Below are 136388 nucleotides of genomic sequence, written 5' to 3'. Positions count from 1 at the left end.
CACACACCCACAGCACAAACCGTCCCATTAAACAGTCTAAGCTAAAAGTGGACTACCACCCCTCCCTGAACCCTCCACCCTGTTCACATCTGTTGGACGTCTGCGGAGGTTGATCTGCAGGGGTTTCCCAGAGGTTTGATCAGTTCACATTGGAAATAACATTTATCCAGCGACTTATATAGGTGCTGCTGTATTATCTAGTGTTGCTGGCGTACTGTGTTCATAGCAAGCCCCAACAGTACCAACTGGCCGTATACACATGGATACAGGAATGGAAGACGCCATCTTAAGTGTCTGTTTTCAGAGAGGGGGTGGGATCCTCTTGATCCACTTGCTGAACACCAGTGAAAACGTAACGCTCGACTGCCAGTAAGCAGTCTAGCCATCTGTGTGTAGTGCAGTGTGGTGGGAGCTGGGCCGTGTACAGGCCACGACTCCAGCGGGTTGTGAGCTGCTGCAGCCAGTGAGCCTGCTCGGCTGGGTTTGGCCGGACTCCCGGAGTCTGAGAGGGGGAGATGGAGAGAGCCAGCACTCTTCAATGAGGCCCTCCAGAGGGAAAGAGCAGCCCTCCCAAAAATAATACAGGAGTCTGCCAGGCCAGAGAGTCCCAGAGCACATACGCAGACATGAACATGCAAGTGCACGTACATACAAGGCTGGTACGGAGCGTGAAGAAGCTTCTCATGTCTTGTGCAGACGCAGTGCTTCTGTTTGCAGGCAGCATTTCAAGTCATAGGCCTGGAAAGACATTAGGTGGCAGGAACATGACATGCCCACTTGCATTTAAAGTGAATGCTCGGGTAAATGTTGTGGTATTCAGCATGTGCCACTGTTCCAATTTTCTACTATTAAATTGCATCGGTTCTGTAATGTGAGGGTTTTGTACACTTTTTACTCATCAGGCCTCACTAAACCAACAGCTACACCAAACAAGACATCCCCTCCTAACTCGCATCATGAATTATGTGACACGAAAAAGCCATAAAATAGGATGTTACTTATCTTCACTATCAGAGTGGCATTCCATAGAGGAGATGAAGAGGAGAGATCTCAGATGCGTCGGCGGGGTGAACATGGTGGCCACCTAGATCAGAGCACCGAGAGGTTTACGACTTCAACCTGGAACTGGATGTTTCAACTCATCTCCACTCCCTACCTCCTTCTTTTTCTTCCCTCCGCTCTTCCGTTTGTACTCGCCAACCTCCCTCACCACCGCTGCACATTCCCTCTCTGTGCTCCATGTAACTATCCATCTCTTCATTTTCCCCCTCTCCATCCCCCTACTACTCCCACTCTTTCCTTGTCTCCCACTCCCCCAGTGTATTTGTTTTTCCATCAAATTGAATTAGCGGAATCAAAAGGTATCCCGACCATCCCCTCGCAAAGTTGAGTTAGGGAGAGAGAAACGTAGAAGATGAAAGGAAGTGCAGTGCAGTTCAAACGCAGGTCTCTTAGTGTGTGTGTTGCACTGGGGGTTGACCTTTGCCTGGGCCTAGCTAGAAAAGCATCCCTCCTTCCTCAGACCCCTAGAAGGATATTAAGGATTCAAGACGGGACAGTATTTAGATAACACAAACATGGGGCATGTATTGCTGTCTTTAGTTGCCATAAAGTTCCCCAAGTAAGTAGTTTATTTGTCGGCCCTGAGCAAACAGTGAACTTCAGTTATGCTATGATGACGCATTAACTAAGCTCTTAAATGAATTGTCATGGAAACCAAGTCATGTAGGTGTTTGTGCTATGAAAAGACCGACATGTGACCTTCCTCTTTTCACAGCTGAAGAGAAATTCATAGAAATACCCGTTTGACAGAGCTTGACAGGAAAAAGGTGGGTATGTTCAGTAAAAGCATCTGGTAAAGACTATTCATGGAAACCTGTGCAGACACACATCATTTGTCGTGTGAACAACTGTGAACACTTCTGAAATTAATCAACCATAACACGTAGCGATGATGTGATCGGCAGAGCTCTGACAGCATTAACTGACATTCAGAGAGAAGCAGAGCTGAGAGCAGATAATCACTAATGACCTCTGTTGACAGGAAGCAACCGCATCCTGACCTGCCAGAACGCCAAATCTCACTGATGATCTTTATGCGTCGAAAATGAGTCAGAAAAAGTGTTGCGATCTTCCGTAATGTTTAGATCCTTATGGTTCTTTACACCTATTCTGATTCCTCCAACATAGGCCCAGCACTGAAAGACTACCAGCTAGTTACAGCTGCACGCCAAGCCTGAATGAGGACACGGCTTTTCAAAGCAATGCAGAAAAAAAAAAAGAAAAACAGGAACTAAGAAGTTCAAACAGGAAATACTTATGTTGTACTATTAAGGCCAATTAAGACCAGAGACGTCTGACAGAGACAGTAAAAAGAGATTGATTACAGGGGGTACAAGGCTGTGCAGCATTTAAGGGTAATGAAGTGTACCTAATATTAAGTCTACCACTGAATTTGCAAATACATATTTGGTAATTATTTTTGACTTTTTTGTGCCGTTGCACATTTCCCCCAGTGTTATGCATTGTTTATCTGTTTTCTCTCAGCTTTCCTGTTCTCTCTCCTCCCTTCAGCCCCAATCCAGCTGGTAGAGGCAGGTGACTGCCCTCTCTCACTATGGCTGCACTGAAGTTTTCTTTCTGTTGAAGGTATTTTTTTTCACCTCCCACTGTCATGAAAGAGCTGCTCAAAGGAAAACTTTGGATTTCTCTAAATATTTTAATATTGTATGGTCTTTACATTACTAATGCCCAGTTGTGAGTAGCTGCTATATATATCAGAACATTTTTTTTAGGGTTCTTTGAGGCACCTTTGGAGGTTCTTTAGAAAACCATTTGAAGAAACAGATGTTTAAAGAAACTCTTACAAAAAGATTCTTTTTCAAACTAAAAACGAATGCTACATGGTGTCACTGTGAAGAACCATTTTTGGTTCCAATCAGCACTTTAGTTTTCTGAGTGGTGTTTATATGAAACTAGAAAAGTGAAAAAGGGTAAGAAAACCGAGACATTCATTAGTAGTTTGAAAGAGACCTTACTGCTGTAATTGTGGTCAGGAGAACAGAGCATACTAATAATGAAAGAGCTTTATGAGAAGTGGATTACACAGATCCAGGTCTGTGGTTGCAGTGTTGTACTCCCCAATGATTATGAACACTCTAACCTGCTTCACTCTGCTGCTGAGGATGAAGCTGACATGATAATATGCCTGAGTTCTTCTGTTTCCACACAGATTCTGCTGAAATGAGACTCTCCATCCAGCTAACTTGAACTTGTTGCAATTCAAAATAAGCCAATTATGAAGTAGTATTTGACATCTGACTGACTAAATGCAATCTGCTTCGTTCACACACTCTTTGCCAGCTGTGACAGTGTGGCTGTTGTTGTTTACACCTTGTGAGTCTGACTGTGTGTGTGTGTGTGTGTGTGTGTGTGTGTGTGTGTGTGTGTGTGTGTGTGTGTGTGTGTGTGTGTGTGTGTGTGTGTGTGTGTGTGTGTGTGTGTCTCTGCCACTATCGAAAAATGTAGGAGTGGAAACACCCTCTGTCACTGGAACAACAAGAAAAGCGGTGGTGAGTATTTTGGCAAGTGACTACATGTCTATCTGCAGTCACAAAACATTTGTAGTCGGGACCAAAATGAAGGCTGATGATGGATGTGGTCCGGCCTATAGTTACTGAGCATTCATGTAATCATGTAATACTGTAATAATGATTATTAAGCACTCATTAGTCTTGATGTCAACATGCTAGTGTGATCCTATTGCAAGATGGTCCCATAGTTGCTAATGTGGTTGCGTATGTAATCTGCTAAAAAAAAGTAGCTGTGAGAGGCAGGGTGTGGACATGCAGAACACACCCCTCCCTCGACTCACCCTGAAAACGAGGTCAGTCTCCTCTCACCTGGGACAGTGAGCATTCAGGATGTTCACCAGGGACAGGTAGTGTTCAGGTATCATTCATGCCTTGCTCTGCTGTGCTGAGGCCCTCCTGCTCACCTGCTCCGACAGACAAATTCATCCCCACTCTCTGAGGACAAATGAGCCCATTCATGTGGAGGCTCCCATTGACAAACTGGGGGGTAAGTACAGTCCTAATGCCTAGGAGGGCTCAGGGGAGTGGGCGTCTGGACCTGCCATCCTCTTCCTCGCCCACATAATGTCTCCCACCATTCCCAGCCCCCACCCCGCTCCTCTCGCTTTCACTGGCAGGTAACTGGAGAACAACGAATGAGTGGGGGAGTCGAGGGCATCCTGGACCACAGCCAGGAGCGAGAGGATAGGACCCAGGTGCCTACCTCTGGATGGATCCTCTGGACACTCCCACAGGGAATGATGACCAGACAGAGAACGGGAGGACAGTGGAGGACAGTAGAAGCCCACAGAGACCTGACATGTCCCGCTCAAACTCCCAAGCTGTTCAGCTCGCTATTGTAGAGTAACGATGGTTGCTTGTGAGGTGGATTAAGTGACAGAGCTGCTCTGCGGCTGCCCTGAATTCACTTTCAAGCCTTCTTCGTTCTCATGGACCAACTTGTCCTCACAACAAAGCAATGCTAGTCTAAGTGTACAGAGGTATTCTTGCAGAGGTACACCAGAGAAATGCTGACACGGCTGCTAAACCACACAGAAGGAGCCAGGCCTCATTTCAGTCCTTCTCTTCATGTCACTCATGCAGAAACACAAGAGGTGAGTGCATTCCTAGATTGTGTTCCTCAGAATTTATCTCCAGTATGGTATTTGTTGTGTCTATGGCTTTGTTTACTTCTTGGTTTAATATAGATATGCACACACAAACATAAATGCAGATGCATGCTTAGGTCAATTTTATGAAAAAGGACACAATGTGCTTCCTTTTAAAAAAATCATAATAAGATTAAACCATTAAAAGACCAAGGGGACATGTTTGTGAGAGATGCAAGGCAAAAGGTGCTTTTTTCCTAAGAGGGCAATTGTGGATGTGATGAGTCCTATCACAGCCTATAAAAAAAAGGAAGAGACCTCGTGACATCTAAGCAGATGTTTAGCATTTTAACGTGGATTCCTCTTATTTATCATTTCATTAGTAAGGTCAGTAAGACCATAGTTTGTAGCATCTTCCTCAACAATCAGTTATGGACTGGACAAATAACCTGCTCTTCAACTGTCTCTCCTTATTTAACTTCTGCTTTACTTTACACAAGTTTCAGGACAGGGCATGTGTACAGACGTGCAACCATAACACAGAAGATGCCAGAATTCAGTGGAGACAGAAATTATCAGTGGCATCACACATGCACACACTCGCACACGCACTGCAGGCCTATCTGCTGAGGATCGGTATGAAAAAGGCGTTGTGCTCACTCATTGGCTCAGTGGGATGTTGCAACCCCAGCACCTAACTGGTCCTTATCTCCCCTGAGCAGACTGCACAGCTTGATACGCATCTGTCATATTTGTCGGAAAGAAAGACACCGCGGTGAGAGCACGATGAGTCAAAAAAATGGGCCACTGACATAAACTCACTTCCCTGCGGTTTCTGCATGACCGTGATCATTTGCTTGTCAGTGTTGACTCCGCGGTTGAGACGATGCTTGTGTCCAACGCATTTGAGGATGCATGGTATTCCGCATTTTCAGTTTTCTTGCATGTGGATATCGTAGTACCCCTGATCAATGGCTGTGCTTACATGCCTGCACAGGTGTACATTTTGGCAGTCGAACCCTCCTGTAAGAAAAAACACACATGAAGCCAAGAGCAGATTGTCATCATTCCATCATGGTCATCACCATAACGACAGATAAGGCCCTGTCCTCTTGTCGTCATAGCAGCCCCACATCAGCTCAATCAGCTGCTGTGGCTAGCTGAACCTCTGACTATGAGGGTATGAGTGTCTATATGAGGACTATCTGGACTGATAAGAGCTGGGAAAGAGACAGCAGAGCGACATGTATACCGCTGTGCTGCTCACAGCACTAAGGGTTGCAAAGAACATAGACAACTGTGAGAAGGTTCAACTGTCACAGAGAGCTTCTCCATATGTGTTCCTGACATGATCACACATGTAAACAGTCAACAAGACATGCTCACAGTGATCGTAACATCTAACACATCCAATCCCCTCCTCCTGCTGAGTCAGGCAGTTAAAGAGGCCGACGGTCATGCGTTCAGGTATAATCTCACTTCTCTTGCTCTGGTGGAGTCGAGTCTCTTTCTCTGTGCAATGTTTATGCCACTGATTGACTTTTAGCTTGCCAAACCATCATTAATTGTCATCATGCACACATATACACAAACATATTATGCGCACACACACAAATACGGAGCATCTAATCCAGCTAATCCACCCAGCCAGTTGAACAATTGGTAACATGGTTAATCACCCATGTAAAAATAAAGACAAGACCAAATTGACTGATAGAATTATTCCATTTACCCGTCTGATTAAAACATTTCACCAATGCCATGGTTCACTGGAGATCATCTTGAAAAAAGGAAACAACACATGAAAATTAATTAAAAGTCAGTGCTGTGAACGGCTTCATTCAATTATTGGGGCAAATAACAAGCTCTGCACCATGATAACTGGCATGTACAGACACATCAAATTAGCTGAGAAGAAAAATAGGGAATCAGGGAGCCACTTTGAAACTCTTTAAAAGGGCAGGACAGACTTCTTGAAACAGGAGACACTTTCTCCAAACAAGGGAAGCACTCTCCTGAAAGGGAAGAATGAGCATTTTACAGCACCCTTTTAGATGGCAGAAATGCTCACTGGACACGAGCTCATTCGACCTTGGGTCATTACCCAGCAGCCCTTGCTCCTGGTGTGACATCATGGGCTGCGGCCGGTCAAAGTGAAGTGTGCTGAGACAGTAGGGTGCAGCCTGAACTACGAGCAGACAGAAGCAGAGAAAGGCAGAATGAGACAAAGGAAAAGTGTGGTGGCTGAGAGAGGGCCCTCTGATTCGTTTCCTTGGCAGAATGACAAAACTGTGCGGAATGCAGTAGAGAGGGGAAAGAGAAGTGATCAAGAGCTCAAGAACGAAAAGAGGGGAAAAAATAGACGACAGACTAGTGGAGAGGGGCCTGCTGAATAAGCCAGAATGGCAGAGACTTCCATTGATTCATTTCCCTTTTCCCACCGTATTAACATTCTCTCTATCTCTTCTGTAACTATTCAGCTATTAGCGACATGTCAACGGTTCATTTCCGCAGGAAAAAAAACCCCTCTAACCTCATGAAAGGAATAAAATGAAGGTGAGGGGTTGCTCTCTACAGCAGAACAACAAAATCAGGCATGCTAACTACACACTGAAGTCAGTGAAAACTACAATTAATTTAGACCTCACATACAGCGCATATACAGACACACAATTACAGTGCAGAGGGCAGCCGGTTGCCTCTGTCAGCCACATTTCACAGTGGCCTATCACGGCTAGGGGCACCAGGCCTGCGGCCAACCGCTGCTCGTGCAGAGCGTAAATACAACCACCTCTGCCACATGGAGTCTCACATACTCTCCAAAAACACACAACCCCAGACAACCACAAAAGCTTTATGATTAATGGAATGTGAGGACTAGCTATGACAGCACTGCTAACCCTCTGTGATTAAGCGTCCTTTTCAGCCATATTTGTGCCCATCACTTTTTTCCATTCTTTGTCCGCTGCCTCTGGACTCTTGTGGAGCCGATGAAGCACTTTGCTCAGAAATACCACCCTGGCATAATGTTTCATTTTTAATTTGATAGTGATGAAATGTTCTGCCACAGTGAAGTATTTTTAATACCAACATTATGCTTTACAGGCCCTATACTGAATATTGGCAGGGGATCCAAGTTTGTAGAACACACACACAAACACATGCACACATACACACAGTATCAAAGGACAGCAAGAGCATTAGCAAGTCCAAAATCTGTGTCCAAGGTTCTCTGTGTGCATTATATTTTTAAAAGGTGTAAAGCCGTGAAGCTCACATGGATTTTTTCTGTGTACTCAGTGCTGACAACAGGATGGTTTATACACAAGACTGCACTGAAGCCACATGTTTACACAATGCTAAGTCAGGTCATGAGTCATTTGTGCAGTTATTCAACAGTTTGAATGTAGTTTAGCTTCATTATATGCCCCTCATGTGACAGCAGTCAGCCAGAGTGCCCCCATCCACGGCTCTACAGCTCCTCTGCAACTTCTCATGCCCGTCTCTCACCCCTGCTCCCCCCCCCCCCCACCTTGTACTGGCGCCTCTACGGTTAGTTAGAGATTGCCACAGGACATCATGTGACAAACAAGCAAACACACACAAACACGACGCCATGTGTGCGCATACATAGGCACACGCACACACATCAGCAGATGAACAGAAAGCATGTAAACTACAAGCACAAGCACCAACACATTCATTCGTCATTCTCCCTTTCATTGACTTCTTTCATGTGGGCTAACTCGAGTGAGCAGCAGAGCGCCCCAACAATAGGATCCATTCTACTGGCAGCGTCAAGACTGTGTGTCCATGTGTGTTAGTCCCAGCAGTGGCCAGACACACCTTGAGGCAAAATGTTATCGCTTACTCACTGCAGCTACGGCCTTGCCAAATCAAGGATTTGTTACTTTTTTTTGTTATGTGACAAGTTCATTTATCTGAGCTATGAATCACAGTATTTATGAAGTATCTGTAAGGTTTGTCCTTGGTGACTCTGTTGCCGTTAATATTTTCAAGAAAAAAGACAGTTCAGGCTTCAAGCATTTTGATTTATTTGGGGGATTTCTTCATTTTGAGACACATGGATGTTGGAAGAACAGGAAATATTAACATCTTGAAAGGAAGCTATAATGGCGATAACACCCTGTTGATCCTCATACTCATTACTCGACCCTCCTTACCTAGAGTGTCCAAGCCAGCCTTGACTCCCTTTGCATCCCCCTCCTCACTTTCCCTCCCTGTCTGGCACACCTCCAACATCTGAAACACTAGACAGTGCTTGTTCAGCCCTTTCTACAAAATTTAGGAAGGCATTAGCAATATCAAATCATTATATGAGGAAAAAGGGAGGGTGAGACAGAAAAAGAAACAGAAAGAACAAGAGACACACAGAGAAACACAGACAGGGATATCAGATTTCTCCTGTATTCAGGCACTAAATTGCAATAATGTACAGGGACTCATTTTACTAATACATAATGGAATGACACCCCGCAATACTAAGAGAACTAAATCACTCACTATGATGGTGCACTAGACACAAACACACCCTTTACTGCTGGTAGGCCTTGCATGCATGAATACCAAACTAAAAATAATTTTCGGTACCTCGAAATTCCATTTTCAGAAAAGACAAACTGAACAAGCATGGAATAACTGCAGAAACACCATCCACTTTTGTCTGCTCTGTGAACTCAAAATAGACGAAATAAAAAACTGAAAGATGCACAAGAAAGAATGACAACTTGCATTGTTTCCTCTTTTTACGTCCTCCAATACTTCTGCTTTCCTCGACTCTCACTCTCAGTTACTCTCCCTCTCGTTACTGCACTGTCACCCCAACGCTATCCAGTTCAAATGTAAACAGGCTTAGCTCTTCATTCCTCACTTAAACCGTATCAAATGTATCAAAGCGGAGGCTCAGTGGTGTCCCGGGCTACAGAGGGGTCAGACCGGGGCCACACGGGGCCACACACTCTACTCAATTAGCCCAAGAGCCAGTTAGTCTGTCTGACCAACACCATGTGCACTTTAGCTCGTGTTCGTGCCACAAGGAAACAGTCCGCGAGCGTACGTGCACGTCTATAACTCTGTCTGTGTACATAGTGCAATCTATGAGTGTGTAATCATACGTGAATGTGTGTGACTGGATGTAAATGGCGCTGTGTACTGGGTTAATAGGTCAGTTTGCGGTTATAAGGGGCATAAGTATGTGTATATAATCAAGTGTGTGTGCTCGCGTTTGTATGTGTGTTGAGCAGAGACATGGAGTCTCTAAGCTCCATCAACCAAAAGGGAAAATATGTGAAAGGTTGTCTGCAGGCGAAGGACAATAATGCAGTCTGTGTCTGCTGCAACATTATTTCTTTGGTTAAGTCAGAAGCCCTGGAGGAGTCCTCTATGGCCTTGAGAGCGCATCGACTCTTTTTCTGGCAAGCCTGAATATCCTTTTATTTCTTTTGAATATAATACAGACTACAGTCCCCTCTCAGATGAGACACATGAATTTTGTAAGCTGGTTAAAGCTACCAACTGACATTTACTTTACTATCTAAAACAAGCATTTTCAGTTTCCAACTAACACAGCGACAAATTCTAACACGAAATAAATTAATTGACCTAAAAGTGCTAAATTTGTCTATTTTGCTGCTGATGAATACTTACAATTACAGCTTCATTGAAAAAGATATTTCAGCCCTTTGTTGTTTTCACCCTGAGGGCAATTGTAGCTCCTTCAGATGAAATGTTTTTCTGTAGATAAAATCCTTTCATCTACCCTTTGACCTTTCTCCTAACCTGTTGCTGCATCCATGGTTGATACATATGTGAGAATCAGCTACAGCCAAAGCTCTCATTATTTATTATCTTGTTCTACCATGGAACAGAAGGAGGAGGAGAAGAAAAGTCCCAGGAGACTTTAATTACAATCAGTTTGCTTGTCAAGGTCCAGTCTCATCAGCTATAAACATCTTATTGCTAAATCACAAATTGGAAACAAACAAATTAGCAAAAGTGACACCTCCATCCTGCTCTACAAAATTGAAAAACTCAGTAATTTTACATATAACAATAATTTTGCTAATCACTTTACTGATGAGTGATTTCTCCATAATCAAGCAATCAGTACTATTATGGTCAACATATTTTGTGGGCCCCGGAGGTCCCTTTGGGGCCCTCTAGTATAAGGGACCCTCCTCCCAATCTGAGTCCCAAGCCCATCACTCTTCCTCAGGCCCTCAACTGTCAATCTGACCCTGATCTGGGAACCCAGTCTTATCTGATCCCTCAGGGCTCCCTGGAGGATGGAAGAGTAGAGGTGATGGGGCATCCCAGCCAAGCCAAGCCAAGTCTACATACCTCCCAATAAACAGCTATTTTCCAATTTTCATTCAGCAATGTGCAACACAACTGTGAGAATGTGTCTTAATAGATGTTATCTGGGGTCCTATGTGTGGTATGGGTCATAAAGATGCATGTAGACCGTTAAACTTCAGCAGCCCGTATTCGGGCCATCTTGAGATGTGCAAACGTATTTTGCTAAATTGACCGAAGCTGCAAACTGGATGACAGAAACATTATACACCCATGAAAAGCTTAGATTCTCATGAATCTGCTGGTATGAACCACTTTCAGATGTGATTACCACAGCGGGTAATATAAACACATTTGTCCAACAAACAACAAATAATGTAAACAGCAGAACTCACCTTTGAAGGCTCATAGCTCGTCACAGATGAAAATATTCCACAAAAAACGGCCATAATCCAACCTTGGACATCCAGACAAAACAAGCCAGTAAAATATTTTGTCCAAAACATGTCTTGAAATCAGTAAACAATCCACAAATGGCTAGTTTTCGTGAACGTGCACCTCACGCTGCGCATCCCATATTTGGGATAGGCTACAGCAGCCCCCGCAACCCGAGTGAGGATAAAGCGGTGTATAGAGAATGGATGGATGGATATTAGCGAACTTCAGTAGAAATTTCAGGCAGAACTGACTGCAGTGTATAGGGTTAAGTGACACTAAAAATGTGTAAATCCTTTGCACCATGCGTTAAATAGCAGTTAAAATCCATTTTCAGAATGTCTGTACCATCAAGGGAAAAGCAGTGGAAACATAATGGTAATTTCATGATTAGAGTAAGTATTTAGATTTTTTATTGGAGCAACATTGGCAACTTTTAACAACTCCCCAGTATGTATAAAATTAAGTACTGTCTGCAGAACGTGTCAGCATCTTGATTATGCAACAACATGTAAGCAGCATTTAAACACTGTAGCTACTTAAGCTAATTTTAACTGCTTGCTCCTTGGTTGCCTAATCTAAAACAACACATCACATTTTACAAGCTGATTGTTTGTCACGTATGTAAAATGCATACAAAGTTTCAAATAAATGATGTGGAGTGAACTATTTAAAAAAAAACTAAGTAGAAAATTACTGTATATGTCAATGCTCAGATAAAGTTAAACAGGTAACAGTTAAAAAATTGTGCTCAATTGCGTTAATTTCACTTCTTACAATAACAAATATGATTCCTTAGTGTTTAGCTGTTGTTCTTGTTTTGATAATTTGTTAACATTCTTATGGTAAAAACAAATATCAGACTTTACCAGGGACAGAATGATAATGCCATGAACTTATCTGTATCGTTGCAACACCTAGACTTCTTCTTTTTAATTTTTTTAATAGTGTCTACAATTTGAAGGATGCTAACGCCAGCACAACGACCATTCTTTATTCAGTTTAAACACTCGAACCTGGAAAATCTACTCTGACGTAGAGTCTGACAGTTCTATATGTCAGAAATAAACACAAATAGTCTATTAAAATGAGATTTTCCTAAATGGTGAAATATCTTGAAACAAGTGACTTGATGTGTCACAACTACTGCTCACTAGATGGAAGTAACTCACCAATAAGATAACATACTGAATAGTATAGAATAAATATTTAAATAAGGAATCAGTTTAAATATGTCAGACGTTTGGTGGATGTTTATCTTGTCACACAGTAGTGCACAAGTGGAAACTTTAGGCCACTATATATGAAACAATCTTTTAACAGAGGCATCACTCTTCTGAGGTGAATATGGTGTAATTGCAAAGTTGCGGCTCTTTTTTCCACAGGGCAACACTGCTGCATCACTCCTCCGTTTTCTCAGCGCGCACTTCCTGTCCTTCTCTACTGTCAGCTGTCAAATGAGCCCAAACGCAATATTTTAAAAGGTACTGACCTCTGATGCGACGAGTGAAATTCCTGATTGGAAATATTTTTTGCGATATTGATGACATCCCAAAAACTGCTGGAACAAAGGCGTCACTTTAAAGGCTTTTGTTTTGTTTTTTTGTTGTCCACCGCTGTGTGTGTATGACTTTGTATCAATGCGTTGACCTGTCTCCTTCCCTTTATCGACAGATCCCATCATGTAGAAATAAGCTCTGTCAGGTCTTGTAGCTAATCGTCCCGAGGCTCGTCCATCAGGCACAGATTCAATTGGAGTCTTTTAATTAATAATGCTGTTTATCGAGGGGGACATCAGTCGCTGGTACAGCGGGCGGGGGAAGTGGGAGGGAGTCGTTGGGAACTCGTCTTTGTAATTGGGACGCCTGATTAGGCTTCGGAGGAAGCTTTTAAGGCAGCAAGGTTATCAGTGCTCCTCCCTCTGCCTGTCATCATCTCCTCAATGTGGCCTCCCGTTTTCTTTCCCTCTTGTCTTGTCGATTTGATTTTATTATCTTCCCCTGCTGTTTCCTCTGTCTTTCCCTATTCTAATCTACTGATGGTTGCCTTCAACAGGTGTCTGGCATTACATTCCTTCAGTGAGCTGCCTGCATATAAACTACATCTCAGTACTTAATGTTTTCACATTTATATGGATCATTCTACCAGCTTCTTCATGTCTCAGCCTGAGTCACACTTAATATTGCAGAAAGTGAGGCCGTGCACTCAGAGAGCTGGGCAGCTCCTGTCCAGTTGTGAATAGAGACTTATTGATCGGACTGTGGTTAGCATTTACACCCTGCAACACTCCCTCTACAAATTCTATTTGTCCCTCTTAATTACAGCTCCACCATAATGGATCCATACAACTCCCCTGGTACTCAATAGCTTTCCCTCTGCTTCTTTTTTTTTTAACCTATTCTGTTTTCCTCATTTTCCCCTTTTCCCATTTTCTCCCCCACCCTCAGCTGCTCTGTGCTCCCTGGGGTATTATTTCTAACGGTAGTGTCTGTGAGGCAGTCACTGCTGGCATGGCTGATGTACTTTTGTGTGTAGTGATGTGTTCTTTCAAAATGATTCAAATTGACCAATCGTGCATGGCAACAATAAGGAAACACCTACAACTGTCAACTGAGACTTTATGCTTTCACTTAAAGAACCAAAAGCATCAGTTAATATCACTGTGGGGTCTGATTCTGAGCATATAAACTGCTATCACATATCAAACATACAATCTTCATGTTTAAGCAGTTAGAATGTGTGAGTTCATCAATTTGTAACATAAATTAAATGATGTGATTTTCATTCTTGACCGACCCTAATGTACTGCACTGTACATGTATAGGATTTGACCTTTAAAGAACATCAGAGTTCAGTGACTAAACTGGGAGATTGATTTAGTTGCCAAACCAAGAGGGAAGTGAGATGAAGGGAGATGAAACAGTGTTTAATTTTATTCTTGTGAGTTACTGCGTCTGATAGATCAAACAACATCTTTGTTAGTGTAAGACTAAAATGTGTCTTCCTCTCTCTTGGTATGCTGTGATCTCCGAGGAACGTCCCACCCTGTCTCTGTGTCAAACTTTCAACCCCACCTTTACCTCTTCACAACTTAACTCTCCTAAAAATGATGTTACATGTCTGTCCCAACAGAATATACAGAGACAGATATATGCACCTCAGGTACATATAGAAAAAAAAGTTGTATAGTTTAAAATGTCTGTTTTGAAACTAACAGTCATAGATGACTAAGAACAATAACAAATGAATCAGTGGATAAAAACAATCCAAATTTCTTTCCATGTAATAAAACATATTAATGTCCCATGTGACTAATATCTAGAAGGAAGATAATGGTGTTAGGGGGTTGTGCCGGGGAGATCTGTGATCTTTGTCTGCCTGTTTGGAAAAGGCACATAAATCCTCAGAGAATAGTCTTAAAATGTGTCACAAGAGAGAGCAAGATAAGAGATTCAGGGAGGGAAGGCTGGGACGATGAGAGGAGTCCTTACTCTGTTTATGACAGTGATCATTCAAACAGTTAGCCCGACACCTCCAAATGGCTTTACTCGTGTTAACACATATCTGGTACTGTGTAGAATTAATAAATCTGCTTTTACTAAATAACTCAAAGGCCTTACTGATGCTCATTACATGAGAGTTGCTTTATATGTTACAGAAAATTTTTACCAAATTGCAGATTTATGAAAAGAAATGTAATGACTGTAAAGTTCACGGTGATTAGACAGGATGTTTGAAATGAACATATTTTTCTTCTAAAAAAAAATACTATCAGCTGAAAAAGAAAAAAAAACATTACTCTCATCGTTATTTTGTCTAACGATAAAGGATATTTAAAATTATTATCTATATACATATATACAGTGTACTACTCTTCAAAATAAGTAATGTTTTCTAATTTTAACTTTGATGTTAGCCTGCTTTGTCATGAAAGTTTTTTACAGCAGAAAAATACAAAAAGACTGACATCACTGCCATTTAAAAAAAAATGAGAAAACATAAGTCACTCGCAAAAAATACGTGACCACAAACGATGCCACAAAAGTAACTTTCTTTGATGAAAATGATCAACACTCATCCCTCTACTGCCTGCTAGTTTCCCTACATCTTTGCCAACTCTGATGTGGTGCCGTGTGGACTTAAGTGGTTGGACCAGGGTGTTCTGCACAGCGGCCCATCTGTTGGCTGGTTCCTAATCCAGTTAGGTTGAGGAGGCCTGGCGTTTACCATCTTGGCTGAACAGGCTGTATAAAATGAGGTTTTCACTTGCCCTGGGGAGTCCAACTTTATAGACCCTTGTTAATGAATACATGAAGAAGTGACGCAGGGCAGTGCAGAGAGGGCTGCTCGGACTAGAGAAGGAAGGACAGTGACAGTAATTAACAGGTGAAGTGATCAGTCAATCTACTGATCAATCAAATGTGAATCCGTCTGTCTGGATCCTAAGGATGAAAGAGCCAGCGAGATTATTGATATCTACCGGCAGCTATAAAATTAAATAAGTTAAACAAGGCTGTGGTAATGCTGGAAAGTTCTTCCTGACCCGACATGGAGGCAGCAGAGGCCTATACACTGCTCAGTGCACTTCCTCTCTCCCGCTATTGGAAAAAACACTATTGTGCGCATGAAAGTATTTATAAGCTGTAGCCACTGGTTGCTGTGGCTGCGTGGAGCCCTTTGGTACAGTTAGAAAATAGCTCCATCCATAACCCTGCGCTCTTTCTGCCTCACACATGCACACAAACAAACAGCCCACCACTCCACCCTTTCCCACTGGGTCCATGGGATGGGCAGGGGGACTCAGGGGAAATGAGGTAACACACACACGCACACACGCTCACACACAAATAAAAAAAAAAAAACGACACAGTGGCAGTGTAGCACCATTCAGGCCCCTGTTCTTCTCTCTCCATCAAAGCTGTCAATCTCGGGGAATTTCTCATTGGCTCCCCCCAAGCCTGAGACCTCGACCCACCTTTTAAGGCCAAGAATATTTGGTCCTGCTGGTTGCCATGGGAACCATCCAGATGTTGGCCTCTGATTAGCTGGCGACGGTCAAATGAAATCAGAAGAGGTGTGATAAGATCGCGGAGCGACAGAAACTGGGAGAGTGGTGGCCGCGAGCGAGAAGGGGGGGGGGGGGGGGGGGGAGTCGTAGGAAGTCATAGAAGAGAAGGGAGACGGGCATTAGTAAGGGGGTTTGCACACACATTCGCACACTTTAATGCTATTCACCAGGGAGTGCTATTTTTCAACTCAAACCCTTCAATTTCCAATCTGTGTAATCTTTTTCTTTCTGCTGCACCAGAGCTCAGCTGCATGTGAAATTGGCACCGACTTTCAATCCACAAACTAAGTGTTAATGCTCTCTAAGTGTTAATGCTCTCGGTTTTCTGAATGAGAATGCTTTACAAGCATTTGTTCTGATTGACAGCAGCACACCTATGACTCTCTAATTTCTCCTTGAGAAAGCAAAAATAGAAACAAACAGATGCTACCTGAGAGTTGATGTAAAGTCACAACATGGCTTTAAAGTGAACACCGAGTTTTCACTCTGGTGAGGCTGACTCCACAAACGATACGGCAACTACGAGCTGCACATTCGCCATTGCACACAATGGCTTATAAACAAACTCCAAACAGCACTTCTCTTCTCCCCTACCTGTCCCACAACTATCTAATCGCATCCAAAGTCCCATTTCCTGTCAATGAAATTACATTTAACATTTCCCTCTAGGTCCTTGTCCAAAGTGACCCCAAACTCACTGTGACTGATAAGAGTGCTAACTAGGTAAAAGCTGAAGCACTTCCCAGTGTTCAGTCAGTGAAAAGAGCTACAGTGAAGGGAACGAGGTGGAGCTCGGCCCTGCCCCTGCTCGCTCCATTTTCCAATAAACTCCAGCAATCAGATCAGCGCTGCTTTAAATGGACGACTTGATGGCAGCAGGCTGCATTAGCCGCTGGTGTTCTACCAATCCGATTAGACGGAGACAGTGACAGTTTCCAGCCAAAAGAGGCAGGTAACACACACCCACACACACAGACACACAGCGACACACACACACACACCAAAGACTAGATTAAAATATAAAGAAGCTCTCAAACAAACACAGCTATGAACTTAAGTCTGCATTGCAAAGTGTAGGAACATGAATGGACATCACAGTGACACAAACAGGACAGACCTCTTGCCGTGCTAATTGGATGGACAGAGGCAGATGTCATTATTGTTGAGCAGTCAGTCACTTGATGTTTCCAAGTTGTTGGAAGTCATTTGGGCATATTAGCAGCCCCTTGAGGGCAGAGGTCATGCCCAGGGCTAAATTACATGTCTGCATGCACATGAGTGTATGATTGTTAGTATGTATCAGTGATTTATGCATTTGAAAACGACTGTCACGCACACTAATGACTCCACTGCTTTGAGCCGGGGCCTTTTATGGTCATATAATTACGCCTGATTGTTTTTATGCACACAATGGGGTACTTTTGTGTGCAAACCTGACATGAGAACCTTTCAGCAAGCTGCTAAGTGCAACAGGCCCTGCCATAAAAATGGTTGCCATACCTCAGATAGCTAAAACCTTTTTCAAAGCAACTGTTCCTCTTCAGGACTTACAACGGAGAGAATGGTTCCTCAGTGTGCTTATCAGGTAAAATAAACCTCAATGATGCAAAGTAATGGCTGGGTTATATGAGAATGCATGTGTGAGGTAGAGACTGGAAACTCTGCTCCTTATCACAGCGCTAGACAGAGAGGAGTGAGACTGTACTTAACAGATTTAGACGGTCAGTGAAGCCCAACACCTGGACAGAAAGAAAGGAGTGAGGAGAGTCATATCTCCAGTTACAGTGAAGCCAAATCAGCCTGTACAGAGGAAACAGAGAAAACTTCAACAGTAGGAAAACTTCAAGCACGAAAGCAGACTGTATTTCTGATTTAAATCATTACTATGTTCCTTTTGCATTTAACAACTTCAGCAGTGCCACGGTTTCGTAAAAAGAACCGCTCTCTCAGCTTGTTGAACCACGTGCAACATAGCTACAAGCTAGATGTAGATGGAAAGATTTAAAATGAGTTTATTCTGCATAACTCAGAGCTGACAAAAGCAGACCACCGGCTGTTTTTTAGTGTTTTATGTTGGAAATATATTTGCGCAGCGCTCCGCTACCTGACGCTTTCCGATCCCGTGGCTGATGATGGACTGCGGATCAGCCAGTTAATTTAGGCCAGATAAAAGCCTCTCATCTCCGCCAAGGTAGATTACTGTAATAGCAGCCTTTCTCATCTTTTGATCTTTTTTACTGCTGCGTTGGTTCATTTGCATGTGTCAGAGATACAGCTTTATTTAGGGCGCTTATTAATGGGAACAGGAGGGATTCTAGATACTAAAACCTGAGGCAGATTAGCACTGACCCCCCTGGATCTTGCATGCTGTTTCTTCACATACATTTATGAGCATATTATCTGAGCACAGGTACACACTCACATTCTATAATACTGTAAACACACACACACACACACACACACACACACACACACACAAATGGATGAGTAAGATGCACACATATAATCTAATAAGGCAGTATGCACACAAGCAGCCGACTAAAAAAAAACTTTCAAAGTGATGCACAAACACAAAAACATATGTATATATGCACGGGGATGCAGACACACAACACTTAAGACAAACACAAACATTCCTTCATGCCTGCCCCTCACTGACAGCGTGTTGGACTTCTAAGCGTTCTCTCAGGCCTCGGCCTGTCATCCTCCTGTCTCTCCCTAGCTGCTTCGCTCCAGCAGATATGGTCGATGTGGACGTGTACTTTGTCCAGATCATCCGTGAGATGAGATGAGAGGAAGTGGGAGGTATTGTTCTTCCTGTGGCGCTAAGCCCCTGGGCGATTACCCTGTCAGGAAGGAGAACTCAGCGCCAGCGCCGACTGCCATAAACCAGTGCTAAATCCCAACTGATCGCAAAAGAGGCCGATTTTACACTTTAGATTCCTCCCATCTCTTAATGCGGCCGATGAGGCAGAGAATCTTTGCCTCTCCCTCATCTTATCCGCCGCTGCTATCCTCCTCAGCCGGTGGCGTCAACCCCTAAGCTTACGCTGCGGGGATAAGACTCAACGCCTTGTCAGGCCAGATCAATGTGATTTTACAATGCAGTCCGAGAGAGGGGCCCGTATAGCCAAGCGTGGTTGAACAACAGCACATAGCCCCTTCCACATCCTCAAGCACCGCTCAAAAGTGATTCTTACCACCGCTGTGTATCTAGCTTGCTCAAATAAGATACCACAATCTAACAGCAATCTTGTACACAAAACCTGCCAACTGCATCTCCTAAATCTGACTACCTCACACATACCTGCACTATCCCCCCCCCCCTCCCCCCCCCCTATCTTTTAGTTTATCAAAGGGGTTGATCTCTCTGAATGCCTCATTGAACTCCTCCATCGGTTTATCTTATCTGTGTTCTCAGAAACACTCCTCAGGACAGTTCTTCAAATTCCTCCTCAAGTTGTCAAAGCATCTTTTTTTCTTAGAGAGATCACCTAAGGATATGTCCCCAAAGATGACAGTATCGTGTGCGTCTGTGTGACTGAGGATATTTACATTAGAAAGGAGTTAATGATGATACGACAATTATGGTATTGCATAATGGAGTGGTTGATGAAGTCAGTGACATTATTATTAGGCGTTTCTTTATTCTGTAAAAGATTGAAAAGAAGGCTTAGGGGCAACCTGACTGAAGGTGAAATGAGAAATAACAGACATATCATCGCCCATCAGAGCTCACAGCTTCACGGCGACATCCTCGCCCCTGCCAAATCCTCCGACTGATTTCCTGTTTGGCTTTGATTATCATACAGGGCCGTGCTACTATATCATCTCCTCCCTCTCTTCTTCTCCCCTCTCCTTTACTTTTACGAGTGACAGTTGGGAATAAAGTAGAGCGTAAATCTCTGGCAGTAATAAAGCTGCTCGGGCCAATGTTCTTTCCTAATGCTGGTTCGTCTCTGCCTCATCACAAATTTGTACTTTTTACAAGACAAGCCCCTCAGCTGCCTTTCATTGCTCCCACTAAGTCATCCTCAAGTGTCAGCTCTCAATCCAGGTTTAAGAGTACTGAGAGATCCACAGCCTAGAACAAATATGCTCACGAGTGCAGCCACAGACATCATAAGCACACACATAAACACAGAATTCACTCATATGCTCGGCCTTCTACACAAACACACCCCTTACAACATTTGTGCGCACACACACACACACACACACACACACACACACACACACACACACACACACACACTGTTGCCTTTTCCTGACCACATTCTTGTAAAGGGCAATCATGAATCTTGGCCAGGAATCTGTGTTGTGAACGGGTAAAGCAGCTTGTGGCAGCACTCCTCTGATCCCCTATAAAGTCTTCCCTGGGTGGGCAGGAGGACCCCACACCTCCCTGACCTAAACCAATCCATCAGCTGGGAGGGAAAGCTCACCTCCACTCATTGAGAGGATCCTAAATCCATCCGCCAGAATGCAGCACCGGGTTTAATGCAAACACATACAAACTGAACACGTATCCTCCAGCAGCATTTAAATTGCCGGAGGCCCAGAGGTGTCAAAACATGTACCAACAGCTTCAGGCACACAGCCCACAACTATCTAATCAGTCAGATAACAATGTCAAGTGGTCAGCTATTTCACTCCTCACTTATTACTTACACATCCACTTTTTCATTCCCTAATATGCCAACAAGAGGGGTGGACTGCCACGAATCCAGGAAAACTTGAATACTATCCCGAGAGCACCATGAAAATGACCTCATAAATTAAACACAGCACATACATTTATTACAGAAAGTGAAGATTCTTGGCCCGCAAAGCTCAAAAACACATACAGATGCACTACTTTTTGGTGAACAGTAAAAAATTCTGGGCGAGTTCTAGGGCTGGACCCGAATATCTCGAATATCCGAATATTCGTTACGGGGCGGAACGAATATTCGGATATTCATCTATAATAGGGCCCGAATATTCGGAGGTCAGAAACCACTATTCGGGCCAGCCCCAGTGAGTTCCCACCGCTGGGTCTCAGAGGACTGAAAAGAGCCCACAATTCATTGCAGCATGTCATTCACAGAAATCTGTTGCTAAATTGGTGCCACACTGATTTCACCATGCTTCAGAAATGTGATCTCTGTTATGACAAAGTTCAACATTATTAGACAAAGCAATCTCAAAATAACGCAGATGCAGGCCAACAGCCCAAAACAGATGTTTTTCAAGCTCCCTCAGAATCATCGATCGGGTTTTATAATTCTGCTTATCTGCAAAATATTTATCTTAAATTTGTCATAAATAGTTACTCAATCCAATATACTACAGAACAAGAATGATACACAATTTAAGGACACACAAACTTGTTCCTTGCAAGTGTTCATATATGTGGTATCACACAATAAGTGCACATTTTTCTCTGGCATTCTGTTCACACTTCAACTGGAAATTTTCTCACCCAATAGAAGGGCTTTTGAAAACCAGACTCCAGAAAATAAAAATTATGCAACTCTCAATGGGTGCTTTAGCGTCAACAGGGAGAATGGAGCTTTTGTAAATGCTCACGTAAGAGACTGGCCATGGACAGTTAAAAAGGACAGCTTCCTGCCACCTCGAGCAAACACTGCAATCGTTAGCACAGAAATCTCATGAGTTGTTGTCTGACAAAATAAAAAGATCTGTAAATGAGAAGCACTATATTCTGAGCCGCTTGATCAAATAGAAGTCGCAAATGATCACACAGACGAGGAGGAGAGAGGATGGAATCACAATCTCATTAGGTCGGATGCCAATGGAAGCGTGGACAGAAAGCCACACTGTTTACAAAGATTTGCAAGTTTTAAAGGGTTAGAAGCAGAGAGGTCCTAACCCACAAAAAATACGGGTTGCATATCATTTCTGCAATATTTTATGGTGTAGGTTTTAGTGGGAAATTGGTCTAACCCACAACCCGAATATAACATTACAGTGGCGCTTTGAATGCGAGACCATTCTTAAAAACACAAAACTTTAAACCCACTTTTCTCGAAAATTATAGAAAGTGAGTAAGACCACTCCGCTTTGCACATAAAGCAAAAACTGTTATACATATGTGAGCAAACGGGAATTACACAAGACTCCAAACTTACTTTGCCATTCAATGCTTGTGCTGGTCAGATTATAGAGATTATAAAACAGAAATCAATATTTGCTCAGTAATAATGTTTGATTAATAATGATTGTTTGAATAATGTTTAAAATGATGTGAAAATGTACCAGGGGATTTTCTCACACTCACTCCAGACATTATTTACGACTTCAAAGGCAAAATAAGAAATCTGTTTGTGATGCAGCTTAGAACAGAAAATGATTTGTATAACATTTTTAACTGTTTTGTCTCTTTAGCCATACGCCAAATATCACGTGACAACTGGAGCTGTGTTCTGCCATGTTTGATCAAAGCACTCAGGAACAGTAACAAAAAAACAACAACGCTGTAACATATAGATGAAGCCAACGAGGTTACATACACACGTGGACAAAATTGTTGGTACCCCTCAGTTAAAGAAGGAAAAACCCACAATTCTCACTGAAATCACTTGAAACTCACAAAAGTAACAATAAATAAAAATTTATTGAAAATTAAATAATCAAAATCAGCCATCACTTTTGAATTGTTGATTAACATAATTATTTAAAAAAACAAACTAATGAAATAGGACTGGACAAAAATGATGGTACCCATAACTTAATATTTTGTTGCACAACCTTTTGAGGCAATCACTGCAATTAAACGATTTCTGTATTTGTCAATGAGCGTTCTGCAGCTGTCAACAGGTATTTTGGCCCACTCCTCATGAGCAAACAGCTCCAGTTGTCTCAGGTTTGATGGGTGTCTTCTCCAAATGGCATGTTTCAGCTCCTTCCACATATGTTCAATGGGATTCAGATCTGGGCTCATAGAAGGCCACTTTAGAATAGTCCAACGCTTTTCTCTCAGCCATTCTTGGGTGTTTTTGGCTGTGTGTTTTGGATCGTTGTCCTGTTGGAAGACCCATGACCTGCGACTGAGACCAAGCTTTCTGACACTCGGCAGCACATTTCTCTCCAGAATGCCTTGATAGTCTTCAGATTTCATCGTACCTTGCACACTTTCAAGACACCCTGTGCCAGATGCAGCAAAGCGGCCCCAAAACATTACTGAGCCTCCTCCATGTTTCACCGTAGGGACAGTGTTCTTTTCTTCGTATGCTTGGTTTTTGAGTCTATGAACATAGAGTTGATGTGCCTTACCAAAAAGCTCCGGTTTGGTCTCATCTGTCCAAAGGACATTCTCCCAGAAGCTTTGTGGCTTGTCAACATGCATTTTTGCAAATTCCAGTCTGGCTTTTTTATGAGTTTTTTTCAGCAGTGGTGTCCTCCTTGGTCGTCTCCCATGAAGTCAACTTTGGCTCAAACAACGACGAATGGTGCGATCTGACACTGATGTACCTTGGCCTTGGAGTTCACCTTTAATTTCTTTGGAGGTTGCTCTGGGCTCTTTGGATACAATTCCAACGATCCGTCTCTTCAATTTGTCATCAATTTTCCTCTTGCGGCCACGTCCAGGGAGGTTGGCTACTGTCCCGTGGGTCTTGAACTTCTGAATAATATGAGCCACTCTTGTCACAGGAACTTCAAGCTGTTTAGAGATGGTCTTATAGCCTTTACCTTTAAGATGTTTGTCTATAATTTTTTTTCGGATGTCCTGGGACAATTCTCTCCTTCACTTTCTGTTGTCCATGTTCGGTGTGGTACACACCTTTTCACCAAACAGCAGGGTGACTACTTGTCTCCCTTTAAATAGGCAGACTGACTGATTATGAGTTTGGAAACACCTGTGATGTCAATTAAATGACACACCTGAGTTAGTCATGTCACTCTGGTCAAATAGTTTTCAATCTTTTATAGAGGTACCATCATTTTTGTCCAGGCCTGTTTCATTAGTTTGTTTTTTTAAATAATTATGTTAATCAACAATTCAAAAGTAATGGCTGTTTTTGATTATTTAATTTTCAATAAATTTTTATTTATTGTTACTTTTGTGAGTTTCAAGTGATTTCAGTGAGAATTGTGGGTTTTTCCTTCTTTAACTGAGGGGTACCAACAATTTTGTCCACGTGTGTATCTGAAAAGGGCATGTGTTGAGATCATCAACATAAGATGACTGCACAGTGTCCAAATTAATTTTCATCAGTCCTCGAAGTCACTAAATTGTTGAAAAATCAAAGTTTTTCTTGAACTGCAAAATCTATGTATACCTTCTAGTGAGTAAAGACTGGTTTATTTAAACTTCACCACAATTTTATATGCAATCTGCGATGTTGTAAAGATAAATCTCAAAATGTCATCGCTCTACTGCTAATTTTATATAGTAATGACCAATACACCACATTGGAGTCCTATGAGATTGCTTAATGTCTTTGTCCCTGGATGGTCTTCTATGAAAAAAAGAAAAAAAAAAGAATATATACGCAATTACACAACACAAAATGGAAAAAAAGAAAGAAAAGTACCACAAAACCAGATAAAATCTCAGCGAATGACATCTGATCATCCATGACAACATGCTCGGTCGCTCTTCAAAAACTGGGAACTTCCCTAATTCGCAGAAACTAAAGAAAGTCATCACATCACCAAACTGTTCTCTGATCTGGGCTAAAATGGAGTGAATTACATTAGCACTACTTTTTTGACTGTTAGATTACTATTTTTCCTCTCTACTACTTCTCACTCTCAGATGAGATTTAAAAGCAATTAACAAGCTTTCTAAAATCCCACACACTTGTGACTGACAGGTTTGTTTCAGTAATAAAATAGCTCCCTGGAGTATAAGCCAGAAAAACACACAGTTAAATGGTCATTTGGCCAGTTAGAGTATGTTAGGTCAAACAAACTCAGACCCTGAGGCTGCCACAATGTCAGAGGCCAAAGACTGAGACTGAGTAGTGTGCAGGATAAGCCTCCCACAGTTAGTAAAAATATAGATTATATCAAGTTAATTAATCACCAAACCCTCGATATGCTTTACAAGAAAACAGTAAGTAGTACAGCACAGTGCTACTAACAATACACATGTTGTATATATTGTACAAAATAATAAAAATGAATACATGTACAAAAAAAGCAAGAAGTGGTTTTCTTACATTTGTAGAAAATGAGTATGTGGTGACTCAGATACCTAACCCACATACACACATGTATGTTAGCACTGCCCCGGTTGAGTCTTTCTCACAGGGGTGGGACTGTGGGAACCATGCTGTCACTTCCTGTGCCCGCGGGCCTCAGCCAATCGTCATCAGATAAGAACTACAGCTCTGCCAATCACAGCAGGTCCTCAGCTTCACACGATGGGGCAGCGGACGCGATAAGGACATAACTTGCCAGGGAAAATGTCTTGATCTCAATTGTACCCCCTCCTTCGACCCGGCTCTCTCCCCCCTTCCCACCAAAATAGTTGTTTGGAGACAAGGTTTCTTTTTGTCTTTCGCCCGTAATTACGCTCTCTTTCATCTGCCCCCCTGTTCCCCTTGACCCTTACTCTAGGGTCAGTGGCCAGGATATCCCACTCTCCTCGAGCCAATAATGTGCCTTTTGGGGTGGATGAAGAGGGGCATTCATGCCAGGGCAGACAGGAGAGCAGCAAGGAGAGTAATCACTCCATCACACTCTGCCCCCGTCTGTCCCAGCTCCTGCCCAAACAGCTCGCCTCGCTCCTTACATCAAAGACCTGGACCCGGACTGCAGTCTTAGCGTCAGGCCCTCGCAGTACAGAGGGTGACTGTGTCACCAGCAGCAAAAAGCACAGTGGTTCACAAATGCGGTCGTGAAGAGCATGGAAAACCCCTGAGTGCTTTCACAATCACATTTGATGACACAGTGAACACGAATGCTCAGATTCAAAGAACTGAACTCAGGTTCGAGTACGTGGAAGCACACGTATTGAGGACACATACTGAAAGACAAGCCTGAATAACCAACTATCATTAAACAAACCTTTAATAAATGGGCTTTACACACCCCCAGAGCTTGGGGAATTTTCCATTTGTTATACACTGGGCTGTCACACAGACCTTACATAGATTTGCATTGTTCCTAAGCAGCTATCACAGGTGGTGGTCTGACTTATGAGCCGGTCCCCCGACGCCGTCTGAACTACACTAACTGTAGTCAGGTTATGTCAACATTATGAGTATATTTAAAAGCAGAGTGCGTCAAAGGAGTGTCACAGCATCTGTCTGGTTTTACTTTACTGTATAATATTGGAGGGCCCTTCTTGACCCTGCATGCAAAGAACAATAAGCAAAGTGTGGGGCAGTATCTTCAAGCATTCCTCAAAAAGAGTTGGAGAATGACTGGAATTCTGCCAAAAACTTCCCCTCTTAAAATCCCTGCAGCCTCACTGACACACTGACTGTACTGCAATATGACAAACGTGCATTGCATAGAACTGATAAATAATGTTTGATTTACCTTACATCTTATACTACTGAAGATATTCATTCTTAAAGACCTTTAGGTTTGCAATATTGTTAAATCAAAAGTTAAATAACTTGAAGGACCTTTATACTTAACTACAAGTAGCCTGGTATATTCTGGCTTCAGCAGCAGTGTGGCCTCGTGCAGCTACCGGCCTGAATAGACCTCAACCAGTTAGCCTGCAGCCTCCTGGCCTTTAGAGTTTCACTGTGATCAATAGCTGGATTAATTGCTGAAAGGGTGAGGGGAGGAGGAAGAGGAGAGCGAGGAGAAGGAGGAGACCTTCAGAGCCCCAGGCAAGGGAGGGTTTCAGAAGGTGGGGGTTAAGATGGTGCTGACAGGCAGAGAAAGCTGAAGGGATTTAAAAGGCGAGCGGAGGGAAGCTGGAGTCGGAGCTGAAGAGGAGCCTCTACCTCCCCTCCACCCAACCCCACCCCAGGTCACCTGGCAGCGCGCAGGGCGGCGGGACGTCAGATTAGGATCTGAGAGGGTGAGATAACGAGTTTATTGCCCCCTGGACTGGGCTGTTGGAGCCAAAGGAGGAGGAGATCAGGCCAAGCAGGCTGGGCTGGGAGGCTGAATTGTGCGGTGGGCGTTTCTGTTTGTTTTAACCTGGGGAGATAGACGCAGCCAGGCAGTCTTTATGAAGGAGCACCCTAGCAGGGCAGTAAAACACACAGGCAGCATGGTTAGAATACCAGCAACACCACTCAACCAGCAGTTACAGCAGCTCATCCATCACAGCCTCGACACATACGCATACTTGCATATGTGCTCGGAGGCACACACAACACACACAACCTAATAAACAGAGCGGAAGTGTCTGTGTATTTCTGTGGGTTAGAAAGGAGCTGCGCAAATTGATTGTCAAGTGGGCAGTGAATAACTGATATTGCAAATAATTATAACGGTTGCCATTTCCACCACTGTTCTAATTTGTGTGTGCTGAGTAACATCTGAGGGCCTGTTAGGAATTCCACTTCCTCATTGATCAACAATGTGTACTTTCATGTTATCTCCTGAGTTATTGGAAATGGGATAAGCCCGATCCTATTACAAGCAAACACAGAATAACATATGAAATCTATATGTATTTCACACCGCTGTAATCTTCGGTCACTGAATTCTGCACACGTATTGGGAGCCTGTATTAGCTTTGCGTGTCTGGCCCAGGCGCTGGAAGAGAGATAAGGGGAGCGGATATGAGAAATATGAAAAATAGCAGTGTGATAGGATGATCAGTGAGAATGAGCAATGCGGGCTGCAGTGACAAATGGGACAGGGACCCAAAGAGGAAAGCAATGCAAAACGGCATTAGAGCCAAGGACAGAATGATTTTCCAAGAGGAGTGGAGACGAAACATACTTTCTAATAACAAACAGGTCAATAATAACCCCCTGATATCAGTCATTTAGTCATTTTCTCTATTTCACATTTTTCAGTTTCAAATCATCTATGAGAGGCTTATTAACACTGAAACAGAAACACACACAGTAGCACAGGAGGTGCAAGTGTGAAGCAAGGACTAGAGTGAATTAGCACAGCTTTTAATTGGCTACAATGTAATAAAATTGTCACATTTACAATTTTAAATACAGGCAGCACTGCCGTAGATCGTCTTTAACGAAGGCATATTTAAATGCACAATTTATCTAATCTTTTAAAGATAAAATTAGATTACACGATATGTTTCGGTTGCTTTAGCAAACAATCTAACCCGACAACTGAAAACTGACAGACATCCGCAGCATCATAGGATGAATAGCACGGATCCCCCTCAAACACACAAACCCCCAATTTCTCCACGACACTCGCACACTTGTACGCACACTCAAAGGGATTTTGGGGCCCTGTGGAGCGGCACGTGAGCAGCCCTCTGTCAGCTGTGTTTGCAGTGAGGCAGGCGAGGGGCGCCCTGCACCTTGGAAAGAGAGTAGCGACCCAGGGAAATGGGAGAAAGGAGGGGTGTTCTGTGGAAAGGCCAAGGCCCAGAGAGGAGAGAAAAGAGCAGCCACAAAACAGCTTTCCTCCAGAGAGAGAGAGAGAGAGAGAGAGAGAGAGAGAGAGAGACACTGACAGAGGGAGAGAGAGAGAGGGGAGGGGGTTTCTGGAACAATGCCCCTTCAGCTGCAGGTGCAATGGCTAAGGCTGTGTGTGTGTGTGTGTGTGTGTGTGTGTGTGTGTGTGTGTGTGTGTGTGTGTGTGTGTGTGTGTGTGTGTGTGTGTGTGTGTGTGTGCTTGTGTGGAGAGGACTTTCTTTTTTGTGTTAATTGAGCTGATCTGTTGTCTTTTCTCTGCTGCAAGTTTAACTCACAGCTGATTAACATGTGGCCTTTTGGAGCTCCTGTGTGTGCAGAGTGTGTGTGCAGAATTACAGAATGAGCTCGGTTGCCAGTAGGAGCAGAGTAATGACACTGTGTAGACACAGGCGAACACAGAGCGTTAACTCGATTTGCACTTGTATGGAGAACGGCGCAATGGTTAACACATCTGAATAAAGGCTTTATGTGCTGCATGTCATACAATTGGAGGTGCACAGAGGCGTCTCCCAGCCACTAGATTAAATAGCATACTCACAGGATTAAAGGCTTTATACCTCAGAATTGTAATGCTGTATAACAAATGGGCATTCAGCTCACCTACTGTAATTACTACCACTGCGTTTAAGGGAGTTACATTACCGTTTTGACACTGTATCACCTCCAGCACTTCCATCATTTTGTGATCCAGTGACTGGAACACTTTTCTTCAACAAACATAAAAACTTCTCTGAGGTAACAGTGATTATGGTAGGTTAAACAAAGAACATTTTAATATTGTTGAGTTTGACATCAAAACACTTTGGCGACTAAACTTAATGAGGTCTGGGGTCCTGACGCCGAGGGTCTGTCCCTGACAGCTGCCCCACGGTGAGAGATCCTGATATTCAGACCCCACCAGACTGGACGACCCTGTTTAGACAACTGGTTTCTATCCTTCCCTTGCATGAGGTACTGCAGCCTGAGGGCACGCCGGGGCCGGGCCTCAGTGCTCACACTCTGGTAGAGAGGTGCCCACACACCACCCGCCAGTGTTAGAGATGGTCTTCACTAACACACAGCGGATACATGCATGTCGGCTCTCACACGTACACATTTAACGCACCTCAAAGCGAGAGCCCTCGGGCCATCGGCGGGGCACTTAGACAGCCCCGATGAGGCAGAAACACAGAAACATGTGTAAAGCCTTAAAGAAGACACACTTCACAGAGGAGTGTGTCCCCTGTTCCTCCCACATCCCACACCTTGGCCCATCCTTTTCATAGGAGATTATTGGGAGAGAGAGGAGCAGAGGGTAAAGATGGGGAACTGTGATATGAAAGTGAGTGAGTGAGGATGTTGAAGACAGAAACAGAGAGATTTTGCTCTCCACCCCTCTCTGCAGATATTACTGCTTAATTAAAAGGGCAGCATGTGCTAAGTATTATTCCAGCTGAGATCTCTATCTTCAGCCTATGTAATAAGATCTTCAGCAGGCTTACAGCTAAATTTTCGAGCAAATTTCCTTCCTATTCTTTGCCCTTATTTCCTCTTAGACTGCGTCTGTTTTGTGCTGTCGCTGCAATCTTTTTGCGCGCCTGCATTGTGACTGTGTGTGTGTGTGCATGTGCCGAGCAGGACTGTTTTGCATGTTAATTAATGTAATATTTTGTACACCACTCGGGAGCATGTAAGTGTTCTCCTGAATGTGTTCCAATTAAGAAATGTCCCTCAGGCGCCAATTGGTTTGGACACACTGAAAATGTTCCTGTATTTTTACATATTTGGGAGACCATGAAGAACGTGAAGAAAATGCAGAGTTTACACGCCATACAAGTGTTGATCTCTGTGGAGTTGTACAGAGCAGCCTACTTCTTTCTGACTGTCAGTCCCAAGCCATCTCTCCCTGTCTCCATCTGCTCTATATCCTGATGATGATTCACGTCTGCTGCTAATGCTGCAAATCCAGAGATGGTGGCTGGCTCGGGTGTCAAACTGCCTGTTTTTAAATAAGCATCTCCAAAACCTTACATTTTGAAGCACTATTAATAACATGTATCTAAAACTGCAGAAGTACAACATGCTGGAACACATCATGGATTTTGTCAGTACATAAATCATCTTAAAATCATGCAGATTTACATATAGCCGACTCACACGTACACACACAAACATGATTGCCAAGTCTTGCCAAGTCATTCATGTATCATGGCTACTGGAGGGGTGGCCATGAGCCCCTTTTTGCATTTTTTCCAAAAGAGTGGCTTTGGACTCACATTCAATCATCTGGTAAATTAGTTTAATCCTGCAGCAAATCTGTCCCTCTCCTGGGACATTTCCAGAGGTGTCAATCGGAGATAAGGCCTGTGTCACAATAAAGCCACTAAACCATAAGGTTTTTAAGTCTTCCATACATCAGATGCTATTTGATTTATCGGAACAGAAGGAAAAGACTGACGCTTTCTTTTCGCTTGAACTGTATAAACAAATGATGTGGAGAGTCACTGTGCTGGACAGAAGAGCTTCCTTTAACAAATCGCAGACAATTGTAAGACTTCTGAATGCAAAATGTCAGCGGAAAATTTCACTGTGCAAGACATGAAAAAGAATCCATAAACCCCTCATTTAAAATCAATCTGGAAAATGTTTTGAAAAAAAACAGAGTGCATCCCTGTAATTACTACATGACATACTTACAGGGGTCTTTTGATTTGGAGGGATTTTTTTTTAAATCGCTGATAGTGACACAACAATTACAATATAATATTAAAATCGCATGCAGTCTTGCTGTTATTTTTTTTTGTTATTTTATTTGTATGATGCATTTGTGAGCTATTTTTGTGCTTTCGAGCCTTGTTCAAACTTTACCATCCCGAGCAGATAGCTGGATCAGTGGCAACAGACGTTCATCAAAGGCATAAACAAGGGTACATAAGAAAACACACAGGCAGATGAGCACACATGCACACTGACAAGGCTGCACACACACATGAAACAGTCTCTGTATGTCTCTGTTTGTTTCGTTTACAGGCAAACCTCTGCAGATCACTTCTGCCCTCTATTGACGATGCACAGGACTGCAGCTGCACAGATGTCAGGTTACGGGGTGGAATTAAATAAGATGTAAAGATCAAATTTGGCTTTGGTATTCAGAAAGTCAAACTATAAAGTCATTACCTGCTTAATTAGGAAACGTACAGGGGGCATTGTAAAAGAGGCAGATAAAGAGAAAAATGAAAGTTCTGTGTTTGAGTGCTGGCTTACAGAAAGTAAAGCTATTATTAGAGATGAAGTTGATTTTAATGCGAATGTCAGCCTCCACAAAAACGAAGCTGGTGAAATATTCTGAAGGCAGACAGAAATTAAACAACAAAATAATATTATGACTGTAATCACATCCAAATAAACTGTAATTTAAAAGTCTCATTTATCACAAATTAATATTTTCCAACAACTACCAGGTATTACACTAAGCGCAAGAAAAATTAGTTTTATAGAGCCCATGATAACCTCAAATCTGCTTTTCATCATCGCAACAAATAATTTTATATCGCAACTAAAGATCCAAGTAAAAATATTTAAAAAATAATAATCAAACGGAGTTGTTTTTGCCACTACTGCTGCTGAGTCGTTAAAAGCTAAATGGAAACAATTTTGGTGTTCTGCTTCACGCTGCACTAATGCAGACCTACAAGATAAAAATACTCTGATTTGAATTTTCTATTTAAACCTGTAAAAGTTTCCACAAACAGTGAGCAGAGAACTAATGTGCTGCAGAACGGCAGAACGGGGAGAGCTGGGTGATTTAATGTGAGTCATTTTAACATTAAAACAAGTGGGAGACAGGGGAAAGAAAAAGAGCAAAAGAGGAAACTTCAAAATGCTCTTTGAGGAAAATGAGATCACAGACTGCAATTATATAATTCTTGTCAAGTGATGGTGGCGATAGCCTACGAGGAATGTATGCACACACACATAGATGGGCGCACGCACACACACAGGGATAAACTCCAGTGGGAGAATAGCCTCCTTGACTGCATTTCTAAATGTTGGAAAGTTATGGGGGTCACATGGGGGTCAGATACAGGAAGAGTCTGTGTGTATGGGTGTGCATGTCTGATTGTACGTGTGTGTGTGTGTGTGTGTGTGTCAGGCCCTGAACACTGGGCCCCTGATAAAAGCACTTCTTCTGATTTCCTCCTTTGGTTTTTGTTTTTGTCCATTTGGTCCCTCTCTTTCTAGTTATGATGAAAGTCAAAAAGCCAAGCGTTCCCAACTTCCCTGATGCCAAGAGCAGATTTGAAGGGAGAGCAGGGTTTGTTAAGAGTGTGTTGTACATTTGTACGTGCGTTCGTGTGCTTTTTACATGACTATGCAAGTATGTTTCTGTTCTGTCTCGGGGCTTTAAGAAACAGTCAATCTTGATATGGCTCCTTCACATGGACAACCATATGAGTACAAACATATATAATGAATAGTCAGCAATAGTACGGTGCCCTGCTTCCAGATGAACACAGAATAAACCAGGCATTCATGCTGTGGCCTACATATTGTGGACGCTACACATCACCACATCTCCCAGTTTGCAAAACCCATTTACAATACTGGGAGCAGAACACAAAGGTTCCAGTCTGAGTCCTTGTTATCCATCCACACACACACACACACACACACACACACACACACACACACACACACACACACACACACACACACACACACACACACACACACACACACTTGCGTACATATACTGTATACACACACACACTCATACAGAGTGGTGGTGGGGCCAGGGGGTCTGCTGCTAGGTTCCCAGGGAGCCTCACTGGTCTGATGGAGGCACTTTGTCTGAAGCCGGGGCAGACTACAGCAGACTCCAGAGGAGATGCCTATCAGCTACTAGCTATGCTACGGCCTGGAGGAGAGAGGGAGAGAAAAGAGAAAGAGAGAGAGAGGGAGGAATACAACAGACGGCGATGAATCTAAAAAAAACAGCATCAACTTTGAGATCTGGTTTGAAAAAAAATCTCATTAATAAACAAAAGATAAAAAGGAAAAACACACCAGTGTGAGATTTTGAAAGGAACATCAGGTTGTGCGTTGTGTATGCCAGAAATGACATGAATGTTTTACAAGCAAACGATTGGAATAAATCCCTCAATGGGCAAATCAAGTTCAAGAGCTCAACTGCTCTCCATTGACAAAACTAAGTCTCAGTCAGACATTAGCAGCAGAGTGATGTATAGTGAAGCTCTGGGAGACGAACCAAAGGTCAACAAGGAGCGAGACCTCTCCAGGTGTGGCTTTCTGTCTCAGCTCCAACACAGCAGGCACCCTTCCACACTTTCTTCTTCCTGATTTTTACTCTCAAAAGTGACAAGTTTAAAATTATATGCAACATACAGTTCATGATTCACGCTGACAGGTATTGTAAGGTGCTGAGCAATGATAGGAACAACAAAAAGCGGATACAAGGATAAATGTAATTCCTTTCTGCCGTCTTTTTTTCTCTAATCTCTCTCTCTGATTACCGAGGCGGTGCAGGGTAGTGGATCGGGCGGGTTTGCTGACGTAGTGGTAGACAGATCTAATGTGTGCTGTCTGCTGCATGGCGACTTCTTAGTTAGAGCGTGAGGGTGCAGGGTAGGGTGAGGAGGGGTGGGCTGCGGGGACTTGCACCGTGACCCAAAGATCTCCACGGCCTCTGTGAGCGGAAAATTTGATTACAACAGTCAGACCAGGGGGTGACTGAGGTGGGGGCGTCAAGAAGTCTAAATATGGAGGGTTCAGTATGTCCATAATCACTTTATACAAGTTAGATGAACAAAAAGACTTATCTCCTCCTCGCTGTCCAGATTGCCTATGGTGTGTCAAGCATATGCATGTGTGTTGGCCTCTGTGGTATCATTTGGAGGAGAAGCAGACACACAAAAAAGTGTACAGTGGAGCATAAATGTTAGCGATATGCCTGAATGGATGGTTTTGACACAGTAGCAGCCAAAACAGGGCAATTCAGATGGTGCCATTCAAAATGTAGCTATTCTGAGAAGCAGGCACAAATATGTGAAGCACCGTGTCTGCTTGGATTACCATTCAACATAATGAAATTATCAACCCAAGGTGGAAAATCGATTTTGTTTTTTTTTCTGACATCTTAAAAGTTTCAGAAACTTTTCTTCCCCACTACAGGTCAAAGCATAGGATATATGCAATTATGTGGTTGCTTATGCAGAGAGAGATTATCAACCTTCGCTTTGATATAAATCAGTTAGACGTACAGTTAGGACTTGAATGTAACCGTCTGGACTTTTGCGAAAGAGAGAGACAGAAAAAGAAAAAAAAACAGGAGGGAGAAGGCTGGTGGACAGACATGGTAGCTGCTGAGGATGAACAGTGGCAGCAGACAGAGTTAGTGGTGACAAGAAAAGAAGGAAAAAAGGTGGGAGGAGGGGGCGAAGGACAGAGACAGAGCAGAAAATTGAAGTACATGTAACATGACACAAATGGACAAAAGTATTTAGCTAATGATTTATTATTAAACAGGGCAGGCAGCCTTCCCCAGCCCAATCCCCCAGCCTAGCCGAGGCCCTATTGTAGGGAGATGGAGAGCCAGATAAGCAGGGTTGTAATGGTAGTCAGATGGCAGGTGGGCTGGCCGAATCCGGGGTTAATCACTGCTAAGTGCTGTGGAGAGGGGAGGACACGGGGCCTGCTTGAAAAACTGTATCCTGGGGGGCATTGGGAGGCCAGGTAAGTCAGCCCAGGTAACTCACCTCGACGGCTTGGGGAGACAGCTGGACTCTCGCACTGGTTGGCTAATGGTGTTAACTCAGGAGAGTAGCCACAATGATACGTTACATCAACACACTCCCCTCCGTCTCACTCTCTGTCTTGCTCTTTCAAACCATGTTAGGCTCTTTTGTACGTGCTCCGTCCTGCCTTATTGCTTGGAGCATTTCCGAGTAACACAAGTGATTTAATCTGTCTGAGAGGAAGGAGAGAACACTGTGCAACATTAACAAAACAGAGAGGCCTCTAAATGGCACTCTTCTGAAGTAAAATGAAACAACGTTAAGTTATTTTTATTTCACAGATGAACAGAAATAAAAGCCTCGTGTATTACATATTCAGTTTTGATTTAAAACACAATGTCTTGGATTGCAAATAGTGGAGACAGACCAAAATCAACACCAAAATCAGCACCACTAACAAAGCCGCTTAATGTAGATCCTCCATATTTAATTTTCATCCAAGTGCCCCCTGTTGGTGACTGTTTCCACAATGAGCTCCAATAGCCTCCGAATGAAAACAACGAGCAGACTCTCCTGACGCACCATGAAATGCACGCCGCCGTTCATCTAAACAGCAGATGACAAACTCATAACGAAGGCAGTAATTGGAACAACATTTCAGATCCACTGTGCACATTTTGTTCTGATATCCTTGCCGCCATCAGGCCCTTCTCCCAAATCATTCCCAAACGTCCGGCAAATCAAAACAAAACACGGGGAAAAGAACACAACTTTACAGAGCAGTGACTTCTGATGGGCCATTTCTGCTGGAGACTTCAGTCTGTGTGGAGGTGGGCCTTCCTCAGACCTTAACATCTTAACATGAAACAGGTCGCTACTCTGGGCTATACTGAGCTGCAACCGCTGAAGGTATCAGTTCACTGTTGCTCCAACATACAAGCTGTTTTGTTTGGAAATAAAAGCTGCACTACTAAACGCTGCATGTTTCACAAAAATGGCTCGGCAAGACACTCTTCCCACTTATTTCTCACTACTGACATATTCCATAAAACTGGACAGTAAGAAATGGTAAAATTAGCCTCTCTTCCAAGGCCTGCAGTAGCGTTTCCATTCATCCAAATGCATTTCTGGTGGAGTCTGTAAATCATGCGAAATTACAAATACTAAAAGTTGTGTGGAAATGAGGCGTTTAAAAGCCAGCTACCCCCACCAGGGTTTATGTAACATTGATTTCAGTATTTGCCAAAGTTGGTGACGGCCTGTGCGGACCTTAGTCCAGAAGTCTGCATGCATCCCAGAATTTGTGACCATGCACTGCAAAACCTGTCAACTGAGCATGAATACACATTGAATGTTTGCTTTAAGGAGAGGCTGTGTGGGAAGATTTACCATGATCCTCACCTTTATGAATCTAAAGTAATTAAAGAAGCCCCTGCTGGACTTCGGAGGGGTCTGGATTTTTACGTTTTTCAATAATCATTGACATGGTGCTACAGCCCAGTCTCTGATCTTGTGTGTATCCTGTAAAAAAGGAAAGTCACAGCTAGCCCTTTGGTAACATCCACAACAGTGTTTTTCTGTGCTTGATGTGACGTGTCTACTTAGCAGACTGATGTGTGTTTGTACTGTAACTGCGTTCAAAGTCTGCATCGGTCAGCGCACACAGCTGCTTAATCCATGAATTGGCTATAAAACACAGACACACTCACACAAATACCCTCATCTTAAAACAGAACCAACGACTGTATAGCTTATTTCTCTACCTCGTTCTATAAAATGGAGTCGTCGTAAACAACAGATGAAGTCATCTTGTTGTAGAAGAAAAAAAGAGGAGAGGTCAAGTTGAACAGAGGGCCTTAGTTAAATCATCTGCTTGTAGTAAACAGTTGAGAGGAACATCTATCAGCCAGGCACGTGCCGCTGACAGTATAATAATAAGGTAGCCAGAGCTGAAGCGTGCACTGAAAACAGATAAAGAGAGCCACTTCTCTCCAGAGACAGAAGAAAGAGAGAGAGTGAGCAGCGAATGAAGAAAGAGAGGACAAACAGAAAGGGAAAAGTAGCTCATCACCTTTTCCATCAGCATGGCGGGTGGTGCTGGCGTGAGTGAACACAGTTTCACTGCACACCCTGTTCATAATCACAAGGTTACTGTTCATTGTTCAACATGACCTGGTAGACATGAGTGACAAGGTGGGCAGCCGGGCTCTGTACTACTGTGCAGATAATTACCTCATGACGACAAAGTGAACTTTGATGTACAGTCTCCCGCTGCAATGCTTTAATGACTTTAGAGCTGGCATTTCTGAACGTCTGTGTATGTGTTTGTGTGCAAAATGCCTGCACACACTCAACACACGTACATGGATGCTCATAAATGAGCACACACTCCCTCCCTCTCTCTCACTTTATACACACTAGGCTTCAGCCGCCAGTAGGCTTGATGTCAATCAAGTGGGTGTCTAATTAAAAGTAACAGGAGGAAGCTGCTGGGGACAGCAATCGCTATCAGACTCCCATTTTCATATGAATGGCCTTTTTTAATTAAACTCAACAGCTAATAAGCCTCAGTATCCAGACCATGTAGCAGTTTAACAGACAAAGAACCACAAAGAAACACACACACACACACACACACACACACACACACACACACACACACACACACACACACACACACACACACACACACACACACACACACAGAGGAGAAAAGGGAATGAGAGGTAAAGACAGTAGGATGAATAATGAAGAGTCAGAAGCAGAGTGATGCATTGCCTTTGAACCTGTTGGCTCTCCTTTGTTTGTGGAGGCGCTTTGCCAGCAGCTATTGTTGTCAACAAAGTTTATTTAGCGCTGATGGTATTAAAGAACACAGTCCAACAGAATTTGCCATTAGACAAGGAGAAATGAAAGAAGGGTAAAAGAAGGAGCACAGAGCACTATCTCTTCCTCAGATGAAAAGGAGAGTCTACAAGCAATTTAGGCACGTGTGTGTGTTAGTTATTCTGTCCCACAGCTGAAGGCTAATTATAAATGTATTTGAGTTAGGGTGACTGGATCAAAACAAAACAAAACAAAAAAGCGCATTAAAAAATAAACCAGCTGTCTTTATTCAAGCCAAGATGGGCAAAACAATAAAGTATTTCAGCAAATGATTTGGGTTATCATAAAATGAAATTATATAAATTGGCACTGTATAATCCAATCTTTTTCTCCATCAATAGATTCAGCAGCCGTTGAAATAAAATGAAAACAGCATGACAACATTATTCAGTGTCATGAATTTAATGCTTAGCAGCATGCTTATATGATGTTCACACTTGCACTGCCAAGCTGTAACAAAGACATTTACCAGCTCCAAAAGCAGCTTTGTTCATGGGCCAAACATAATTAGTGTGTTGATCCTCTTCTATATGAAATTAGCAAAACACTCAAATCCGGTATTTCTGAAATAAGGACAGATTTTCTTCTTCAGCATCCCACCCTTCTAATATCAACAGTATGTCGGCAAACATACATAATCACACCGGGTTGCCAGTATGTGTGTGAAGAGAGAATGGGGACAAAAGGCTAAATAAACGGGACGTATGATTCCCATACTGCTAAGATTTCTCTGTGGAGGAGATTATGGTTCCGTTCTAACAAACACGACAAATCTCCATTTTCCCAACCTTTTACAGCAGATAAAGGGACTTGGATCCCTTTTCCACACTAAATCCCAGATCAACTTCTCCTTAGCTATTCAACCACCCAGCAGGTTGTTTCTAAAAGGCTTGAAAGTGAGCAGAGAGATAGCCAGCTCTGGCATCTCAAATGAGCTCTCTCGGCTGCCGTGACGTACGCTCGACTCGCTAATTCTCCCTCTTTCTTACTTCTTCAGAAACTTTTAACATCATGACCCCGAGAAACATTTGCAAACTATAACAATAAAATTAACATGTAATGAGCAAAATAATTGCACATCAAACGCTGCTCGATGGTGGAGCGCAGGCTTGGAAAAAAGGGCCCAATTTACAGATTACATGGCTCATGACTACCGAAGTTCAAAACACAGAGAAATTGGTTGTGAAGTGAGAAAAAAGGGCCCTTCCAAAACGACTCCGAAGCATTCTTTAAACTTGTGTAATGGATACGCTGCGGGCAACTGGGCGAATTTACCATGCAAAGAATCTCCATTCTGCACGCAGCACTTCAAAGGAGAAGGGAACTGAGTTTCAGGGAGCCAGTGGGCACATAGAGAGGGGGGAATGAACTCGGCGATGCACATTTGTCTCCCGGAGTGACAGAAATTGGCGGGGGGTGTTCAAAATGAGAGATTTAGCTGATCTAGGGCAGAGTAGTAGTTCAGTCAACACTGCAGTGCTTCCTCAATCTGCAAAAACAAGAGGGAAAATCATAACACAGGGAGACGAAATGCTGAGAAAGTTAAAATGGAAGGCACATCAAAACTCAGAGGGGACAGGAGACATTTTTCTCTCCGGTGCTGGGAAGTAAGAGAGAGAGTAAAAGAGAGAGAGATAGAAGATCGGGAGAAAGATGGCTCGGGCAACTAGGCTAAGTTGTTGTGTTGTATTTCTCTCTATCAGGCAGCGCTCTTTTATGTTGTGTTGGTAGAGAAGTGGAGGGGAGCAAGAGATTACATTAGCAATGATAAAGTGGCCAATGCCACGCCGTGTCTTACCATCAGATACACACAACACCACAGATTACACCGAAAAACACCGAAAACCAGAGATACACCTTACTGCAGTGGACAGCTGATATCACCTCCACAAGCCCACATGCAGGAAAAATATGTCTGATCAAGCCAAAATAAAAACCAGGCATGAAAGGCTGAACTGTGCTGACATGACTTCACCACTATAAATCTGTATTTTGAGTAGTTGTTGTGGAAGTCTGTTAAAATACTGAAATTTTATGCAAAAATGTTGAAGGGTCAAATAGAAAGTTCCTCAAACAAAACTATTTCGATGTGTTTCTCCTGATTTAGCCGTCTCAAAATGTTCAAAAGAGACATTTTCTTGGACACAGTGTTTTGCGCTTATTTCTCACATTGCCTTTGCTTTTACCCCTCACTCATTCTGTCTCCCCTCCATCCCCCTCTCCGCCTCACAAGGCAGCCTCCTTCTCCTGTTCTGGAGCCTTATCTGATGGGAGCTCTGCCACTGTTTGCATAAAACACTGTTTATAAGGGGTTGCATATGTTAAAACATTAAAACACACATTAGAGAGCACGCACACACACTCATGCTGTACACAGATGCGCACGAGTTGGGCTTGCTAAAAAGCTTTGCAACTGACATGCGGTGTTTCTTACATATAATCAAGCAAACAATAAAAGAGTCCACACACACATTTATGTTGGTTAAATTCAACAACATGACATACATATTTACAACATGACTTATTAAATTTGCACCCAAACATTTTAATGGTTTCAAGTGGACTGTGTTGCTCAGTTATTTTAGAGGGAGTTGCACTACACAAAATATTTTCCTTTCTTTTAAATAAGAACACTACAAAGATACAATTATTCAGATCAGACACATAGAAATATGGACAAAAGTATTATTGATTTATCAACAATCAAAATTGTTTTTATAAGACACTAATTGTCTGCTGGTTAACTAATCAATTTATTGGTTTATAAATGCGATCAGTCTCAGAAATCTTGCCTTCATTCATTCCACTAATTATCAATCAAATATATTTACTCTGCCAGATCCAGCTGAGATGTCTATCCTGATGCAACTGGTGTTCACTAAAGATGATCATGGAGATTTGCATCCTCAATAGGTCTTTTATGATATTTTACATATTTATTTCAATACACTCCTCACAAGATTGTTCTATTAAGCTCACTCTGGCCTCTTTAACATACTAAAGGCCAGTGATAATTGCTGTGGCAGCAGCCTACACAAACCATTAGTCTTTCCATCAGTCTCGCTTCATTTTCCCTATTCTGCCTGGCGAGTTGACCACTATTGCACTCAATTAAAATTCCACCATTTGTTTTCTCTGAAAATTAGGTTACTTCTGCAAATTTACACTAATTTACTTAACTTGCGCAAACCTCAGGCTCCAGCCGTTCAAAAAGCTTTGCTGTTTGTTTAACATGCAACTTGAACTCTGTGACTTTTACGTCAGTCCTTCCTCCACCCATTGCCTCTCTGACTCCATCTCTCACTATTAGACCCACAAACACTGATCAATGTTTCATGTAGTTTAAACTAGGAACACCTTTCCCTGTCTTGGTTTAAAGTTTTTAACCAGAGGAGGTTTGATCAGTGAGATACATCAAGATGTGGTTTCGATTGGTCCACCACAGCAGCTCCTGGGGGAAGTTTTCCTCTCAGCTCACACCCCCAGAGAACGGCTCCCCAAACTGCCAACAATGGCTCTCTATGCTTTGGTCGGTCACATCAACGTGCCTTTTCCTGTGCGGACAGGGCCCTCTAAACTGAACAGCCGGGGAGTAAGGTTCCCAGGAAGTTGAGGAGTGAGAGTTGTGTATAGATTGGAGAGTGTGCTGTCAACAGAGCTGAGCCTTTTGCCCCGACACATGACCTGACTACTTCCGGGTCGTGTCGTGATAGCCTTCCTGAAGGTTATTCAGAGTGCCAGCGGTGTTTCACATGACCTCCAACACATGACATTCCTCAGCACTAATATCATGAAACACTTTTCCTCTCCCTCTCTCTCTTTCTCCCCACTCACACACACCACACTTGTCCACTCACAGTCTGCTTAAGTCACAGCCGATCATGTCAGTCCAACCACACAGGCCGAGATGTCGGTCATGGCTGTGTGATGTGTGAACATTAACTAAGTGTCAGCAGCTGAGTCATGGGGGTTAATGGAGACGGTGGCGAGTGCAGGGGTCTTAAATGGAGCACGCTCTTTCTTCGGGCACGCGTGACTGAAGATCATCATCATTAGAGGCGAGGGTATGCAGCGATGAGCTCATCATGAACCGATGATGGCGCTCATTTGTCATGTCTATGAGGGGGAATAAGTCATTCCCTCAAGAAAAGTGTCAGGCTGTGAAATTAAACTCTCAGTTTGTTGGCTCTCTGTTGTGTTTATAGATAACAAATAAATCCTTTGTCAGATTAAAGTGGAGTAGTAGAAGGCGCAAGAACTGACAGTTTCCTCTTCGTGCAATGAAAGCAGGTGGTTGTGCAGCATAACGGGCAAAGTGGGAAAAACAGGTCAAATATTCTATTATGGTCTTGATTTACAAAAGTGATATCATAATAGAAAGCAAGGTGTTTTCCATTAATTTAACTGGGAAACCATCCATATATAAATAAACTCATATGTCTACTTTTGGCTTATTTGGTTAATTACATAAAATAAAATTTCATTACACTGATACAAGAATCTTACAAATTCAATACTTCCACAAAGTCCTCCTACTCACTGCTCTTAAATATTTCCTGCAATACAATACTAACTCCTTATATACACAGAATTAAAACAATTACAATTACTCTATTAGTCAACCAATAAAACATCAATTGGCAAAATTTTGTTAATCCGTTAACTGTTTCAGTAAATTCATAAGGAAAATTTCCAAACAGTTGCAACTTCTCCAACTGAGGACTTATTCTCTGTACTACATAACTGTGAGGATGTGAGAATGTTTGTTATATTTCAACAAAGCATGACCTTTCAATCAATCATGCAGGCGTTTTAGTAATTAAAAAGGAAAAATTGTCACTATTTTGCGACATTTTATGGGCAAAAAATGCATAGCAACAACTTAGTATGATATAAATAAAATAAATTTAAACATATTAAGTATTTTAAAAATTCTCATCTACTGAGAAATCATGTCAAGTTTTACTAAAATCTCAACACTGTACATCCCTTAGTAGGCGAGTAACAAGTCGCCGTGTAACACCACTGTCTAAATGCAAAGATATTTGACAATTTATAGTAACATATTACCTTCATCAAAGTGTCATATTTCTTATGATTTTTACTAAAGTCTCTTTCCAAGACTTGCAGAGAGTCTTTAAAACTCTGAGTGAACCCCAACTTGATGCTTGGCAAATACACAAGAAGTTATAAGGGTGGACGAGGTCACATGATCGATTCCCACAGCTCGGAAATTCTGTGTCCCTAAAGCTAGAACAGGAAGCAGAGTTTAGGGACAGACTAATGGACAATCATTATGCTTTCTGGGTCCGTTTGCTCTCATTTGTTCTTCTAGTGTGAGAACATAGAGCTTCTAGCCCCCTGGCACATAAAGACAGTGATATCTGCACTTTGTTCATTATGCTGCACAAGTGATAGCCCATTTTCCCATTTCTTGGCTTTTATTCATTTTAATTCATCCTCTTCTTGAGCCATTTCTCCGGCTGTGCTCTGCTCGGTCTTCAGGTCTCTACTCTATCTCGTAATTCCCCTCTGATTGGTGGAACTAAATGAAGCGCCAAAGAAACAGAAACTGCATCTATAAAGTTTCCTCTGCTCCAAACCATCATTAAACTGTCCGTGTCTTTAAAGCAAAAAATGTAATTCATCCCCAACTGCTTCACTGTGTTTCAAATTTCAGCGTGTGGAGAGGTGGCATTGATTAAGGCAGCTAATCAGAGCACGCCTTTCTTCAAACACAAGACAACTTTAAGTTTCTCTGTTCTCTTCTTTCCAAAGTTAGATAGCCCAGTACCGTTTGTTACAGTTGCTGACAGTGTTCTGTCTTCTTGTTTCAGCACCTGTCCAGTCTGACTAAAATGGTCATGGATGCATAGAAGAAAGGATGATGCACAGGCAATATGGCTGCAATTGTTAGAGTATGCTTGAGAGACAGCCAAAAGAGACAGACCCACCAAACTGGGCCAAAGGAAAGCTCAGTGAATGGTGTGTGTGTGTATTTAGGGGGCAGCATGGATGGGAGATGTCAACATTTTTCCTTCAGAGTGCCCATCCCCATTTGCATAATTTCTATTCCCCACGAGCAACAAAGAAAGGAAGGAGATGCTCAAACAAAACCCAAATTGACGTGGGAACAATGGTGGCCTGAAGGGTCATTTCACAGGGGGGTAAAATTCCCGAAATCACAGTTTAATATTTTGTCAGGCTAGTTTTGGAAAATGCTATTTTGCCAAAGCTCAGTCAGACCTCTGCATTGTCTGATTTGACGAGCAAAACGCATTAAATGTGAATAGTCTTCAAATATTCAAAAATGAAATAAAAACAAAACAATGGCTTTCAGTTTACTTGTCAGTACCCTCTGAATTTGCAGGGAAAGAAAACTGAAAAACAAGAGATAAAGGAAGGAAGGTAAAAAGAGGATGGTGGACATGTCAATGATTAATGCTCATCCTTCCAAAGTTCAGTTGGAGATGCATAATTCACTGAAGGCTAAAAACTCTCAAATCATATAAACAGAGTGGATGAACAGGCAACAAACATAAATGTTTGGAAAGGTTTGATTCAAGTGGAAAGGTATGATGGAGAACAAAAATGTAGATAGGAGCAGGTGCTGTATTGAAAGTTTTGTGAATGGTGCACACAGCTGGCAGAGGGGCAGGTGTAGGGAGTGAGAGTGGCTGATGTGAGGGCGAGGGAGAGGGCGGGCGGGCAGGCAAAGATGGATGATGGATGGTGTTGATACAGGAGGCAGCAGCCCTGCTTTATCTAGGCAGCACAAGGCAGACCTGCCGCGGTGATGGGTGGGCTGTCAGCCCTTTGTTTATGGACCACCACCCATCTCCTATATGCCCCAAAAACCAAGATCACTCAAAAATAGCAACTACCTCACTGCTCTTTGTCTCTCCATCTCTGACACTCCTTCTTTTTCATTTTATTCGCCAACAAATTTGTCTTCCCAAGTTTGTTTCAGACGTACAGTAGCAACAGAAAGACTCTATAACAGTGTCTATTTGATTTCTCTCCTTTTGCCAGCAAATGTGAAAAATAAATATTACATCCATTGTGATCATTTTAACTGCTGATAATAGTGTCTCTCTCACACATTTAAGTCGACGGAAGAGGAAAGAGAAGAAAGAGAGCAGGGGAAAGAGAGACAGAGAGCAAAGGGAAGTGGATCTAATCCAACCATATCCCCACGAGTTGCACGCTTCCAATTAACGACTGGTTGGTTTATCAGTCTCCAACGTGTGATTGCTGTTTTTAATCATTTTCTTTCTCTACACGTTTTTTTCCGCTCTATCAGTTCTTCCCACTCTTATCATCTAACCCCCTCCTCGTGCTTTCTCCGCTTCCCACCCCATGTCTGTTCTGCGCTGCCTCTGTTTCATCACGGTTCTCATGGAGCAGCTCTCTCCTGCTGCGTCCAGCATTAAAGCCCCGTCCATCTATTAAATGTAAACTTTGATGTTCAAGTTTAATATCTGCCTGTGGTTGTTCGTTGACCACTGACGCAGCACCTTCCACAGAGAATTAAGCAGCGCAGCACACCAAAGACTTAACTCCAGCACAATTGTGTGATCAAGAAACAACAGCAGAGTAACAGCCTGAGTAATAGAGGTGCTAAATGAAATGGGACAGAGATTCATACAATGACCCACAGTATTGGAAGTTTGATAAAGTTTGAGTCTTTGGCTCAGGACAGCAGACGGTTTGTTTGGGCCTTTTCTCCTGACTCATCCAGAAACACAGCTGTGGTCCTTTGCAAACACCTCTTCTTTCACCTGCCTTTGTTAGTGTGATTGATTTGGAGACCTGAAATGTGCCTGTCACACTGATCGATCTGTCCAACTTGATGGGGGTGGGGAGGGTTTATCCCTCCGCCCGCTGGCATTGTAATAAATGGGGGCTGACGGGTAGGTGACGGAGCAGCAGTTATGGCTTCTTTAATTTACCCAACGTATCACACTGACAGAGACTCATAACAAGGTGACACGGCGCTTTAATGGTTACGCTCAGTCACCTCTTGTCGGGCGGAGAGAGGGTGGAAGGGGGGCGGAGGTGTATGATGTGTGTGGATTCGGCTTGTGTGGCAAAGAGCTGCTTGTGTGCGAGTGTGCGTGTGTTTGCACAGAGTCACTGATTCGATGCCGCTGCCTCTCCTCCCTCTGGTCAAGGTGTTATTGAGAGCGCGGCTGTTATCTCTGTTGATGAGGTCGCCCACTGCCTCACTAACGGAGAGTACACCAGCCATACCAATCCCAGCGAGCCGAGCAGCGTGTCCGGGTGGGTCGTCGCTAGCCACATCCTCCTGGGTGGGCTATAACTCATCCGCAGATGGGGATAGGGCCTTATCTCAGTCTTCCCTCCACAGGCCTGCCCCTCGCCTGCTCTGTCTTGGGGGGGAAAGATTTTCTGGTGCCCTGGTGTGTGAGTTATAGTTGGGGTTAAGGTGACTGAATAGGCCTGTCTGTTTGGGTTGTCTTAGTGAATTTATGTCTGCGTGGGCAGCGGAATGTGGAGCTGCATGTGTGTGCGTTTACACAGAAACTGAGATTTATCCATCATGTAAACATCCCTAAGTTGTGCGGGCCCATCTTAATGCATCCCATTCCATAAGGTAACGCATTATTGTCATAAGTTATTTAATCATGTGAAGGACATCGTTACAGTTGCATCTGAGGGTTGCCCACCCCCCCAATCCTTCTGCGTGCACATACACACTCCCCTCCACCCACCTACCCCATCCACACCGCCTCTCTCTGTCATCTTGGCCTATCAATCAAAAATGTATTAAGTCCGGAGTCGGGGCCGATCAAAGGCAGAATTCCTGGGAGGAGAGCAGATAAGGCCTATCTCATTAATAAGTGCTTTACCATCGTAGGGGCCCGCGCGCCTCGCCACACCCAGCCTGCCTTCCTTTGATATCTAATTATCCATCCGTTTCATTCTGTCAGAGAGGGAGGAGAGGGACGACTCACAGTGTCATCACAACGAAATACTGTTGCGTGCGTGTGTCTGTGTGTATCAGGATATGGGCAAGGGCTGCACCGAAACACTGTGACATGCAGCAAATCCAAATGTGCAGAGAGTGGTACATGTAAACAAATGCAAATAAGATGTTCCCGCAAAAGGCAACTGGGCCTGAGTTTGTATGGCACCCCTCCTGAAAAGCTGTCATGCATACAGTCTGAGATGGAGAAGGGGGATCTATTCTACAGAGCCAATTGCTGCTGAGGCTCAAAAGTGGCTTACAAATCTACCTTTTAACGATGTGTAGGAGCAATGAGCTCCGAGAGTACTCCAAAGAGCTGAAGAAGGATAAGATAGTTGTGGGTGAGGAGAGAAACAAGATATTAAAACATCAAGGTAAGATATGGAGGAAAGGGGACAATGGAAAGAGTTCAAGGGTTAAGAGGATTTTTAAGAAACGCTGGGGTAAAGACTGATGGACAAAAGAAGAAGAAGAAATGAAGAAGGAAGGGAGAAGCAGACAGGAGAAATGAGAGAATGGGGAATGGGAGGGAGAGAAAGAGCAGGGCATTCTTTTCCCTTCTCTCCTTGGTTTTCTGTAAGAGTAGCTCAGGAAGATAAGGCTAAAAGGTCCGTCAGTCTGTTGTGGAACAATCCGTTCTGTGTCTGTCCCCCTTTTCTCTCTCTCAAGATACTGCCTTTCTCTCTGTCTAATGGCACAACTCAGATTTCTAGCGATGCCTCTTGTGATATGGCTCATCTCTGGTGGCATGGTTTACTGACATCACTTGTCCAATACAATATACTCCCATGCTGTAAAGAACAAACCAACCTCGAACCTAATGTGACAGAAATTTTCTGAAAACACTCTGGGCTGTATCTCTTTAAAGAAAAAACCTTCAATATAGCTAATATTCAAACCAGTGTCATTCATTGATATAAAGGAAGACTATTCAAAGCCACAATAAAGGGATGAAATTATGTCTTCATTTAAGCAAGCTGTTCAAACCCTCGTCCCTAATCGCTCAAAGCAGAGCTCAGAGACAAACACAAACCAAGGAGGATTTAGAAGAACAAAACCAACACAAAACACAGGCCCACGTGCCTAACAAAGACTCCAAAGTCTGCCTCCCCATCCCATGTCCTCTTTTAAAAAGGGACCTTCATCTCTTGGCGTTCATGTTATGAAGAGACTTTCTTCAAGAGGAGAAAGGAGGCGTGTCAAAGACATGGGTCACAATGTTTACAAAGACGACTTTTAATCCAATCACAGCATCCCCACAGCTTTTATTTCCTGTTTCATGGGATTAAAATTAAATGAAATATATTAAAACCAAAATTAATTTATGGCTGAAAAACATATTTTTTTGTTTTAAAGGGATGGGTTTAAAGACTGAGAGGGAATCTACAAAGGTAATAATTAGTCAAAGAAGCAAATTAGTTTCTTAGACTTTAAATTTATTTTGTATTTATATATTTCTAAAGAAATTTTGATGCAAATCCACCAAACAATGCCAGGCAATCACTGAATATTTTTCCAAAAGACTTCACAAAGTCTTAGTTCTTGCTGTTCAAAAGAAAAAATCCACCTCGCCTCATCTGACGTTGAGAAACCAGTTAATCAGCAAGCAATCAGCTGCTCTTTCTCTGTTTCATTCTCTGACCTGTGGTGAAGCTGCCTGAGGGTTTGAATAACTGTCTGGTGCCAGGCTGCCTCACCCCAAGGCCTTGTGGGAGATGAAGAAGAGGTCAGCAGAGGTGTAGGGGGGGTGTTTGTCTGTGTGTATAAGTGCACATGTGAAAGTGTATGCCCTTGGCTGAAGCTGTTCATTGAGCTTGGAAAGACGGAGAAATGGGAAGAGTGTGTCAATGGAAAAGACATGGGAATAGGTGGACAGAGAGATGAGTGAGTGAACTCCAGTCATGAGACTCAGAAGGTTTCAAAACAAAGCCTGTGCAGTTGAAAAAGATCATGTGAAAAAGATGCCAAATTGTCTACTTCTTCAGGAGAAGCTTGGATCTGTTTTCAAGCCAATAACAGATTCACAGTAACTGCATTAATTTAAATTTGGACTCCATCCACATTGGTACAGCCTCAGATTTTAAGCAAATTTCAATGCCTATTTTTTTACAACAACTAAAAAAAGTGGCAGTGATGATGATTACATAACAACATACACAAGACTGCAGTTGCCTTTAAGCAATCTTTTCACCTCACTAATATCTTGTCCTTGACGTGCTACTGGGTGCGACAGAACACCTCAGACCCACAAGCAGATGAAAGAGAGGTCAACCCGCTGGGATGAACCTCTTATAGGACTGGTCAGGGCTGGAGGGGCTGCCTGCCTGGGTGGCAATGCCTTCACTTCTGCACGAACAGGTCTGGTTGTGATTTGGTTCAGCAGACACTAAGACACAGCAGAGTATTTCTTCGTTTTCTTTTTTGTTCCCAAGATGCCTTGGCTAACGCTGGGGTAGGAAGGGGTGACAGAGAGGTCAGGGGGGCTCTAGTTGACCGAGCCCTGCGGGGGAATCCTGGGGAAGGATAGCAGAGTAGTAGTTGGGGGGGCAGGCATCCCTCAGGAGCCTGGCCCCTCCCAAATCAAAACAAACAAACAGAGTGGTCCTCTGATCTAATCTGGCTCTAAAGCCCTCCAAACAGACTGCCTGGAGCAGCTACTACACTGGACAGCAGCTTGTCACGGCTCTTACAGCTATTCAGAGTCGCTGTAATCGCAGATATTACATTTTACGGGACACTTCCATCCGTAGTCAACAGATTAAATTACATGAAACTCATTTTCATGAATACATAGATAAATTGGGGGCTAGTTGCAATATTCTCTGGAGGTATGACTAGATCAAGGCACATTTGACTAATTTACAGATGCTATTACTGTAGCACTGTATTACATTCACGGGCATCTATAGTAATATTCCTGCACAATGAAATGGTTCGGTATCAAGATTATTAAACAAGCTACTGCCTGAGAAAGCCAACATGTTTGGGTCTTTGAATTATCCCCCTAAACATTCCTTCTGTTTCTGCGTTTTGAAGCTTTGCTATGGTTTAGACAGTAGACTAAACTTCTCACTGTCTAACTGTTACCCCAACACAATGCTAAACAAATTCCTCCTCCTTGGCGGCACACCCGCCAATTGCAGCCCTGCGTTCGGTCAGCTGACCAGTGAGAAAAGATAAGAGTGAGATTAGACCAATCAGGGGTCAGGCTGAGGTTATCACAACCACTCCAAAACTAAAACAGATGGAAAACGGAGCGCAGCACAACTCAACATCTACTGTCAGACTCATATCTTTAGGCCATGTATTCTCCTGCTCCACTGGACTGGAAGAATGTCAGACTTAGTTTTGGTTTTGAATTCTAGGTCATGTTGCCTTAGCAAAATGGAGTGTGGATCAGCAAGTCAGAGGCATACGATACGACACGATAAGATTTGTAAATCAAACACAGTGGTTAAAGCTCACTCCCTTAAGGGAAAAAAATACAATTTAAGACAGCAAAAGATGCTAAATAATCTGTCAACATTCACACACACCCTGTTCAAATGTTCAGACTGATGTCTATGCTCAAAGATACACTTTTGGGTAGCTGTACTCACGGACAGGTGCATACCAAGACATGGTTGCATCAAGGAAAAAGTTACTTTTATAGTATTTTTGTCCACCTTTCTTTGATTCAATAGAACTCCAAACCTTCAAATCTCACTTTCTCTTGCTATAGTGTGACCTGTTTTAAACTGGCCACTCGAGAGCACAAATAAAAACTTGCCCAGTTCGCCCCAAACATCATTCCTGTCGTCTGTCAGTCTGCTTGTGATTTTTTCCCCCATTTTGTCTATTTTTGCATAATTGTTTGCTTATTTTCTTCATTATCTCAGCATCTGGAATTCAACTCCCTGCAGTGATAAACATTAGGCCCCTCTCAGTCTCTTTCTCCGTCCTTCTCTCTCTCCAACTCCTTACACCTAGATGAGATGCAATTGCGATCAACAACGCCGTGACAAGAGGACACAAGACTTTCGTCATGACGGAAAAAACAAACAAACAAAACCGATGAGATAAAATGGTGGAAATATGTACAACCTCTTATCATAGATGCTAATTGTTTCCGTGTGCGAGGGGAGGGTGGCCACGGAGAGGAGCGGTGCACGTGAGGGAGGGAAAGAGGAACTTGAGAATATCCTCCCTGTGCCGCTGGCCTGCGCCTGACTTCAGAGCTAAGCCCTCTCTCAAGAGAAGGTCAACACCAGGTTCAACTTTTCACCTCGGCAGCCTGAGAGAACACACTAAATACCAAGGATTACACCAAGGTGCGCTGCAATATCGCCTGGTCTTCCATAGCATTTCAGAGCGGACCAACAAAGCACATTTCTAAACCACAAAATTCAACAATTCAACTTAAGAATAAAATAAATATCACAACATGTCTCTTGCATTAAGGTTAGTCACGCTTTGAGTGAAACAATGAGTGAATTTGCCAAAAAAGCAGGAATACAAACTTTCCTAAATGTCAATAATAACTATAGTGTGTAGCAGCTGGGATTAGATTTTAATTATACAGGTTACATATCTGTTGTCAGATTACATGTAAACTACATTTTGATTAAATTTTGGTGACACCCATTAACTAACACCAAGTCAGCAAGATCAAAGACACACCAGAGACTCGCGTCAAAATGTACTCAACGGATGTGGGGGCAGACGACAGCGGCGTTCAATCTGTGAGCCTTAATTTAACTTTTGTGACTCACGTCCAGTGCTGCAATGCATATGTGTGTGTGTAGCGATGTCATCGCCAGTCAGGTGTAACTGAACCGACAGACAGACAGACAAGCAGGCGGCCGGCTGGCGTCAGCAGCCACACGCCTGTCACGACACACCACACGCCAAGATACCGCATACCGCAGCACCCACACTGCGTGCACACAATGAGCGCTCAGTCCCCCGCATCACGCACCAGCGGCAGCAGCAATGTGAAATATTCAGACAGGGACAAAAGGTAGAAAGACGGGTAGGCGAGAGGAAAGACCTGGGAGGGAAGGATGAAGGAAGAGGTTGAAGAAAGTAAGCGCAAAAAGGAAGAAGTGACACGAAATAACTTGTGACAAACTCAAACGTCAAGGGGTTGCCTCACTGCATGGTGCTTTGACAGTTGATATTTTTGCCTCTTAATGGCTTGCATACAACATCAAAAACTTTATGCGGGAGAGCCGTTCCTAAATTAATTTGTGATATTCCTTGACAATTAAGTTTTAAATGAGTATTTTGCAATTATGAAAAGTATTTGCCTCTAAACAGCCCTCCTGCAAAAGGATCTACTGTTTTTACTTTATCTAATATATTAAAATAATAATAATTATACATGCAACAATTAAGGATAACTCATAGAAAAAGAAAAATTCTCGTTTCGCTGCGGGGCATGTCTGTTAATTGAACATTTGTGTTTGTTGACAGCTGATGAGACAAAGTAATCAGATGTACAGTGTCAGTTTTTGCTCTAAAAACCTTTGATGGACATGTTTCCTTTATAGACGAAACAGTTCATAGATTAGTCAAAAATGGATTCATGAGTATTTAAAATGATCCTTCGCAGGACCACTAATCAAAACTTCAAAAATCTGTTTGTTTTTATGTGTAACTCATCTTTCACTTTAAAATGTAATTCCAGCACAGTAATGAAATACAAAGCACAATGTTTTCATTCTTACATGGATTCAAAAACTGCAAAGATCCTTTGAAAAAATGTGTCAACTGCTGCAGTGGATCCTGACTGTGTGAACTGAGTTTCGAAATACTACAGATGTTTTACAGCTCTCTCCCGCCCTCTGGTGGAGCAGCAGCAGACCTACATCTACACTCGAAGTTGCACAACTTCGTTACTGAAACTTCCTTTAGTTCAGACTGACCTGATGTTTCCAACTCTGTGGAGATCTGAGGGATGAACAGCAGAGATATTAATGTCAGCCATGTGTGAAGAAGTCGCTCGAGCATTTTCTGCAACAAGGGCCGAATGGAGTACAGTGGGGCCCTCTGAAGCTGCTGCCGACACCCTGAGCCTCGCACATCTGGTGTTAATCAGCAAAGCCTACACAAACATACACATACAAAGAAACAGACACACACAGGCAAACACTTCTGCAAAGATCCCCTTCACAAAATCCCTCTCAACTCCTGAACTTCCGACATGACTGGGGTCAACACACTTGCTCTGGACCCATTAGTGCACACCCTATGGCCATGTAATAAGAGCTGGTGAGTTGTTACAGCGCAAGTCCTCTCACACAGACACACAATACATCTTAGGCTCACTGCATATGGGCAACAACAGCACAACAATACAAAGATCCAATATTTTAAGTGCCAGGTAGCAGGGCTAAATTCTGACCCATGCTAAAAATGAGTCCACTCAACAATAAAGCCTTACGCAGTGAAACAAACACCACTGCATATATATAACGGGATTCATGGGATTAAAGAAAGAGTACATAAAACCAAAAGAGACTCGAAATGATTAGGAGTGATGAAAGTTATTGCAAATACCTACATGTCAGTTAAAGCTTTAAAAGTGAAGTAAACTACATTACAATGCTGCTCCAAAGGATATTAGAACATTTATTTTTCTGCATTTTTTTTTGGTCTGAGCCTGTTTGAAACACTAAAAGTGAATCCAGGTTGTCTTCAAAACTGAGGCCAAACAATTTCTTACTCACAGAGGTGTATTTGTGGTTGCTAAGAGAACTTACACAGCCTCACATGTATTTTAATTTCTTCTGAATGAACTTCTGCTCTGGTAAAAGTGGTGTAGGGTTGTAGGAAGTGTCCCTAAAGTCTGGACACATAGGAAATCTCATTAATTCTTTTTTTTTTTTGCCTCCACAGATTAAATATGGCACAAAGGTTTCATGTAAAGCAAGTCTTTAGGAACAACTAGCAACTCTTTGGAACTCAATAACAAAAAAGACTGTCAAAAAGTACATAAAAACAATGCCAGCAAGAATGCAAGCTGTTATCAGGGCCAAAGGAGATCATACAAATGCAGTATGTGAATAAGGACTATTTAGTTTTTCCAGTTTGCTATTTGTCTAATAAATAACACAATTTTTAGTTTGAAATAAGTTTTTGACATTTCTAAAGTATTTGTGTCATCTCATTTTCATGGCAGGTGGTCTGACAAATGTGTTAAGCAGCTATCAAAATCATGAAAAACTGAACATCTATAAATGAATGACATACTGCTTGATGTAGATGTGTCTAGACTGTGTGTGTGTGTGTGTGTGTGTGTGTGTGTGTGTGTGTGTGTGTGTGTGTGTGTGTGTGTGTGTGTGTGTGTGTGAACCTAAATTTTGGCCTGATGTTTGATAATACATAATGCTACTTCAATGAAAAAAACAATTAAATACAAGCCTAAAATCGTAAAATCTCACCAAAATCATACTAAATTGTGTATAAGCCTCTGAGCCCTTAGAAAATGTACATACCTCTGTGCTCAGTTAATAAATCTGGTTTATTTCATGTCGCCTGTGTCTGGTCTTCTGTCTCCAGGTGAGCAGCAGGTTGTTTAGAGGGCAGCTAGCTATCTGTCAACAAAGGGTTTATTCACCTGTGAGCATGTTTATACGGGATACACGTGCAGAGATGTCGAAGTAAGGGGTAACTAAGTCAATATATAATTACCCTAAAGTAAGAGTCACACTAACTACTTCATTGTGTCTGCTTTAGTTGAATAATTTGACTCCAGCGTCGAAAACTAAACGTTACAAACATTCGCGAGCTTGTGTTACGCTAGCTTGATCTGAACTGTTAGATGACGTCAATCAGCTGGTTAGACGTTAGTTCTGGACGGTTTTCCATAACAGTAGCGGATTTTCTGATGTTTATTGGTGGTAAGGAGGTTTACCTTAAGTGTAAACGCCAAAGTTTCCATTCTGGTGGCGTTTTAGGTTATAAAAAAGTGAAAATATATGGAGATATTACATCTGAGGCACTGGCGGTCAAGTTTTGCTTCTTCTTTACCTGTAATTGGAGTGCAGCAAGTCGGGATTAGCTCATTGCTGCCCCTTGTGGCCACAAACAGGAACGACCAAGTTCCTCTCCTAAGAAATTAACCAAAAATATATTATTACCGCCGGGACAAACGTCGTTTGCCGGAAGGTATTGTTTTGAGCTGTGAGGTCTTGCTTGCTTGTTCCGTTGTTTGTCTGTAACAATTTGGTTTGCGCGCGATAACTCCATAAAATATTGATGTAGCCTCACCATATTTGGTACACAGGTGTACCATAATAAGACACAGGTCAAGTTCGAATTTGGTGACCATGACCTCATTGTGAAGGTCACAGGGGTCATCTGTGTCGCTGGGCGGTCCAAGTTTGGTAAAACTTCTAGTCTAATTATAATTTAGTTAATAGCAAAACAACAGTAATAATGATAATTATTATTGTTATTATTATACATAACAACAATATTCATTGCCTGAAACCTTATATTTCAAGTGTTTTCTTGGATGATATTGATGTTATTATACTCATCATTACTGCTACTACTACAGTTACTACAAATAATAATAATTATAATAATAATAATGATAATCCTTTACAGCATTCAAATTATTTTACTGGTAAAACCTGACAGAGCTTGAGCATTTTTGTAACAACAGTTCTCAGTAAGGTGCAAGTTTAGTGCTACAAGAAAAATAGTGTTTATTTCATTTTGTTTTATTTTTGGCAAAAAAAATTATATTGACCATGATTCAGTGCTGAAAGCAATAAAAGGTAAAAAAAAATAATAATTCCAAGGGGATTATTGCTTTTTATAGGCACTGTAGCATTATTTATCTTTTTCCAGCTGTAACACATAAACACTATCGGTTCATCCAACCAGCGCTTCTTCACTGTTGGTAATGACATGTAGACATTCATGAGTAATACTTGAATTAATCCTTCCTTCCTTAAATTATTGTTAAATATGGCTCAGTCAGGTGGGACTATATTGCCCATACACAAACAAATCTATTTTAATATGTAAAATGTGTAATAAAATTTCTTTGATAACACTAACCAATTCTTTGTGCAGTCTTTTTCAACTGCCTTCCCTACAGTGGAAAATAACCGCCATACGTTGCACTGTTTAACAACCATTACTTAATTCAACCAACAAATCATTTAATTTCCCCCTTTAGTTTTACATAGCAGAAGGATTATTTCACTTTCATACTTCATTTTTAAGTCAATGAAACAGTGAGTAAGAAAAGAAAACATCAGCCAACCTAAACTCTTCTCAGAATTTATCAGCCACATTGCTCGCAAGTAAACATTGTCACCCTTGAAGCTAATGTTGTATGACATCAAAACACATCTGTTGAGGTCTCAGTATTTTGAAGCCCTATTCACAGCTCCCTCAGCCAGGCCAGTCATGTATAGTTGGCACTCAGTGATAGCCAATGAAATTGCAGCTTTCCTGACACTGTCCCCAGTGCTGGGTCTCATCATGATTGTGTGATTGGAAAAATGAATGAAATCACAGGGGGAGGATTAAATCAGTTTAAACCTCTTTCTATTCTTTTTTGTACATGAACTACAGAGAGATTCTTTGGTATATTCATTATTGTATTTTTCCATTTTTGTCTTTTTTCTTTTTCTTAGTACTACTTACATGTCAGAAATGAAGAACTAAATCGAAAACAAATCAAAGGGAATGTTTCTTTAAGTGACTAACTTGGTAATCTTCCTCCAAGTTTCAATGACAATATTCTACTGATTACTGTACATTATACACACATATTAATGAGACCTGCAGACGTAACTGAATGAAATGTGTTCTTTATTCACACAGAACAACAGTTCAACTGTTTCACAAACTTGCCAAATCAAATTGAACATAGAGCAAAAATTACATATACATATGTACGCACATGACAAGCCACCAGCCCACCCTCTCACTCATTTTCCTTTTTCAGCCTCCCACCTCTACTTTTCCAGTTCAAAGAAAGTAGACTCCTTGAACTCTGTCCAGGTCATCTCCTTGTCCATACCCTTATCTTTGTAGAAAGAAAAGACTTTTGCTGGGCAGTAGATGTACTTCCCTGCTACTCCAGGGAAGGAGAGACAGCAGGACGGATTTGTGGCACTGGCAGCTAGCAGTGACACTTTTTGTGGCACCGCCGGATGCCACGGTTAATGCCACTGTTTAGGGAACATGCCACGGTTAATACCAGTACTTTTACCGCTGTTTAGGCGAGAGGCCACGGTTAACGCCACTGTTTAGAGGATACCACGGTTAATGCCAGTACTTTTACCGCTGTTTGGGTGAGATGCCACGGTTAATGCCACTGTTTAGAGCACGTGTCAAACTCAAGGCCCGCGGGCCATATCCGGCCCGTTATACAATTGTATCCCCCCCCCCCGCCCCCCGAGATTATTTTACATTGATTTATTATTGTTGTTATTAATGGCCCGACGATACGAAGCGCTGATAACACACAAACTCCAGATCCCATAATGCAGCGCAACAGCTGCCTTGCCGAATGATGATAGGTTACCTGGGAACATACAGACCCGGCTTCCGTATGGCTGCCACTCGCTGCAAGCGCCGAGTCGCGGCGCCGCGTGACGCTGTTCGCTCCGAATGAGACGGACAACGTGAGAGCTGCAGTTTGAGCAAACAAATGCAGTAGTAATGTAGGTCATAATTTTTTGAATATTTTTTGACATTGCATATGTATTCTGCGGGCCGGGTCGGACCCCCAGAGGTCCGGTATGTGAAGTGAAAAATACGAAGACACGACGTGTGTTTTTAGGTGTTTACTGTCTCTTTTGTATCTGGCAAAAAACTGCACTTATTGTAAAACAAAACAAAGCATAGCAAATTCATTTATTATCCTGTGATGAAACAGTAATGAATTACTTTTTCTCTATTATTGGTTACATGTGCAAAGCAGTTAGAATTCTGCATTACTCGCTGTGAAGCATATTAAACACAAGATCAACTTTACATCAGCCACTGACCTTAACCAACACAATGGTGTGATGATTAATGTTTCATAACTAATAGCTTGTTTTGTTATGTTGTAACACTCTGCAATGAGCCCATTGTCCAAGAAAAATTTGGAGAACTGTGGATTTTTCACGCAGACACCACTGTAAATCTTACAGAACATGACAAGTGTTTTTATGCAATGTTTGGAGAAATTAAATGATGTGTGAAGTTTGACAACCTTACAGGAAGCAAATCAAATTAAAATGAGCCTTTCTAGACTATTTTTATGAAAAAAAAAACACTTTGCCTTGCTTTCTAATTTTCACACCAAACACATTGTCATTGTTATTTTCTTGCACACATCACAAAATTATATCACTGAATTCTTGGCACCTCAAAAGAATATTTTAGCCAAACTCAAAGGAAAATCACAAATGCCAAAATGGTGTTTTTCCCATTAAATGGTTAATAATGTTGATTGAAGTCCATCAAATGGTCAAAAATGTAATTTGTTTGTCCATAAAATTGTCAGAAAATAATGTGAAAGTGGACATATTGCTGTCTGATGTAATGTGGGCTCATTGCTTTTACAGGTCATGCTTGTTGTCTCGCATAGTCAACCATCTGGGGCCTATTCTGAGCAAGAATTACCCCAAGAAACTTAAGAGTAAATGTAAATAATGTTGAGCAGAAAGGGTTCAGCTACGACATTTAAAGGATAATGATAACGATGGTGCTCTGTAATGTGTTTGTGATTTTAGGAAAAACATGTTTGTCCAAAACCAACTCACATGTGTCAGTCACTGAGAATCATAAAGTGATAACATGTATTTGCCATAATATAAAAATGTTGTGATCCTGTTTGTTTTCATCTTCTCCACATGTTTAATTTTGGAATGAAGACACACTGCGACTCTTTATCTCTCACCGCACATCACTGTCACCGTACCAATGCACCCTGCAGCCTCTGCCACTTAGATTTTTCAACATTCAAACAGTCTCAAATAAGTCTGACACGATGTAGTCTGATGCTGTCCCATCGATGAGGCCTGTTCCATCACTGCCAACAAACCAGCAGGGAATGCTTTCTCCGTTCTTCACATCCTTACTGAAGTCCTTTTGCCAGTGACTGTGGATCATGCATATACAAAATGATGAGATGTGTGTATGTTAAAGGAGATGCTCTTTCATCTTGCATGCATTTCATGTGTAGGTTCATTCTTCAAGTGTACCTGGTCACGTTAAGGGTTTGTCCTTTCACATACATGGTGGCGTCTAAATTCTCAAGCGCACCCTGACGAAAGTCTCTCGTCTCAAATGGAACCCCATGGTAGAACTGACCTGGAGAAACAACATCACTTTATGTGTGTTGCTTTCTTAGAATGAGGGATTATCAAACATAAACAGTGCATCATGAGACTGAACTTTCTCATCGATATCTACCTAGTAAACCGTGAACTGAAGCAGACAAGTGGTGGCAGTCCAAGGTGTAGAAGCCCAGGTAATCTTGTTGGTCATGGCGTCTTTTCCAAACCTTTGTGTGTCTGATGATCATAAATTTAACTGAGTGCCTCAACGTCACCGTTAGGCTGCAGTTATCAGTCAACCTGAGATCCAAACTGGAGAAACAAAACATAGAGCAGACAGCAACACACCAAAGTGGTGATATTTTATTTACTTGTGATTGTGCCAATGTATAACACCCTTTTTGAATGCATTTTTAGCCAGTTAGGACCAAAAATGCCTTAAATTATTTCACAGTGCCATGCATTGTAGTCTAGTACCTTTAGATAATATTTGTAAAGCAGTTTTACTCACTCTGTTTCTTTCAGAGAGGCTGTATCAGACCACAGCAACGTGACCTGCTTGCCATTATGGAAGACTGAGATTTCCTGCGTGCTCACATCCAGCCTCACATCCAACTTCTGATGGGTGATACCAAAACGCCCAAAGTAGGTGTTGCTTTTACCATTTGGAACAAATTTCTTCTTAGCGATAAGCTGGCCATTCACCACAAAACCTGAAAATAATGAGAATGATGATGTTTAAAACTGAAGAGGCCTCTGGGATGAAATGTCCAGTTGAGTTTTACTGCTTCTTGACCATGACCAGGATGACAGAATCTACACAGAATTATGTTTTTTTTTGTCCTTTCTCATATATTTCACACAGAAAACAAATTGTAGTTCTCCTTTTAGAAAGAGTGCATGACTGAGGCTCATAGCTGACCTGATTTTGTGTCTCTGACCAGATTGTAGATGGTTCCTGGTTTGTCGTTGATGTCGAAGCACAGAGCGTTGTATTTGTCAGTTGCATTCCTTAACTGTATCATGAAATGAGGATCTCCATCCACTGTCCAAGCATTGTCAAAATATCATGTCAGACAAAAAAAATATATAGTCAAGCTTAAGCATAACAGATGAGTTATTATGATCAAATATAATCGGTAGCAACACATTACTATATTTGGTCCATAATTTGATTCTGTGCACAAGGTGTGATTGAAAAGGTTCATTTTTGATTCAAGAGGTTCAACAAAAAAAATTGCATTAAATAAAGAAAAACCTCATTGTGACATTTAGCCTTTGAGAAGGTGGATGCAGCACTGTAAACGTCAAAAATCAAGAGTCACCTTCATACACATAAATGCAGACAGAACACTTCTGAAAAACTGAACCTGATTCTTTGGCAGATGAAACCAGAGATGATCTTGCAGCATAATGATGGAAAGATAAATGTATAGAGTAGGATTCAGCTCACAAACCAAAGCACAACACATCATCTGTCAAACATGGTGGAAACAGTGTTAAGCATGTGGCTGCCAATGATGTGACTGTGGAGGAGAAGCAGCAGGATGAAGGACAGTACTTCACAGTGCAAATGAACAGCAAACTGTAATAAACACAAATGTACCACAAAAGCAACCAAAAAAAGCTTCCTGAGGCAAAGAACTGGAATGTTTTTGTAAGTCAGTCACCTGCAACTTTTCACTTATTGAAGGCAAAACTGAGGGCAGAAAAACCCGCAAACAAGCAGCAGCTAAAAGAAGCTGCAGTAAAGATGAGGAAAAGCATTTAGTGATATCCATGAGTTTCTTAGTTCAGGCAGTTAATGTCTGCAATGGATTTGTATCCATGTATTTCAAGTTATCTTCATATTGATAGGAATTTTTAATTGTCCAATTACTTTGACAAAATGGTGGCACTGTGGAAAAGTATGGATGTAATCCCTGAACAGTTACAGCAATGTTCTTCTTGGTTCATTTGAAATCTATTGTAGTGGTTTACCCAGGAAGAAATCCCCAAGAAATGACTGTTGTCCAAATACCTATAGATCAAACTGCATCACGTTATTTTGACTAGCGTATCGGTGTGGAGCCTGCCCTAATTATTTTCAGCATCTGAAAATGATTCATAGAAAAGGTGGAGTGATAGAAAATTAACAGAATATTGAATAACAATCACAATGTCATAACGCTGCATCTGATGCAACAGACCACAACAATTAGTTTCATTTAAAAAAAAAAAGCATTCATGCTGTTGAATCTTCTGTGCATCAATAAAACTTTAAATAGAAGATTTACGAATGCTGTACTTTATGTTTTTATAGAAAGACAAGTTTGTTAATGGTCAGCATTGGAAACAACCAGCTTGTGCTACAACCATTTTTACTCCACCAAGGAACGCGACAGAGTTATGTGACGATCAGCGTACGTTTGTCCTTCCGTCTGTTAATCTGCTTGTCTGTGCACAACATTACTCAAAAACCGACAGACGGATTTGGATGAAATTTTCAGGGAAGGTCAGAAATGACAAGGACCACCTAATTAGATTTTTAGCAGTGATGCGTCTTATAGTTTGGATCCAAGGATTTAATAAAGATTTATGAAATCATTGCATAGCTGCACGGCGTCACTGTAACCATGACAACAAGTGAATGCCATGTCAACTGCCTGTTGACAATCACGATCCTACTAACAACGGAGTAGCCTTGGCTGAGTACTGCGTTTATTATTATTATAAATAATAAACGTAATGGAGGAGGAGAAACTGGCTGATGATTAATAAAGCATGACCGGTCACATTGCCCCCATCTTCACCAAATAACAATGTAGCACAAATCTTACCATCTGAATGACCACTGGACCCCCTGGACCTGCCACCGTGGGACCTGAATGTCTTAGCCTGGACCCTTTTAGAAATAGCCCCGCTAACGGTACGTCCAGCTGCAGGAGAGGCTGAGAAACCTGTTGCGAGTGATCTTGCATCAAGGGGTTTAGTGCCAAATGGTTTTGAACATGTGTGTCATATGGTTAAATTAAAAGGAAGTTTTCATACCCCCGCGTCTCTCTGCTGCCTGTCGCTGCTCTGTAAAGTAGAGAAATAATTGGAAACACACAATGTAAAGTTAGTTTCAAAGTAAACAAAAAAAACAAGTATTTTCCCCTTTCCTGAGGGGGGATTTTTATTTTATTTTTTTTAAATGTTCATAGCATTTTCCTTCAATAAATAAAATCCTCATTTAATAACTGCATTTTGTTTTCTTGGGTTATCTTGTCTCTAATTGAAATTAATTTGATGATCTGTAACACGTAATGTGGCAAATATGCATGAAAGTATGTAAAATACACAGCACCAGTCATCAGGTGCATATTAAGGTTGTCAATTACAAGTCTGTGAGGATTACAACCAAACTGTGCTATGTTTTCATATTTTTACAAAGCATAAGAGCTGCTGATTAATTCAACAAGACCATTTGCATTCTCCCTACCCTCAGTCAGTTTATCAGCGACAAAGGAGCTGTCTGCTCCGTCCTCAGTTTCAGGCTTGGTGACCACCATGGAGGTGAGAGGGGTAACAAAGTTGTACCGCAGCGACATGTTCAGGGCTTTGGCTGTCATATTGTCTTTCTCCTTTTGAGTACTGATGCCACTGAGGAGAAAAACAAAAGGGCAAATTGTGTTATTGTTTCATGATGACATGACTGTACAGTGCCACAGTTTAAACTTGGAGATGAACCAACCTGGTCTCCAGAAGCTGTTGGATGGTGAGGTAGGCCCACAAACGCTCAGTGAAGTCCCCAAAGATGTACTCCTTGTCTGGGTACATCGTCTGCCAGTTTGCCACACTGGCCTTTTCCTGCACTTGGAAGTCCTCTTCAGGCTGCAGATTAAATGACAGATATTACTGACAGGAGAAAGGAAAGAGGAAACAAATAGTATGGTTTGATAACAGCCACACTAGCAGCTCTTGATGAAGACTGTAGTATAAACTTTATTCCATGGACTCAATTAGTTGCTGTAATGTTTTAAGTCTGGGCTAAAGTGGTGAGGAATATTTGCCATAAGAATTTTATCTCTACTGCGTCCCTGAGATAGTCTATGAAGGATTTATCATGGCTAAAAAATTGTGTTGTCTGTTCAACATACAAAAGTAAGCTGGTCTGCTGTCTTAGACATGTGAGCTAAGATTTCATTGATTTTATGAAGTTTGAAAATGTTGAATCAACTTTTCAGTTAGAAACGATTTTGACAGACAGACTTGCTTTTATTTTACAATTTAAATAGCTGATTGTTAATTTGAAGGTTAGGTATACAGGGGTAATTTCAATATTATTCTTGAAACTTTCTGTTGTGCTGCAAGTTCTTATCAAGTAATTTCTAAAGTAGGGACGAAAAACATTTGTATCTCAGGAGAGTTGACCTCTTAAACAGCGCATGCTGGGAAATATGCTCATGTGTTTATTTTGTTTCCTTAATTTATTAAGTTGAGTGAACTCTCAGCACAATCTCAAGTTAGACAAACTCATGTTTATAAGCATGTTTATATTAAGTTAATGCAATAGTATTAGTTGATTTCTCCAAACTTCTGTTGGATTTTTAGACTGCAACAATTTACATAAGTTTATTTCATTTCAAATATTGCTCTTGAGATTAAATACTCAGTCACAGGGATTGTCTTAATAGTGCATATTTGCTCTTTCACCTACATGATTAACTTGGTCTAATTCATACTGCAAATGGCATTTTGTTTGTTGTCCATTTTTCTCACCCCCTGAGCGTGAACCTCGACCACAAAGTTGTTCATGTCATTATCATTCAGCCGACCAGCCACCACAATCTCTGAGCCATCGAACAGCTGGCTGTGGTCATTTTTGGTCAAGAAGTCTACTTTGCTGTCAGGATAACGTAGTTTCACCTCCAAGAGCAGAGGACTGGACACTTCCTCATAGAAACCCTGGAACAAAGACAAACCGAAAGTCACCCAATGTCTGTTTTACAAACATCTCTGAAGGCGTTAATCTCCAAACATTGTTTTTTTCCCTACCTTGAGTTGAACGACTGCGTCTGACCCCACAAAGATTCTGCGGGCCAGTCCTTTGTTTTGTTTGCTCATCACATCCAGGAAGGAGTAATCCACATCATTTCCAAACCCAAGACAGAACAAAGACATGCGTCCCCCAATAGCAGTTTTCACATTCTTCTGAATGTCCTGGGTGTTGGACACTCCTACAGGTGGATGCAAACATGTATTACATACATGAGAGTTGTTTAATGCACTGCCAAGCCTTTAAAACATTAAACTGAAATCAAATTACTGCATGTACAAATCTTGTCTTATTCTCTGACAACTTTTCAGTACTGACAAGATCCTGACAAATCCTTTGACCATTTTCTGACACAACTTGTGTTTATGCACAGCGCTTAAGACTACCTCCTCTCAAATTTTACCAGGCAGCTCACCGTGGTTTGGCATCCCATCAGTCAGTAAGATAATCATGTCTGCACTCCTCACTGGAAGTCTCTCATTTTTTCTCTCTCTCTTCAGCATCTTCACTGCCCTCAGTACAGCAGTGTTGATATCAGTGCCTGAAAAACATTGACACTATAAGGAAATCAGCCTGAAGTGAAGCATAGCAGTACTGGAGACAAAATTAAGTTGCAAGTTCTCCAATTTCTCCTTTAAAGAATAGTTCTAACACATGCTTTTTGCTTACTTGATGAGTATTAGATGAGAAGATTTATACTCAGTATTGTCCATTAAATACAGTATAGAAAATATACTAAAACCTGGTTAACCTAATCTCAATTTAAACCCCAATTTTTGAGTTTTACCCTCTCTTCTTTTACAACTGATTCATATAGTGCATGCATTCTTTAATTTTTCTTTCCATATTTATTAAACAAAGAATAGAAAGAGGCTAAGATGTTTTTTTAATTATACATTTGGAAATATGTGTTTAATGTTTAAAGCCCTTGCTTTTATTGTCTGTAACCTACACTATCCTCAGTATTAACCTCAATGGCATAGGGCGGGTGTATAGTATGCTTAAAACCACATATTGTAAAATGTTCACATTTAAACATCATCCAAACAAAGGAAATGAAAATATTTTTCTCTCACTTCCATGATCTTGCAGATTGCTGACATAGCGGATGGCTTCAGAAACATTTTCTGCTGTTGCTTTGGTAAGAAAATCCTTCCAGGGGACAATTTTGTCATCAAACAGGATGATAGCGAAGTGGTCTTCTTTATGTAGATCTTTCAGAATGGCTGTCATTGCTTCCCTGGTCTGCAAAGGTTCATCGTTTCACATATGAAGATGCACATACAGCGATGCATACAGTATTTAACTTACATACACATCTTTCACCTGTAGAATCTTTGTTCCCTGCATTGATCCACTCCTGTCAATTACAAACACCACATTCTTTGGGACTCTGGCCAAGTCCGGAGGGGAGAAGAAGTGCACAAAGTATCCATTCACAACCTGGAGGGAAATAAAGCATCTGATTAAGAATAAAATAGAAATATTTAAAAGGGAACAGGAGGATCAAACAGCAAAATATTGCTTTTCAGCTTTGAGTCGACTAAATAAACCAATTTCCAAGAGCTGTTGTTAGCTGACCTGAACTTCCCCTAGGCTCTTTTCTCGTTTCACATCATATTTGATGATGAAATCCCCGTTAATTATTGTGCCGTCACACTCTGAACACTTCTGCTGCTCCACTGTTGGTGAGAAAGAGATGTGTGCCTGAGAGACAGACAGATTCATCATTGGGAATATCCTTTTTACTCAAATAATAAAGCGTGTGAACTGAATTATAGAAGTTAGCTTAAGCGTTCACCTTTGTGTCTGTGACGGTTTTCTTTAGCAACGGGAGCAGCTCGTTGGTCAGGAAAGTTGCAGTGGCTTCAACAAATGTGATGCCCTGTGGCTCATAGATGTCTGCCAGGATCTGTCTCCAGAAACACACAAAATCACTTAGATCAGGAGTGGAATGACTCCATAATGTTGGCACAAATTCCTCACAGTTTTATTAAGGAAAACAAAACAGCAGAGCACGTTTAACCTCAAAATCCTGCACTGGCTGTTCAATGTTAACTCGCGTCAAAATCTCATATTGGCCCAGTTTCCTTTGAAGAAGCTCCTCATAGGTCAAAATAAAAGTCACGTTGCTACTGGCAGCAATGTTGACGGACACTGAAAACTTCTCCATCTTTCTTCCAGAAGCCCTGTAACAATAATAATAAAAATAGAGAATTCAATGAGATGTTCACAACATCGCATGTTCAAATCTGAGATCTTCTTCAGTCCAACATACTTGACCAGTCCAGCAGTCTGTCCAGAGGAAACAGCCTTCTCATACTGCTCCTTCGCTTTCTCTTTCTCCTTCACCTCCCCAACATACACTTTACCATCAATCTCCCTGTGAGAGACAAGGACATTCATCAGAGTTAGAAAAAGACACACTGTACGCTTGCTGGCAAAAAAAGCTTAGACTGACATGCTGAAGTTGGTGATGAAGGCGGTCTTGGGCAGCTCCACTTCGAAGAAGACTTCCTGGGAAGAGTTTGCTTTATTCTGAGCCCTGGAGGTCATGACGGTGTGGGCGAAACGAGTTGCCACCGTGCAGACGACTCTAATGCTGTTCACCTCCACCTTTATGACAGAAGACACAGAGAGCAGTATTTGGTATGTGTTGTAAAGGCGAGCAGTTTCAGGACCTCATAACTGCACAAATTCCTCAAATATCATGCAAGTTTGCAGCAAACAAGACCAGCGGTCAACAACAGCTTGTGGTCTTCTCTCCCCTGAAATTCTGGATCAGATGTTACTAGAAAATGATTTCACAAAACATAAAGAGTTCACTGTTCTGTGAACACAATGTAAGGTGAAACTTCCTCTCAAACTGGCAAATGCAGAATGGAATCAAACACAGATGTACAAATCACTTCCAGCTTGTTTATTTTCTCCAGTAAACCAATGAGAAAATAAATACATTGCAGTTGAAGAGAAGACTGGAACAAGTGGCATCTGGAAACAATGAGGTTTACGGTAAGTGTGGACTTGATTTTGCAATCACTAACAGTACCACTACTGTAAGATAGAAGCTACCAGTTCTCTTGACTGTGTACTCATTTGTTTTGGATGATAATATTCAGCTTTCACACCTAATCTGACTGTTTTGACAATACTATGTTATAAAAAGGAGCTTCTTACATTTGCAGAGTTTGTACTTCTTTTCTGTCAAAGAAAAAATATTGTCACAATCAGTATCATAACATTTTCACAACGTAAATGAATGACATGAATCTGCAATTTGTTGTTTCTACTTTTGTAAGTAACATAAACTGAGTACCTCTCTTGACCTGGTGTCTGTTGCTTCTTCAGTCTCATGAACGAGATAAGGACCGAATAACTGCAAGGGAATTGAGAAAGGTTTGGAAGAAGAGGGGGACAAGATGCAGGATTATTCACCATCACTAAACTTAAGATTTACCTATTATCTATAGCACTATTGACACTCTGGCTTGATGCTTTTTTTTTTTTTAACAGCTTTATAGAAATAATGCATCAATAATCCCTGTTGTAATCCCACTTCAGCGGTTTCCTCCACCTCACCTGCCTTCACAAGATGTCTTTTAAAGCAGGTTTTTCTAGAATATTAAGCAAACTGTACAGTCCCATGTGTGGGAAACAAAGGCCAGGATCATGCAAAGGGCTTAGTGTGGGTGTGGGAAAAGCTCCCTCAATATCAACGTCAAACTGGCAGGAAAAACAGGCAGCAGCATGCAGACAAGAATGCCAGTAAACATCTGAGACAATTATAGAGTAGCTGCTCAGGCTCTTTACTGTATATATTGGAAAGGTGGGTACAGTGAAGTGCAGGTGGCTGGATGAAGATATGCAGGGGTGAAACCATTCGATGGATTCAACATGAAGCATGGAGAGATGACAGAACATAGATGAAACACATGAAAATGACACAACATGGTTAGTAAACCTAAGTCGAGGAGGAGGAGCAAATGGCAAAAGTCAGCAGAGCAGTCATCGCCATGACACAGCTCCTTCTTTGCCAGGATACGTACATGCTTACATTCTGGTCTACTGAGTGTAAGTGCAGTAGGAAACCAATCTATCTGCCTCTGAACTTTGGTACAACATAATGACTCCAGTGGGTTCAAGTGTACATTTTGACCAAACAGTGTAGAGTTAAGTCAATGGAAAGTACCACAAAAAATGTTCATTTCATTTCATTGTCTCTCAGAGCAGAGCAGGTTAAATCAGTCATGGTCCTACTGCTCATGAAAATTCACACACTCAAACCATAACTTGTACTAATTCATGTTTTTATTGTATTGGAGCAAAACAGCGTGCTAAAGGTTACTTTAACTTCCTTTAGTTTTTTTATTTATTGTGTCTTTTTTTGTCAGGCTTCAAACAAAAACTGTGATCTCAGAGACAGGAGGCCTTAGAGGAGCCTTAAACCAAGATACTGATTAGCTTCTCCTATTTCTCCCAAACAACATTGTTCACAATCCTGAGAGAAATATGCAGAAATCTTCAGATATAAACCCAAAATGACGGTACCAGGGCTGCACAGCGGCGTGGTGGTTCTGTCTCTCTCTCTGTGTCTGCAGTCTGCTGATTGCAGCAATTAGAGACAGCTGCAGTGACTGGCTCACCTCTTCACAATCTCACCTCCTGCAATATCAGCGCAGTTCATTCATTCACTCTCTACCAGACTACAGACTGCCATATCCCTACTCAGACTCTATTCATCCCCTATATTCCCCAAGCCTGCCTTCCCCTTTTGTGTCCAGTTCCCCATTTTTGTGAGCACCGTTAAGTTACTTTTGCTACTTTACTTTGTATTGTTTTTTTTGTAGTTATCCTTTTTGAGCTTAGTTGAGAGTGTTGTAGGTTTTTGTAGTGTTGCTTATTTTTGAGTTGAGTTTGGTCTAGTTTCCTCCTCAGTTCAGTTTCCCATTTTCTCTGTTGGTTTCAGTTTTTGTTTTTGATTAAAATAAAGCCTTTCAATATCCCATCTCTTTGTCAGTTCTGTGTCTGACCTCCCTCGTAACAGAATAATTAAATCAAGCCTGCAAACAGCACAATTGGTTCTAAAATGTGAGTTATATTTCCCATATATACCAATTTTAAAAACAATTGAAAGGATCTTTGTATTAAATATCAGTGCTATGTTGATGCATAGTTGTTGTTCCCTGAGATGACCGCCTCACCACTGCCTTGGCCTCTTTTTTTCATGATTTTTCTGTGGCGCTGGCCTGTTTTTCTGCACAGCCTTGGGGAGTTTTGCCTTCTAAACAGAAAAAAACATTGTTCCTGCTCCCAGACTTCCTGCATGCCTTAGGATTGTTGATGGAAAAGATCTGCTCTTCCAACTGCAGATACAAATGTTCATTAGCAGAATCATCACGAATGAGGCATCGGTTGAAAAACAACAAAACAGACACTTGTTTACATGCAAATGCTGCACATGTAGCATGTCTTAAATACCTGTGTCAGAGCATCTTCACTAGAAACAACCAGAGCTGCCTGGGCCTGTGCTGGAAGGCAGATGCAGACACAAACCCACTGCAGCAGGATTCTCCACATGCCTGGGAAACGAGAAGGCCTCTCCGCTGGCATGGCTGAAAACAAGTGTGGAGAGAATTCGAGGCATCTGGGGATCTAGTGTTCCCGTAAGAGCTACTCCGCCCACACTCTGTGGTCCTGCCTCTAAAACACTGACAGTTTATGAGTCAGTGTGCATGGTTTCCTGCAAATTGGCTTATGTTTAACCTTTATTTAACCAAAAAGTCCTGCTGAGATTAGAGATCTCTTACAAGGGAGACCTGGAGACGTGTTATGGATGTATGAATGACTTTATCAACTAAACTGATGTTCATTCAGTCCCAACTTGCCTTTGAATACATGTGTGAAAGAGGACAAGGTGTAAGGTAACATACATCACTGGGATTTTCTTTCCATTATTTCTCCTCGACATGCTGTAACATGAATTAGGTTGATTCCATAATCATAAAGTGTAAACTATTGATTCAACTAGCATTAATTATTGTTCAGGGCTGACATTTGTTGTGGCAAAACATAAGTCTGAGTCATTCGACACACAGAGGGTGTACTTTTTCTTTTGCAGGTTTTATTACCTCCGCCAAGGAGGTTATGTGACACCCGGCATTTGTGTGTCCGTCTGTCCGTCTGTAGCAAGACAACTCAAAAACGCCTGGGCAGATTCAGATGAAATTTTCAGGGGATGTAGACTATGGCAAGAGGAAGAGCTGATTTCATTTTGGTGGCAATCCGGAAAGGATCCTGGATTCTGGATCACTTTGAATTTTTTAGTATGTGGTTTAGTATGTGGTCCAAAATATGACAAAAACATCATAGGTTAGTATGTCGTCCAACTAATTGGAACAAGGTGTCCAGATAGCTCAACTGGTTAAGAAGGTGATTTGTAAACAGAACTGTGTCAGAGACGCAGGTTTGATTCCAGCTCCTGATCCTTTACTGCATGGGTTTCCTGTTTTCCTCTCTATCCTTGGCAGAGGTCTGCACTCTCTGAGTGCTTTTCTAGTATTGTTTTTGCACCAACCATGAAGAAACGCTCACCAGTTTGTCATAATGATGGTAACATTTATTAGGTGTCATGTGAAATAGGACTTCAAATCAACAATACCAGACTCCAGACTTTTTTAGCAGAGTTGCCTTTGGATCCCATTTTACAACCTGTCAGCTCCTGGCGATAGCACACAGTTAGACCAGGATGAAAAAACATCACAAAAACAATCAAAGAAGATGTATCAGTTTGAAATCGGCCATTATTGACTCTGTTGTTGGATATCTCCCACAATGTTGGAAACAATGAAAAACTAAAAGAAAACCAACATATTTAAGGGGAATTATTCTGAAATTGTGAATGAAACACTGCGAGTGAAGCCTGTTGTCCTTCAGATACATGATGAGCACTTGTGATGTTACTGCAGGTAGATTTGAATAATTACACTGTAAATTCGATGATTTCAATGACAGTCATGGATGTGAAACCTGTGTTTAAACTGTTTTAAAAAGGCCTGACACAACGTAGTCTGTTGCATCTCCGTCAATGAGGCCTGTTCCGTTAGTGTGAATGAACCAACAGGGAACGTTTTCTCCGTTCTTCACATCATGCCTGAAGTCTCTCTGCCAGCCTCTGTGGACCAAGAAACATATTTCATGTGGACAAAATCAGATTGTTCAAAAAAAGCAACAAGCATTCACACATTTAGGTTCCATACAAACTCTAACATCTGGGCCATTTATTGTACCTGGTCACATTGAGCTCTTGTCCTTTCACAAACATGGTGGCGTCTGGTTTTTCCGGGAATTCTCCTGGACGCAGGTCTGTCACCTCATACTCAATCCCATGATAGAACTGACCTGGAGGAAGAGCCGCAATATAAAGCATCACTTTGAAAAATAACCATGTATCTCTTGCAGAGGGGAATAAAAATCATTTCAGCTTGACTACATCTCTTACACTGTAATGTCAGAAAGAATCATGGTCCTGTAGTTGTTAAGTAGCTCTATATTTCAACTGTATCTATAAACAAGTACAGAAATACATAAACTACTGCATGTCACATTAGAAGCACATTTGAGCTTAGAATAAATAACCTCAGTGAAAAATCTTCTCTCTGCCTGCTACACCATGCAGTTCTTAATAATTCATGACATGTTATACCTAGAAGGCCATGAACTGATGGGGACAAGAGGTGGCTGTCCAGGGTGTAGAAACCCAAGTAGTCCCGGTGGTAAGGATGCTTCTCCCACACTTTGTGTAGCAGAATCACAAACTTTACTGAATCTTTTAGAGTCACTTTAAGGCTTCGGTCTTTGGTCACGAGAAGATCGACGCTGTAGAAGAGAAGAAGGAACGAAGAAGATAATCACTTTACCTGTACTAGAATTTCACTTTTTCATATTCTTCATACACAAGGATATCTGCGTTGGCTGTTGTAACAATACAACGACTCACTTGGGTCCTTTGAGAGAAGATGTATCAGACCAAGGCAGCTTGATCCGTTTGCCATCCTGGAACACTGAGATGTCCTGAGTGTTCACCTCCAGTCGGACCCCCAGAGTCTTATGGACGATGCCAAAACGCCAAAAATAGGTGTTGATTTTCCCATCGGGGGGAATCTTCTTGTCTCCAATGATCTGGCCATTGACCAAAATACCTGAATAAACATAGTGGGATCCACTCAGTCACTGTCTAATTGCAGAACAGGATTTTCCTAGCACATACTGTGTGAGCATACTTCTCCTGTACAAGACATGTCCAAAGTGAGAGAAAAAAACATCAACATACGATGTAAACCTTGGTCTAAGAAAGTATTCATTAAAAGCTAAAAGGATGTCAGGGACTGTATTTTAGACTTTTGATATGAGAAAGTCATGATGGTTGCCAGGACTCAGCTGACCTGATTGTGCATCTCTGACCAGATTGAAAATAGTTCCTGGTTTGTCGTTGATGTTGAAGCACAGAGCGTCGTCTCTGTCAGGGAGCTCTATCATGAAATGAGGATCGCCGTCCACTGCAGGTGACACCACAGTACAACACAGGAATAAACACAATGGATAAGACTCTCTATAGGAATAACATGCTGATAGCTACATGTCAACAAGACTGAAAGTCTGGAGCCACACTAGCAGATAAAGCTCTCATGATTGACATGGTCAAAATGATTTATGATAACTCAATATCTGCAGAAACCTTGGAAAAAATAATGTTGTGAATCAAATTAAATTTTATCTTATCTGTTTTTGGCAAATAATGTGCACTCAAAATACAAGTATAGGAAGGTCGAAGGAAAGTGTGTATGTTGTTACTATGTTGGGAGTGTCAGCTAGAAACCTCTCATCATATGTGTATTACTAGCATGATATCAATATCTATCTATCTATCTATCTATCTATCTATCTATCTATCTATCTATCTATCTATCTATCTATCTATCTATCTATCTATCTATCTATCTATCTATCTATCCATGTTCATCATGCTGCTAGCAGTAACAGAAAGTACAGCTGAACTTCATGGGATGATGTGCAGTATCCAAAGTTTTCACCTCCCTTGGTAGTTTCCCCCTTTTTGTTGCTTTTCAATACTTAATCATGGTCAATTTTTGTTAGTTTTTTTTAAAAAACAAGACTTCACAATAAAGCTCTTTCATGTCAAAGTGAAAACAGATTTAGACAATGTTAACATCAACAAATCAAAAATCTAAAATGTAAGATAAGTGACGGCAGAAATATTCACCCCCTTTACAGTGACATAAAGACACTTGCATCTGAAAGGTCCAGCCACTGGTGAATCAGTGCTTCTGGTTATAACTACACCATGAAGACAAAAACACTGCAGGCAACTCAGTGAAAGGGTTAAAAACATAAGTCAGGGTATGGATGCAAAAAAAAAAAAAATCCAAGTCACTAAATATCCCTTAGAGTAAAGTTAAATCCATCATTAAGAAATGAAAAAAAGAAAGAGAAAGAAAGAGAGTACTGAGTGAGAACACCAAGAAAACTATGACTTCTCTGAAGGAGTTAAAAGCTCCAGGGGCTGAGATGGGAGCGACTGTTCATCTAACAGCTGTTGCCTGTCCTTCACCATTCAAAGCTAAGAGACAGTCACTGATGAAAAAAGCTAATATTAAATCTTGACCAGAGTTTTAGACAAGGCATGGGGGAGACTTAAGTCACCTGGAAGTAGGTTCTTTGAACTGATGAGACCAATAAGAATCTTTTTGCCCATCAGACTATACGCTATGTTTGATGGAAGCATGGTGGTGGCAGCATCATGACGTGGAGCACTGAAAGGCTTGCTAAAGTAGAGGCTAAAATGAATGCAGCAAAGCACAGAGAAACCCTAGAGGACAACCAGTCTGCAAAAGTACTGCGAGACAATGGCCTAAAAGCACACAGCCACCTAAAAATGGCTGTTCATTCATGATCCCTGTACATCTGTACATCTGGAGTTTTGCAAAGAAAAATGATGTAAAATTGCAATGTCTAGATATGCAAAACTGACTGAGCCCTATCTACCAAGGATCAATACTTTGAGGCCAAAAGTGCATCTACAAAATGCTCACTTGAAGGAGGTGAATACTTATGCAATCACTTATTTTGTGTTTTATATTTTAATTTATATTTTTTCTAGAAGTTTGTTTTCACTTTGACATGAAAGAATCTTTTAAAGTCTTGTCAAAAAAGTCACAATAAATTGACCGTGAATTAATGTTGAAAAGCAACAAAAAAGGGAGGGTAAATGCTTTTTAAAAAGCTGTAAGGGATCACATATAGCATTAATTTCATTCTGAGAGATTCATAACTGCTTGTATGGGGGAAGACAAATGTTTTCTTGAAGCAAGAAATGTCTCAGTGGCACTACATGACACATGGTTAGTAATCATCATCTGACAACAGCGAATGTCTGCAAAAGTTTGTGCCAATCTGTCCAGCAGATGTTGAGCTATTTCAAAGCATAGATCAAGATTTAGATAAAAGATATGAGTGTGGTGCTGCGATATAAAGAGTTAGTTACTTCTACAATAGTTGGAACTCTTCCGCTGAGGACCATGAATGTTGGTAGAAAATGTCATGGTGATTTATCTGACAGTTGACAGATAGATGTTAAAATGTACTTACCAAAATAAGTGGGTGATGGTGGGTAATGTGCCAGACGTGGTGGACTTCTCGCATAACCGTAGTGGCGTGCTACACACAGGAGCAGTGAAATTCAAGTTAAAAGCAACACATTACACTGATTCAATCTCAGAAATCTTTCTTGAGCAATATCGTAAGAAGAAAATTACTGTCTTACCACTCATTTTTTCTGCCAGTTGTCTTTGCACTGTGAAAAACACACAAAGACAGAAACAACTTGATGCATTATACAGTTTAAAACCACTGTTCTCATGATGATTTAATGCATGAAATAAAGCGGGATTGTCAGAAATCCTTAATGTTCACCATTAACAAGTCATCAACGTAGTCTGTAAGTTACTATGAAGCCAAAATAGCTGGATTTCAATTACATAAATCTTTATTTGAGATACATGTATTTGATCGGCCTCTTTGAAAGCATAACAGAACCTGATCTCATAGAAATTTTAAGTACTTTGTTGTTTGTTTTTACCAAATGAGTGTCTAATGGAATCCAGTTAAACTTGAGTGTGGATGAAGTAACTGTGAATTCCCATTCCTCAGCTGATGCTCTACTAAATGTGAACTTAACACATGAAGTGATTTTGGTGAGGAACAAGAATTCATGATACATTAATTCATGTCATAAATGATTTTGAGTCATTCAATGGCTAAATCCCTTCTAATAATAGTGCATCAGAATTCCGCATTTAAAATATTTGCTCCATGAAAACGAAGCTTTACTCCCTTAAAATGGCTTCTATTTAAGTCTAAAATGTGGTTTTCTTCAGTATGTGCAGATCTATAAAGGCCACTCCTCGATGCTCTCTGCCGCTCCACACACCAGCTCACCTACAACTCTCAACACTTTAAAACGACTGCAGTTGACAATTTTAAGTATTGGGGTAACTCAGACATGCACCAGAACCCTATTCTGAAGAAGACAAAGTTAAACTCAATACAAGCTGACAGTATTGATTCTTCAGGTTTGTTCCATATGAAACCCTGGAAGTCTGAGTCTGTGTTTTCCGGTCATTACTGTGGTTTCACAGTGAAAATGCTCAGCCATGATGTAGACCACTTATTTTGTTTGTGAAGTGTCTTCTTGCAGATCAAAAGACCCCATATTGGCTTATGAACAAGGATAAAACCGTGATTGTCACAGGAGAGGGTCTTAAAAATGTGACAGAAGAAAAAACAACCGTGCAAAGTCTTTAAAAATCCTCTTTTCTTTCAGCTTCAAAACAATCTAAGTGTGCTAGTGTTCGCAAGTAGGAGCCCAGACATAAAGCCACTTGGACCATGAGATGAAAAGTGCTCTTCAGTTGTGATGTCAGCTTGAGTTTTGCCAACTTTTCAGAAAGATTAATTCACTGTCTTTAATTTGCTCATAACTTGCAGTTTGAGTGTGGAAATTCTCAGCCATGGTGTTGACTTCTTATTTAGCTCAAGCTATGCTGATACTTCTTCCAGTCTGTAAAAACCACCAGATCAAAATTAACAAGGTGAAAATCTTGACTTTCACTAGAGGGGGTATTTTAAGCATCACTTGAGTGTATGATTGTTACATTTGTCTCCTCAATATAAGCTATTACCATGAAACAATATGTTGAAAACGTGAATTCATTTGCTAGTACTGTCTGTGAATATACTACAGCAATGTTTTGATTTACAGGGAAAAGCATGACATGCAACCACTATAACTTTTTAAACCCTCTCTTTTTTGGTTACCCTCAGTCAGCTTGTCGGCGATAAGGGGGCTGTCTGGACCGTCCTCAGTTTCAGGTTTGGTCACCACCATGGAGGTGAGAGGGGTGACGAAGCTGTACTGCAGGGACATGTCCAGGGCTTTGGCTGTGGCGTTGGCTTTCTCGTCTGAGGCACCAGTTTTGCTGTGAGAAGAAATTTATTGCCACAAATGAGATTTATAAGATCAGCATGCTCTGAAAACTGTAACCAATAGGTTTTATGTGTGAAATCTGTGTTTCTGTTTATTCTGTAGTGTCTTTAAGCTATTTTTCTCTCATTTGGAGCTGCTGTAACAGTGAACTTTCCCGACTGTGGGATCAATAAAGTTTATCTTATCTTATCTTTTAATGAAAGCAAAATCACTCCAACTGACCTCTTGTCCAGTAGCTGCTGAATGGTGAGGTAGGCCCACAGACGCTCAGTGAAATCTCCAAAGACGTACTTCTCGTCTGGGTACATCACACCCCAGTCCAATGCCTTGGCCTGGCCCTGCACCTTGAAATCTTCTTCAAACTACAAAGTAGAGAAAAGAATAAGAAAAGATGTAGTGTCAGGGGTCTCCTCTCTGTATTTCTGCCTGTTCCTTCTCCTCACCCCTTGGCCAGTCACTTCCAACAGGAAGTTGTCCATGTCGTTGTCCATCAGCCGCCCAGCCACCACGATCTCTGAGCCATTAAACAACTGGTTGAAATGGTTGGTGGTCAGTAACTCCACTACATTGTCAGGATACCTTAAGTCCACCTCTGAAAGCAGAGGGCTGGACACTTCATCATAGAAACCCTGGAACAAAAAGAAAAGACACACATTGTATTACTTGTATTTGTGTGCAAACCCCTCCACAAAAAATAAATAAATACTGGTAGCTTAAACCCTCTACCTGGAGCTGCAGTGTTGCATCCGAAGCCTCATAGATTCTACGAGCCAGCCCTTTGTTTTGCTGACTCATCACATCCAGGAAGCCATAATCCACGCTATTTCCAAATCCAAGACAGAACAGAGACATATTTCCTCCAATAGCAGAACGCACATTCTGCTGGATCACTGAGGTGTCAGACACTCCTTCACAAGGACAGACACAACACACAGAAATGTAACGCTAAATACACTGATCAAATGTGCGCTCAGACGAACAAAGTTTGTCCTTGACTACACTCTTCATGCTTACCAACGTTTGGCATCCCATCAGTCAGCAAAATAATCATATCCACGCTTCTGTCTGGTAGTGTTTTGCTCTGTTTGCCTTGGACCAGCATTTCTACACCTCTCAGTACGGCACCATTGATATCAGTGGCTACAAGGAAAACACAGTATGTACAGTGTGGAAGTGTTTTTCTTTCATGGAGGGAGTAAAAATGAGACTTGACTTCAAAGCTACTGATTTTCTATTAACCTCCTCTGTCGTTTATCTTCTTGACATAGGCCATGGCTTCAGCCACATTCCCCTTGGTTGCTTTGATAAGTGATTCCTTCCAGGGTTCAATGGAGCTGTCAAATGGGATGAGGGCAAAGTAGTCCTCTTCATGGAGGTCTTTCAGGATGGCAAGCATTGCTTCCCGTGTCTGCAAAAGCAGGTCAGAGGTCAAAATGTGATCATGTGATAAGTTAGAAGCACATTTACAGTCTGAGCAGCATCCCACCTGTTGCATCTTTATCCCACTCATGGATCCGCTCCTGTCGATCACAAACACCACGTTCTTTGGGACTCTGGGCAGGTCAGGAGGAGCAAAGAAGTGCACAAAGTATCCGTTCACGATCTGGAGGAAACAGAGTCATAAGAGCAGCAACATACTGCACATGCAGGAACGATGGAAAATACTTGTTTCCTAATGGCCATTTTCAAATGTTTTAAAACTTAGCATCCAGACAAAGAGCTCAGAAGTGACTTTGTGTAGTTATAGTTCACCCTAACACGGAGCATCTGCAGAGTAATCTGTCCCATATGTGTGTCTGCTTGTGAAGAGTCTCTAGCTGGAGTGCTAAGGTCGAACAAGTTGATATTTTATCTTTACAGGTGAGCTAAGAATGGCCTCTCCTCAGAAAGACTTTTTCCTCTGGTCAGTCAGCAGAAATATAGCTTCTCTAGAAATCAGAGGTTACTTTTTAAAAAATTCTGTATACCTTCAAAAGGATGGAAGGTAGATTTATAGTATTTGGTGCAGATAAGCAATCATGGTGGGGCTTTCCTTTGGTGATTCTGTTGGCTACATTTAACCTTGGATGATACTTGAAGGTCAATCTCTAGGTCATACATTTTGACTGCCCTGTAACTCAAAAACAGTGCCAGATAGACGCATGGTTCATATCAGAAACCATATATCTAAAACATTTGACCTTGGGTGATATTTCAAGGCCAAACTCAAGGTAAAAAAACATTGATTGAATATTGAAATTATATTTCTAGTAGCATGTAACACATACATGGATAGAACCCATTGCACTGTGGACAACCAGTCAACCATGACTACTGAAAGAAAACGTGTATTTTATGGTGAGTTGGACGGAATAATGATTTACTGGAGCTCAGTTCAATCATGGCCGCCAGGGGCAGGTAAATCCCTCTACTGAGGACCCTCTACCCAGATAGCAAACTATGGGTGAATCAATGTTGAATCTATGTTGAGACCTAACGTCGAAATTATACAGAAAGCGCAAGGTTGATAAAATGTTGAGTCAACGTTTGCTTTTCAACCATAAATCACACTTTACCCAGATAGCAAAAGATGTTAAATCAATGTTGAATTAGAGTTAAGAAGGTTGAATTTTGGTTACGGTTGAAAACTGATGGTTGGATCAACGTTGATTCAACAACATTTTGTCAACACTGAAGTTTGTGTTTAAAAGATGCCATTGAATCTACATTGTATTTTGGTTTAATTAAAATGTTTGACAGGTCAATGTTTAATTAATGTTGAATCTATGTTTGCAAACATGTAATCTTTGTAAGCAAACGTTGACTCAACATTTTATCAACCTTGCGCTTTCTGTATAATTTCGATGTTAGGTCTCAACATAGATTCAACATTGATTCACCCATAGTTTGCTATCTGGGTAGTTTTATATGTGAAGCCTTCAGTTCTGACCTGAATGTCCCCGAGGCTCGTCTGTCGGTTCACGTCATACTTAATGATGAAATCTCCATCAATGAGCGTTCCATCACAACCCGGACACTTCCTCTGCTGATCCATAGTTGGTGAAAAAGAGATGCGTGCCTACAAAGTGGACAAACACAGTCCAACACTACAATAGTTGTATTAAATGTGAAGAGAAGGAAGCGGTAGTTCTAAAAACTGGGGGGGGGGAGCTCACAAACCAGAGACAGTTTCTTACAGGCCTTTTGCAGATCTACTGTACCTTTTTGTCTGTGACAGTTTTCTCCACCAGGGGGAGCAGTTCATTGGACAGGAAGGTTGCATGGGTGTCAACATAAGAGAGGCCCTGAGGCTCATAGATGTTTGTCACAATCTGGAACACAGAGCAAAGATTTTTAAGACAAGACACTCATCTATTTTGAAGTCACCATGAGGCACATTTTAATCACGACAATGGAATCACCTCAAATTCTTGGACCAGTGTTTTAGGTTTAACTCGGGTCAGAATCTCATACTGGCCCAGTTTCCTCTGAAGCAGCTCCTCGTAGGTCAATATGAAAGTCACATTACTTTCTGCTGCAATGTTGACAGACACGGAAAACTTCTCCATCTTTCTTCCTGAAGCCCTGTGATAAAACACAGACATCACAGACAGCTGCAAATGTTAAAGTGATCCATTTAGGAGTTTGTGAATGCATAAAGACAGACTAGATTAGATTTAAACAGAGTTTTTGTGATTTTTGTTTGTATCAACTCACTTGACCAGTCCAGCAGTCTGTCCAGAGGAAACGGCCTTCCGATACTGTTCCTTAGCTTTCTCTTTCTCCTTCACCTCTCCAACATACATCTTACTTTCTATTTCCCTGCAAGAAGAAGGAGATAGACATGAAGGAAAGCACTGATAGCTAAACACTGTCCTACAAGTCAGTAATAAGGAGGTCAAAACCAGAGAGAAAAGGATGACTGACATGCTGAAGTTTGTGATGAATGCAGTTTTGGGCAGCTCCATTTCAAAAAAGATTTCCTGGGACACGTTTGCTTTGTTCACAGCCATGGAGGTCATGACAGTGTGGGCGAAACGAGACGTCACGGTGCAGTCGACTGCCACACGGTAGACCTCCACCTGAGAGAAAAAGACAGGTTTAAGTGCTACTATAAGCACTTGAAGGACAGGTTAAAAGTCAGTGAAGATTGTCTTAAAACAACAGTCAGGCATCCATACGAACATCAAAACACGTTTTTCTTGCTGCAGTCATTCTTCCTGTTCATTCTTAATGTGCTTTCAATTGTGAAGAAACTCACAAGTTCATCTCCTGTGTAAAATTTCTGTTTATCTGCATTTAATAAGAGGCATCAGTGATCTAAATTAACCCAATTAAATGAACATTTTTGAAAGCTAAGCCTTTTATTTTGAAATTCCCTTTTGTGTTTCCCCAGACAGAGGATGTTTTTGTATTGTAAACACGATTCCTCGATTACATTTTACTAATTCAGACTGCTGAGCTCTTATTTTAACTCCAGACAAGCAATTAAATGTATTTTTTTACACAGAACGAGGACAGGATGTTTGCTTCCATCACATCTACTGAACGCATGTTAAGAAGAGATCTTCTGTTGATCTTCTGTTGGTGAACAAGAGGAACGAGTAGAGCGAGAAAACCTTCAGTGTTGTTTAAAGATGGATTTTAAAGACTCTGAACTGATCCTGTAACGTGCAGTTATTTGATCGATCAAGTTGATTACATTTCCGGTCATTTTAAAGTGATTTTTTATTTTGCAGTTGTCCTGATAGATACCAACAAACATTACAGTTTACAAGACATGATGACACTGACTGAACCCTACAAGTGCTGAATCCTCTAAACAGGAACAGTTTGCAACAGTTATTTTCAATAATTTTAATCAATCTTTTATTGGGACTCTGTTGATCCAATAATTTATTTGCTGGTTCAAGATGTTATCAGACTGAAACAGTCTAAACAGATCATCTGAGAACTGTTGAAAGATAAATGAAGACAAGCAGTTGAAATCAAAGAGCATATTAGCATCACTCATTTTCACAGTTTGTTATTTAGTTACTTGATTATTTTCTTGTCTATTCGTTATTATATTACATTTTAAATGTAATTTTGGTGATTAAATGTGTTTTTTTTCTTTTATTCTCTATCAACCCATCTATATAACACTACCACTAAGTAATATGCAGCAAGAATAAGATGTTGTATGTCTCAATACATAGTCTACCAAATGCAGATGTCTTACTCCATCTGGTCAGATTTGTGATATGTAGACCAGCTTTTCCGGCCATTCTGAACCACAATCCTCTGCACAGGTACGTTGTGGTGCCTTGTGCAATTATAAACAAGCCTGAGGTGCCAAGATTAGACAGATGAAAGCTCATTTTTACACAGCAGACTGCAACAGTAAACATATAAGGCATAATATTATAATGGAGAAGTATGTCCCAATTTGATTCAAACATCATAAAACGGTTTAATTTGCAAGGGCAGCTGTCGTATGTACTAAAAGAAAAATTGTGAGATTAGAAATGCAGCCATGGTCTTTGGTTTTGGTTTGAAAGATTCCTTTCCTGTTGTGTCTTTTGCGGTTTACCTTGCTTCCTTTTTTTTTTTTGTTTTCCCACCTTATTCGGTTTTCTGCTCTGCCCTAATTCATTTAAATTAATTTCACCTTTTTCTTCTTTCCCTATCAGCTCTCTGTGTATATGCAGTTTTGTTTCTTTCTCATTCTTTTAAAGGGAGTTATAGTAACATTTTTATGGGCACACACTGGAATCAGAGGAAATGAAATAACAGGCAGGACTAGGGAAGCCACAGATGGTATTAATGTTGACTTGGAAGTTAACATCCGTAGGACGGAAATAAAAAGCATCACCAAAGATTGAAGGAAAGGTAGCAAAAGCAGTAGGAATAATGATTTTAGTACAGAGTTCAGAGGAAAACTGGAGAAATGAGGCATGCATGAAGGAACAGGTAAGATAATAATAGCAAGACTGAGATTTGGACACGCAGGATTAATGAAGCACACTCTTCAAAATACAGAAACACAATGCTGGCAGACTACGATGAGGAAGAAGAAAGTGAAGAGCATCTTATGAGGCAGAAAGAAGACAACTGATCCAAAACTTCAGCAACATAAAAGTAAAATCTGACATTTCAGACATCTGAGAGACAGGAAGTGAGTGTAGTCAAATCATATTTCAATATCTTAGACAAAGTAATTTGACTGAGAAAAGACATAAGGCCTAATAAGAAAAATAAAGTTGTCTTGAATTAAATATTTCTTATTTAATTAACCAAGATACAGGTTTTTCTCTTACCGTTTTCTCATTTGGACTCCTTTTCTGTAACCCAAAATAAAAATAAAATAAAAAAATAGAGAAAAAGAAGATATTGTATTTAGATACTGATAGATTCAATCAAATTTAATACCACACAAAGCTGTGAATGTTGTTTTATGTGACTTATTAATGACTAATCTATGGCATGCAGTTATGATTCAGTACTTAATACTTAAAACAAACATATATATTTATATTTATATATATATATATAATACTAGTAAAGTACGCCAATAAGCAATTGACACTTTTTGATGCATTTTTCAATTTAGTACATTTTCATTCATAGTATATTTTGAACTTTGTTGCATAGATTTTTCCATATTTATGTTACTCTTTCTGCTTGCTACTGTAACAACAGAATTTCCTCTTAGGGATCAATTCTATTCTATTCTATTCTAATGGTTAACATCAACAAAAGCTAACAATCTGGTTTCATCCAGATCAAGAGAATATCAAGAGAATCTGCCAAGTACCTGCAGTCTTCTGGCAGCTTCTCTTGTTTCCTGAAATACAAATACAGGACACAAGATCAACACAGACATTAGAGGGGCAAAACATATAGGTAGAACAATATTCTAGCTTAAAGTATAACTTTACATTCTGTATAAAGCAGCAGTAAAAAAAGAGAAAGTAATGAAGGAGCATGTTTTGAAACTTACTTTGATTTTTTTTATTAAGAAAACAGACTAGTGGTTGAATCAGGAACTAACAGTTAAACGAATGCTGGCAAAATTAAATTCCAATTTATAAAAAACTGCAAATTAGAGTGAAGATCAGAATACAAAAAGGTCAGTGTGTGAAGTTACCTGCAGAGCTTCATTGTCCCTGGAGATGAGCAGATCCCCGGAGGCCGAGCTGCAGAGCCAGAGGCAGGCGAAGCCCCACAGCAGCAGCAGGCGAACACCCAGCAGCCCAGACATGACCAAACTTCTACTGAACACTGTCTGACTTCACTGCTGAGAAAACAGCTCTCTGCTCAGGGGGAGGGACAGTGTGTGTGTGTGTGTGTGTGTGTGTGTGTGTGTGTGTGTGTGTGTGTGTGTGTGTGTGTGTGTGTGTGTGTGTGTGTGTGTGTGTGTGTGTGTGTGTGTGTGTGTACTATTGACCAACAGACCGGAGCTCAGTGTGCAGGAGGTCATGAGGTACAAACATGCAGAATATGTACAAGTGTGTGATTGTGTGTTGGACTGAAACCGAACCTGTTTAGATATTTGACTACACGACAATGAAACCGACACCCAGAGGCTCAAATCTTACTCCTCTTTTTTTTAAAAAAAGCATCAATTATGGACTTTAATGTTGGTGTTTATGCCTGAGATAATTCATGATAGAGTGTCATAACATCGTAGCAGTTCTCCCATATTACAGATAGAAACTTGCGTTCTTCGTTGATTGTCATAAACAAGGAAAGTATAGGGTGTTTAAATAGATATGAAGTAAGTATTTGTGTTTTCCATGTGTAGCTGTAGTACTCCATTTATGTCATTCACCAGAGTTAAACCGTGGACTACTCAGAGTCAAATGATCATCCCTTTTGCAATTTTCAGGATTCATGAAGCACAGAAAACATGGCCAGAGTCAATATCCCAAAAGATGTCAACAAAACTTTATTTGATTTTTTACCTTTTGGCTGAATGTTTTATTTGAGGTTCTCTAAACTTCTGTAAACAAACCAAATCTAAACTGTACTTTGCCCCTTGAGTCATTTTCAAATAACAACCCCATTTTTTTGGATTGTTGGTGAGTAATCAGCAGTATACACCGATGAAACCTTTTTCTCAAAAAACTGGCTGCTTGGACGGCTGTCACACTTTCCACTGGTGGTGCCCAAACACAGTAGGAAGTTCTAAATCCTCCAGAAATCTTGTGCTATGCCCCCCCGCTTTGCTTGCCGCACCTCAGGAATAACCACAGAAAGAAGTGTAAAGCCTTTCAGAAGCATCCACTGGAGCCCTGTGTGTGTTTCTGTGTTTGATATGACCAGTGCATATCTCTTGTAATATGAAATGTGTGTTCGCTGGTCACTTTAAGGTCCTCATCAGTTTCCTCATGGGGTCCAGAAACCATAAACTGGCCTTAAAAGACAAGAATGGTGTAGCTGGTCACAGGTTTGACTGTAGCATCATGTCACTGTAATGATTCCTGAGATGCACCGATCACAGTGGGCGAACATAGCACAGGATACCTGGAGAATTTCAAACTACCCACTGTGTTAGGAAAACTACCTCCCAATCCCAAGCAGGGGCAATCTAAATTCCACCTCTGTTCTTAAAAGATAACTTTCATCTTTATTGATTCGACAGCAGTGACAAAGAGACAGTAAAGTGGGGAGACGAATGGAGGAAGGATCTGCAGTAATTGGCCATGGGCTAGGTTGAGCCACCAGGGGGCCTGACTGGCGGTTCCATCCATCCCATAGACTGTATATATAATGGACGTAGCATCTGGTTCCAAAATTGAAGCCCACCCGGAAGTGTCAAAAACTTGCAATATCACGCCGTCGGCTAGGGTTGGCTCCAAAAAGCTTTTTCTCCATAGACCCCAATTCATTTTTGGAAAAAATAAAATTTGATAGACTGATGTTCTACAGCTCAGGATTTTTTCCCCGTTAGTTTTCATGGTCAAAATGAGAGATCAGGTGGCCGATCTTAAAATAAATCAGTACTGAATTTTAAATAAATCGTTAAAGTTGGCGGAGCCAGGGGGTGTGGCTATACTTGATTGACAGTCCCATAGACTGGTCCTGGCCCGAGTTGCTCTCCGGTCCAGCCTTTGTGATGACGCTTTTTACGTCACTGGCTCCAAAAAATCCAAAATGGCGACCAGGAAGTAGCAAAATCCGGGCTTCATTTTCTCGGTGTTGAAACCAACGGGTGACGTCACGGTTAGTTTACGCCTGATCCATCCATTATCTTTACACCGCTTAATCCTCATTAGGGTTGTGGGGGGCTGGAGTCTATCCCAGCTGACTTAGAGCAAAAGCAGGGGACACCCTGGACAATTCACCAGTCTATAGCAGGACTACACAGAGAGACAAACAATCACATTCACATTCACACCTACAGATAATTTAGAGTCACCAATTAACCTCAGCAGAATTTCTCTATCAGTCACATACTGTCAGGTGTGGGAGGAAAGGAGAGAACCTGGAGAAAACCCACCATGCACAGGGAGAACATGACAACTTCAGACGTGAACCGGGGACCTTCTGGCTGCAAGTTAAAGTGCTAATTACCTATCCACTGTGCGGGCTGCATACAGCTAAATTTTAATTACATGAATTAAAAATTATACACAGAACTCTACACAATAAGGTTAGCACAACGTTTACATACTGTATGCTGTAAATGGAAAGATGAAGCAGTGAATAACAGCTACATGAACACTTGGTTCTGGGAATATCACTTGAAAATTTGAACTATTTAGAAGCACTGAGTTTGTCTTAACATTTAATAATGAGATTCAATCTTACATACCCCACCAATAGGATGATTAACAATTAGCACATTCCTGCTGTTTGCATTTCCAACAAATTTGCACAACTGCATACAATAAAGGAAAAAAATGCAACATAATGTGCCTTTATGCAACTAGTGCTTAAACACACACCTTAGTGCTTTACAGTATGTTACTTATTATGATTGTGGTTTTCAGTGAAACAAGCTTGCTTGTTATAATTTACCTGTATTTGGTAAGTCTATAGGTGTTAAATACATGTCCTAGAATTTATTACAAACAGTTCAACAACCTGTTTGCTTTGGCGGATACAAGAACGGTACATTTTAACACAGAGGACAAAGATCAAGTAAAAAAATCACAAAAAGCAAATAGTTTCACCGTATACAGCATTAATGTCAAAATCCATTATGCAGTGATACTCTGAAACATGAAGACTACAGTGTGTGTTTGGTCTCACGCTGCTGTCTGTCTACTTGCTGAACACACTCCCTCCAGGAGCTTTGGCAGCAGCAGGTTTGTCCAGGACCGTCTCTGTTCCCGTCCTCACACCGCTGAACACCGACGGAGCCACTTTACCCATACGCTCTGAACACACAGACATATAGAAAATATAGAATGACAGAGCTGCAGGGTAGAACAGAGATGACAAAAACATCTGCAGATTATCACAACTCTGAGTATGTAAGCAAACAGAGAAACAGTGCATACTTTACTGTACTGTACATGACAACAAAATCATATTAACCTATATTTGGATGGGTCATCAGTGTTTTATCCACATTGACCCTGATCCTGATGGGTCACAGAGTTCATAGTAACTCATGGTCACTGTGAATTATACAGTGGTGCAAACAGTGCTTCATTATGTAAAAGGAGAAACAAATCATGCAAAGCAAAAAATACAAACAAATATCCACTAAAAGTAGTTTCAAAATGTAAGTGAAGCAAAAGTAGTGCATTATTATCAAGAAAAGTTAGCTTCAAAATCAAAATTTAACTTGGACAGAAAGTCTTCTGTATGTGTTGTATTTATGTTCTCATTTTTTTGTTTGATCTAAGTCGAACAAACTTATGTGTCATTTATAAAAGAGTGTATTATTAATTCAGACTATAATATAGAATTAAATGTGGGAAAACTTAGGCCTGCTGAAAGTGTAAGGATCAAGTACAAAACATATAAAGTTTTTAATAAAGTACATGCAGCCTGACTACTTTTAAAATAATATCACTTTTTTTTTGCAGTATTACTTCTCAGGAGTTTGTGCATTATTAGTTCCCATGTCATGTATAGCATTTCATTTCATGTTCAATATGAAATATGCAATAATTCTGACTTGAATTTCTCAGGTGTAACATTTTATTTTCATTCCCAACAGTTTGATTATATGTTTCCCTTTCATAAAACACTGTCATTGTAATGGACATTTCATTTCCATTTTCATGTTGTTTTTCAGGTGAAATATTTCATTATCATGTGTGATATTACTTACTATCTCAGTATAATTACCAGCATTAGTCTTTACCTTTCTACCCTAGCCTTGTTTTGGCATATGTATTTTATTTCAGTACTGTATCACACTAAGTCCTTTTCTAGGTTTTAAGCACTACATTTCTAAGGTTGTGTCATTTAGTTTTGGGGGGTTTTTTGTGAGCAATATCTGGCACAAAAATTTCCTTCAGGATTAATAAAGTTTTATCTTATCTCATCTCATCTTATTCGGGCAATAATTACTTAGTTCTAGAGGAGTGTATTCAAGAAAATGTAGCTGCCAGTAATTTTGTGTTTTCCTTTACGTAAACACGTTTCTAACATAAATTGCTAACATAAATTGATGATGAAAAGTCACACACAGCTGTATAACGACAGCAGGAAAAGATCAGTTTGCCCTGCATTCCGCCTTAAATCTACTTACCGTGTCTCCCCCACATGTTCAAATGAAATCTCCGTCCATGAACCAGGCCCATGTCTCAATGAAAAACATGATTATTGATGGCAGCTGTGTAGCATTAGCCACCTAGCACTGCTACGATGTGCAACTCTTCTACAGAAGCGTTGGTGAGGTTTAATCTTACAGCGTTTAAAATAACAATAAGACTCTAGTGACCTTATACGACTTGGGAATCTTTAAAAAAATACCAGATACTAAATACAGACGTAACAACAGTTTCTCTGCCTTTCTTCAAAACCAATCACGAATGCTTATTAAGCATCTGTCCCTGGTGGTCTAGTGGTTAGGATTCGGCGCTCTCACCGCCGCGGCCCGGGTTCGATTCCCGGTCAGGGAACTATACTTTTTGCTATCAGATTCCTATTGGAAGAACCAATCCACCCACATAAAATCAGTTATTAAACCTCTGCTGTGACCATCTTTGTCCAAACGGAGTGTGGCCACTCCAAATAAAATTAAATAAAAACATTTGGTTGTCAACATACACAGATAAATGCCGAAACACAAAAATACATTTAAATTGATTGGATGAATTCTTTCTTTATTTTATATTAAAAAGTAATGAATAAATATTTGTGTATATATGTATATATATGTTTGTTTGTTGTGTTTTATTTTGCTTTGTTGTTGTCTTGAATATTTTGATTTGTTTTTGCACCAACGAATACCAATGAAAGATGTTTATTATTTTGATATTTTTATACAGATTGCTCTTCATCATGCGTGCTATTTTATTCCTATAATTATATTCGTAAACAGTATCTCTTTTGCTGCTTCTCTTTTATTGATTTATCTTTTTTGTTTCTTTGTTTGATTATTTTTACAAAGCTAACTTTGAGAAACAGAGAATTCCAGTGTACCTGTTGTGCAATGTTCAAGGTTCAAGTTTAATTTATTTATACCCGAGGGTAGATTTGTAGATAAATGACTGCATTTGGCATTCTGTTAGAAAACAGACATTGAACCTGGCCATGATAGATGCTCAAGTGACAAATACACCTGAGCAAATGGCAATAAATCCTATTCCTATTCAGAATTTTCTTATGAATCTCAACATTTATTTACTCCATTAGCAGGAAATTTAACATCTACATGCCAAGCAAGATTAAAACAAACATCTTCACACAAGGAAAATTATATTTGGAAAGAGCCTTTCTGATACATTAAAACATATGTCTACTCCTATAGCAGGGAGTTTAACATCTACAGGCCAAGCAAGATGATGAAAACCATCTTTCCAGTGGACAAAGAACACATTTTCTAAGGACAGGGAGCGAGTTAGCGTGGTGTCATGTCTCATGTGTCGGTGTAAAAGACTTTACTCACCACACTCCACCATGACCTCATAGGTCTTACTCTTGACCTCGCCCTTCAGTCCGAGTTTGCTGCGAGCTCCTTTCAGGTCCTCCTCCTTCATCGGAGGGCGCTTCTTCTTTTTCACCTCGCCTGGCTACAATGAAGAAAAGAAAGAAACTTCTTGTTGTGGTAATGGTGCTGCCTGTAGCCAAACCCCAAACAGCACAGTGTGTTCGGTTACAATCAGAACAGCAGAAGATGTGACGTACCTGTGACATGGCTGTTAAAGCTGCTTCCACAGACTCTCTCTCTGGTGTTTGCTGCTTGTTTTTCTGGTGTGTCTTTGTCTCCCAGCGAGCCTGACTTTATATATAGTCCTGGTCCAGACCCAGTGAGTCAGTCAGACCACCTACCATCAGGCCCACTCCGCCTGTTGTCAGTGTGTATTCTTAGTAGTGACGTGAGGGATGGTACAGCTAGAACGGGTCTCCCATCTTTAACGATAAGCTCACAGGCCAACAGCTGATAATTCAGGACACAACACAAGTGGCCTCCTCCTCCTCCTCCTCCTCCCTTGCTGACCCTCTGGCTCAGATTCTGAAAATGTTGGCATTACAATTATAATCAAGAGCGTCCACCACCCAGCAACACCTCACTGCAGCTCCAGCAGCCACCCGCCCGTTGCTACAACCTGATTTGAGCCAGAGGGAATTCCTTTTTTGAGGCTTGTAAAAAGCATTTCCAGACAGTTAACACATGAACTAACAAAATAAGGGCTGAACCAAGAAGAGAGCTGAGAGAACTGCCCAAATGTCAAGCTGGAGTTACTAAACAACGAGCAGTATTCATGTCAAATCAGCCAACGTACAGCCTGTTGAAGAGCTAGGAAAGTAGTTTTTATTAAAGTTACAGCTTTACTTAATCTAATCTATTTTTACCCAAGTCTGGTTTTAGGTAAAGTATAGTTCAAACACATTTCTTGCATAATTTTAGTTTTTATGTTGGCAAATTTTGATCTTTTTTTGTGTGTCGTTGTTAAGGTTCAAGCCTAGCTGTAATAATGTTATTGTATTTTTATGTTTTTAATTTGTTTAATTTACTGTTTTTTAATCTAGGCTTATTTTTGGCTTATTACTTATCTATAAATCACTTTGTACTTCACTAAGCAGTTTGAAATCAGCTATACAAGTAAAGTTTGACTGGAGAACAGATTTAGATAAAGGAATTTAAATATGATTGTATGTTGATTTTAAATTTCATTATTATTTTTAAATATGATATTAATCTTATTTTTTGTTAGTTTAGCACACATAACATCTCACATCTCTGTTTAGCTAAATAATTTCTAGTAATATCATATGAAAGAGCTAAAGAAAGAATTTCAGAACCAGCCAGTAACCCACCAGTTGAAACATTTAATTTTTTTTTATTTTGATCAACTAATAAACATCAGGCTATTTTTAACCCTCCTGTTGTCTTAATTTACGGGCACCAAAAATATTGTTTCTTTGTCTGAAAAAAATTCAAAAATTCAGCAAAAAAAAAAAAAATCCCCAAATTTCTGAAAATGTGCAAAACCTTCAGGAAGAAAATTCTAATAACTCCTTGAAAGTTTCCCCGAAGAGTCTTATTTATGAAATCCCCCAAATGTGGTAAGAAAATACTTGTAAATATTTTCAAAAAATGAATAAAAATCTTCCAAAAAAATCCTAAAAATATCTAAAGTGATTACATATATATCAGTAAAATTTGTAAGATTTTCTTTAAGAACATTCACAAAAAAAATCAATCAAAATCCATCGAATTTCACTGGATTTTGGTTGATTTTTTTGTGAATGTTCTTAAGAAACATTTTTTGACATAATTTTTTTCCACCAAAAAATTTTTCAAAACTTTCCCAAAAATGTTGAAAATGTGGACATCAGAAGATTCACTGTGAAAATATTTTTCCCCCCATTTTCAAACTTTAAAACGGGTCGGTTTGACCTACAGTACAAGGCAAGGATTAAAGGAAGAGCATGTAGGTGTGAGTACATTTTGGATTCTCCTGATAACCAGTTGTATTTTAGGCAGGAAGCAGTCAGCCAACAGTTAGGACGATGTTGGTCATAAGACTTGGCAACCCAGCCTGGAATTGAGGTGTAAACTGTGCGATGATGGATGAACTGACTCACTGTTTGAAAACTCATTCAGACATTTCTCCTGCATTTAACATCACAGGACCAAGATAATCTATGAAGAAACTATGAAGACAGAATAGGGGAAGCCAGATTGCCTCACTTCTTATTCGTATATTAGCAAGCTGAATCAGGCCTTTAGCCATCTCCTCTACGCAATACATGGTCATACAGATGCTTACTAGAACTTTGAAGGCAAAAGAACAGAGTGCCCGACCTGTAAGGTGAAAGTAATAAACAGAAAATAGTTATTTGTGTGAAGCTGATCATATGTACTTCTCTCAGGAACGATCATGACTCATGGCGCTAAATTACTGCTTCTGTGAAGAAGCTACGGGCACTGCAGGTCTATTTGTGAGGACACGATCATAACTGAACTGGTTAAACGGGAAATGTGCAGCCTCTAGTGGTCAGAACAGCAGCTGCATGTTTTTTATCCAGCGACTCATACGCGTTTACATCCCTGGTGGTCTAGTGGTTAGGATTCGGCGCTCTCACCGCCGCGGCCAGGGTTCGATTCCCGGTCAGGGAATGCGTTTTTTTCTGTCTTCAGCTGCCACACAGTGCACTAAATGAGACACAGGTGTACTTGCAAACATTATTATCTATGTTTTTAACTGTGACAAACCAGGAATCTTTCTTGGCAAGCATGACGTTGTTTACATTATTTTGTCTAAATACTTTTGCACAATAATCGCCTGTTTCAAAATTGAGCTCACTGCCGATGATGAGCTGTGGGCTTTTTCAGAGCTGAAATTCAAAATCAGATTGCTTTTATGTGTGAGAGAAAAACTGATTTGCCATTCCTGTAGGATTCCAACATGGACAAAACATGCTTTCATGGTAAAACAACAGATGCTAAATGGTTGGTGCAGTTGGTGAACAAAAAGAAAAGTGGGTTTGATTCCTGGGAAGGGAACATTTTTCTGTAACTTCCAAGAGGAAATGACTCCGCTACTAAAATAGTGTATCACATTCTTTATTTGAAAAGCATTTATAATGATAATTTACCTCCATCGCTCATCTTTTAATCACCTAGTAGTTTAAACTTTGCAAAATACTAAAAGCCCTCTTTGTCCCGGTTGAGCTGAGAGTTACCATAACTGCTGCAAGGTGCTGTACTTTCCCCCTTTTTTAAATGCACAGTCATTAATTCCTTGCCAACATGCCAAAAACATCAGAATGAAATCATCACCAGCACCATAGTCATCACAGTTTATGTCACTCCATTTACTTTAAACAGGACCAGCAGTCACACCAGTGAAGCACACATGTATTCAGCACACACCAGTAAGGAAGTACAGGTGAGCTGTACAGATACACTCGTGTGCACAAACAAAAACAAACACACACACACTCTTTCTCCCAGCTGTCTGGTCCACACTTATTACAGTTTAGAGGTCTATGCATGTCACATTCTTAACATCAGAGCCTGCTGAATGCTGCTTCATGCCTGAAGGTCTGGAGCTCTGTGTAAAACAGTCAAAGAAAACAAAACCAACCGAATGAAAACAAACAAACAAACAAAACAAAGCAACCAAACACCTGCTGGTAAATCACTCAGGCACATTACTGGAACAACAACAACAACAAAAAAAAATCGAAACAATACAAACTCCCACAAAATACAAAAAGGAAAGATGAAAGCTATGATAAATGGGAACTTGTGCAAGAAATGATTCCCATATCTACTCTCTCTGTTGGAGTGAAAAAACAACCAAACGAAACACTTTTGGGACAAGCTTAGTCACCTTTTTGGCCCGAAAATAACACTCAAAAAACAACTTGAAATGAGACAAAAGACATTCAAAGATGGAAACGTACAGTTAGAGCACATTAGTAAAACAGTGGGAAACAAACTGCAGTCTCGTGTCTACGGACAGACGACGCTGGCCGAGCCGATATTAGACGGATGTTGCAGTGTGGGACTTGTAGTCCTACGGGTTTAACGGCTGCTAGACGACAAAAATGGAAGATTGCTGCAAGAGTTAATGTGCTCACTCTGACAAAAAATAACATTACTTACAAGATATACAGTAGTAAAGTGTGGAACTGTGCTGTAAAGTGTTAGAGTCGCATCAGCACAGTGGTTTAAACACCGACGTAATGCTTCCCTTAAGTGGAAGGGCGTGTGACCGTACACACCCACAGACACACACACACACCCACAGAGACACAGACACAGACACACAACAGGCCATGGTGGTAGGTCTATATGAGAAGACAAAAGGACAAAGTTTACATGAAATCTAGATCAGGCAAATGATCCCTTTAGGGACATGTTAGGGCATAAAATGTAATCAACTCCACAGATAGTGTCGTTTGCGTGATATTTGGCTCTACTGGGCGTGCTTAGGTTCGTCCAAATGACTTGATCCTGGACTACCTCACTCGCACACATTGCCACTTAAGTCTAAACGGTATTAAACCAGCGTTACTTGTTTCTTATTACACTCACATTAAGGATTAAGAGATTCGTTTTTTCCCGGTACCTTTGAACACAACACTCACCCCAGTGAGTGCCATGCTGAAATACAACAGAAAAACTTTGTCAACTGCAAAAAAATATGTTGCAGAGTCCCAGTTGAAAGAGTTTTTGTAGTAATCCTCCAGGAGAGAACAGTAAAGGGAATTAAATTACAGTATATTATTGTTGTCATCGAAGGCTTACATTATTATCAGTGGGGGTACAGGGAATGTACGTGGACTTGTGAGGTGAAGAGCTACCAGAGGAAATTGGATCGTAGCAGTAAAGCTAGGCACACAGGTCAAACAGGGATCCCCATGCGAAGCTTCTTCTTCTTCACCGTCTTCAGACCAGTGAGTCGACGGACGTCGTCTTCATCAGACTCGTCCATTTCATCATCCGCTGAGAAAAGGATCTAAGAGACAGGAAAGAGAAACAAACAGTTATCAGCCCTTAAAAGTTGGGGTAGGCAGGTTCATTGCTACATCATGAATACTTAAGGCGTGTCTTCCAACAAACGGATAAAAACTGCACTTAACAATTTTTTTGGGTGGGTAGAAAAACATTTAGCTTGGCTCCATGATGTAACATGAATCAGAGACACATTCTCAGCTCTCCATTATTAGATTAGAGTAAACTAAACACAGAAAATGCACAGTTTTGGCGTAAAAGAGGAGGTATGAGAAGGACTTTCTGTTCTACTGAATGTCTCAAAGTCTTTCCATTGCCTGACTTTGGTTCTTTCAAAAATCCAGAACTTCACTCCCTAGTATTGCTCAAGCTTCACAAGCACTGAATCTTTTCTTTTTAACAAATGGATGAAAGTTTTAATGTTCCCACAAAGAAGACTCTTTCTGCATCTGTATGATTTGTTTTTAACTCATGTTTGTGGTGAGTTTGTGAGATAACATTTGAACTGTTAGCAATGCAGAGCAGCAGATGGAGCTGATCACACAGTCTCATTGAGCTGTGTTTTACCCACTATTTGAAACTCGTTCTGTTGTTGCCAACAGAAACAAACAAATAAGTAAATGAATAAAGTTTTATTAGAATTTCATAGAGAGCAGGAGAGAAACAAATATGTACACCAAATGACTTTAGGTTGCACAACAGACAACATTAACACACTTTAACCAACTCAGTGCTTGTTTATCGGTTTCAGTCTTAAGATTTCTATCATTTCTGAACTTTAGCTTAACAGTTTCCACATAGCTCTGAGATGTGGGCATACAACAAGCTAATGGTAACATTAGGCACATTAGCCATCAAAAACAAAGGTAATCCGCTGGAGCTTCAGTCCTCAGACACTGAAAGTGCAAGAAAACTCTTGGCTCTACAAGTTGCTCACTCTGAATGGCAGGAGAGGGCAGGATTATGCCAATTCTTCAGGTGCAGACTATTGGTTACCCACTTGGCAAGCTGAAATCTCCATTTCCACAACTACCTCCTGCACTGTATCGCAAACCAAAGTTCATTCAGGGGGTCACTGTTGTCCCCTGACAAGGATACTCACAGCTCCCTGGTGGTCTAGTGGTTAGGATTCGGCGCTCTCACCGCCGCGGCCCGGGTTCGATTCCCGGTCAGGGAACACCTCTTTATATGCAAGAAAAAACTAAACAGCTCTACTAGCGAGATACAAGCATGTTGTGTTTTCTGCTTAAAACATGAAACACCCTTTGTCACTGATAATGACCGATAAAGGACAAGTTAACCAGTTCTCAGCAGAATATCAACATGAATACAACTACAGTAAAGCAGAATACACCATAGCACACCACCATGAAATACCCAAATTAGCAATGGCACATTGTGCTTTGAGCAACAGTCATCGCAGTCCATGACTAAGAAGAATTAGTGACTGACACTACTTTTTCGGACTGGAGTTCATCAGAAGGCACATGATTTGGCCATCAGACTACACCCTATGTTTGGAGTAGTGCTGGACCCAAAAATGCGAATATTCGGTTGTGTGTATCCGACTATTAAGTTTTGAGATATACACTCAATTTACTTCGTGATAAATAAAGTATATTTTGATTCGATTTGATCTACTCAATATTGTATTGAAGCAGCTGAATACTTAGGCAATTTCTTATTTCATCTCTTTAATTAATAGACGGTACCATGTAGAGGCAGAAGACACTGCTGCCAAGTAAACATTGCAGTCCTTGAAGATATTGATATACAAGCTCATTTGGAGGTTCCCTATCGACCCTCAAAACTGTCACTCACAGCTCCCTGGTGGTCTAGTGGTTAGGATTCAGCGCTCTCACCGCCGCGGCCCGGGTTCGATTCCCGGTCAGGGAATGTCTCTTTATGTGCATGTTTAGTGACATGGTATGTGAGGAATCCATGGACTGCTTCATATCGGATTTCTCGTCTGACCAGAAAAATTAATCATTTTCACTGGCACGATAGATTATTTCCCCCTTAACTTCACATACCAGTCAGAGGGATTATTTCATTGCCACAATCAGACACATTTGATGCTGCATTTTAAGCCAATAAAATAGTAATAGTGAGTAAGAAAAGAAAACACGAACCAGTCAAGAGTTGACCCTAGAATCTTCTGAGGCATAGTCAGACATGTTACAATTATTAGCAACTGCTGCCAAGTAAACATTATACTCCTTGAAGCTCATACTAGTATACACATATTAAAATAAATGTGTTAAAATCTCACCTCTAGCTATTTATCATATATCAAACATCATTCAGGGGGTCACGAGTCTCCTGAAAATACACAGTTTCAGCTCCCTGGTGGTCTAGCGGCTGTCGTGTTTTCTGCTTCAAACACATAACTCACATCGTCACTAATACTGACTGATGAAATAGAGGTAAACCAATTCAGCAGAATGTCAACATGGATAAACCTCCCACATTCACATTAAAGCAAAATACACTGCAGCACACCGTCACAGAAACATAATGCTTAAGAAATGTTTTTTCATTCATACTGTCATGCAAGACGAGACCACTACGAAATTACAAAATTAGCAATGGCACAATATACTATGAGGAACAGTCACACGGCCCATAGATAAGAAGGCAAACCAGGTGTCTGACACCACTTTGTATGACAAAGTGTGAATGTAATCAGCTTATTTCATCTTAAATGGCAAATACTGTTGCCAGAGTCTTGTAAGTGCTAAACAACAGCTGTGACATCTGTCATCGTGGCAGTGGGTGGAAGTGGGCATGTGCTAAAGTTTTCTAGCATGTTTGATTCAACTTTCCCTCAATCCACCACTAAGCATCCCGAGCCAAAACAACAACAACAACAAAAAAACTACTTGATGACATTGTTATGGCTATGTTCAAATGAATACAAAGTCCCTACAGACACAACTGTGTCTTACATATTTTTCTACACAAAATCTATTTTTTTCATAAGGCTAACTATTTATTTATGAAGTATTTGTCAACGGTCTCGTTTCTTAAAAAACCTCCCATTTATCCTGCTGTCAATAATAACCACAGTATGGAAGTGTTTGATCACATCAACTAAAAAAAACATGTGGTTTAAATTCATGTACCACACATTCCTTGACACTTCCCCTGATTTTGCATGATAGGCATCAGTCAAAGCTTTGAGGGATGGTGGCACTGAAAAAGCCACTGTTAAAAATAAATTAACTAGAGTTCAGCAGAATTTAACAAGTCAAATGGAGGAAAGTTCTTTGGTCTGATGAGACCAAAACTGAGTTTTTTGGCCATCAGATAACACCCTATGTTTGGAGGACACCAAACAATAAACATCATCACAAACACACTGTCCGCATTATGAAGCATGGTGGTGGCAGCATCATTATAAGCTGACACCTCTTGGCAGTAGGCCCCGGAAGGCTTGTAAAGATAGAGGGTAAAATGAATGCCGCAAAGTACTGAGAAGTCCTATGCAGTCTGTAGAGTACTACTACTTGGGAGAAGATTGCTTTTCCTGCAAGACAATCCTTTCATTAAAATAATATTGTTTTACTGTTGGTAGGGACAAGTGCCCATTCATGAGGAATACTTGAATTAAACCTTCCTCACTAAATTATTGTTAAATATGGTTCAGTCAGGTAGTGCTGGAGATCCAACAATGTCATCCACACACTGTAATGGTTGTTAAACAGTTCTACATGCAGTGGAAAATAACCACTGCATGTAGAACTCTGTAACAACTGTTAATTATTTCAACCAACAAATTCCTTCTATTCCCCCTTGATTTTACAGAACGGTCAGAAAGATTCTTTCATTTTCATTATCAGAAACATCAAATCTTCATTTTAAGCCAATGAATCACTGAGTAAGAAAAGGACTAACGAGCCAGCCAGGAGTCGAACCTAGAATCTTCTGATCCGTAGTCAGACGCGTTATCCATTGCGCCACTGGCCCGCAGTGACTGCATGCAGCTGCTGATGTGAATACATTCCTGGCGGCAGCTCAGCCCCTCCTCCACAGCTCTGCGCGCTAATGAAAGCATGCTCTTTAGCTGCAGCATGCAAGCAGGAACTGAAACAACCCACGGAGCAGGCTTTTGTCTGCACCGCTTTCACTGTTTAGATGTTTAAATGCCTTTAAAGTCAGCTTGATGCTGTTTCGTGATCTAAAAGTGTTCACATGTGGCACTCATGGCTCATCAACATGAAATACAGCCAATATTTAAAACAGGCCTAACACCATTTCACTCAAATATTATTGCACTGGATACAAATTGCCTGCTGGTAAAATAAAAAATTGAACATTGGTTTCTAATTGCCCAGATGTGAAAATAAATTGAATGAACTTGTTTAATATCTTCAGAAATACATGAGGGAAAAATGACTTCCAGACCATCCTGTTGTCTGTTTACCTTTGAGATGGGGAGTCACTGTACTTGGGTTTGACACAAGTTGGACTCAGTGATGTTTCACTGAATTAGGAGACAAAATTGAAAACAATAAATCAACCATATAGGGACAAACAGCAGGAAGACAAACAATAGGTATAATCTTACTTTGATTGTGGTAGTCATGACCACTCTAATCACGTCCAAGTAAAACAATGTTGGATGAATTGGGACACCAGCAGTATTTACTGTGTCTGTAATACCAGCGTAGTGATGGAGATAAATCGTGCTTGCAGTGTTTCTGAATTAATAGGACAAGTCAAAACGTGAGCCAGCCAAGCGTTTACTCTAGAATTATCTCATCTGCTATCCAACGTGTTATCCATTTTGAGCCAAGACAAAGCCAGCGTGTTAAGTTTTACACATTTTGCCCCTCATACTGTGGAGGAAAAACAAATCACCCAGTCCTGCTCAATTTCAATATGTTAAAATTCAAAGTTCTCAGATTCAGAAGCTGCAAAGCCACAATGTGCTATGAGCAACAGTAAACACAGGTTACTGGTTATGAAGACAAATGACTCTTGCTTGTAAAACAAGAACTTCTGCAAGAGCCGTGTGTATACTGGTTAAGACTCATGACAGACAACAATGATCTGCTTTCAAGTATATATATGAGCAGATGTGATTCAGCCACCTCGACTTTTTGGCATATTGTTACCTAAGCTTTTACTTTTGCAGTATTTTCCATTGGTTTTGTTCCTTGAAAGCACATATTTACTCTGCTGTGTAAGCTGACTGCTGTATGTTAGTCCTTGATAATCATTAACTAAACCAACCAATGTGTGTGAAACTTGTAACGTACAAATTCCTTAATGTTTTTGGCTTCTAATACTTAACAACTCAGTAATATTCCATTAGTAAGCCACAATTATGAAGACAAATGTTTACATTATCTCTGCAACTATGTTTTTGTATATGAAGTAAGGCTGTCGTTTTAATATGGAAAATATTAAGTCAGTATAGCTTAAAATATGACAAGTATTCTCTCAGTAAAACATTATAGTTGAAAGGATTGTTCAATTCTTCAAATACTCCATTTCAACATGAGACATGATAATTCATTGGGTCATCATCTTAATTCATGAAAAAGTCAGTAAGAAAAGGACTAACGAGCCAGCCAGGAGTCGAACCTAGAATCTTCTGATCCGTAGTCAGACGCGTTATCCATTGCGCCACTGGCCCGCAGTGACTGTGTGCAGCTGCTGACATGAATAAATTCATGGCGGCAGCTCAGCCCTTCCCCCACAGCTCTGCGCTCTAATGAAAGCATGCTCTCTAGCTGCAGCATGCAAGCAGGAACTGAAACAACCCATGGAGCTGGCTTTTGTCTGCACCGCTTTCACTATTCGAACAGTGAAACGCCTCTAAAAAGATGCTTGATACTGTTTTGTAACTGAAAAATGTCCTTACATGTGACATTAATGGCTCACTGACAAGAAACACAACAACAGGCTAAACAACATTTTGATCAAATAATGCATTACAAACAAACTGTCCATTGCAAAAGCAAAAGTAAACAGCGTCTCTCACTATCCTGATGTGAAACTAAAGTAGTATGTTTGTTCAAGACCTTGGGCAAAAATTACTTCGAGATTGCTGTTTTTCGCCTTCAACAACCCTTTTCTCAAATTGGATTCAGTGCTGTTTGAGCTAATGATTGAATGCGACCAAAATGAGAAATGATAAATCCACAAACCCACAGTCAGACTCTTTCCCTGTTGCACCATTGGCCCTCCTTCAGATAACAGAAACCAGCTCCCCAAAAAAACCAAACCTGCATACCTGATTATTTCCTCTTGACTTCTGTTGGACCCCTGCTTCTCATCGCCACCTCATTATCAAACCGCAGGAAGAACAATATCACATGTTTAACAGCCTCTGCGAGTTTATAAAATCAACTTCACTTGTAATAAAAGAGGAGATGATTCATACCAAGTGCAAACTCTCACAAGCATGTGATGTCCGTTACTTTTTATTTTTGCACTAAATTGCAAAGAAACAATCGCAAAGACACCAAATATGGAACTAAAAGGAAGCAAAAGTAAGAATATCAAATGACTGGATTAAAATAAGATAAAATACTACCATAGCACACCTACAGTGCCACAAAATAAAAAATAAGAAATTCAGCGTCCCCACAATAGGAAAGTACTATTAACATGTTGTGTTGCTAATGTGCGTAACTTTCCCATTAGCTTTGATCATACGCTGACTGGTCAGAGCTCAGTGGAAAGTACATCTAAATCTGAGGAACCATTTGACACAGCACAAAACATTATGACTGATTTGAAACGAATAATCAAAGACTTGAACGGTCAATATGTTTTACGTCTCTAGTTGTGTCAAGTGCAACCTAAACTCAGCTAGTGTTCACATCTCTCTTGCTCTCTGTGATCACACAGACTACATTTTCAATCCATCCATCCATTCTCTCTATACACCACTTTATCCTCACCAGGGTCGCAGGGGGTGCTGGATCCTATCCCAGCTGACTCGGGCGAAGGCAGGGGACACCCTGGACAGGTCTGTCACAGGGCTACATATACAGACAAACAATCACACTCACATTCACACCGACGGGCAATTTAGAGTACTCAATTAACCTCAGCATATTGTTGGACTGTGGGAGGAAGCCGGAGTACCCGGAGAAAACCCACACATGCACAGGGAGAACATGCAAACTCCATGCAGAAAGATCCCAGGCCGGGATTTGAACCGGGGATCTTCTTGCTGCAAGGCGAAAGTGCTAACCACTACGCCCCATTTTCAATACAGTTAAAATGAAATACAGCTATATTCCCTACAAGGCTTCTTACCTAGACAATTTTCTTTATGTTGTCAGACAACAGAATAATAATGAAATAGTGACTGAGACGCAGCCCATTCAGCTCTTCAACACAGCCTTCAACATTATTGATGAAAAAAGGAGCAGACTGACAGCTGAGAAGGCTGAAATGTTAATCTTTCTGAAGAAAAATCTGTCCCTCATGTTAGACAAGGCAGCTTAAGTATTTTCAGTTCAACATCAGCCAGCTGGCATGTTTTATTGTTTTCAGTGAACATAACGTGAGTATTGAAATAGTGTTCATTCTAATATTTAGTTTCATTAGTGTTTTACATCCAGTACAACATCAGCGGCTGCATGCAAAAGAAGAAAGACACTAGATTGCACTATTACTGTTTACCCTTGTTTTTCTGTTTTTGTTTTGGGGCAGCAAATCAGGTATAGCCTAGATTTTTATTGTTTTGATTGTGTGTCTTAAGAAGCCATGTGTAACTTACTGAGTACTACCTACATTGTTCTAGTGAAGATGCTATTATTTTATGTTAATTCATAAAATTATTTATTGCAGCCTTGCAATGCCATTGAGGTATAATGTGACTTTTCTGTTTATACAGTGGGATTATTTAGTTAAATTTAAATATGTGCACCAAGTTGCAGTTTTATTTCAAACATTTGAATGGTGCAGCTAGGTCTGTTGTGTTTACAAATGCTGTTAAAAGCGATGTGAGCTTTAAGTTTTAATAAAGCCACAGCAGTTACACATAACTTGTTGTCACATGTTTTCCTTCTTTCTTTAGGGGACCAGAACAGTTACTGTACAATGAACGTGGTGTTTTTAGATGTCAGTATCAAGCAAATTACATCTATGTATTATTAAACAACTTTTAGAATGACAAAAAGAATATCGGTATCGGCCGATCCTCAAGGCTGCAGTATCAGTATCGGTATCAGATGTGAGAAAGTGGTATCGAGCCATCCCTAGTTATGAGAGTGTGTGGCTCCGTTATTAGAGAGGGAGAGAGAGCAGCGTGTGTGTGTGTGTGTGTGTGTGTGTGTGTGTGTGTGTGTGTGTGTGTGAGAGAGAGAGAGAGCGGGAAAAGCGAGATGTCCGAGCGACCCTGAATGCAGCGCGAGCGAGTAAGACGGCACGGCAGTTGATTCGGGGAGAAAGAGAGAAGAGGTGTGTAGCTGCTGGGTTAGCGCGACCGTATGGTTCAGCCGCTGTTAATTTACAATAAAGGCTGTAGTATTCTTCAATACGGCCGGGCTCCTGTGTCTTTGCCTTCTACGACTGCTGAGGAAGTGAAAGGGGTTAACCCCGAAGTAACAACAGTAACTTCGGCCCTGGAGAACTGTCGGGAGCCGAGCAGGAAAGGTTAACATAAGGATTAAATATTAAATAAAAGTCATTTAATGCCTAAAATTGATTCTCTGTCCAATAGCACTTATGTGTGGTTGAATTTTCAGTTTTACTTAAACAGTTATATTTTAGCCTACTTTTGGAGACTTTCCATAAAGTTTATGAACGTGACATCGTCACGTGACAGCGCGGAGGAGAGAGAGAGAGGGGAAGATGGCAGATCCTGCACGGAGTGACTTGGTGTCAAAAAAGAACACAACTTCTGCAGTTTGGGAGTGTTTCGGGTTCAAGGCAAATGAGAAAGGCAGAGCCGGAAAATACTGATGAAGCAATTTGTAAATTCTGCAATCAAAAGGTGATCGCGAGAGATGGAAACACCTCTAACCTAAGGACGCATCTCCAAATCAACCACCCACTCACTGCTGCTAGTATTCAATTTCCGAACGTGAAAGCACAAGCCAGTAACAGTAATAGTCAGTATAATACCATATACCCCGGTAAAATATGAATATGAATATAATGTGCTGGTGTGTTGAATCCAATTACCTTTATCCTAAACAGAGTGCCAATCAGTACTGAAGACCAGCAACAGCTTACAGTTGAGTGACTACGTCAGACTGAGAAAATCTAGAGTTTCAGAAGCACAGAAGAAGACTCTCGGTTTAAAATAAAAAGAAAAGCTTGCTTGTGGTTTCTGTAACACAAAACAACAGGCACTTTAAACATTCAATGTTAAGATCCAAGTGACACTTACCTCTGACTCTGAGTCATCATGGGAAAGAGCTCTTCTGTAGCGGACCTTGCTGTTCCCCCGTGAGTCCTCTTCTCTCTCCTCTAGCTTTGCTTTTGTCCTATGCTTCTTCATTAGGAAATTATCTACCACCCAGAACATGAGGGCCTGAATAAAACATACAAAATTCTGGTGAATGATGCTTCTCTAGGGCTAAGGATCATCTATACAAAGATCATTTCTTATATTATTTATGAAAATGGGAAACATTCATATGCACACACAAGTCAATGGCTATGGCATGAACGAACAGAGATGATTTATGTGTCCAATCACAGGATCCCATTAGACATGTGCAGTATTGATTCTGCAGGAAATGACAAGTCACAGCGCAAAGGAAAACACACAGTAACAGCAGACTTACATTGATGAAGAACGGAACGATGAGCATGACGATGGCCAGTTCCAGGTTAGGATTCTGTATGGGGTTGAGGAGAGCCAGCTGCGACACAAACACACACAATAAACATACAAGTACAGACATAATGTTGCATTTATTGATAATATTAAAAGAATGGTGATAAAACACGTAGCCCTATCTAGACTTAACACAGTGATAATGTTACAGCCTCAAAATGTACAAATGTTTTATAGCCCTGCGAGGGAGTAGCAACCTGTCCCAGGTGACAGATTCTCTCACACAATGTCAGCTTGGACACCCCACAATCTCAATGGATAATCAAATGAACAATGTCGTTTCACCAAATCAAATTTAAAAGCATTGCAGGCTATTATGTGCACTACATATAGATTTGGAACAGTTTGCCGTTCTACTCTGACTTAAAATGCAACTACTGTGATTTCACTTGTATAGTTTCTATACTTTTCTAGTAATTTTTCTGTGAACTACAACCACTACTTGAAGAACAGGAGTCATCAACACTAGCTCCTTGGCAAAGGCCAGAGCTACACACGTGGACAAAATTGTTGGTACCCCTCAGTTAAAGAAGGAAAAACCCACAATTCTCACTGAAATCACTTGAAACTCACAAAAGTAACAATAAATAAAAATTTATTGAAAATTAAATAATCAAAAACAGCCATCACTTTTGAATTGTTGATTAACATAATTATTTAAAAAAACAAACTAATGAAACAGGCCTGGACAAAAATGATGGTACCTCTATAAAAGATTGAAAACTATTTGACCAGAGTGACATGATTAACTCAGGTGTGTCATTTAATTGACATCACAGGTGTTTCCAAACTCATAATCAGTCAGTCTGCCTATTTAAAGGGAGACAAGTAGTCACCCTGCTGTTTGGTGAAAAGGTGTGTACCACACTGAACATGGACAACAGAAAGCGAAGGAGAGAATTGTCCCAGGACATCCGAAAAAAAATGATAGACAAACATCTTAAAGGTAAAGGCTATAAGACCATCTCTAAACAGCTTGAAGTTCCTGTGACAACAGTGGCTCATATTATTCAGAAGTTCAAGACCCACGGGACAGTAGCCAACCTCCCTGGACGTGGCCGCAAGAGGAAAATTGATGACAAATTGAAGAGACGGATCGTTCGAATTGTATCCAAAGAGCCCAGAGCAACCTCCAAAGAAATTAAAGGTGAACTCCAAGGCCAAGGTACATCGGTGTCAGATCGCACCATTCGTCGTTGTTTGAGCCAAAGTGGACTTCATGGGAGACGACCAAGGAGGACACCACTGCTGAAAAAAACTCATAAAAAAGCCAGACTGGAATTTGCAAAAATGCATGTTGACAAGCCACAAAGCTTCTGGGAGAATGTCCTTTGGACAGATGAGACCAAACTGGAGCTTTTTGGTAAGGCACATCAACTCTATGTTCATAGACTCAAAAACCAAGCATACGAAGAAAAGAACACTGTCCCTACGGTGAAACATGGAGGAGGCTCAGTAATGTTTTGGGGCTGCTTTGCTGCATCTGGCACAGGGTGTCTTGAAAGTGTGCAAGGTACGATGAAATCTGAAGACTATCAAGGCATTCTGGAGAGAAATGTGCTGCCTAATGTCAGAAAGCTTGGTCTCAGTCGCAGGTCATGGGTCTTCCAACAGGACAACCATCCAAAACACACAGCCAAAAACACCCAAGAATGGCTGAGAGAAAAGCGTTGGACTATTCTAAAGTGGCCTTCTATGAGCCCAGATCTGAATCCCATTGAACATATGTGGAAGGAGCTGAAACATGCCATTTGGAGAAGACACCCATCAAACCTGAGACAACTGGAGCTGTTTGCTCATGAGGAGTGGGCCAAAATACCTGTTGACAGCTGCAGAACGCTCATTGACAAATACAGAAATCGTTTAATTGCAGTGATTGCCTCAAAAGGTTGTGCAACAAAATATTAAGTTATGGGTACCATCATTTTTGTCCAGCCCTATTTCATTAGTTTGTTTTTTTTAAATAATTATGTTAATCAACAATTCAAAAGTGATGGCTGTTTTTGATTATTTAATTTTCAATAAATTTTTATTTATTGTTACTTTTGTGAGTTTCAAGTGATTTCAGTGAGAATTGTGGGTTTTTCCTTCTTTAACTGAGGGGTACCAACAATTTTGTCCACGTGTGTACGTGCTCTAGTGGTTAGGATTTAGCATTCTCACCACCGCAGCCCAGGATAGATTCCTGGTCAGGGAACACACTTTCATCTCTGTTTCACTGTACAAGAACCAGTGCAGTGGCTGTAACTACTTGATATATAGTTTTACTTGCACACAGGAACTACATTACGTTGAGAAACCAGGGGTCTTTCTCAAGAAGCATGAATTTGCTGGACTATGTAGTCTGTAATGTGTCAGACCAAAAAAAAAAAACTATTTGCCATTCCCGCAGAATTCCGACATGGACAAAACATCTGCTTTCACAGTAAAATAACAGCCACTACAGCATTCACGGAGAAGATGCATTTAGTGAATGAAGAAGTAAGGTAGCTTATCCCCTCAAGCCCATGGGGACTCCTCCATGGACATCCATATGAAACCCAAAATTTCTGTCAGTGGTGACGCTACAGACAAAATTATACAAACCAGTGCTTTTAGTTTAGCACTGTAAAATGAAAACATAATAAACACCACACAATGCAGTAGTGTATACATGGACTGACACTTGGGACTCTGTAGGGTTCTAAATAATCAATGATCATCCACAGTTTTAGAGGCACAATCCTGGCACTTTATCAAATAAACTTGACAGAATATTCTTTAAAGAGCTAATGAGCACAGAGCCCACCAATTATGTTATGCAAAGCAGTAAGTGACAAAAGCTGACTGAGCAGCAAGATGATTCAGAATCAGAGCTGCTAAATGTAGATGCAATGTTTAGCCCATATGTATAGTCTTTGTGTTGTCATGTGATGAAATATGAAAGCTTTTTTTTCCTGAACTTCTTCCACCGTCAGTGTAAAAAAGTGGATTGAAAATGGCTAATGGCTCTGGAGAGTGCTGCTGCCCTTTAAATACTAGCTTTCATCTAGACCAGAGTAAGAAAATGATGACATTAATGGGCACTATTTTCTCATTCTTGCTACCTTTTCAAAACACTGCTCTTACTGTCTTACCTTCTTCCACTGGGGGATGAGCAGGACCAACATTATAAGGACTTTCTCGAACACCATGATGAGGATGTAGAGGATGCACTGGCCCAACCATGCTGTGCACTGTATTGGTTCTCCTGCACACACACACAGACAGCTCACTATCAAGAAATTTGCATGTGTATTCAGATATATATTACAGAATTTCATTAGATTTCACTTCATTGATGCTGAACAAGAACAAAAGAAAGCACCGGTAGTGTCAGAAATGACCCTGCAGCATCAGAGCACTGAGGGCAACTACTGCCCTCCACTGGGCATCATAGGCATTTTAGGAATTTGCTGGAGCTCCCACTTTGACGCTCACACATGGTCCTCACCGTATTCTCCAAAACGAAGAGAATCCCACTGCCTCCACTCCACAATAGCGCTGACGGCTCTTACCCCTGCATAGATCAGCAACATGCCCAGAGAAGCATCTAACAAGAAATTAATGAGGTATCTGGGGAAAAAGAAAAGTGAATATAATTTAATTCTGTGATTAAAAGCTTTTCTGCTGGACAGTCTAATGGCTAGGATTCAACACAAGGCTAAATAATCTTGATTTTAGCAACATGTAAAAGCAGGAAGCTCCGGGGAGAACAGTTAAATACTCACAGCGAGCAGGGATCCTCCTCTGTGAGGTCTGACAAGTAGACATTAGCAAAGTGGATGAACAGCATCCCAATTGCCTGTTTTGAGGTGTCCAGGAACCTGCAGAGACACAGTCAGGTTACTTCCAGCAGGATTCATGTGATGCCTTTGCACAAAAATGACTTTTAGTTGGCTCAGCTGCCTTACCAGATCTTCCAGGGTCTCCTCTCATGTTTAGGCTCCCTGAACCGTTTTACTGTAGAGAACAGAAAGTACCACAGAGATGATGGGATTTTACTGCAGATTGCTTTCACAGATGCAAAGGTGCACAGAAAATATCTCAAACAGAATCTATTTTGTTTTTAGGAAACCACTTTACAATCCTCCAGGGGGCTGTTAAAGGTTCAATTAGCATTTAATTGTTTCTACAGTAGATTTTTGGTTTAGTCCAACTGAAAATCTTGCCCTATACAGACACATTTATGATTTAGAACATCAGTGTGTTTATAACCAAGAAGATAGATGATTACTAGCTTTGGGAGTGAAAAAGAGAAATACTGTGATTAAGGGTACATAAATCTATGTGGAGATGGCTTGTAGATGTAAAACTAACTAAATAAGATGTCGTTAGTCACAGGAGAAACTAAAACCTGACCTGATATCACATGGAGCAGCTTTGTAAAAAAACAACAACAATCTGATACTGTTACTTTTAGCTCAAGTTACTAGAAAACAAGAAAGCGATTCTACCTGCCAAATGGTAGAAGTGGATCAGGCTCTAATTCTCCAGGGTCTGATGATTAAACACAAACAGCTAGTCTGACTAAGTTAAACATAGTAATAAAGTGCTAAAGATTACGTTTTTAGATACAACTAAGTTGATCTGGTGGTCTACAGTGTAATAATATTTACAAACCAGTGCTTCCTCTGTGAAAACTGCTTTTTAGAGACCCTCGCTTTAAATAATGTCTCTATATAAAGCAGTCTGAGTGGTTTAATGGAAGGAGACTCATCAATGCACAAATGAAGCGCTTGCTGTTCTTCACAATAGTGTCTTGTTTTCTGTGATACCCCCACCATGCTCTTATTTTAACTCTGATAACACAGACCCTGGTTATATAAATTGTTAGAACCCATTACACCTTCGCTGTACATCAAACAATGTCACCTTTGTAAATTTGCATGTTGTAGTGTTGCACAAACATACACTGAAGGCTTTATGTGTTTTCATGTGGGCAAGTTATGCTGCAAGCTGTGACCTCAGTTTCTGCTCTGAACACAAGTGTGACTTCAGACTAACACACCCTGTGTGCAGCTGGGTGTGATGCGATCGCAGGCGGAGGCCTCGGCCTACTCCTTCTGCTCAGAGAACTGCCTCGAGCAAAAAAGAGCTCTAAAATGCTGAACATTCCTCACTGCTGTGAGGCTGCTGGGACACACAAAAGTTCTCCCATTAGGTCACACAGCTGGAAGTGCTGTGCCAGACACTGGCTGAATCAAACCCTGACTTATAATCTGAGTTGATGTTTTCTTGTCAATCTAAATGACAAAACCACCTTAGCCTGAGCTGGAAAAAACTTAAACTTAGTTGACAATCATGAACAGGCAGTTTGTCTAGTGTTATATAATTACACAAATACTGCCAATGGGTTGGCAGATGCTTATCACAAGTTTAACTTTTAATGTACACGTTCAAGGTAAGCAACACTCTTAACTCCCATGGCAGTGTCTTATAAATTTTAGTAAGTGGACTGAGCAGATAGGAGGAAAGCATACAGTGTTTTCTGTGCAAGAAAGGTCAACCGTGATGGGAAATGAAACGGAAAGAAAAAGGAAATATCTTTTATTACAACCACAGCAAATGATCTCAACAAGTGAAGTCACCTGGTGTAGTATTGCACTGAACTGAAACCTTCTGCATTTATTTTTATAAATCGTATTATTTGTCTAGCTCTGTACACTGCAAGTCATTTTAGGTTTGATCCACTTAGCTCTGCCATGTTCCCCTGCTGCTTTAAAACATGAGTTAACTGAATTTAGGTTGAAGAACTACTTTAACGCCATCTATGAGCTCTGAAATGTAAAATTAGCAGAGTTAACTAGTTTAACAACAAGTTAACAAGTACATTCAGCTGAAGGTATATTGATTCAATTATATGGTCTCAGATAATTATTATGGTCTTGCTCCCTGCATACAATTCAGTTTAAGTAGTAAATAAAACAAAAAAAGTAAACTTCATGGAACATTCTCTGCATAGATGGTGGGAAATCTGCAAGCATTTTAGAGCTTTTTGTTTAAAAATCAAGTAAAAAGTGAAAAACAGATCAGCTGTGGATTCATTTATCTCATCATTTTAAATAAAAAAAAATCTGACATCACACAAAGTTCTAAATGTATCAGAAAATAAAAACTACAGAATTTAGGTTGAATTGACCCCAATCAACACAATTCCTGTATTTTCATTAGATTAGGGAACCATTGCCTTCAGTAAAAAAAATAAAATAAAATTAAAAAAAAATATTGTTAAGGGAATGTTCTGAAAATATTCTCACAACTTATAGTTTCAAAGTTATGACTTGACTTCTCTAAAAACAAACAAATAAAAGGAACTGAATGATGCCAGCATTTCAGTTTTACTTGTTTTAAAATGAAGTAAAAATGAAAACAAAAGAAAACAGCTACAGATTAAATCAACTCATTTTGGGTCAAAACATCTCACATCACACAGCTAAAGGTCTAAACGTATACGAAGTCAAAAACTAGACATTTTAGGCTGAATTAACCTCCAATTAACACCAGTTCTGAATTTACATTGAATCAGCAGGAAAGGATTAGCTCAAATCCAGTCTAATGTTTTACACTGTTGAGTCCAGAGTGGACTTTGATCCTCTCAGCTGTGATCAATACATCTGATTAATCGGCTGGTGCTATTGGATAATGCGGGCTTACATCAGCAGCTGGTGTCAGATATCGGACACACAGCACGGCTCTGCTCATACTTACACATCAGCGTGCTGAAAGCCATCACAGCGAGGAGACCTTGCAGGAAAATCCCAAACGAGTCCATCAGGGCTCCGTTTTCGCAGCCCCGGGTGTCGGTACCGGGCGTCGGGCTGGAGGACACCGACGTGTTGGTGAAAGACACCGCGGACAGAGCTGCTCCTCCCGGACCTGCTCGAGCCGCCTCTCCGAGCGGGGACAGCATGTTGACACCGCTTACAGCAGCCATGGGACGAGACTAATCGATAACACACACACTCCTCAGTCCTCTCCAGTAGTTCTCGGTCAGCTAATCGATACGTTAAGCGGGACAGTCTTCGGTGAAAGACGGTGGCATCCTCTCCCTCGAAAGCTCATCCTCCTGCTTCTGACATCCACACAGCCATAGCTGCTTCGTCATGAGAGAAGTGAAGGTTGAAGATACTAGAAGTTGCAGCGACTTCTTGTGAATCTTTTACTCACGTTAGAACCGAACTGCAACATCAAAAACAAAACGGGAAAGAAAGAAAAAGGGGGAAGAAACGGCAGAAGATCCGAGCAGGGGAGAAAATATTAACTGCCACTTGGAACCTTCTCAGCTAACATTAATAACAAACACCGGCTAAACCTGCCATATACATGTACTCAAACAGACGTTAACGAATCCAAAATACGCTATACAGTGAAGAAAACCCGGTCAAAAGTAGCTTTTTGCAGCTAACCGTCAAAAGAGATGTTGCTATCATTACCTACCTAGCTAGCCTCCAAGCGAACTACTCAGCTCCTGTAAGCTAAAGCTAAGGCTAGCAAAGTTGAATTTTACCTGACACTGAAAACGACTTGGGCACCCGTCGCTCCTGACACTAATAAAAGAAAAAAATGCTCGTCTGCGTTTAAAAAAAATGAAACTAACGCGAATAATTGCAGGTCATAGCTCGCGTACATCCAGCTGCTTCCCTGCCCAGCAGTGCCCACTCATGTTGACAGACGTCGGATCATGTGACCAGCACGTAGCCGCAAACTGCAAGCTGGGAAATGTGGTTCAAACAAGAGTCGTCAGATTTAATAGTTAATCGTTTTTTTTGTTTTTATTTTATTTTATTTTATTGCAGTGTTCTTTTTAAATAGCAATGATACTCTCCAAACAAGAAATAAAAGTCAATGCTTTTTGGAAACTATAAGCAAATTAGGAAACAAAGAAGTTTTTTTTTTTTTTGTCACACAAAACAAAGCACACTACAGCAAACCACACTACATGAACTGGTAAACAGAGGGAAAAAAAGATTTACAAAAGCATTTTAAGAATATCTTCTTGCTTTAAAACTGCCAATTCATCATTACCTCTTACAATGACTCAATATAAAATGGCTCAATCAACTGTAGCTGAATTTATTTTAATCATAGGTTAAAGTTGAGGCCTATTCTGTGCAAATATACTGTGTATTTTGGGCATTTACACACTATGCAGAAAGTTTATTACTCAATATATTTTTTTCTTTCGAATCACCCTGTTGCACTAGAAGATATTTCATTATTTACACTATATACAAACATGCACTGTTATAATTGCTTACCATCATACAGTACATGCTTTTGCTTGTGCTTGCATTACAGAACCTTCGAACTGTAAACTCATTTTACATAACGTAGAAACTGGAACAAAAAAGCAATTTGGTCTCTTCAGATCAGTGCCCCCTTTATGTTACTGTAATTTGAAATCAAGTATTTCAACTAAACATTTGCAAATGATCTTCGGACATGTCAATGCTCACAACTAAATTTAATGCAAACCAGTATTTTCTTGTCTATTTGTCGCATCAGTACTGATTGTGTGCAACTTCTTTTGATTTTTGACAACCAGTTACCTTTGTCTTCACTTAACTGATGGGCCAAAACATCTTTTTAAGAATATGAACAAGTCTCTTCCAAGTAGAGACCACAGGGCAAAGGGCTTAGTGTGTTAATATTCGGGGGCACAGCTTGGAGTTTATGCAGTCATGTACATTTTCTTTAAAAAAAAAAGTTCTTTCAAGAGCTTAAATCTAAGTGGCCCACGCAGTCATTTCCACTGCAAATATTGAACACCTTTTCAATGAAATTACACTTGAGCCAGTAGTCACCAGATTAGGAAGCAAGTCCACCTCATTGAAGCTCCAGAGATGATAGTAAATGTTGACCGGCAGAGGCCAAATATTCTGGGATCGAGTTTGTCACGTAAAAAGCTTTGATTCAGAGGTATTTCCTTAAAGACAGCCAGGCAGGTTGGAAATTTTGAATGGATGGACCAGCAGAGTTGAAGCAATGGTGCTCAGTCACGCTTAATGAAAACATAAGAGGAGAAACTTAAGGGATTCAAAAAACACAAACAAGTCAAAAGCCTTAATTAAAACATGGCTAGAGACCAACCTGTTTCAACTTTAAAGCAAATCCTTGACAATGATTTGATTTTACATCAAAATAGGATGTATTTTATTAAGGCATTTATGCTTATCTGTTATTCACACTTATTTGTGTCTTCAAAGCGCCTTGAATTCCTCCTGTTCAATCTTCTCTTTAGTCTCTCCGAAAAAGCACATGAAGTGTGTTTGACCCTCTCCTTTGTGGCTTGTTTTTTCGAGGATCAGGTTACACTGCTTTGCCTCTTATGTTCACGCCTGTCCGACAGGATGTGGTAAATGTAGGATTCTAAAGGATATCCAGTGTTAGAAAAGTCAAAATGGGAAAATGCATTGCTTTTCACAGGATTATTTTCAAAGAACAGGATGCAGTATCGTCCCGTGTTCTTTCCCCGTCAGCTACGTGGCAAACTGTTGATAAAATGCCAGCTTGACCCTTTCGATGTGGTGGCACAGCTTGATGGCCGGTCCCAGCTTCAGGTCCATGCACTCCTGCACTGTTGGGAGGTTCAGCAGCAGTAGCGCCTGTCCATCAATCTCCTGCAAACACACACGAGTTCATATGAGATGCAGTTTCGATAAGCGGGTTGTTTTTTACTTAACTGCCTAGAGCTGGTAAAATGCTTCGATTTCTCACCGTGGATACAAGTGTATGATGCACTTATTGCAGTAGAGTGAGCTCTCATTCTGTGTGGCCATGTCCATTACAGCTGTGAGCATTTTTTACCTGATCCAAGAAAATCCTTGCAAGAGGTGCACAGTCAGTGGTCCTGATGAAGCGAACCACATCAGTAACGCTCCACTCCAGGGGGCTGGTGTCCAAACACAACTTCTGAGGAGGCTCAGCCTTTGACGTCTACAAACACACAGATAAGGGAAAGTCAAACATAAACTCAGATCTCCCCGCCAAAGTGGAAATGCTCACAGCTCAGTTTAACCCTTATGATTGATGGTGAGAAGGGTATCAGACCTAAATATTCATAAAAGAAATACTGGCTGTTTGAGTTTCACTGATTTCCTCGGAAGCTGTTAAAAAAGGTTTAAAGGTCACAGTGAAACAGTGAAGCAGTTGGAAATCATTTTGTTTCCTTGAAGCAGAATAATGAGACCAAGTGTAATGTAGTGGAAACATGATTCAAAATGTTATTAACCCTCTGAACTACATAACCCCCCAGCAGGTTTGAAAGACATGTTTGTTTGTTTTTTTAAACCACTCAAAATCACCATTTACCAGCCAGTAACTGCAAAAAAGGAAAGAGAATTGTTGGATGTTCAACTTTATTGAATTAAAATCAGCTTTTCTACATGTCTTATTTAAAAATCCACCAAAAATAAACAGTTTGCACTCACCAGATTCTGTAAAGAATACAAAAAAATTTACAATCTGTGGAGCATTTGAGAAGTCGTGAGTGTCTGAGCCGCAATAAAAAGTCACATGAAAAAAATTCAGGGAATTTTCTACAGAACTTTGCTGAACCTCTGGCTGTGTTTACACATGGCAAATAAGAGGCAAATATACAAAGTCATTAAGTATCTATTGTATGTGGAGCCAGTAATTTTTTTTTTTTGTTTCAGTTTTGGCAACGCTTATGGGCACCTGAGAAAATGTTGCAGATTTTGATTCCAGTATTTTTTATTTTTGGAAACGGAATAAAAAGAAATTCAACTTTCAGTTTTAGTGATTAATGGCATGATAATTTTGTTAAATTGCATAAAACACATTTTTAAGTTCTGCCTGATTCTAGAAATTGTTCTGTTGCATTTATAAATGCACACAACTTTAAGCTGCTGTGAAAAATGAGCCCACAAAATACAAAGTGCTTGGGCTGCAGAGGGTTAAAATGCAATGTTAATAAAAGGAAGGCAATTATATATGACCAAAGCGGCAGGGTGAAAAACAAGAACAAAAGAAAATGATTTTTTAATAGGTGTGTGCGATTTAGAGATACACTGCCTGGAAACATTAACCAGAAATATTGCAAAAGTTGCGTTTTCTTTGTAATTTTCATTACCTTTGGTGACGGTGGGCGGTTTTCATCGTCAGAGAATGAGGGTGAACGCGGTTTCCGTCGCCTACGTGTCGGCCTGGGTGTTGCCGGTGGGGAAGGGGACGGAGTGGTGGGCTGAGATTTACTGACCGACTGTTCAGAATCATCCTGTAGGTCGTCTTGCAACTCAGAGCCAGAATCTTCACTCAAGGAGTCATCTTCATCTAAATCTTCTTCTTCTCCACTGCCCTGTGAGCCAAAGATACAGACAACAAACAGTTAACACAAAGGGAAGCATCATTTAATATCACGGTAAATGCAGAAAATTTCCATGTGTCTTATACCTGTGGAGACCCAGCAGGTGTGTTGTCCACAGAGGCTGAAGAGCGTCTCTTCTTATGGACAAAGAGCTGCTTCCTCCTCTTCCTCCTCCGCCCTCTTCTCTTCACTCCACCCTCCAGATTGGAATGGCCTCCTGGTGGACGGCCGACACGTTTACTCTTCTTCTTTCCATAGTAATATGCTGGTGAACAGACATCAAACCTTCTGTGTAATGTTGTATCTGACATACCTAATAGACTGTATTAAATCACTGAGATAGGTGGAAATTAATTACATTTTAATGTGTGTATTCTTTAATATTCTCTACAGGAGAAGCATTGATAAGTGGGCTGTTCAGGTGGTCTGACTGACACGAAAAAAGTCAAAAGAAAAGTAATCCCTTGTCTGTTGCTATCAAATTGCATCAGTTTCTTAACCCCAACACTGAGGCGCAGCTGCAGTAAACATATCAACAAATCTGGGACTTTGTGCCGACAAAACAGTTTAGCACAAAATGAAAGAGGCCAATTATAGCACATTTTCTGCCAACCATGCCTGCTTATCCAGTGCCCGCCAAAGATTATTGCAATTAGTAAATCTGAAGCTGTATCACCGTGCTTAACAGAATAGTTGGATTCAAGAGAGCATTTATGTAACCACTGATGATTTCTATTCATTAGCAACACAAATATAAAAAAACGAATAAGCTTTATGCTAAACAAGAACAATTTTCAAATATGTCTAGAATAACTGATTAGGTATACTGATTCCTATGCAATGAAAAATGGATGCTTTTTTTTTTATTAGGTCCATTGCCTCTTTTGGTAAGACTGCAGCTACCCATGAGTATTTGATAACTAAATCTCAATGACCTTTTAGTTACATAGAACCACCTACTGTATTTGGTCTTGGTGAGCACAGAGCAGTTCTCCGAGCAGCGCTCCAGAACCATGCGAGGTCCAAACAGGTTTGGGCAGCACTCTAGCTTAATGCAGGTTTTCCTACAGAAGTCTGCCACACGGTCTGCAGTTCGAACAATTTCCACAGTGGCTCGGTAACTCTTCCCCTTGTACCTGATGTTTAAAGCAATGTTGAACAGGGAACAAATAATGATAAATCTTTCATATTTGAATAAATGATAATCCTTCAAAAACAAAACAGCAAAATGAATGTGACTATTTCCACTTTCTTTTTATTATGTTCACAGGTGATGTAAAAAGGCTACGACCAGCAAGGTCTCTTTCAAAAGTAAAGTAAGATGCTGTCGGCTACATCATAGCTGCAGTCAAGGATCAGGAGACTGTGCTGGGTTGCAGTGTGCAGATATCTATTTCTATTTGTGCTTCAAGTATGTTTTTAATGCAGCATGTGCCCTCAAATAGGCCAGCTGTGAACACTTGTACTATTCCTGCAGGTTTTCTAAAGAGCTGAGGATTAAATGGTGTTTCTCCTCACTTGGCTTTGAGTGTCTCTCCATGGCCTTGCCAGCGGCTCTCCTGGTCCAGCTGCAGCTCCCTCAGCACACGACTGGGCTTGTATGCCGAGTTTATCAGCAGAGTTAAAACCTGAAAACAAGATGTGAGAAGAAATGCAACAATTTGAGGTTATCTGCAGGTTCGGGGAGTGGGACTTTAATTCTTGAAGAGTGTTATTTATTGCGTAATGACATCAAAGCTCCATAATCACCATGAGACAAGTTTTGTGTCTTTACTTTTAATGTGTAAAAGTCAATCAAAGTATACTAGTGGCCTTTAGTGTGGTTTATATTGTCTACAAAGTGTGCCAGTTAGCAGATAACCATGATTTCGTGTATTTTAAGTACATTTTGAAATAAAATACAATCATCCAAGCTATTATACTAAGGGTCCACAACCAAATTAGCAGCTCTGTGACTTTGACCCAGCAGTGTTCACCCTGATAAACAAGCTGAAGCCTTTATGTTTACAATGTGCTGCATATTAGTGAGCATGCTTAACTTATACCAATTAGAACTAAACACAAATTTCACTAAACTTTACATGTCAGAGCATAAATTTTGCAGGCATTTGGTCATAAAACAAAGCCAAAGTTCCAATACATTCCCCAGAGTCCTCAGTGGATTTTTCAGACCATATCTGACAGCTGACTACAAAGAGCTACACGTACATAAGGGTTTTTAATATCCAACCGTTACCATGTAGGCTACATTCTGTGTAGTAAGGTTGCCAAGTAATTTCCAGGAGATTGCAGCTCTGAATACTGTGGCTCGTACAGCTCAAAGATAGGTTCAATGCACAGCGTGAAAGAAGAAAAATAACATCTCTTCTAAAAGGAGATGTGCTGCCTACACATGTATTGTTTTCCCTTAACATATTACCGGTAAAAGAATATTTTTGTGCTATTGTCCTCCCCAATATACTTTAGTGTCATTTATGTACAAGAACTGAAAATTAGCTGAAAAGGGTGGAATAATTTATTTTAATTGAATTTTTACAGCGTCACTGCAGTCTTGTTAATCACTGTCTCCATGGTGAATGCAGCCATAAAATGATGATGTCCTTACACAGAAAAGATAGTCAATTTCATTTTCTGATTACCACATCACTGTATATGTGTATTTATATATGTGGTTAAACCCTATAGGAGGAAAGTGCTTGAGAATTGCAAAATTATCAGTAGAACTCCTGAGAATGTAGAATAGATTGAATGTTGTCATAGTGTACCACATTTTCTTTCAAAGTCATTTTGTCTCAGATGTCTGGATTTGGTAGTGTTATGAGGCACCTGTGGCAGAGCAGCAACATTTGAACTGCACTGGATGCCATGAAAAATGCTTGTATGACTGATTTATTTGTAGAAACTCAGAATATTTTATTTTATAAAACAGAATGAGGGCAAATGTCAAGCAACACTAATATGTTCCCACATTCTTATTTAGACCTTGAAATTACTTAGATGGAATTCAATAATTCACCATACTACACAGGGAGAAGTACATTGGAAAAAAAACAACTAAATGTTTAGTCTCTGGGGACAATGAATTGCATTTCCATTTAACTGTGGACATATTTCAGTTTGGCTCAAAGTGATGAACCGACTGACTGACCTGCTGGCATCGCTCTTCAAAGGTATGACACCAGCCTGACTAAAATATCTGACTCAGTCTATTACCATCAGCCTTCATGTTTGTGTTTACGGATTGGGATATTCATACAGTTAACAGCAGTAGGAGCCTTCTCACCTCTTTGAGTACAAGGACACAGTTTCCAGGGCCAATAAACTGAGGCAGCTCAGCGATGCGTCCCTTGTTAAGATAAGGCCCTGAGAAACAACGATGGTTGAAGTAGATCTTGGGACAGCAGTACTTCCCGTTGCCCTGCCCTGTACAGGTTCACAAAAAGAGATACAAATGATGGAGCAACCGCAGACAACACAGTCAGTCAGAAAACAGAATGAACCACAGTTTAGGATCCTAAGACCTGAGACGTGCTCACCTGTCTCTGACTGGTTTGCCATCTGCTGCCTGACAGTGTCGGGTGATGAAGACTTGGGTGGAGTTCTGCTGTAAAGTGATGAAAATTGAGTTTAGTGTTGAAAGGCTGTTGGACTTTTTTTTTTTTTTTTTTCTTTATTTATTTGATTGGGACAATGCATGTTAATGAACAGACATGAAAAAAAAACATGAAAGTAAACATGCCAGATTATAGCCTACAGGCTAATTTCCATCTGTAGTCCCACGGGACAGGGTCAGGGAAGAAGAAAAACATATAAATGTATTTACATTAAAATAAGTAGTCAATATAATATTTCACTCATATCTCCAACATTCGTCCTCTATAAAACATTCACTCTACATGCTCACCTACAACACAATATACAGACGTTTTCCCCTGGACATAATATACAACAGTCTAAGGTACTCAATAATGTGCACATTCCTGTTTAGACAAAAGCCAATCCTTTAATTTGGCCTTAAAAGAATTATACGTAGGACAGTCTCTTAACGTTACTGGTAGACTATTCCAAAAATGCCCACCCCGAACAGACAAGGCCATTCGACCAAATGTGGTGTTTCTATGAGGTATCGCCAAATCGCCTCTGCTCATTGCTCTTGTGGTTCTGACATTATCATCATAACTCGTACTTTTAATAAAAAACCTTCAGGGGTGGAGGAGCGAGGGAGTGTAAAACTTTGTAGATCAGACAAGCCGATTTTAAATTTATCATATTTGTGAGGACTTGATCCATTTACAGCAATAAACCAATCACCACCTCTCCATTAATACTCACTGTTTCTCTGGCTGCACCACAGCAATCTTCCTCTCTTTCTCAACTGAAAAACAAGGAGAGACTAATGTGTGCTCAGTCATGCTATTACACTGTGCCACTTATTCTAGATCAGGGTGAAGTAAGGATTGCATTATGTTAGTCAGTGCTTTAGTAACAGTCTCATTAAAGCAGCCGTGCACAGGCCATGGGAGTCCACAGCGATGACTCATGTTGTATACCTGAGGGCTTGATGGGGTAGACGAGTGGATAGCCGTTTGTTTCACACCAGCTGACGGGGAAGATGTCGAGGGAGTCCACATGAACTATCAGCTCTGGCATGGGCTGTTTCAGACCTATAAAACCATATACACACACATATTAAAAAAGCACTGCCTACACATTGTCAGCAATGGTAAAGATGCTGCAGACTTCATTCTTACATGGGCACAGGAGTGGTATCATTATCCCTTAACAGTAACAATATGTGATATATTTTAAAGGTGTGTTTTGTACTATAGTAATTCCCTTTATGATCAAATGTAGTGGTGCAACGGATCATCATTGATCCGTGATCCGTTCGGATCGACGTCATCGGATTGAGACACACATGACCCGCGGATCGATTTCTGGAAAAAAAAAAGAAAAAAAAAAGTTGTGCTCCGTCTGCACGCAGCTTGTGGCGAGCGGAGAAAGGAAGAGAGCAGACATGGCGAGTAGGGCTGGCCCAAATAGTGGTTTCTGGCTTCCGAATATTCGGGCCCTATTAAAGACGAATATCCAAATATTCGTTCCGTCCCATAACGTCCGACCGGGGAGTGGGAGCGGGGCTTGTGGCGGAGATGGCCTGGGGGGCCGCGGCGGCAGCGGGGGTTGCTGCTTGTGGCGGAGACGGCCCGAATATTCGGATCCGTTTGTCTGGTCTTGGGTCCAAATTTTGCCTTTGTTTTGAATTCAGTTAAACTGAAGAATTCCCAAACAGCGGAGGTCCTCAGCATCTTGTCTTGAGGTTATGCAACGAAGTGAAGCGTGACGTCAGAGTCGGCAGCAACTTGGCCATTCGGGTGGTGTTTACAAACACGGACGGAGGAGCCGAGATGAGCCAAACACAACGGGATGAGCCGAAGTGGGCCGAAGGCAAAGGGAAGAGACAAGCTCCGAATATTTTTGACATATGTGTATATGTCATAGACATGCTGATCCGAAAAATGATCCGATCCGTGACTCTTGATCTGAGGACCGATCCGATCAGTGAGTTTAGTGATCCGTTGCACCACTAATCAAATGCATTACTCATTGCAAAATTATTAGTCAGTTCACATCTTTTTGTCAATCTTGTAGCAGTTTTATGTGATTTTTAGATGTGAAAATGTACTGCATTTTACAAAGAATGTTTTTCTTCACTTTAACTCCAGCTATTTGGTCAAAACAGTCAACTACAATGGTAGAATAGTTTATTTTTTGAGTGCTTTAAGTGTACATTATAAGATGTTGTGTTTGAAGTGTATGACAACAATAATTATGCTTATGAATCAGTGAAAAATGCTCTAATTTATGTGTATATTTCAGTGCTTTCTTCTCAAAACAGTGGAAGGAAGAAAGAAAGAAAGAAAGAAAGAAAGAAAGAAAGAAAGAAAGAAAGAAAGGCGACTGATGAAATAGGTTCATTCTCCACATGTTATGTATTGTAGAGATGCAAGGAGATTTTACTTGTTAATTTTTGTCTACTTTCTTCCACTAAAGTAAACACATTCATTCAGTTTCTGTCTCACCTTCCAGGCTGAGCCAAATGTATTGCCCTTTGACCCTGGTGACTGTAGCCACGTGAATGTGCTCAGGTGACAGCGGGTTGACGGCCTCAAGTTTCATGGCCTCTTTAAAGCTGTGGTCACACTGCTCCTGCAGGTAAACAGAAAGAGCTGTTTCACACCAGAGGATGTTTTTTCTCGGTGTGAAATTTGTCCATGACAACATAAGAGAGAGAAAAGTCACAGTGGTTCGCCAGATTACATCCCCATCACTCAGTAGGGACATGTTTTCATCGCCACTATTTCGATTACACTGTCAATCACATCGGTAAAACCTCTTTTCCCACTTTTTGTCATTTATGACAGGCATGTTGCTGTGGAAAATACTTCTGACTGTATTGGAAAGAAAAACATAAGCAGAGTTGGGCAAGATGCTTATAAAGTGTAGTGACCAAAGCTACCAGTTACACACCATCAAATAAAGCAGCACTTTACTGAAAGTACCACCAGAGGAATGTAACAGGTTAAAAACAACCAACTGCATCAGGAGCTACTTTGTTTAAATCTTTAGTTTAATTTGATTAATTTGCTACCTATAGAAAGTGAAAACACTTAGCTAGGCAGTAGTTAGCAATATTTAAATTGCAGGAGTTGAAGTTTTTTTTTGATAAGAGGTCAATTGCGGCACAGATTACCATTACAAATGAAACATTGTGGTCTTTAGAGACGCCCCAGCCTGCAAATCATATTATGCAGATGCAAAAGAATTATAATAGTTTGGTACAGAACAACAACAACAAAAAACCCTCAACCACTTTTCATTCAAACAGTTTTTCATATCACACATCTGCAAAATAATTGCAATATGATTTTGACTGAACTAAAAGGTTCACTGTGCTTGACGTTTCAGAAATACCTGGAAAATCTTTTGCATATGTAGAAGCTACTATGATACTTCTAAAGGAGTTTCCATTGAAAAGCTATTTGGTTCAGACAGCTACAGTATGTCATAATGATGAATATAGGCTATAGTTTCAAAAGATATAAAACTGCAGATAGAACCAAATAATTCTTCCAGCAGTGATGCTCACGCATCTGCAGTAGAGAAACTTTGTACTGAAACATTGAACTGAGGTGTTTTCAATTCCTGATTACCCTCGTGCTACTGTAGTAACACTGGTATCTTGCTGCACCAAACCCATCGATATGTGAAGTTGTTCATACAAGAAGTACGCAGGAAACTAATATTGTGCATTTTAGGCTTACATCTCTCAGAGGAATACTGTCAACTTTATGACAATTGGAAATTATTTGGTCCTGCATTTGACCTTCAATCATGCAGAGGTGGCACCTGTATACAAAGAGTTTAAATGTTTAGTAGCCTGAACTGCTGCTTGCATAACGAAGCTCTAGCAAGAAGAGTGACTTTTTGGCTCTGACTGGGTTCGAATAATCTTGAAACTTGAATTGATTCATACAGGCCCGCTGCTTGTGGACACAGCTTTCACAACAACATGGTATAATAACCACGTACAAAAAACACATTTAACGGTTGTTTTGCTGGTTGGTGTGGGTTGGAAAAGCCTCTGGTGGTAGGTTTTACATAAAGGATGGTCCAGTGGAGGCTGACTTACAGTTGGGAAGCAATGCTGAGGAGCCGCCTCGGCCTCACACTGTTTCAGGTAATCTGCCCAGTCAAAGTCAGGACCCTGGTATCCTGCATATGATACAAATAAAAAGAGAGAAGTGAGCTCAGATTGAGAGAGTATGAAGGATCGAATTACTGGTATCACTAACATTCTGATATTAAGTTATGATAAAGAGATATGTGACAGCTCAAACCTGGTGGGGGGCTGAGGGGGAGCCCATTTTTCAGGCTCCACTGAGCAGGGAAGATCCCTAGACTGTCTCTGTGACACAGGAAAGAACGACCAGCACCTTCTGACTCCTCAATACCACAAAGGTCGTCCATGGTCACCAGGAAATACTGCTCACTGAACACCTGAAGTACAGAGGAGGTCGTTTTGGGACACCCAGACATTGTCAAGTACCGTTTGAGGCCAGACACAATTTCATCATTTTTAAAACCAACTGAGTTACAAACAGTTTGGCAATCAATATAGAAAATATTAACAACTAAGGCAAATAAACAACAACTGGGAGGAAAAACAACATTGCAGCGTAGGAGAACCAGATTTGATAGGAAAGTCTGTTACCTTGGTGACAGTGGCGGGTCTGATGGAAATAGGAGCAGCAGGGTCAACAGCCTCCAGTTTCATCCCTTCCTTGAAACAATGAGCAGAAATGGCAGGCTGATCCTGAAACAAACAACACACACAAGCACACGTATGTGGAGTCATTTTCAAAAGCCCTGATCACATGAATGTTTCAGCATCCAGTTCAGAGGAGAGCGTCACCAAACTCTTTGCTTAACACATAATTACCAAAATCTAAACTGGTGAATAAACAGTGAAACGTTCAGGTCAGGAATGAGAACAGATAAGAGCACTGTTGACAGTACCTTTGTGAACTCTGCAGTCAGAGCTTCATCCTGAGGCAGTTCACTGATCCTCTGTCTCACCTCCTCCCACTCCTCCTCAGTCCGTAGTGCCAACAGGTCTGAAACAAACAAATGCACATAAATCAGCTGAGAAGAGCAAAACTTGACTTCCTGACGACTGCAGGATAGTCTGATTATCAAGGACATGCTTTTTATTTGAATAACTGAAACTACATTCTTGCACTCGGCAAAACACAGCCTGTTTTTCAGATTGTTCTTTGGTCTAGACCTCCAAAAAGTTCCCACAGTTAATTAAACAAGCCAAAAAAAGAGAAAAAAAATCAATCCTGCCCTGCACAGTTCTGCAACAACAAAACACGAGCTTCTTATCACAGAACACTAGGTTCCAAACCACTTTATAAACAAGACAATGAGCAGCATTAATAAGGTTGAACATAAATTATTACCTTTCATAACCTACAAAAACGCCTTTTATCTTCCATATTCTATTATTAAAGGATTAAAAGGTCCACCTAAAAATTTACTCTCGTTTAGACCACTTTTACTGCTCATTGCACTCTGTTATTACCTTTCCAAAGCAGTATGCCGTTACGAAGAAACTACATTTTTGCCATAAAGCATAGTATTAAATATCAATAAGGCTAAAGCTGCAGTGGTACATAAGGTAGATCAGCTGTGTCAGTTGAGACTTACAGCCTCTGGTGCTTCTTACAGCTTGTAAATTACTAAACTTTATTCACCTAAAGAGTACAAGCAGATTGTTGTCCTGAAAACAATGATTTATCTAATCCTGCATGGAAATTAATTTCAAGGTCTAGTGGGATACTATTACTTTTTGAATATTAGTCTCTTGTATTTCATAAGCATGAAGTTGTCAAAGAATTGGAAAACTCAGATAATGTGACAAATACTTATTTTTCTAATTATGACTAGTAACAAAACATAAGTTCTGATTCAGAGTTTCAACACAATGGAAACCATGTAATGGGCAATAATAGAGTTATGCTAGATAATTAAACATGCATCCATGTGAATTCTTCATGTGCCCTTAGATCTGAACTATTACTCACGTCTGCTTTGGTAGTAAACATGGACATGTACAAATCAATTCTCCTTTCTTCCTTTCCTTCTATATATAAAACCTGACCCATGTCAGTAGCACTGACCTGAAGGAGGCCTGAGGGTGCAGCTGTGCTCTTTGGCCCAGCCGGGTGGGTGGAGGCGTGGGTGGAGATAAAAGAGCCAGAGGGTTGCGGGTGTGTCTGGGAGGCCCTCGGTGCCTACGAGGCGGAGCTTCAGCCTTCCTCCGACGTTCTCCTCCACCTCAGCAGCCCAGGCCAGCCCCGGGTCAACGCTGTCCTGGAGCTCCACATGGCAGCCGGCACACAGAAGCTCCACTGGGTCTCGACCACGCTGGGGCTGGAAGAGGGTGAGGGGTGGTAAATACGAAGCGGACAGCTCACACACTCACACAAACACAGATGAACGCGCGCCACAGCAAGGAGAGGAATTTGTACTGGAGAGAATGTGCTGCATGACTAAGTGGCAGAACTGAAGCTCAGTGACTGAAAGCTAACTAATGGCTCTGAAGAATTTTTCAGGCTGTTCCTTCAGCGAATTTGCTTTCAGCAGCACAGCCTTGGTGGTGTAAACAAAAGCTCAGAGACTTGTACTTTGTAGACTTTAGACGTCATGCATCCTGCCAGACTTTATAACAGATCTAAAATCTTATTTAGTTAGGACATTTTCAGCTTTTTTACTACAATTTGCCATTTAAATACCGGCATTAAAAACATAGTAAATGCTTAGAGATTTAAATCTATATTGTAGGTAAAATACAAATAAATAGAGAACTACAGCAAAACAAAAAAGTCTGTCTGCATGTGCACATGTTGAGACTGCAGAGATCACCTCAGGGTATATAAACAGTCAACTCAGTGGTTTCCTCAGGTTAGTTGTATTTATTGAACTTGTCTCACCACATAAACAATAATTGGAAAAGTCTGACTTGATTGTGAAAATCTCAACAATCTTATGTCTTTTAAAATGAATCAAATCTACACTGACAGAAGAAATTGTTCTTGGCACAGACAGTCTTGAAAAAAAGGCTAACGCCCCACACACCCTGAGTGTGAGTAGATTCTAAAAAGGACAGCCTCTCGTATCCCCGTCTTACCAATTCCAGCAGGTTGGCAGGCACGCTGCACTCCTCAGCCAAGGCCTTTTCCAGCAGAGCCTCCCAGTCCTGATGCTTCTCACGCACACCTGAGGTGGATAATTCACATGCACCGTTTAGCTTATACACGAAACAACCAGAAGGTTCTTAAGACTGCCTTGAATCACAGCATCAGCTCCAAAATAAGGAATATTATAAGATACTTTTCATGTAGAAAGACTTTCATGTTATAAACAACTTGCATTTGTGTCCTCCATCACACCCTGAAAGAGAAAATCGAGTGTCTCAGCTGTTCAGGTGTGTTGTTTAATGACAATTCTTTATTCTAACAAGTTAACATACTTGCAGGTGTCTAAGTGATAATTTGGCCACCATTAATTAAAATAACAACATTAAAAAAGTCTAATTATTTCAATGGCGAGATTATCTACTTTCAGACATAATGATTTTTCATTTAACTAGAACATGAGAGGGGAAACCCAAGAGTTACACCTGTGGGCAGCTGTGGCAGCAGCATATCAGGAGAACAGAAATATCCATAATTTGAAATGCTGCACATGATGCAATTACTTAGTTGAGCTCGACCATTAAATTACATTTTGACATCATGTGCACAGAAAGAAACTATGTGTCCTCTGACTGCAGAGCCTGTCCAACCACAGGATCTGCCCCAGAGGCATTCCCATAAAAAGGCGGAAATCCCTAAAATAGAGTTCTTAAAATTCCTACCAAAAATATAAATCATCACCATTTAAGAAGAACGGTTAATATTTGGAATTTTTCCTGGTTGATCCTCTAACTATGCTTCCTACAACTCAAAAAAAAAGCACCATATCAGTCGCCGCCATGCCTCACCCTCAGGGGGCCTCATGCTCTTGCCGTGCTGCCGGCTCCAGCCCAGAGTGTGAAGGTCTGCTGTCATGATGTCACACCAGAAGTCGGCACGGCGGTCGTCCTGGTATCCCTCGTAGCGTAGCAGCAGCAGTTGACCACATGTGGTGATGATGTTTGCCACCCAGTACGGGTTGTCGGCCTCAGAGCGCACACAGACCTCCAGCTTCATGCCAGGAGTCAGTCCCGTCTGCAGGCCCTGGTCCACCTGAGACAGAGAAGTCCAATGAAAACTTTCAGTTACACTACATTTCAATTTGTGTTCTACAGATGGTTACACAAAAACAGAAGTGCACAAAAGAAAAGACAGGACTTTTATTCTGAATAAATCTTTAGTGTTCCCCATTCATTGATTTATTTGTGGCCGCTTGCCACAAATATCAACATTGAGCGCCACATATTGATTTTTTTTTTTACTCTTTACAATGGGTAAAATCTTATTTAATTGTAGAGTTGCACCACCCCTCTCCTCTCTCTCTCAAACACACTCACAATAGACCTGTCTGTGAACAGCCCCTCCTCTCCGTCCACACTCCGAATCAAAACATGCGCGGGAGGAAGGACTGTTGTTGGCTTTTCCCCGCTCAGGAGACAGCCGGCTGAATTTCTGAATAGAATCAATCCGTAATTCACGAATGTTCAGCATCATGAAGACCTCTGTTCAAAACTGATGCCTTTAGGTTGACTCTGTTAAGTTAGTTTATTGACGTTCTTAACATGCAGCTGTTTGCTCACAGACAAACTCTTTAATTAGATTATTATAACCATGGAAGCAGCCTAGTGTGCCAGATCCACTGCATCTAACTACGGTAGGAAGATCTCTGCTTTTAGGTCTTTCCTTGAGCTAATACTGTCTGGGACAACTCTACAGTGCTATAGAGGCAGATGCATACCATCACAACACTGCATGTACCGGGCCTTTACATCCTTTTCTGGTGCAGCAAACACAGTACACAACATTTGCATAGCCGTTTTTCTAAAATTTAGGCCTATATACACAATTTAGAACTGATTAAAGAAAGTTGCTCCCTTTCCACAACAAAGGCCCTCTGGACCCATGTCACACCCCAGTTCTCCATGGGGCCTACACTAATTATTATTCATTGGCCATAAAGTATTTGCAAATAAATTATTTGCAATGGAGAACCTAATACGTAGGATTATTCAATAATTTAGGAAAGCATGAGTGTGCCTCCCTGCTCCTTCACAGTCAGTTAAAGCCAAACAGAATCTAATTGTGGGGGAAACACTGAACCTGCACACCAGCTTGCAACTCATGTGCTAAAACTGTAGAAGCGGTGACACTACAGTGACTTCTGTGTACATAAATGGATGCTGCTGAAGGTGTTTGTAGGAGCTTATTTACAGATGACTAGGGACTACATTAGCTAACACATTCCAAACATACGAGTATGTTTTCAGATTCAATAGACAGTTTGTAAGGATTTTTACACAGAAGTCTAGTAATCGATTATGAACAGCCAGTAAAAGCTTATCCAGTGATGTGTGCTGGCTGTGAAGTTTGTCACTCACATGTTTGAAGCTGTGGTGGGGCACAGAAACAGCTCCGGTCTCCTCCAAGTAATCGTCCCAGTTAAAGTCAGGTACATCCTGAGCAGAGTCTCCATCTGGAAGGCACGCACAAACACAGTTTTTCTTTTCCGATCTGCTCTCCAGCATTTTATCTTACTCATTTCACACAGCTGTTCAGTTCTTACCAGACTCCAGCGTCTCCTGGCTCATGCTGGTGCCCCCTCAAGGCCACGACTAGGAGTTCTGGAAAGGTACAGAGGGGGAGCGATATGAATCAGTGAGTGGTCCAAAATATTACCAGATCCGGTATCCAGATTATCTGTATCTTTTATAAAATAACCAAATCCTGTGTTGAATTCTTTTAAAATTGGACTACTTTGCCTCCAGTGCGACCACCTCTCTCTACTTGTAATTCCAACTATGTGATCTCGAGCAAAGTCCCGCCCACTGCACTCAATGATTGGTTACACATGACAAGTGATGGCCTGTCAATACTGAAGGAAAAGTGTTGAAAAGTTCTCTTTGAATTAAACAACAGCATTTCAACAAAGTTTTGATTTGCAGTTTGAGATTTTCATTTTTACTACAAATTCATATCGGTTCCAAATAAAGGCAATAGGTGCCCTTAAATGGTAACAACTGATATAATAACATAATCAGTACTGGCTCTGCAACAATAACAAAAAAAAAAACAGTCTTTGGATGACATCTAGTCCAAAAGTCTGGCCATAAGCAGAAGAAAATATCTTCAAATCAGAATGTGAAGTATTGCACTTAACACCCTTATTCACAGTCATCTGTCGCACACTATTACAACCGTGACTATCTGTAGAGCTCAACATTAACCACACTAAGATGTGACAGGTAGCTCTGGTGCTGTATAACAGCCTGTTCAGCAGTGCACAAGCAAAAATGTATCAGCAAAGTGTCATACAAAGAGCTGGAAACAGTCACTAAGGCTTCCTCTTGCTGGCTCACATACCTACAGTACAGCATACTGTACTGTAGCTCACATCTATCAGCAAACAATATGGCAGCCACAGCTACAGATAATTAAAATCATGACACTATCTTGTGGGCAGAACAACCTGCACCACAGGGTCAAACTGCAGACTGAAGACAAACAAAATCCAACAGCGTTCATTTGCAAACTCTGCTCCAAGGCCAAAAAGGAATGAATTTGCATTTGTTTGAATCTCTCAGTCGTTCTAAAAATCAAGGACTGCCGGGTCTTGATAATAGAGCTGCCAAATCGTTGCTGAAGTTACAACATTAATATTCAAAGTGCTTCTATCTGGTCCTAGACTTACCACCTAAGTAACACACCAGATGGTATGTGATAGCTGGAAAATATATGAAACTACGCTAATCTCACGCAGCCTCACTTCTACTTGTGAAACTCCTCTTTTTTTAATAACCGTGTGCCTTTTTTCCCTCCCCTGACGTGAATGTGGACATACACGTCAAACTGTGACACATGAGACTGACCCACGACATTGTGAGAAGCAGATGAAATAAAGTTAATGCAACAAGAGAGGTGGTGTGAATGAGGGATAAGGGGAGCGCTGGGCGTGACGAGGGAGGAGAGCGTGCTGTATGGGATGCTGAGGAGAGCTGCTCTGTCACTGCAGCTCCATTCAGCCGCCCTGTCAGGCCCGTCTTTGTCACATCTGACGTCTCTATTAAAAACCATCAGAAGCCACCCCCCTCCCGACCGCTGGACTGCCACTGCGACCCCCGCGCTCCGCCTGGGATCAGCGCCGCCTTTCACCCGTGACCCTGCCCCAGACTCCCCCTGTCTTTCTTCCCTCTTTCTCCCTCCAACACACACATACACCAGAAGGCCTCATTGTCCCGGGAGAGGGGGGTCAAACTCTTAACACAAGAGAGGAAAAACACAAAAAAAGAGCAGTGCAGATAGGAGCAGAAATACAGACTTGAAGTTAAGAAGCTATAGTCTAACTCCTGATGCTAAGCTCACATATTATGAAGGAGGAAGGGATTTAATTTAATCATATTTTGCACCTTCAGTGCCTCCAAAATCATGGGCCTCTGTCTAAATGAATTTCACTTTCACTTCTCTACATTTTGGATGCAGCTCAAACAAGATAAATCAACCAAATAAAACAGCGCCTTTGTTTGAGTGCCGTTTCTAAGTGGTATATTGCTTGCAACACTTCTGGCATCTATCTTTGTACAAAATTTCAAAAGAAAAGCTTTCATGCTCTGCTCTGACGCATGAGGTGGTGGGGCTTTCTGCAGCACGGCCTCGGCTCGTACAAGCAGACAGGAAGAAAAGCAACTTCCCCTGTTTCATATACAGTAAGTGGCCAGCGTGGACCACAGCTCGCAGCAGTCTGCCTGAATCTTTCTGCCACCAGAGAGTCTGACTGAACCTGAAAGAGAAAGGGCCAAACGAGCGCACACCCACGCCGATGTACACACACACACACACACAAACAAGCACTCCGAGACAACCAAGATCCTCACTGCATCCTCTTTATCAGCACTTACCGAATCATAGTCTCATCAGCACTTAGCATGCCGTTGAGCATTTCTAATAAAGCCTTTCTCGCCGGGAAACACAACCTGACAAAGTAGATTTTTACAGGCATTACAGATTTTCTACAAAACAGAATCAACTTCTAGTGAAACATTTCCCCAAACACCTCTTACTTGCATCTGCTGACCATCAGAGGATGACTTTACATCATAAGCAGTAATGTAGCGGAAAACAAGGTACAAAAACAATATCACTAGCCTGACATATACTTCAACAAAGTTTTGCGTCAGAGTTTGTTGTTCTAAATTTTGATATCGGTTCCAAATAACAGGTATTGGGTCTTTGATTTCTAATAATCAACACTGATATCAACCCTGAAAAAAATGACCTATCGTCTAAAGCTCTGTTCCCAGACAGAAAAATGCACAGAGATAGATTAACTGCACTTAACCAAACTGTAATGAAAGATAGAAAAATAATATAAAAAATCCATAACCTCTCATGTCTTTTTTTTCTTTATTATTTGCATATTTGTGACACCACCGTTCCGGTATACGTTAACAAACATGCAGGTCGTGTTTTTGGTTTTGTGGCTCAATGGACGCCTTCAATTCAATACAAAGGAAATTACTCAAGTTTCATTTATGGTGTTAACAGGAACATATTCAACAGCAACACGTCTCTATGGGAAATGTGACCACCCAACTCTAAGTACCCAACTCTCCCCAGATGTCATTTTTCAACACTTTTTACCAGATAGATCCCAATAAAAACTGTTTACAGTCAAATCTGTGCATTATATTAATTAAACGTGGCATTATTTATGCAAAGACGTGCTTCTGCTATATATTTCAAGTGTATTTTTTGCAACTGTGAGCATCACAAACAAAATTGCCCTCTTCTGCTTTGCACTAAAATAGTTGCAAAACCACGACTGATGTGTCTTTGGTACACAACACCAACAGCATCTGGTTTACAGTTCATTAGGGTCAAAGGTCATCAGAGAAATAGTTTGCTTGTTGAAATTCATGTTAGATGGCCCTTTAAATGTTGAAGCAGGTTTAAACTCCTCTTAACACAAACGTGATTTAAAAAAAACATGAATGATTGAGAAGCAGGTTGCACCCATCAGGACTGCACCTTACATGGCGATTTTAAAAACGCCAAATGCTTTATCATTTCAGCACAAATATCATGATATATGCCTGTTCAAGAGTAAAACTCAAACACATCATGCTACAACTTTCTTTTTTCTGCAGCTCGACACAAGAGAAGTCTATCTTCTGACAACATAGTTCACTTTGATTTAAGGCTCCTTGGATACACAGAGTTTGTTGACATGCAGGCACCACATGTGCACAATATAATGAGCCAGGGACAAGAGGGAAACCCTGAAAAGGACGATTTTAGTCGTAAAAAGCAACACAGCATCAATTGTACGGAAGTATTTCGGGCACAGAAAGGATAACGTTGATCAAAAACAGGCACTTTGTTGGCATGAGACGACATAAATCTGTTTAAATGAGCATCACAAAGCTCTGAGAGATGACACAAGAAAGGCTCCAAACAACTAACACTTTAAAAAAAAAGTCATTTACATGTTTTTAGCTTTTTTTTAAACATTATTTTCATTTTTGAGATGCATTCCCCTGCAAAACCTCCCCAATCATTCTACAAGGATCTATTAGTTCCCAATAGAGTCATGTAGTGAAAAATGCTTGTTATCACAATAAATGTCGCAAAAAAACCCTAAATATCGCGATGTATTTTCCACAAAACCTCAACTTCTGTAATATGAACATTACAGTTGGCAACACAAAGGGCTGCACTAATTAAAGTTGGCCTGCTCAGTGGATGAAAAACCAGCAAACCTGTCCAACAACTCCAGACTGAGCATGCAGATGGAAAAATGGCACGTTTTCTTGAATAATTTCATTGAGCTGCTTCACTCAGTTGCGGGTTGTCATTGCATAGGGGCACGTCAACCGGAGCTGCGCTGCCAGCGGATCCCTCAAGTTGCACAATAGGGAAGTTAAGGGCCAGAAGAATAGCTGCTAGGTTTGCATTAAGTGCAACGTGGAATATAACAACTCCAGAATAACAATAACATGGCGGGCATAATCCAATGTGTATCAGCTTTTTATTTAATGGCGAAAGAAATAGCAAATAGTTAATGTAGCCTGTTTGGCGATAGCTGAAAAAAACAAAACAAAAATCGGATGAGGTCGAGCAACCTTCATTATGTAAGCCCCAAGATATTATAAATATATTATTCAAGGGCAAATGAATGGAAATTTCCACACAAATCCTTGAAGTGAAACTAGCTTAAGATTGCACCGCTCGTCCAGGCGAGCCGCAGCATTCAGAAACAGAGATGGGCCATCAACGCGACGGCTTTGCAGGGAGCCACTACAGTGCCTTAACTTTCACACTGAGCCCAACATGACACGTACCGTTGGGGGAAAATTATCTAAATAACCCGACCGGTGAATAAAAACATAGGTGCTGTGCGTGTAGCGGCCGTGTGGGACTCCGTGGACACATGGAAACATCGCCTGTGTCCGAGTCAAGTTACTGAACGTCACGGCTTTGAGCAATAAGAGAGCAGGCTGACGAGCAATAAGGGCGCTTACACTCGACCGAACCTCTTTTTGAGAGACGGGAAAAAAGGCGAACGCGCCACCGGCGTACAAAACACCGCTAGCAATTTGTGACAAATAACACGGAGCATGTGAATATTTAGTCGCAAAATTCGCCTCTTACCGCTAAGTAGTTTTTCCAAGTCGGTTTTTAGATGCCGTTCCTCTCCGCCTGCTGGCTCGTAGCAGCGTTAAGCTAGCGCTAACATGAAGCAGGAACCCCGGCTGAGCTTTGCAAAATAAGACGGTTAGAGGAAGTGGCGTTGCAACCGTTGCCTAAACAACCCGCGAGGCTTTTCCTGTCGAGGGTCAAACCGCGTCTCTCCTCGCCGCCTCGCGTTAACTTGACGCACTTCTCGTTCACGACCTCATTCCAATATGGCACAAACGGCCACTGCGCATGTTCTGCCGCCTATATGCCTCTGAGCCTGGCTACATCACACTGACTTCCATCTTCACACACACACAATAAAACACCACACAACCGGAGTCAAGACTAAAAAAAGAAAAAAATCCACAACACGCACAAAAGAAGAGATAAAAGCTGAGTGTGTGAAGCTCGCGTTTATTCCCATAAACAAGGGCAGGGTGAGCCACATCAGCCGAGGAAAGGGGCTTTATCCCCAGCGGAATCAACACTTAGTTAATGGTTGAGCTGGAATTAATTGCACATATAATCGACCCACTTTCGATAAATGGAGTGTGTCTTTGCCACGGAAAAAAAGCAATTCGTCTTGTAATGAATTGGAATATAGATTGTGTTATTGAAGATGACCTCGAGTTGTTTTAATTCCATTCAGTGTAAAATTTCTTAAGTAAATAAAACACCCACTCAATGTGCTATATAAGGGGCTGCCTGAGCCAGTACTTTTAAATAAATTACAACACCACTACACCATAATGCCTGATAAAACATCCATATGTCATTGCTGCTTCGGTACTTCTGCTGCACAAGGATGTCAAGTCGGGGTTTTTTTGGAAGACAGGGCGGGAGAAACTGCTGGAAATATGTGTTTACACTGTGAGTGCAATGCTCAAAGTCCATCCGTTTCATATCATCAACGCGCTTTCTTTGGGAAATAAGTGCATTCTCGTTTGGCAAAGCCTCTCTTGGAGTCTCCAAACCTAATCCGTTGTCTGAAACAGATTTTGTCGCTCACTTGGATCATATATAGGCTACTGCCTCATATAATCCTCCACAATAGCCCGATCCCTTTGGATGTCTATTATAACAAAAGAAAAGGGAGAGAGGAGAAAAAAAATCGCTTTTAAAAAAATATTTTTGCATGCGCTCAGGTGGAAACAATGCAATAAACGTTGGCTGCAGAAAAGCG

The 136388-nt window shown here is 41.0% G+C and overlaps 4 protein-coding genes and 6 non-coding genes across 15 annotated transcripts; 4 read left to right on the top strand and 6 right to left on the bottom strand.

Moving 5' to 3' along the window:
- Window positions 1-58434: 58434 nt before the first annotated feature.
- Window positions 58435-70594, bottom strand: LOC110955292 (inter-alpha-trypsin inhibitor heavy chain H3-like). The gene is made up of 22 exons (XM_022200226.2): window positions 70430-70594; window positions 68268-68327; window positions 68129-68152; window positions 67413-67567; window positions 67230-67334; window positions 66978-67140; window positions 66753-66863; window positions 66533-66658; window positions 66278-66394; window positions 66028-66196; window positions 65367-65492; window positions 64951-65132; window positions 64675-64860; window positions 63647-63786; window positions 63395-63555; window positions 62962-62991; window positions 62751-62870; window positions 60854-60976; window positions 60443-60644; window positions 60068-60243; window positions 59857-59965; window positions 58435-59753 (listed from the first exon to the last, which is right to left on the bottom strand). Exons 1-22 carry the CDS (start codon window positions 70559-70561, stop codon window positions 59615-59617), a joined length of 2856 nt encoding a protein of 951 aa, XP_022055918.2. The 5' UTR covers window positions 70562-70594; the 3' UTR covers window positions 58435-59614.
- A 951-nt stretch (window positions 70595-71545) lies between these two features.
- Window positions 71546-84777, bottom strand: LOC110955293 (inter-alpha-trypsin inhibitor heavy chain H3). The gene is made up of 22 exons (XM_022200227.2): window positions 84622-84777; window positions 84289-84318; window positions 83792-83815; window positions 81420-81574; window positions 81210-81314; window positions 80915-81077; window positions 80714-80824; window positions 80443-80571; window positions 79000-79116; window positions 78753-78921; window positions 78528-78653; window positions 78240-78421; window positions 77957-78142; window positions 77736-77875; window positions 77345-77505; window positions 75792-75821; window positions 75617-75685; window positions 73393-73506; window positions 72948-73149; window positions 72654-72826; window positions 72238-72349; window positions 71546-72122 (listed from the first exon to the last, which is right to left on the bottom strand). The coding sequence occupies exons 1-22, from the start codon at window positions 84733-84735 to the stop codon at window positions 71984-71986; spliced, it is 2751 nt and encodes a 916-aa protein (XP_022055919.2). The 5' UTR covers window positions 84736-84777; the 3' UTR covers window positions 71546-71983.
- A 622-nt stretch (window positions 84778-85399) lies between these two features.
- Window positions 85400-113090, bottom strand: LOC110955295 (store-operated calcium entry regulator STIMATE). Of its 4 annotated transcripts, XM_022200233.2 has the most exons (10): window positions 112118-113090; window positions 109321-109369; window positions 109138-109233; window positions 108861-108982; window positions 108505-108617; window positions 105336-105413; window positions 104936-105079; window positions 95471-95578; window positions 90550-90673; window positions 85400-87859 (listed from the first exon to the last, which is right to left on the bottom strand). In XM_022200233.2, exons 1-10 carry the CDS (start codon window positions 112341-112343, stop codon window positions 87744-87746), a joined length of 1176 nt encoding a protein of 391 aa, XP_022055925.1. In that variant the 5' UTR covers window positions 112344-113090; the 3' UTR covers window positions 85400-87743. The 4 variants fall into 4 exon arrangements, with proteins under 4 accessions (XP_022055925.1, XP_051804177.1, XP_022055924.1 ...); XM_051948216.1 differs by lacking the exons at window positions 85400-87859; window positions 90550-90673 and having other exon boundaries at window positions 93660-95578; window positions 112118-112588; window positions 112917-113090; XM_051948217.1 differs by lacking the exons at window positions 95471-95578; window positions 104936-105079; window positions 105336-105413; ... (3 more) ...; window positions 109321-109369; window positions 112118-113090 and adding an exon at window positions 90789-91185 and having other exon boundaries at window positions 85400-86836; window positions 87732-87859.
- On the top strand, window positions 89489-89560 carry trnae-cuc (transfer RNA glutamic acid (anticodon CUC)). Its single transcript has one exon. It is a non-coding gene; the product is annotated as a tRNA-Glu (tRNA).
- Window positions 93157-93228, top strand: trnae-cuc (transfer RNA glutamic acid (anticodon CUC)). The gene has a single exon. It is a non-coding gene; the product is annotated as a tRNA-Glu (tRNA).
- trnae-cuc (transfer RNA glutamic acid (anticodon CUC)) lies at window positions 96680-96751 on the top strand. The gene has a single exon. It is a non-coding gene; the product is annotated as a tRNA-Glu (tRNA).
- trnae-cuc (transfer RNA glutamic acid (anticodon CUC)) lies at window positions 97399-97470 on the top strand. Its single transcript has one exon. It is a non-coding gene; the product is annotated as a tRNA-Glu (tRNA).
- On the bottom strand, window positions 99471-99543 carry trnar-acg (transfer RNA arginine (anticodon ACG)). Its single transcript has one exon. It is a non-coding gene; the product is annotated as a tRNA-Arg (tRNA).
- On the bottom strand, window positions 101146-101218 carry trnar-acg (transfer RNA arginine (anticodon ACG)). The gene has a single exon. It is a non-coding gene; the product is annotated as a tRNA-Arg (tRNA).
- A 72-nt stretch (window positions 113091-113162) lies between the features above and the next one.
- On the bottom strand, window positions 113163-135314 carry sfmbt1 (Scm like with four mbt domains 1). Of its 3 annotated transcripts, none has more exons than XM_022200229.2 (21): window positions 135179-135314; window positions 130098-130155; window positions 129913-130007; window positions 128344-128587; window positions 127489-127577; window positions 126479-126731; window positions 125313-125410; window positions 125008-125109; window positions 124634-124793; window positions 124426-124508; window positions 122816-122942; window positions 121286-121399; window positions 121068-121110; window positions 120272-120339; window positions 120019-120158; window positions 118254-118363; window positions 117696-117871; window positions 116822-117000; window positions 116502-116726; window positions 115217-115345; window positions 113163-115029 (listed from the first exon to the last, which is right to left on the bottom strand). In XM_022200229.2, exons 2-21 carry the CDS (start codon window positions 130120-130122, stop codon window positions 114889-114891), a joined length of 2601 nt encoding a protein of 866 aa, XP_022055921.1. In that variant the 5' UTR covers window positions 130123-130155; window positions 135179-135314; the 3' UTR covers window positions 113163-114888. The 3 variants fall into 3 exon arrangements, with proteins under 3 accessions (XP_022055921.1, XP_022055923.1, XP_022055922.1); XM_022200231.2 differs by having other exon boundaries at window positions 116822-116952; XM_022200230.2 differs by having other exon boundaries at window positions 120272-120336.
- Window positions 135315-136388: the final 1074 nt, after the last annotated feature.

The sequence above is a fragment of the Acanthochromis polyacanthus genome, chromosome 5, assembly GCF_021347895.1.
Source record: "Acanthochromis polyacanthus isolate Apoly-LR-REF ecotype Palm Island chromosome 5, KAUST_Apoly_ChrSc, whole genome shotgun sequence".
Lineage (NCBI taxonomy): Eukaryota > Metazoa > Chordata > Actinopteri > Pomacentridae > Acanthochromis > Acanthochromis polyacanthus.
The sequence above is the reverse complement of the archived record's forward strand: the minus strand, read 5'-3'. Positions and strand labels throughout refer to the sequence as shown.

Bases quoted from the DNA above. Each gene is read 5' to 3' on its own strand.
- sfmbt1 (XM_022200229.2), bottom strand. From the start codon at position 130,122: ATGAGCCAGGAGACGCTGGAGTCTG. The intron at 128,588-129,912 runs GTGAGTGACAAA...TCTCTGTCTCAG, and splicing joins CCCACCACAGCTTCAAACAT to GTGGACCAGGGCCTGCAGAC. The intron at 122,943-124,425 runs GTAAGTCAGCCT...GTTTACCTGCAG, and splicing joins CTCAGCATTGCTTCCCAACT to GAGCAGTGTGACCACAGCTT.
- LOC110955295 (XM_022200233.2), bottom strand. From the start codon at position 112,343: ATGGCTGCTGTAAGCGGTGTCAACATGCTGTCCCCGCTCGGAGAGGCG. The intron at 95,579-104,935 runs GTAAGTGTCACT...CCTGTCTCTTAG, and splicing joins ATGATGACTCAGAGTCAGAG to ATCCTTTTCTCAGCGGATGA. The intron at 87,860-90,549 runs GTGAGTAAAGTC...CTGTGTGTTCAG, and splicing joins TGAGGTCATGGTGGAGTGTG to AGCGTATGGGTAAAGTGGCT.
- LOC110955292 (XM_022200226.2), bottom strand. From the start codon at position 70,561: ATGCCAGCGGAGAGGCCTTCTCGTTTCCCAGGCATGTGGAGAATCCTG. The intron at 60,645-60,853 runs GTCAGCTATGAG...CATTATTTTCAG, and splicing joins GGTCAGAGACACAAAATCAG to GTTTTGTGGTGAATGGCCAG. The intron at 59,966-60,067 runs GTAGATATCGAT...TTGTTTCTCCAG, and splicing joins TTCAGTTCACGGTTTACTAG to GTCAGTTCTACCATGGGGTT.
- LOC110955293 (XM_022200227.2), bottom strand. From the start codon at position 84,735: ATGTCTGGGCTGCTGGGTGTTCGCCTGCTGCTGCTGTGGGGCTTCGCC. The intron at 81,078-81,209 runs GTGAGTTGATAC...GTTTTATCACAG, and splicing joins CAGACTGCTGGACTGGTCAA to GGCTTCAGGAAGAAAGATGG. The intron at 75,822-77,344 runs GTAACCAAAAAA...TGTTTTTCACAG, and splicing joins CGCCGACAAGCTGACTGAGG to TGCAAAGACAACTGGCAGAA.